The sequence below is a fragment of the Suncus etruscus genome, chromosome 6, assembly GCF_024139225.1.
Source record: "Suncus etruscus isolate mSunEtr1 chromosome 6, mSunEtr1.pri.cur, whole genome shotgun sequence".
NCBI lineage: Eukaryota > Metazoa > Chordata > Mammalia > Eulipotyphla > Soricidae > Suncus > Suncus etruscus.
In genome coordinates this window covers 21837968-21959666 of record NC_064853.1, presented here as the reverse complement: position 1 = coordinate 21959666, position 121699 = coordinate 21837968, and the positions used below count along the sequence as shown (strand labels likewise).

General features: G+C 39.1%; 1 protein-coding gene, 1 non-coding gene and 1 pseudogene across 2 annotated transcripts; 2 read left to right on the top strand and 1 right to left on the bottom strand.

Moving 5' to 3' along the window:
* Positions 1-10845: 10845 nt before the first annotated feature.
* FYB2 (FYN binding protein 2) lies at positions 10846-96424 on the bottom strand. Its single transcript, XM_049775465.1, is given in 19 exon segments — positions 10846-11026; positions 13857-13890; positions 13990-14146; positions 14897-14990; positions 18308-18394; positions 29339-29408; positions 31741-31769; positions 34062-34142; positions 36577-36640; positions 39354-39394; positions 39492-39606; positions 43864-44011; positions 46382-46484; positions 48475-48553; positions 63573-63673; positions 81381-81439; positions 82655-82658; positions 90478-90619; positions 95719-96424. Coding segments are annotated over 19 exon segments (2295 nt in total).
* On the top strand, positions 26352-26482 carry LOC126012617 (small nucleolar RNA SNORA51). The gene has a single exon (XR_007497068.1). It is a non-coding gene; the product is annotated as a small nucleolar RNA SNORA51 (small nucleolar RNA).
* LOC126010981 (nascent polypeptide-associated complex subunit alpha-like) lies at positions 65162-65819 on the top strand (annotated as a pseudogene).
* Positions 96425-121699: the final 25275 nt, after the last annotated feature.

The window sequence follows — 121699 nt, the reverse complement described above, 5'->3', positions numbered from 1 at the left end:
TTCTTTAACTGAACAAGCCCTCACGGTGGTTCTGCTCAGTACTAGAATATCTGGAATTGCAAAAAATTTTTTCTTTCCCAGCATTTATATTATTTTAAAACTTGCCTTTAGAATCTACCTTTCAAACTTTTTTGACTCTCTATATTTTGCACTTCATCAAGCTTGAAAACCCAGATGAACATCAACAGTCCGTAATGGAGAAGTATTATCTTCTTTGATCTCCTGTGTTTGTGTGTATATCTGTGTGTGTGTGTGTGTGTGTGTGTGTGTGTGTGTGTTGTTTTTGTTAACTATCCACTCTCACTCCTGTCTTTGTTCATTGTTTGGTCTTTAGTGACTGATTGACTTAGCTTTTAAACCTCTTCCTGTTCTCTTTCTTTGTTCTTTCCTTATCTTGGTTTGCTATCCATCCAATTTGAAAAGATTGTTCTGGCCCAAAGGGCTTTTGTGTACTTTCAAAACAGGTAGGCTGTGACCTCCATTGTTGAACCTGTTAGGGCAGTGAAGCCTTAAACATTAAAAAAATTATCTCTTGAATAAATATATGTATTGTTTACATATGTACATATATGTATTCACACATGAGTGCTTTTAAAGGAGAATCAAACAAGTTTGCCTTGTGCAGGTTGTTTTAAATTGAAAAACAAAAGCCTGTATGCAGCAGGGTAAGTAATAGCTTATTGATTTTGTTTTTAGTAAAAGTATTTAATTTTTATACCCTAATTTATCTAATTTGTATTTATTTGCTCGATATTATAATCAACAATATCATTCTGACTTCTACAAGAAAAGATTAAGCTCTTGAACACACAAAAAAAGTGCATTTCCTTGATACATTTTTCTGACAAAAAACGTGTTGTTTACCAAGAAGTAAATGAAAATGTTAAGCTAAGTTTTCCTTGTGCTGTGGAACACAGCCTGTCTCTCTTTAAGTAGTTTTTTGAGCCAGGAGTTTTAGTGAGTCCCATAATACATAATATTCTTTTGTAGAAACTTTATAAATAGTATTAAAAAAGTTGTGGACCTAAATTCTTAATATCAAAATGAAAGTAATTTCTGCCAATTTGGGAGAGTGGAATTGCAGTCCAGCAATTTCAGTGATTTTAAGTAGAAACCTTTGAAAGATCGCCATCTAGTGGCACCAGCCTGTGGTTATTTTTTTAATATATATATATATATATATATATATATATATATATATATATATATATATATATATATAGCTGTAAACTAATGTGCATAATTTAGGCCTCTCCAAATGTACCTTTTGTTGGGGAGGGGACGATCAGGGCCAACTCACCTGTATAAATAGGAGGACCTTAAAAGTAGGGAACTGAACATATTCCTTAACTCCAATGACAAAAGCCATGTTTTTTGAAGCCAGAACCCAGTGGCAGTTTAACTTTATACATCTAGGTATTTATCAAGATTGCATTTTTGACCCTATGTTTAGGGGAAGCTAATTTTTTAATTATTTTTTATTCTGGCCAGTATATACAAAGATCTAAAACTTGATAGGTGTTGAATTTTGAAGAACAAAGGGTCACAGTTTTTGTACTATTTTTTTTTATTTTGTTTCTTTTTAGTTTTTGTACTATTAAACTTAGATTTTTAATTCACAGCTATTCTGTGAATCTAGATGTTAGTGATTTGGTGGAGAGAATTTCAGGAGGCATAGCCCAGCATAATATGGGCTAGGACATTATTAAAGGAGGCATTTTGTTGCAAATGGTCAGGGCCAAGGAAATAATTATTTACAAATTCAAATTTCTGCTTTTTAGGATTGTGAACTAGCATACTATAGAGGTGGTGATAAATTTGTAATGGGAAACATCTTCTCTCATTTAAAATTCTACTTGGAGAGCTTCTGCTTTTAGGTTATAGATAAAATCATATCAGTCATGGAAAAAGTTGCCATATTGCTCCAGAATAGCATTTCCCAAACTGAATCCTGTGCAATAGCCTGTAAAAAGAAAGATTTTACTGGGTTTGGTTTATGTGGCATATTCTCCTCCTGGAGGAAGACAGTATCTATGAGCATCAAAGACTTTGATGAATGTTGCTATGTTGGCCCCCATATTTAAACTTAATATCTTTCTAAATTTCCCATCATATGGGAAAAAGCAAATTTGGAAAGCATTTCAATTTTTTAGTGTATTAATTTTTAATGTTTAGTCATTTTTATAGTAGTGCTAATGTTTATGGTATTCATTGAAAAAAATTTAAGAGAGTTATTTGTGCTAGGTTTTTATAATTAGGATAGCTGAGAATATAATGAAGATGAATTTCTTCTCACTAATGAGTTGTTGGAGAGATCTAGCTAAAAATCAGAATAGTTTTATTTCAACCTGCAAAGACATATTCATCTTGATCATGTACTGTACAACTGGAATTTTATATTTAATGCAGATTGTTTCTTAGAGCATTGGGTTTTATTCATCAGGCTGTGTATTATTTGGGAGGAAAAATATATTTTTTGTGTTGAATGGATAATGAGAAACCTATGTTTACTTGGTGACTGTCTGATAAATACTTTATGCAGGACACCATATTTGATCAAATGTCCATTTAACTTTGGATGTAAGAGCAGGTAGAATCTCAGATTGATAAAAAGGCAGAGAGGAAAGCAAAGTGTGGAGATTTTATTTTGATCACTAATTCTAAGAAACTTCAACCAAAAGTGTTTCTAATATCTAGAAAATATCTTTCAGGTCATAGATCCATCTTCATTCTCTTCAGGTAGATTTCCAAGACAGGACTATGATACTTTTTTTTTGGTTTTTGGGCCACACTCGGTGATAGTCAGGGGTTACTCCGGCTATGCGCTCAGAAATTGTCCCTGGCTTGGGGGTCCATATGAGACACTGGGGGATTGAATCACGGTCTGTCATAGATCAGCAGCGTGCAAGGCAAATGCCCTACCACTATGCACAGCTCCAGTCCCAGGACTATGATTCTGAGCTGTTTTATTGCATTCCCTAGTCAGTTTGTGCTCAGGGAATGCAAGTTGATTTTTTTTTGTTTGTTTGATTGATTTTGGGTCACACCCGGCAGCCCTCAGGGGTTACTTCCATCTCTATGCTCAGAAATCGCTCCTGGCAGGCTTTGGGGACCATATGGGATGCCGGGATTTGAACCACCATCCTTCTGCATGCAAGGCAAACACCCTACCTCCATGCTACCTCTCCAGTCTCACAAGTTGATTTTTAATATTAAATGAGATATAATGAAGAAAAGAATTATAGACAACTCATCCAGGGTTTTTGACTATTTACATTTAGCTATAACTCTATTAATGTGCCGTATGGTAAGTCAAAACACTGCTACTTCCATTTATAAGATATAAAAAACCTTCTAGTTATTGCACTTTGTTCACTGGTTAATCATTTAAAATTTGTTATTGATTCTGAGACCTCAGTATTGCAAAGCTAGGCAATTCACTGTTTATCTCTTTTTGTTTGTTTTTTACAAACTCTCAACTTTTCCACCTGGAATTCCTTTACCTTGTCATTCTGTTACTGAGTCTTCTTAAGTAGGCAATGCAACTTATTTTAATAATGGTTCTTAGAGTTGCTATTCTGGATGAAGGATGAAGCAATCTATTGGTCACATCTGGTCAGACACAGCCTCTGGAAGGCCTCATTTTTTGTTGTCTGTGATGTGAGAAGGGGTAGCATAAGAGCCCTGATGTACCTTTGAGCTTTAAAGTTCTGTCTTTGTTTTTTCATGACTTCACTTTTTATAGAGAGTTCACTTTTTATACTAGTGTGAATGTCTTGTATTTGGTGAGGCATTTCAAAGGTAAGGTATATACTTGAATAAAAATAATTACAATGCAAATGGCAGAAATCTTTCAGGAAACCAAACACAAGATTATGCCCACCTTTCAGAAAGCAAACCATTACTAATCTGAAGTGATAGAAGCAATCAATCCATGTGCTTTCATAGTATCTAGGCATACAGCTCCTCTTATATGTTAACTTATTTCATACAGTATAGTAACTTTGTGATGAAAATTTTTCCAAAAGAGGAAGCAGGACTCTATAAATCTTCAATGCCATACAAGTATTTAACACCAATCTCTCCTCTTTCACAGGCCCTCTTTCTCGGAGGGAGAACGGTCCCAAGCAACTGAACTATTTGAGTTATTGAATAATGAAAATAAGCAAATGGGCTACTTGCAAGTCTTAGAGGGACATAAAGTAGTCTGAACAGAGTATTTCTTAGTTGAATTGAACCATTTGATTGTGCTAACTAGTTACAATTATCTGAAATATTTATGATTAGCAAATGGGTTTTTAAAATACTAAGTAAGGGTGCTGATAAACACTGAAGAAACTTTAGAATGTGATTCTTCCATTAATTGTATTTACACTATTTTTTTTTGGGGGGGGCTATGTTTTGGGATTTTACCAGGCAGTGCTCAGAGTCTACTCTTAGCGCAGTACTGGGGGAAAGACACTGCTCCCAGAGGCGCTCTGAGGACCACGCAGTGCTGGGAATTGAATCCAGGTCTCTTCCTGCATGCAAGGTATATACACACTAGCCCCTTCACTATATCTTCAGCCCCAACTTATAACAGTCTTTTTTAAAAGTAAAACTAGTGCCAGCCCTTATTTCAAACCATCAGTTATTATTCCATAAGTTGAAGCTTTCCTAAATTTTATAAACATTCTTTAATTCTTATCTGCCTATTAGATGTCAAGCTGCTATTTTTGTAGTATACATTCTATTTATGAACTACCTAATTGGTTTGGTATTTTCCCAAACCTTACAAAACTACTAAGAATACCTTATATTTGGTGAATTTTAAAGATCATTGAAATCTTGTAAATTTTATTTAAACAAGTTGCTGGCACCCTTCCTAGCCAGTCCCACATAAAATTATGATGCATTTGATGCCATTATTAGTAATAAGCATAAAGAACAGAACCCACCGTCTGGACTGGATTGGGTTTTAATTAAATCTTTTCAGCCATAACTTATCAAAACCAGACAGGGGTTAGAAGTTATCAGACTGTGGGCCTACATTAATTTTGAGAGCCAATATTCGAGTTTACTGCCAGCCTTGCATAGCAATGCCAATTTTCAGGTGTGACTGCATGTGAGACTTTTGGGAACTATTGTTTATACTAAGTATTTAGATTTTGTGGAAGGAGCTCATGATTATTTGGACAAGCAGGGTAGGCAAATTTCAGTTATATTTAAAGTGCAATTAAGTAGAGAACTCTTTCCAGGAAAATAAAAGTTAAGTATTTATAGAATATCCTGGCATGAAAACTTTTGAACATGTATAGAATTAGGGCAAGTTTCAAACAGGGTGTTTTTTTAAAAGAATTTCCAGGTTTGCGATTTTGTTTTGATTTAAATTTTCAAAGAGGAATAACATGTTACAAGAATTGCATTACTGTTTGCTTTGATGCTGATTTAAGCATGCAGTTTTCTAACTTACAAACCTTTTAAAGTAAGTTTTGTTACAAAGAAAGGCCAAAAGAAAACACACTGTTCAAACTAAAAACAAAACAAAAAACACCTTAATTGTGCCTTTTCTCTGACATGGTAATAATAGTAAAAATTTTCTCAGAACTCTGCTTTCTTTTTCCTCCATTTGTCTGTCTCATTTCCCCTTAGATCCATCCCCAACAAATTATTTTGTAATTTTCTTTTGCCCATTTTGTTTGCATATTCTTTGGACTATTACTCTTGAAACTTAATTACTAGATATATTTTTCTATTTTCTTTATGTTGCTTCATGTTTTAAGACACCATGGAAAAAGTCTGATGGTCTTCTCATGTCTTTGAAATGAGTGCAGTGGATAAGAACAAGTTTCCTTTTCAAGTTTGTAAAGGAAAGACAATGCAAAGAACAAATTATACTTTGAAATTAAATAATCAGCCTGCCTTTTGGGGACAATGGTATGTTATATAACCTTATTTAGTTTTCTGATCTACAAAATATGGTTATTAATCTGCCTCACAGATATGTATGAGAAACTGAAGGCCCTTAATTTAAAATAACAGGGTTTATCATCCTATACTTAATGTCCCCCCCCTTTTTATAAACAGACATCTTTACTACAGATAGGATGAGTACCTTAATTTTAGGTAAGTTTTACATAGTAAGATAGAGGCAAAAATATTTAAAACCAGTTTCACAAATGATCTTATTTTATATACCTAAAATTTTATTCAGACCATCAAATATTCAATTATCAAATTTGCTGCATTGCAGTGAATGCTCAGAACTTCTTAAAATATTGGCTGAAGCTGCCTTAATGAGCCAAAATACAGTTCTTCAAACTGTTCACAAATATCTGTGGTTCTACAAATGTTTGGAATATTCAGTGTAAAATTGTTAGAGAACTTGGACTCCAAGCATAGCAATCTTAATGTTGTCGTGGGAAGAATGATTGTGTTTCTTACCATGTATGTGTAAATGTCATGTGGTGACTTTTAAGTGAAACAAACAAAATTGAAAGTTGACAACCATGAATTTGTGTTCATGACAATCAAAACAGAAGATGGGATATTAATTATTCAAGGAATTTCAAGAATATCCTGAATTTTTTCCTTAACCATATTTAAAAGGGGGAAATTTTCATAGATTAATATAATAACCTGAAAGTCTTGATAATAAAGTTCCGACACCTTTTCTTTCAAATTTTGAAACTGAGATCACTTTAAATTTTTTATTAGTAGGTAGGTAGAAGAAGAAAAAAGACTGCCAGTGCTTTCTGGGGCTGAAGTGATAGAACGACAGGTAGGGTGTTTGTGAGTTTGATCCTCGGCATCCAATATGGTTTCCTGAGCCTGCCAGGAGTGATTTCTGAGTGCAAACCCAGGAGTAATCCCTGAGCACCACCAAGCGTGGCCCCAAAACAAATAAACAAAAAAGACTGCTAGTGCTTTCTGTTTTAATAACCATAGATTCAAATTTCAATTTTGTTTGTTACATATTTCTGTAAATGTTGAAAGTGATCCTGGGAAGGTTTGCCTTACTGTAATTGTGTGATAAAGATGTCTTCTGAAGTAACACATTAGTCATAATTACAAGTTCTCCCTTGTAATGTTTGCATTCTGTACTCATAGGAAACACACAAAAGAGAAAAACAATCTATCTGATTGCTTATATGCTCCCCCTCCCAAAATAAAATTAAAATCTCTGGTTAATTTGAAAGTTATTTTTTGTTTCTGTTTAGCCATTAGGCTAATATTGTACATGCCAGTACCCACAGAAAAAGCCAGCCAAATCTCTCCTTTTCTGCTGCTTTCCCTGCCACTTTTATTAGCCTGAGTTTAACATAAATCATCTAATGGTCAGGGTTGATGTAAGTAAGGGTAGTTGTGCTAATTTACCAGAAAAAATGAAAAGAAAAAGCAAAATGATTTTTCAGGTGTATGACAACAGTGGGCTTAACTTCGGTGAATTTAGATCAATCTGAAAACCAATATGACTTCAAGATTAGGGTTTGGGGTTAGTTTATTTGAAGCTCAGTTAAAGTGTTATAGGAATTTGATCTCCATTTTTGTCATTCTGGGCTCACATGAATGATTTTAAGGTCAACTAGTCCTTATTTAGTAACCTTACATTTCAGTTGTAAAATACCAAGCCTTTTCATAACATTTATAAGAGTGAGATAGGCCATAAAGAGGCCAGGGAAGCCAAATTCTCTGCCACAGAGAAGTCTGAGAGGACCTGATACTAATTTTACAATTAAGGCTGCTGAGAATATACAACGTAGATGTAATTCTACTTATCTATAAGGGTCTTCATGCAATTTCTTTTGTTTTGGGGCTACACTGGAGGTGGTCTGGGGTTTTTCTTGGCTTGGAATTACTCAGGAAGTTACTCAGGAATAACTCCTTGAAATTTCAGGGATCAGACCTAAGTCAGCCACCTGCAGGGCCCATGCCCTATCAAATGTGCTATATCTCAAGCCCTCATGCAATTTCTTGAAAAATGTGTATTTTTTAATATAATTTTTATTTTAACCATAGTTGCTTACATATTGTTCACAGTAATATTTTAGGTACATATTAACATTGAAGAAAAATGTGTATTTTTAAACACTAGTCAAGGTGCTGGAGAGATAGTACAGTGGGTAAAGTGCTTGCCTTATAAGCTATTGACCCTGGTTCAATTTCCCGCATCCCATATGGTCCTCTAAGAACTACCAAGAGTGACTTCTGCAGAGGTCACAGTACCAGGTGTGACCCCAAAATCATAGACACATATACATATATATATATATATCAATCAATATTTCAATTTGCTTTATCCAATTTTCTTTAAATAATGAATTATTTTTCTTCATGAATATGTCTTTACTTTATGTCTTAACTTGCCCAGTTGATGTTTACTGTAGCAAATTTAAAAAACAAATTTGAAGTCACTGACAAAAATGTCACTCTTTGTTACCCAAAAGCAACCACTTGGGAAATTTTTTATTATAAATTCATTTTTCTCTCTGCCTTTTCTTCTCCCTAGGATCTATGTGTCAAAGTTCTGAAGCTGTACAGGTGAGGGCCTAGCCAAGAGAAAGCTCTGACATGTTAGAAGACCAAGTTTTACACAGATGTATTAAAAAAAGGAAAGGGTATTCTTTTTTTAAGGCTTGACCTAGAAATCAATTTGAGAGGACTGGTGTTATCCTCTGCATCATGTTTCTTAGATGCTGCCATTTATCTGACAGAATCCTTTTATGCAATTTAAAGTAAAATGAAAAGTTTTCCTATAGAAACTTGATGCTCTCTGTGGGCTTTTTAGGAAACATGACATCTCCTTGAGACATCAATGCAGTCTTAAAGCATGTAAATTAAAAAGTTTTGCAGCTCAATAGTGTAAGATATTTAGTTTGAAAGTTGTGACACATTGATGTCTATATGAACCATCAGTGACTCATACAAACTGTGGCATCAGCATCACTGTGTTAAAGAATGGACAAAATAGGGACAGAAGCAGTGGCGCAGTGGTAGGGCATTTTCCTTGTATGCACTGACCTAGGACAACCATGGTTCAATCCCCCAGTGTCCCATATGGTCCTCCAAGCCAGGAGCGATTTCTGAGCACATAGCCAGGAGTAACAACTGAGAGTCACCAGGTGTGGCCCCCAAAACAACCACCCCCTCCCCAAATGTGATTGATTTTGCAAAGCAGAAATAGTCACATGTACAGATAAAAGGGACAGCAGCAACTACTTTTCCTAAAATTTTATCCCATACTGGGTCAGGCAAATTGTTCAAAGCAATGGAGGCCCTCACTTTCATTCTATCACATGTAGCCTCTGATCAGCATTCTGGGGAGACTTCCCTATTTTATAATTTAAAGCATTTCAAAAGTTCAGTTTTTAAAATTTACTAAATCTATGTAAAATTAATTGTTAAATTTAATCCATTGTTTCTGGACTTATTTTTGAGTTCCTAAAACATTTGTTTTTCAACTTTAGCAAAAAAGTTTAAGGTTTTTGCTTTTGTTTTATTTTGTTCTGGGGTGCCATACCTGCATTCGGGGTTTACCATTTACATTGTCTTTAAGGATCACTTCTGGTGGAGTTCAGAGGACCATATTGGTGGTAGAATTGACCCTGGCCAACTTATGTGTAAAGGCAAATGCCTCACTGTATAAATCTCTGGTTCACAAGAACAAATGTTAGTATTTTGTATGAGGCTCTTTATTTTTTTGTTTGTTTATTTGTTTTTTGGCTACACCTGGTGATGCTCAGGATTACTCCTAGCTATGAACTCAGAAATTGCTCCTGGCTTGGGGGACCATATGGGATGCCGGAGGATCGAACAGCAGTCTGTCCTAGGCTAGTGCACACAAAGCAGACACCTTACAGCTTGTGTCATCACTTCGGCCTCGCATGGGGCTCTTTGAACACTTCTATTTATACTATATTTCAGTTGACAACACTGTGACATAGAAATGGTGAATGTTATTAGTGGGATCTTATTGATGAGGACTCAGTTGACTAAACCAAGAGACCATGAGATGAGCAATATATGCATAGGACAGATCTATCTCAGGGCTGATATATTACTTTCTTGCTATGTTGGAATTTAAAATACTGGAGTTGGAAAATTTGTGGATAGGCTACTTGCCTTGCATGGGGATGATCTGGGTTTGATTCCCAGGATCCCATATTGTCTTCGAGCTAGAATTAATTCCTGAGTGGAGCCAGGAGTAATCTCTGAGCATCACCAGGTATGGCGAGCTCCCCCACCAAAGGAAAAAAAGAAACAAAAGCCCTCATGTTTTGGTGAAGTTTTGGGCAAGTGTGATATGCTTTTTGATTTTCTATTAGAAAGTTTTGCACAAAAGATCTCTGATCAACACAACCATAGACACTTCCTTCTATGCCCACATGACAGAAGGAATCCTATTTTCAGTAGTGCCCATTGAAGTCAGTCCAGAGTTCAGAGGGTTGTAATTATGCAGTTGCCCTGCCCCAGGCTGAGAGTAAGTTTAATTCAGGGACATCAAGCAGAAATTTTATTAATTACTGCAAAGGCCCAAGGCTATCAGGGCTGCAGGGCTGCAGAATGCAGAAGCACAAGTCTTCCAGAGCCCTCTGCTGAAACTTTGCAGGGGTCCATGGGGCCAATCAGCCAGGTGAAGCCTCATTCCCACCCAAAGATACCAATATGTAGGGACTTCCTGGCCAGGACAGAGAAAGAGAAGGAGAAAAACTAGGTATACTATTTTATTCCTCCTGGTGTTTGAGTATTGCTGCCACTACTTGGGCGGGGGGAGAGAGAGGAGAGAGAGGGGAGAGAGAGAAGATAGAGGGGGAGGGGCTGGTACAAAAAAGGAAAGAAAAAGATACAAAGCATCTTGCTGATGCTTTAGCTATGGCCACCTTTGAGCTGGCAGGCGCTGCTCTGGTCACTATCCTGCCTCCCCCAACCCCCAGCAACAGTCCCAGTTTTTCCTTTTATACCTGACTCGATGGGAGCATATCCATGGGCGTGTTCAGTTTCAACAGTCATTACAGTGGGGATATTGAAGGGGCATGTCCAAACCTTGCTGCCAAGTGGGGGTATCCAAGGGGCCATACAGATGACCAAATCCAACTACAATACAGATTATCTTTTAATATTCCCCTTTTTTAAGAACTGAGTGGCTTAAACCATTTCCATGCAAGACCCCCCCCCCACCCCCCCAGGCAACTCCGCAAGACTCTTTTTTATCTGAGAAAGTTTTACGTGACCCCAGGTATATAAAATAAGTATGCAAGTCAGACATTTTCTGATACAAATATGTAAAATGAAAATTTTTACAGTCATGTATGGATATGGTCTATGGTTTAAGAAGCTAGATTCGGGGCCCGGAGAGATAGCACAGTGGTGTTTGCCTTGCAAGCAGCTGATCCAGGACCAAAGGTGATTGGTTCGAATCTCGGTGTCCCATATGGTCCCCCATGCCTGCCAGGAGCTATTTCTGAGCAGACAGCCAGGAGTAACCCCTGAGCATCGCTGGGTGTGGCCCAAAAACCAAAAAAAAAGGAAAAGAAGCTAGATTCGGGCCAGAGCAATAGAACAGTGGTAGGGAATTTACCTTGCACAAAGCTGACCTGGAGTGGACCTGGGTTTGATCCCTGGCATCCCATATAGTCCCCCGAGCCTGCCAGAAGTAACCTCTGAGTGCTACCAGGTGTGGCCCAAAAATAAAAAAAAAATAAGAAGAAGCTAGACTCCAGAAGAAAAAAGTCCAAGAGAATGCTGAGGTATTTTATCAGTAACTTATCCCAACTTTATCCTCACCAAACACAGTTTAGATTTTGTATATCTTGTCTAATAAACAGATGTCAAGTTTCATAAAGATAGTTATGAAACAAATACTATCCATACCTCTGAAGCAGATGTACTAAGCTTTTCAGTTTTTTAACATTGATCAAAATAGTTATATGCTTATGTATAATTTATTTGTATTGAACAGATATGTACATCGCTTAAAATGTTACAGCTCAGCTGAATTTTTAAAATATAAATCAATGTGCATACCAATTCTACTTATATATTCAGGTAGATATAAATAATAACCTTATTTTGTACAACAAGATGCAGTTTTCTTAATATTTTAGGAAACTTCCAAAATAGAACCAATTTTAAGTAGTCTTTCTCAGTTGTGTGATGAACCAATGGGATACCTTAAACATTTTTTTAAATTGAGCCATAATTAAGATCATACTTCACAATGAATCTTAAAAGACATTGGTTACACTATTTTTTAGAATAGAGGCGCCCAATTTAAATGCCTAGAATCTTCTAGAAATTACAAACATTCATGTACTAATATTAGAAACAAACTAAACCATCTGCAAAACTGATGAGGTGCCATAAGGCATGATTTCTAAGTTCAGCCATGGCTCATTAAATAAGTATCCAGATGCTAACACAAAGTTTTATATGCTCTTGAGCCAGTAATGAATTCGATAGAGACTGAAATAGACATTGAGAGAGAATGATTTAGAAGTAAACCCAACATCTAAGTGGGAAAGCCTTCTGTTTTTCTCTAAGTTCCTAACAAAAGTTTTTTTTGCAGATTTTATCTCATTTTCCGATGTATACTGACGTAGCAGACCTTGTTTTCACTTGTGCAGCCAATACCATTTGCTCATGGTTCTTTTTAAGGTACCCAACCTTGATGCCTGAGAAAAAGAAAAACAAACATTTAAAATGTATTCCAGCAGGACTAGACAGACAGTAGAGCAGGTAAGGCACTTGCCTTCCATGCAGCCTACTTGGATTTGATCCCCAACATTCCTTAAGGTCCCCAACCCTCATCAGGTGTAATACTTGAGTCTAGAGCTGGAAGATCCAAGCACAGCTGAGTGCTGCTCTCACCCCCAGACCAAAACAAAACAAACAAAAGTGCAGACTAGCAAAATAGTGAATAGTTTTCTCATTCCATTTAATATTTTCATGTTCTGAAAAATGTCAGAGAGGGGCTGGAGAGACAGTACAGTGGGCAGGATGTTAAGGTATTTGCCTTGCATGTGGTTTACCCGGGTTTGATCCCTGGCACCCCATAGTATTCTCCAAGCATCATCAGGAGTAATTTCTGAGAGCAGAGTGAGGAGTCAACCTTGAGAACTGGGGGGCTGGAGTGATAGCACAGTGGTAGGGCATTTGTCCTGCATGCAGCCAAAACAGAATGGACCCTGGTTTGATTCCCAGCATCCCATACAATCCCCCATTCCTGCCAGGAGTGATTTCTGAGTGCAGAGGCAGGAGTTACCACTGAGATCCACTGGATGTGACATCCCTAAATAAAAAAACCTTGAGAATTGTTGGGTATAATCCAAGACCCATAAATGAATAAACAACTACATAAGTGTCAGAGAATGTGGTAATTATCTAATAAATTATATATTAGGACAATGTGTATATATATGTAAAATATCATATATATACATATATATATTTGTTTTGAAGTTATACCCAGCAGTGCTCAGGGGTTACTCCTGGCTCTGTGCTCAGAAATTGCTCCTGGCAGGCACAGGGGACCATATGGGATGCCAGGATTCGAACCACCGTTGGTCCTGAATCGGCCACTTGCAAGGCAATGCCCCACCACTGTGCTATCTCTATGGCCCAGGACACTGTATATTTTAAAATTTTATTTTTTGGGACCAGATAGTACAATAGGGAAGATGCTTGACTTTACACAGCTAACCCAGGTTCAATCCCTGGTACCATAGATGGTCTTCCACAACTTGCCAAGAGTAAGTTCTAAGAATAGGCAGATGCAAACTCAAAAACAAAAGAAAATTTTTTTACATTAGAGTAATGTAGATAAGACTATATCAATATTAAAAACATATTATTTGGAGTAAAAATATCAAACCACTTACTTAAACTCTAGATGTTCAATTAGCACATATCCATCTATTGAAATAAAAATCATTATATTACTTATAGAATAATGCTTTGCCATTTATTTTAAATAGTGATGAAAGTTTTATGGGTGATAAGACAATAACTTACATCTGCCTTTAGAATTACGACATATTACGAGATTTTCTTCAGTGATGTCAATAACTTCCAGTTGTTCGCCAGGACTAATTGGCAAATCAAATATTCCATTTCTGGAATTACTAGAAGATGCCACGGCCGTATTGATGACAGTGATCTCTTTGTTATACTGAAACAAATTACCAATCAAATTACACTTGCAGTTATTATTTTCAGTACAGCAAAATTAATGGAAGACATAATAGATTATTAACTCAAGCTAGATATCAAACACTTAAGAAAAGGCAGCATAATGTTAAATATTACCTAAGGAGGCAATGTTATAACATATTCATGTGATATGATTACATTATAAATGTGATCTCAAGCTCAGGACTTAATAGTACTAGAATGAATGCTGGTAGATGGGAAGATTTTGCAATGGGGTATAAATTTAAGTACCATGATGGATATGTTCACTGTTATAATAGTACAGTTAGACCAAACAAGGAAAGGAGAAATTGAAAAGCAGAGGGTGAGACCCTCTTTGTGCTCCTCCAAATTTTTCTACTAGAAACCCACTTTTGCCCAAGAAATGCAACACAGATGAGCATTTCCAGAAATCTTTGGGATCCATTACATAATTGACTTTAAATTGCATTTTTTTGGAATTACATTTTTATCAGCATACATTTAGGAACTTTTTACTGTTGCCAAAATTATCACATACCTTCCCTCCTCTCCATTCAGTTATGCACCCTTGTATGAGGTTATAGATATGGTTTAATTAAAACAAATTATAGTGTATGCCTTTTAGTCAAAAAGCATATCTTTTATGTAGAAAGGCGGAGGAGTACCACACTTTTAGAATCTAAAAGCCATAATTTCTTCGTCTTTAATATGGTTGATTTTTTTTTTTTTTTACCTTCAGGGAACGTACCTCAAATCTTTCTCTAAAAAGTTTTTCTTCTTTTTCCATTTTGTTCTTTTTATAGTTTTGCTTCCTGATTCTAAAGAAATTTCTAGGAGATAAACTGGCAAGAAATATGTTGGTAGGGTTAAATGTACATTAATAAAATTCTTAAGCCTCTAAAATGGTAAAAATGGTCATTTTAGGCTACATTGAAGATCTATCACAGTATATAATTCCATGTGTGCATAGGTCACAGCAAATAAAACTTTCTGGAGCCAGAGCAATAATACAGCAGCTAAGAGATTTGCCTTGCACAAGGCCAACCATGATTCGATCCCCGGCATCAGATATGGTTCCCTGAACCCACACCCAAGCATCTCCAAGAGTGATCCCCAGGCACAAAGCCAGGAGTAAGCCCGGAGCACTGGCAGGTGTGGCCCCCAAACCACACACACACACACACACACACACACACACACAAACTTGAACACATTTTCACGAGAGATCATTGTCAAGACAACTAAACAAGGTATAGGAGGCAGGAAGTGGATATTGAAACAGTGGTGAAGGGAAGCTGTCACTCTTCTGGAGGATGTGGTGTTGGGATGTTTTATGCATAAAACCTGCCATCACATCATCAATACTGTAAATCATGGTGCCTGAAATAAAATTCAGATACACCCATACACCACACACACTCTCTTCCCCAAATTGATAACACATAAATCGTAATAAAATCACATTGGCTACACAATTGAAAAAAACTACTCTGATTTAGAGACACAGTTAAGTTTGTTTAAAAAAAACATTAAGGGTTGTTTATGATTTTCTACTTATCATCAAATTATTTCATGAAAAATCAGTAAGAATGAGTGATTGGCTTACATCTTATGATTTTCTAAGATTTTAAACTTAATTGGGAGTAACAAGTCTGGGTGTCTCTCTGTCAGAAGACTGTCCTACTTGCCAAATGATTGTGGAGGACAGATTTAAGAAATTAAAGAAAAATGCCAATAAGTAGGTATAATATATTTTTTGCACACAAGAGTGAATAACCCAATAGGAGCTGATCACATTCCTCTTTCTCCTTATCTCTGTCCTATTTTTCATGTGAAGGTCAGTGCTTCATCATATTAGAGGCAATAGTAATTGAGTTGGGTAAATCCCGAGTTTTATTCAGCAGCATCTCCACTACCTTATTTCAGGCTGTGATCATGTATTTCCTAAAATATCATTTTCCTTGAGCTTCTCTTGATTTAAATCTATCTGCATTCCTGACTCCAGAGACTTCTTCCTACAAGGTAATGGATTATGTTCTTTTCAAACCTTTTGATCTCACTTTGCTGCCTACAAGACAGAGTCAGCTCCTTTACTATAAAACATAGCTTCATTGTAACCTGGTTCCAGTCTCGCCTTCCAGTTGCCTGTGAAGTACAGATGAATCTGAAAAATCTTAGAAGATGAGCTATCATTTCCACACCTTCGTACCTTCCACAACCTCATGGAAACTTGTCATTATGTCTAATTAATAAAGGGATAAATAAAGTAGTTGGACTCATGTAGAAAGCATTTATTATTGATTGGTGGAAGAAACTATTTTCAAAAGAACAAAGGTATGGAAGTATACATCAGTCAGGAATAATGACAGCCTTAAAACTGTATTTTCATATTTACTCAGTTGAGAAGAAAGGTGAACCATTGTATCACTTCATTTTAAGAGATTTTAAAAAACACAATAAAATTGTTTCCCAAAAAGACTTATTCACAGTCATCAAAAGACTAAAGATTTTTGGAGGGAAAGAGGGAGAAAACGGGGGGGGGGGGAGATTAGTATTAGTTCTTCTGACTTACTGTGCTATGCAAAAGTATGTAGAGGGGCAAGAGAGAAACCAGAGGGGTTAAGGTGACTTGCTTTGCTTGCAGCTGACCCCAGTTTGATCCCCAAGCACCTCCAGGAGTAATCTCTGAGCAAAGAATCAGGAGAAAGCTCTGGAAACTGCCAGCTCTGGCCTCCAAAGTATGTGAAGTATGAAGGAGTTTTTTTGGTTGGTTATTTTTTGCTCTACTCCCAGCTGTGTTTAGGGCTTACTCCTGGTAGGGCTCAGGGGATAATGAGCAATATTGGGGATCAAATCTTAGTCACCTGAGTGCAAAGTAAGCAGTCTTACCTGATGGAATGTTTCTCTGACCTCTGGAATTAGAGTTTAAGAAGATACTTTTCTAGATTGCAACTGCATAGAATTCTAAGGGAAGGGCCGTCCTCCTAGTTTGAAATAGGTATGAATTGATAGCAGACTGATTTGGGGGCGGTGCCTGTGTAGGCTTGTTTTAGGCAGCTTGCCAAAATAGACCTATAATGTTCCACCAGTCAATAATCAGTGATTATTTAGACAAGTATCACTCCAAGACATTTGTTAAAGCATTTCAGACCCTAACTATTGTCGAGAAATTCAGAAGACTGGACCAAAGAGTACTAAGTAACTACCTGAAATAGTGAAAATACATTATCTCTTCCAGCAGCCAACAGGAGATTCAAATCATGAAGGAAGGTTAGATCTCAAATGCAGAGAACATTCTCTAACACTAATGTAGTCATGAACAAAATTATATTTAGGGGAAGTCAGTCAATATGCAATACATAGTTATTCATCACAAGGTTCATCTAAGTTCAAATTGGGTTTTTAGTAAAGTTATCTTAAAATTCTATTAGTCTTGGGGCCAGAGCAGTGATAGGGCATTTGCCTTGCATGTGGCTAACCTAGGATGGACTGCAGTTCAATCTCCCAATGTCCCATATGGTCCCCCAAGCCAGGAGTGATTTCTGAACACAGAACCAGGAGTAACCCCTGAGCATCATGGGGTATGACCCAAAATCCAAAAATGTAAAAAACATTCTTTCAGTCTAAGTGAGGAATGAAAGTTGTTATTGGTTGATGAAGAAGACTGTCTTTAAATCTTACATTCCAAATCTTACATTAAGAATGACTTTAAATATTACATTACATCCCTTCTCTATCCAAAGCAGTGAGGGAGGTAATGAGGAGGGGAGTACATTTGTATGGTACTTTACATTTTCATTTTCTTTTTATCTTTTAATTCACTTATGTAGGGGCCAGAGTGATAGCATAGAGGTAGGGTATTTGACTTGCATGCTGCCAACCTGGGACAGACTTAGACTCCCGTATGGTCCCCCAAGCCTACCAGGAATGATTTCTGAGTGCAAAGCCAGGAGTAACCCCCTGAGCACTTCTAGGTATGGCCCAAAAACTAAAAAAAAAATCACTCATATACTATAATAGATATGATTATTTGCATTTATAGGTAAAGAATCTAAGAAACAATTGTAATGATGTGTCTACACTCATATAACTTGTAAGAGATAGAAGCTGTAGCAGATAAACTGTAAAAATGTGCAAAGAAGCGTAAAGAAGGGCCTACCTTTCTGTGACTTCAGCACCTTTATTCTCCTTTTTCTCCTTTGACATAAAAAATTTGGGTTTCCATGTTTTTTGTTTCTCTTCATCTCTGAGGAGAAAAATGTTTTCAGCACATTAAGATTGAACTAAAACATCTAATCAATATTTTCAGGGAAATTGTGTTTTATAAAAGTATTTAAAATTTTCTAGATATCTTTTGAGTTATATATGGCAAGGCTAGATAGTAAATATTTCAGGCTTTGCAAATCATACCATTTCTTTTTTTTTCCCTGATTTTTTGGACCATACCTGGTGATGCTTAGGGGTTACTCCTGGCTATGCATTCAGAAATCGCTCCACGCAGGCTTGGGGGACCATAACTGGGGGAATGAACCACAGTCTGTGATAGGCTAGCACACGCAAGGCAGATGCCTTATGGCTTGTGCCACTGCTCCAGCCCCAAATTGTACCATTTCTTTTCTTTTTTTCTTTTTTTTTTTTTTTTTTTTGGTTTTTGGGCCACACCCGGTGACGCTCAGGGGTTACTCCTGGCTCTGCGCTCAGCAGTCGCTCCTGGCTTGGGGGACAATATGAGACGCCGGGAGATCGAACCACGGTCTGTCCTAGGCTAGCGCTCGCAGGGCAGACACCTTACCTTTAGCGCCACCGCGCCGGCCCCAAATTGTACCATTTCTATGGCGGCTGCCCAACTTCATAGTTGCAGCTGTGTCTACAACTAGCCCACAGGTCATAGTTTGCTGACCACTGCACTAATGATTCAAATATAAGACCAGAAGTCAGAAACTAACCTGATTATAACTCCATCCCTCTCTAAGCTTCATTTTCTTTGCTGCTAAAATTTGAACAATAATTTAAATAATATATATAAATATATACATATAAAGACTACTATATATTACTATATATGTGTATATATATATATATATATATATATTATCAGACAAGATGAATCCACCTAGCATTTGTCCTTCTTTTTAGATTCTGTAGAAGATAGTCCAGGTTAAAGAAAATGTTGGGAGCCTTAGTGATAGTTTAGTAAGTAGGACACTTGCCTTGTATATAATTGACCTGAGTTCTATACCTTGCACAACATATGGTCTCCAACCCCATTGGGAATGATTCCTGAGTGCAGAAGAGCCAGGAGTAAGTCCTGAGCACTGCCAGGTGTGGCCCCTAAATCAAAAAAAAAGAAATGCAGAAAAAGCTGAAGTCTGCATTATCTAGCAATAGTTTACAGAGTATTTTGAGCAAGTTTCCTCAGACTTAAAAGATCTGTTATATAAACTAGTCCAGCTTGCCAGAAACTTGGGTTTCATTTTCCCTTTTTCTCTTTTCAATTTAAATTTTGTTACTTTCCGGGGCCGGGAAGGTGGCACTAGAGGTAAGGTGTCTGCCTTACAAGCGCTAGTGTAGGACGGACCGCGGTTCGATCCCCCGGCGTCCCATATGGTCTCCCCAAGCCAGGGGCGATTTCTGAGCTCATAGCCAGGAGTAACCCCTGAGCATCAAACGGGTGTGGCCCAAAAACCAAAAAAAAAAATTTGTTACTTTCCATCAATGCTCCATCTCTTATTAATCTTTTATAATGCCTTTGCTAATTGCCTTCATGGAAGCTAAACTATGGAAGATTAGCTCTATCATATAAAAAGGAATGTAGTCAGACATTAAGCTGACTGCTGTCACCTATAAATATATATATCTTTTATTTATAATGTTTTATGGATTAATCATGTCTTTGTTTTATTTTGTTTTTCAAAGTATAACAGTTTTCTTCTGAGAAATCCTGAGGCAGGGGAGGGGAGGGAGAAACTCTGAGAAATTCTGAGTCAGAGGAGGGAGAAATTCTGAGGCAGGGGAGATTAAGAAATAATGGGGAGAAGAAATGGACAGACATTTTGACAAAGAAGAAATACAAATGGCCAAAAGGCACATGAAAAAATGCTCCACATCACTAATCATCAAGGCGATGCAAATCAAAACAACTGTGAGGTACCACCTCACACCACAGAGATTGGCACACATCACAAAGAATGAGAACAATCAGTGCTGGCGGGGATGTGGAGAGAAAGGAACTCTTATCCACTGCTGGTGGGAATGCCATCTAGTCCAACCTTTAAGGAAAGCAATATGGAGATTCCTTCAAAAACTGGAAATTGAACTTCAATATGATTCAGCTATACCACTCCTAGGAATATACCCTAGGAACACAAAAATACAATACAAAAATCCCTTCCTTATACCTATATTCATTGCAACACTATTTACCATAGCAAGACTCTGGAAACAACCAAGATGCCCTTCAACAGATGAATGGCTAAAGAAACTGTGGTACATATACACAATGGAGTATTATGCAGCTATCAGGAGAGATGAAGTCATGAAATTTTCCTATACATGGATTTACATGAAATTTATTATGCTGAGTGAAATAAGTCAGAGAGAGAGACGCAGAATGGTCTCACTCATCTATGGGTTTTGATAAAAATGAAAGACATTCTTGCAATAATTTTCAGAGACAAAAGAGAGGAGGGCTGGAAATTATAGTTCACTTCATGAACCTCAACACAAAGAGTGATGAGTTTAGTTAGAGAAATAACTACATTGCGAACTATCCTAACAATGAGAATGTATGAGGGAAATAGAAAGCCTGTCTAGAGTACAGGCGGGGGCAGGATGGGGAGGAGGGATATGTGGGACATTGGTGATGGAAATGTTGCACTGGTGATGGGGGTGTCCTCTTACATGACTGAAACCCAACCACAATCATGTTTGTAATCAAGGTGTTTAAATAAAATATTATTATTAAAAATAAGAAATTAGGAGAGTAACACTCAAGGGAAATGAAGCCTTCTTCAAAATTGGAGGGAGAAGGGCTGGAGAGATAGCATGGAGATAAGGCGTTTGCCTTGCATGCAGAAGGACGGTGGTTCAAATCCTGGCATTTCATATGGTCCCCTGGCCTGCCAGGAGCAATTTCTGAGTGGAGATCAGGAGTAACCCCTGAGCGTTGTTGGGTGTGACCCAACCCCCTCCTCCAAAATGGAGCCTTGTATACAACCCAATATGAAAGTAGGAAAGTCCATATTTCAAGAGGCTCCCCTCTTGTGTATGTGGGGATCATGTTCATGGATCCTGGGAGCCATGTGCCTGGACCTATCATGTCTTAATTGCTATATTAGGGAATATGATTTCATCCAGATTTTTCAATTAAGTGAGATACATTTAAATTTTCTTCCCTGAAATATCTTCTCTTTTTTTCCCCCACTATCTTGAACACATTTTGATCATCTTTTACCTGAGTGATTCTGACTCCATGCTCCTTCATTTTCCCCACTGGAGACTCCATTTTCCATTCTAACTCTGATTCTGCTACTCCCCTGCTCTCCAAAGCATGCTCTAAGGAGCCAAAGTGCTGGTAGGGTGTTTGCCTTGCATGCGGCTGACCCAGGATAGACACAGTTCAATCCCATAAGGTCCCCCAGCCAGGAGTGATTTCTGAGCGCAGAGCCAGAAGCAACCCCTGAGCACTGCCAGGTATGGCCCAAAAAACCAAAACCAACCAACCAAACAAACAAACAAAACCCAAAGCAAAACCCAAAGCATGCTCAACTCTCCCTGAAATGTCCAAACGGGCAGATCCTCCTGCTCCTTAAAATGTGGTTCTGAGTCCCAAACTTCCTTCCTTATTTGGCAGAGGAATGATGGGGGAGTGTGTTTGCATAAATTTGCATACCAAAAGGATGGGATCCTGGGGAAAGGGTTTGTGTTTAATAAATGGTGACATTTGACACTCAGGGGGTAAGCTCCACACACAGTATGCTCAGTTCTGCCAAATGAGCTGAAGTCAGAATAGTGCATTAAATAGTGATATGAACACAAAAGACAAATTTATGCTGAAAACATGCTAATATTTCTATCATAGGGTTTTAGGAATATTAAAACATACTGAAGAGCTGGGTTGGAGTCAGATTATCATATAAAGACTACACAATGAGAGAAATGATCCACACAACTGAGTTGTTGGAGTGGGGAGATTGGAATAAAAGGAACTTGGGTACTTATAGGAAAGAGGGAGATGGGTGAAAAGTGTATGGTGTTTGAATTACGTGCACGGGAAACCATCATTTAAAAGTAATGTACAACATGGGGATGGAGTGGTAGCACAGCGGTAGCTATTTGTCTTGCGCGCTGCAGACCCATGATGGAGGCATGTTCGGCAACCCATATGGTCCCCTAAGCCTGCCAGGAGAGATCTCTGAGCCAGAGCCAGGAGTAACCCCTGAGCACTGCCGGGTGTGACCTTCACCCCCCCTTCCAAAAAAAAGTAAAGTATATCAGGGATCAGAGCGATAGCACAGCCGCAGGGTGTTTGCCATGCATCCAGAAGGAAGTGGTTTCAATCACCGCATCCCATATGGTCCTTTGAGCCTGCCAGGAGCGATTTCTGAGCACAGAGCCAGGAGTAACAACAGCCTGAGTGCTCTTGGGTGTGGCCCAAAAAACAACCCCACAAAAAGGTAATGTACATCACAGAATCTGAATCAATATAAATTTTATTTTCTGTGGTCAGAGTGATAGCTTAGCAGGTAGGGCTTTTGCCTTGCATCAGGCTATCCCAGCTTTGGACCCTTGCATCCCATATGGGCTTCCCAAACCTGTTAAGGAGTAATTATGGACGCAGAGCCAGTAGTAACCCGGAGCGCTGCTGGGAGTGTCCCCCAATTTTTTTTTCAAAGAAAGATTGTCAGGGGAAGGGGGACAAAGCAATAATACAGATGTAGAGTGCTTTCCTTGCATACAACTGAGTGGATTCAAGCCCCAGCATCCTATATGGTCCCCTGAGCCCTGCCAGAAGTCTTTCCTGATTTCAGAGCCAGAAATAAGCTTTGAGGACTGCTAGGTGTGCCCTCCCAAAATTTTTAAAAGATAAGTGTGAGAAAGACAGACTGTCATATTGTTTGCTTTTAAAGACTAAATTATACAAAAAAAAATTAAAGGCTAAATTTCTATGGTATTAATATGAAAAATATAAACAATCACAAATATATATTATAAATTTTTGCTACAAAAGCATATTTGTATCAGGAAAGTTATACTTTTGTTTTAATTTTTTGTTTGATTTTGTGTGTGTGTGTGTGTGTGTGTGTGTGTGTGCGCGCGCTCAAGATTTACTCCTAGCTCTGCTTAGGATTCACTCTTAGGGGACCATAACAGGTTCCTAGAATGGATCCTGGGAGAGGCAACTGCAAGGCAGTTCTATACTCACTGTACTACCTTACTGAATGATGACAAACCTCATATGGATTATAAAATATTTAAAAATAATGAAAGAATCAGCAGAGCTATGAGTGTATCTATAGTAAAAATGGGTCTACTAGACAATGATAGTTGCAATTGTTTGCTCTGGACAAGAACTCAACGTTGAAAGTAGAGAAGAAACTAACAGGCAAGGCATTCCTCTATTAAAAATAGTACAAACCACAGTGTCAAAAGGGAGAGAAGAAGGAGGAGGAGAAATAGAAGGAGGAGAAGAAGGAGAGGAAAGAAAAAGGAAGAAAGAAAGAAAGAAAGAAGAAAGAAAGAAAGAAAGAAGAAGAAAGAAAGAAAGAAAGAAAAGAAAGAAAGAAAGAAAGAAAGAAAAAAGAGAAAGAAAGAAAGAAAGAAAAGAAAGAAAGAAAGAAAGAGAAAAAGAAAGAAGAAAAAGAAAGAAAGAAAGAAAAGAAAGAAAGAAAAGAAAGAAAGAAAGAAAAAGAAAGAAAGAAATATGAGGAGGAGAAGAAGGAGAGGAAGAGAAAAGAAAAGAAAGAAAGAAAGAAAAAGAAAGAAAGAAGAAAGAGAAAGAGAAAGAAAAAATGAAAGAGAAAAAGAAAGAACAAAAGAATGAAAGAAAAAGAAAAAGAAGGAAGAAAAGGAAAGACAAAGAAAGAGAAAAGCAATTTGCTTGCCTTAGAGCAAGGCAGGGGGTGAGAGTAAGGGAAACAGGAGGCATTGGTCATGGTTAGGGTACACTGGTGAAGGATAGTGTACATTGTAGGGCTGAAACCCAACAACGAGCAATTTTGTAACCAGGGTGCTTAAATAAAGCAATTAGATAAAACAATAGGTAGGAGTTGGGGGATGAAAATTAGAGTAGAAGTGACATTAGGGTCAGTATTGGTGGGTCATGGTCTCTTTGATGGTGATCAGGTAGAGTAACGTTGTACACCAATAAAGAAAATTTAACAGTCTATCATCATACTACCTAAATTGTAGTAAGATTTTGAAGAATTTCTATTTATATCAGAGGAAACTGAAAAAAGTAAGCTAAATGGTGAGAGAAAGTATCTGCAACACATATAAATGCTAAAACAAATATTTTTTTTATTAAAAAACACAAGAACAAACAAGCAAAAAACCAATAATCCAAGAAAAAGTAGGCTAAAGATACGAACAGACAAGGACAGACATGAATGGTTAAAAATTGTTGATAATTATAACGAAGGTAATGTCAATTACATGACAGTGAGATAGTATTCCATACCGATAATGTTGGAGAAAATTAAAAATATTTCTGTGGTTAAAAGCACTGACCAGAAAAAAAAAAAAAAAGCACTGACAAGAATGTGGTCAAGTGTTCCTTTTATATACTTCTGGGGGATGTGTAAATTGGTACAATTGTTTTGAAAAAATAAATTGGCATTTCGTTGTGAACTGACATTCCCTACATGATTTTCATTTCTTTCTACTTCTATGTATAAATATCTTTTTGCAAACTACTTGCATGTGTCCAGAAGAGACATGAATATTCATAGCAGTACTGTCCGTAAGTACACACAATTTGGAACAATTCCAGTAACTGCCCAGAGAATGGATAGATGGTACATGTGTAGACAATGAAGTCTAAAACAGTAAAATGTGAGCTATAGCATCTTTTATATTAATAAAATTGCATAATATATATAATATATCATTTTTATAATTTGGGGTAATATAGGAGGTCTCCCAAGTGGTGTTCAGAGGGACTCGACATATCACCAATGATTCTCGGTGAATAAGACTGATGGTTCAATGTAAGGGCCTAAGGATATGATGCTCCTCAGGTCCAGAAGAACCAGTATTATCTGGCACTCAGGGGGACATCTAAGGGCAGCACTCAGCAATGTTAGAAACAAAACTTGATACTGAATATGAACTCTCTTCTCAATACCTACACACTGTCCAACCAAATAAATAAGGTCAGAGAGTACTTTCCTATTAAATAATATCTGTGCTGGTTTAAATGGGAAGGATGAAATAATTAGCCAGGTAAAAAGATGGCAGAGTGTGTTCCAGACAGAATCCAGCTTTTTGTCCTTAAGTCCTCATCTCCTTGGAGCGATTTCCTCAGCTACCTAAAATGATACTCAATCTCTTCCAAACACAACCACACACATGTGAACATAACAGGAACACAAACACACAAACATGCACATGCTATGACTACTCTCATTTATAATTCCCAAAGAGTTCAATTAGCTGAACACATGTTTATTTAGCATACAGGAGGTCTGGATTCTATCCCCAACACTGTATGATCCTTTGAAGACTACCAAGAGTGAACCTTGAACCCACAGCTGGTGGTAGACCCTGACAACCACTGAGTCTGGTCCCCAAACAAAATTATTTTTTAAATATTCAAATTCTCTGTGATTATATAGATTCATTTTTACTCATATACTAGTCTCCTAATCAGGAATAGTGTTTTGTGGGGTTTTTATATTTTTGGTCACCAATTTATACTTAATAGGTGGCACAGTACCTGATACAGAGAACATGTTCAATATATGTATAGAATGAACTAATGACGTTGAAATAAATGTGGAAAATTTAAATGCTGGGCAAGTTATTGAGTTCAAGAAACTCCAAGAAAGGACACTTGAGATATTGGTCATGGGAATGTTGCACTGGTGAAGGATTTATATATATATATATACACATATATACATGTATATATAGATGTATATATATATACATCTATATATATTTAAAAAAATCAAAAAAAAAAAAAAGAAAAGAAAGAAAAGAAAGGCCTCCCAATTCTTACCACAGGCTGTTCTTTACACTGACTGTATAGAAAGAGGAGATACAGTAAATATACCCCATATACACCTCAATACAGGCCTTTTGCCTGGTCTGTATTGTGAATTGGTGGACAGAAAAAAAAAGAAACTCCAAGTAGTAGAGATAGATGGAATATAAGAATGGTTGATGAGTAGGAGATACAGATGAAGGCGGAAGTGTGCTAAGGCTGGGTCATTAATGTTTTTTATGTCTTCCCAAGCAGTTTATTTCATTCTGAGTGAAAGACACACACACACAAAAAAAAAGTTGGGGAAGGGGTATTTGGAGGACATTGCTCAGGCCTTTTTTTCTGGCTCTGTGCTCAGACATCATTTCTGGCAATGCTTGGTTAGCCATATGTGGAGCCAGGGATCGAATCCTAGTAGGATATGGATAAGTCCAGTGCCGTAGCACCTGTAATTTATCTCTCGCTGGCACTACATTTTTAAACTGCGTTCTGTTGGGTCTTGTGGCATGATCACATTTGTATGTTAGATGGTCTGGAATATAAACAGGGTGGAGGTGAGCAGCTGCTGAGAAGCAATGTGTGTTAAGCACAGGGGAAGAGGAAGAGAGCCAAAGATAACACACAGGGTTTGGGTTTAAGCAGCTGACTTACTGAAACTCATCAACCTAGAGATCAGAAGACAAATACCATATTTTATGAATAAGGTTTGAGCTGAGAAATTACTATGGAATGTTACCTCCAGAGAGTTATTCAGCAATTCAGAACCATTGAGAGAGAAATTTCAAACTGTAAATTCAGACAGTAGCCCTAAAGATTTTAACCGAAGCCCTGTGCTGTAGATTTGAACAAATTCAGGCCCATGAAAAGAATGGGTGCTAGAAATCTAAGGAATGTACTTTTTTTTTATTAAATTAATTCATTTAAAGAAAAAAGCATTACATAGTTGACATAACAGATAATAACACATTTTTTGGTCATCAAATAATACATTTTTAGGAAGACCAAAAGCAACATGTTTTTTTTTTTAATTGAAAGAAAAACTAAAGAAATGGAAGAGAGAGGAAAGAATATTTTTGAAAACTATTGACTCACAATGAATTTATTGAAGCACCAGCAGAAATTTTAGTAAACTCTTCTTTAAAAAAAAAAAGGATAAGAGTTAAAAAGAAATACAGCAATAATGGTGTGAACATGGCAATTGTTGTTGTTTGCATAGGCCCAGCAAAATATGGGTAAAATGGGGAAAAAAAAAAGCCTTGTCCTAAATACAAAGAGACCCTGAAGTTGACTGGCATTAGACTGAAAGAGATTAATCTAGAATTAGAAACACACATAGACAAGGAGCAATATTCAAAGATGAGATATAAGAAATAATGACAACATCAGAGACAGAGGATAGTAGATAAAGAGCTTGCTTTGCAAGTAGCTGACATGACAAGTTAATTCCTGGAACCCCATATGGTTTTACAGAACAATTCTAGGAGTGATCCCTGAGCATCACCAGTGGCCTCATACAGAACCAAAAAATTGTGGCTACGTGAAAACCAGAGAAAAAGTTGTTTTATTTTTTCCTATGGGATATGGTATAGTCAATATTTGAAAATATTTCTGTAGAGAAGCCAAGTTAGGTAAAGAATAAAAACAGGGCCCAGAGAGATAGCACAGTGGCATTTGCCTTGCAAGCAGCCGATCCAGGACCAAAGGTTGTTGGTTCGAATCCCGGTGTCTCATATGGTCCCCTTTACCTGCCAGGAGCTATTTCTGAGCAGACAGCCAGGAGTAACCCCCTGAGCACCACCGGGTGTGCCTCCCCCCCCCCCAAAAATAAAAACATCTACAGGATTTAACAAGAAGTTATTTATTTACTTGTGTTTGGGCCACATATGGTGGTACTCAGGACTTACTCCTGACTCTGTGCTTAGGGATCACTCTTGGCAGGTTCAGGGGACCATATAGTGTGCCAGGAATCAAGCCCAGGCCAGCTACTTGTAAAGCAAGTATTATATCTGCTGTTATTGTCTCTCCAGTCCCCAAACCAAAATGTTGTTAGTGACCTTAGCAACAATAAGTTCACCTGTATGATAGGAAAATAAATTAGTTGAGTTTGAAAATGGGAATTAAAGTGTCACAGAGGAGAACTTTTTCTTTAGTCCTTTAGCTGAGAGTAAAGGATGGAGAACAAGTTGCTAGATAGGAACATGAAGTTTAAGAATGATTTCTTTGAAAGAAGCCAGGGCGTAGGCCTAGTCTCTGGGCCTAGAGCCCTGGAGACTTCTCAGCACGGGATCTAGTCTAGTCTTGGCTCTGTTTAAAGGCCAAACAGTTCACCCACAATTGACTGTGTCTCACATATAAACACTCAACTCCAGGACTAAACTCAGAGACACCAAGCTGATGAATCAACCCAGGTACACAGGTTCTGGAGTGAATGGCTGCAACATCTCCAAATTTCACAGTACTGATTGCATGGTAGAAGCACAGTAAATTAGATGGCAAAATCACACAGAAGTCCAGTAGAAGCACAGCAAATTAGATGAGAAAATTACACAGAAGTCCACTAAGTTCAGTGAACAACAAAACAAAACACAGAAGACTCAATAGTACCTAATAGTTTAATAAATCCTCCAGACAATGACTTTAATGATGTCATTGTGAGATATTTTAACAATGATGTCATTGTGAGATGTTTTAACAAGTAATATAAATATAAACTATTCTGTGCCTACTAAAGGGGAAGTCATTGGGCTTGGGGTGAAGAAAAAGGACAGTGGTGGAGGGAAGGTCACACTGGTGGTGGGATTAGTATGGAACACTGAATACCTGAAGCAATTATATTAAGAAAAACTTTGTAAATCAGGATGTTTAAATAAACTATCAAACATTTTTTTAAAAAGCATGATATCTTTTTTCACAGTTTGTTATTTCACAAGCCATCTGGAAAAAGGTTAAATATCAGCAGGCATGATAGACAAAAAAGTGACTTACTTTAACTCTTTTTCATTTATGTCCACATCATCATAGATAATAACTGACTCTGAGTCCTGAGTTCTGATTTCTAGGATTAAGAGGATCAAAACAGTCCATTGTTAGGTACGGTTTACACAATCTCTGGCTTTTCAAATTATACATAGTAACCTAATTACAGGGTACAATCTCAAGTTTGTTCTACTAAATCTGATCTTAGAATACAGATAGGATGGAAGGATCCAAGAATACAGAGATTTCCCTTTAGAAAAGATATTCAACTGAAAGATTAAAAAATAAATGTCTGGGGGCTGGTGAGATGGCGCTAGAAGTAAGGTGTCTGCCTTGCAAGCGCTAGCCAAGGAAGGACCGCGGTTCAATCCCCCAGCGTCCCATATGGTCCCCCCAAGCCAGGGGCAATTTCTGAGTGCTTAGCCAGGAGTAACCTTGAGCATCAAACGGGTGTGGCCCAAAAAAAACAAAAAAATATGTCTGTGCATTTGAAATACATATTTTTATATCAATTTGATTTCTGCTGCTTTTCAGAAAACAAGTTGCTGAAAAGATTTTTTTAAATTAGGTTACCATCATTTTACTGGAAAAAATTGTTAGAATGTTAGAATAAGTAAAAGGGAGCTTAATTTCCAATAAAAAACTAGTTTAATAGAGCATTAGTGCTGATTTGTCTCACCTGACTTTTTATTTTGAACTACTGGCACCTGCACTTTTATGATCTTGCATAAATTTGAATTTAGTAGATAATCATAATTAGACATTTTCATTTAGCATTTTCATATTCTTTAGTGATTATATTAAAATTTATTATGTTTAGGTGAGTCACCACTTGAACAAGTTTTTGAGACCTTACAGCATAATTATTTATAATCATTATTCAATTAATAATACATTTTTATATAGGTAAATTCAATACATGTTTTTTATTTGTTTGGGGGCCACACCTGGCAGTACTAAGGGCTGATCCTGCCTATACATTCAGGCTCACTCCTGGTGGTTCTTAGGGGACTATATGTGGTGCTGGGGTATCAAAGCCAGGTAGTCTATGTGCATGACAAGAACCTACTCCGTTATCACTCTGGACCTTCTATACTGATTTAAAATAATTTTTTATATATAACAAGAATATTTTAGGAGAGTTGTGATTTTACTAGGTTTATATGAAACATTTTTTTTTTTGATTCTTGGGTCACACCCAGTGATGCTCAGGGGTTACTCCTGGCTATGCGCTCAGAAATTGCTCTGGGTTTGGGGGACCATATGGGATGCCCTGGGGATTTGAACCGTGGTCCTTCCTAGGTTATCACATGCAAAGTAAGCACCCTACTGCTTGCGCTAACACTCTGGCCCCTAGGTTCATATAATTTTTTTAAATTTTTATTTTGATCATAATGGCTTACATATCTTTCACAGTAGTATATTAGGTACATATTAACATTGAATCAGGGGAATACTCATCACCAAATTTGTCCTCCCCCCCATCCCAGTTCCCTTTCTGCAACCCATATACCCCACCATCACCCCCCCGAGCTGCTAGAGTAGGTGGACCCCACTTTGTCTGGCTTACTATTAGTGATCATATATCTGTTTGGTCCTGGTACCCTCCCTTGTTTCCCCCTCTATTTAAGAAGTGGAGCTATTAATCGAGTTCTGTGGTTTTGTTTGTAGGAAAGAAAAGCAATAGAAAGGGGTAGGTTTATATAAATCTTACATTATTTAATTCAGCAAGCATTATTTATGGAGAATATATGTGTATATATGTATATTCTATTTTGATTTTTATTATATATGTATATATCTTTGAATTGTCAGTTCAGAATGAAATTCAAGTAGCCAGCTCTGGCTAAATCTCACAGACAAAAGACAACAAACAAATGATAGGGTTCTCTTTTGTAATAATATTCAATGGGCTATACTTTTAATGAGATCAGACTGTCAGGCACTGTGTTAATTCTGTGCACCTTTGTTTTTATAGCAAAGCAAACACTGTTCCAATAATCCTTACTTGGTTCAATTAGTACGTGTACTGCAACACGATCATGTTCAACTCTGTTTTAATTACTGTGATCTGGCTGTCTTGTACCCCAGCAGACAGTGTTATAATGTAAAATGCACAAGTCTGGCAATCAGAGAGTGCAGGAGTACAAATCTTCGATCTCTAATACTGGGATGTAGGATAACATCTAGTTCTGTGGCATCCTGGTAGAGAGAAGGCATTTGATTCACGCTGTAGTTGACTTTGACTCATCTTGCCTCAAGTCATCTAGCTGTGTAAAATGCCATCTTTGACTTTGATGTATTAGTTTATCATGAGATGTACAATTCAGGACAAGTGACTTACATATTTTTACTACCTCCTGAAAATCCCTTGAGTAGTTCTGTGCCAACAATAAGCAAATACCACTTACCTAAGTCAGGCATCGAGATAGACAATGAGCTGTTTGTCGATGGAAAACAAGACACAAATGGGTTAAGGAGAAAAGCCATGGCCAACAGAAGTTAGCTCAAATAACACATGCTTATGGCAAATATGGGATGACATGAACTCAAGTACATACACTAACCTTTTATTTATTTATTTATTTATTTATTTATTTATTTATTTATTTTTGTTTTTGAGTCACACCCGGCAGCACTCAGGGGTTACTCCTGGCTCTATGGTCAGAAATCGCTCCTGGTGATTCAGGGGACCATATGGGATGCCAGGATTTGAACCACCGTCCTTCTGCATCTAAAGCAAACTCCTTACCACTGTGCTATCTCTCCAGCCCCTTCACTAACCTTTTAAAGGGGCATTTCTTTATCCCAAATAACTCCCTAGATCTCCTTTCTGATCTCAACAACCTTGTCCCCCACACCCCACTTCTGTTCACAGGCTCCTATGCCTGCCTCCTAACCTTCCAAAATGTCAATAAAATAAAATTCAAGATGAGAAATTAGATCATGGTGAGAAGATGACCTTCTGCTTGTATTATTCCCTGTCTGTGGAGATATTTAAGCCAGTTTATATCAAGCTAGGAAAAACTTATAAGCTAGGCACAATCTATTATGGGTCTGCAGAGGATAGATCATAACTGGGCACAGAGATTCAGAAAGGTGTTCCTCAAAGAATAATATTTGGTCAGTATTAAGGAAAAATTAGAACTTTGATATTGAAAGAAGGTTGGAAGAAGGTAGGTACATTCTAGTCCCAGAACTCCATGGTTAAAGTCAGGAGGCACATAATTCCATGCCAGGATCAGAGTGAAGAGTGTATGGGTGAGAGTGGTGAGGATACATTTCAGTGAAAGATGGATTGAGACACAGCAGGCAAAGTCACCAACAAGGTAGTTACTTGCCTAGAGAAGGGATTAGATGTCTATTCTAAGTCATAAGGAGTTGTGGAAGAGTGCTAAGAAAATCAGGCTTATATAGAAAAATATCAGCAGTCTCAGCTGTATCAGATTTTTTTTGGGGGGGTCACACCTGGCAGTGCTCAGGGGTTACTCCTGGCTCCAAGCTCAGAAGTCACTCCTGACAGGCTCGGGGAACCATATGGAATGCCGGATTTGAAGCAATGACCTGCATGAAAGGCAAACCAACGCCTCCATGCTATCTCTCTGGCCCTGTATCAGATTTTTAAGGGTTGTAGTAGTCTGGCAATATTCTGTGTGTATGTGAATATGTGTAGTGTGTCTGTATATGTATATAAGTATGTGTGTGTGAGAGAGAGAGAGTGAGAGAGGAAGAGAGAGAGAAGCATCTAATACACTATGGCTAATGGCTGTGCTTGGGTTTCCGACTTCTAGAACTAATCTTCCTCTTCTATAACTAGGATTTCAACAGTCATATTTGGGGAAGAGGTATCTTTCAGATCCAGCTCCAACAAACAACTTCACTTTGATGTGCCATAACTGGAATGAACTTCAACACAGAATCACAATGTGCCAACATATATAATAACCCTAAGCAAACCATTTTGACCAGTCAGTATCTTCTATAAAACAGACCTATCTCTAGGGTTTGCAGTTTCCCCTCAATTGTATGCAAAAGGAAAAACTGGGCCCTACGGGTCTAAAAAGGAAGCAATCTGCCTCTGAATACACAAGGAATAAAAAGCAGAGATAAAAAAAGGGAGGGATCCTAAATCCAGGTCACCTTCCTTTCTGTTGATGGTTGATTTGTTCCCTTCCCAAACACTCATAATGATGCCTGATAATTGTGGCAGGGGCTTTCCAGGCCCAAGGTTTTTAATATTTGAACCACCGAGTGATAGCATGTGTAAATAAATCACCAAATTGGTGATAAATCATCAGAATTTCTCTACAAAGGCAAATTAGATGTTGGAAGTGTACACAAAAAATCACTGAACATTATGGTGCTAAGAGCATAAAAGGTGATAATAAATAGCCTAGCAGTGACAGCAACTAGAATGGATGCCAAGTATAAGGGGGGAAGTTTCCTTCCTGCCCTTGGTTTAAGATTCTTTTTGCCCAGTTTTATAACGTTTTCTCATCATTTTTTAAAATAGAAACATTAGAATTTTCTCTTTATCTATGAGTTACTATACATTAGAATTTTATATCTTAAAATATAGAAGTTATATGTTATTATACTTTAGAATTTTATCTTTATCTAGAAGGAAATAGAGTGATAATCAGTGTTGTTGGCTCTAGTTTCTGAAATCCCATGAAGAATGTCACAGATTGCTGCTGACCCTTCCCTGGAAAGAGAAAGTGAAAGGACTTACTTCATGTTTCCTTTGGATTTGGGTGTCTTTACTTTCTTAAAGAATCTTTGCAATCTTTTCAGTGCTTCTTTTCCATCTAAACTAAGAGAAATTGGAGGATATAATTTGAAAGGATCCGAGATAAAGGTGACCTCAGTGAAATGAATGAGAATTTAGTCCCATTTTCCACATATACCCTGTTTGAGGCCAGGCAAATCTAATCACAGTCTAAGCTTCCTTTTGTTAGATCTCAATATAAAGTAGCACTTTCCAGCCAACTGTGAAGGGAATTATATTTCAAGTTAAACTTTATGCCAAATGGACTCTGTTTTGCAAAGCTTATGGAGCAATGTCTTCCTTTTGGAGATGTCCAAGGACATATTTGCAAACTATAGTAGAGACAGAAAATCCTAACTCCTGAAATTCATGTAACTGATAATAAAACCATGTAAATGAAAATACCACACTTCCTGCTAGGTTACTTAAAATTCTTCTAAGTGCTTGGAAGATAACTCGGGGCACCTTTCTTGCATATTTAAAACCCCCAGTTTGATCCTGGCATTTCATGGCCCTTAGGCACCACCAGGTATATAGTCCTGAAAGCCCCTTTATTAATGGGGTGCCTTATTCACCCCAAGAATAGAAGTTAGAAGTTCAACCACATCATCCCAGCTTCTAGACTTTTTCTAGTCTCTCCCTCTCACTTTCTCTTTTGTTCTCTTTCACTCTCTTTTGTATCTTGTATTCTCTGTCTCTCATATTTCCTTACATAAAAGTATTTTACTTTGAAAAAATAAGAGACTTAGTAGAGCACAGTATATAACATTTTTTTTTTAATTTTCACAATATTTTTTTTTTTCAGAGCACTACAAAGCCATGCAATGAATGGCCAGGAAGGCAATGTTTTGAAAACATATAGTAGCATGAAAAGAATTACAAGCAAAACAATCTTTTTACCTCCAAATTAGTATTTACCTTTTTGGGGGGAGATAGTGATGGCCTTTGAGCCACACTTGATGGTGCATAGGGGCCTTTCCTGATGGTACTCAGGAACCATATGCAGGGCCAGAGATCAAACTATGGTTTGCCACATGCAAGGCAAATGCCTTTTTTTCTCTCTTTTTTTTTTTTTTGTGGGGGGGGGGTGTTGAGTCACACCTGGCAGTAACACTTAGGAGTGGCTTCTGGCTCTTCACTCAGAAATTGCTCCTGGCAGGTATGGGGGACCATATGGGATGCAGAGATTTGAACCACTTTCAGTACGGGATCGGATGCATGCAAGGCAAACACACTACCACTGTACTATCTCTCCGGCCCCAAGGCAAATGCCTTAATTCCTATACTATCTCTCTGTCCCTTACAAATATTACTAGTCTTGGTAACACTGAATCTTAAACATTAAGTCTCAATCCCAAAGAAATAGGAATTATATTACTTGTAAAGGTACAGGTAAGTTGCAATCATTCATTTCCTTCTGGAAAAACAATTATAAAGTTGAAACAAGTTTTTATTAATACTCCCTTCTTTCTCAATACTTTTCTTGAACATCATAGAGAAACCTTATTTTGAGAGATATGTTTTCAAAAAAATGTGATTTAAGATTAAATGTGCTGGTGGGAATGCCGTTTAGTCCAACCTGTATGGAAAATGATATGGAGATTCCTCCAAAATCTGGAAATTGAGCTCCCATTCGACCCAGCTATTCCACTCCTAAGGATATATCCTAAGAACACAAAAATACAATACAAAAACCCCTTCCCCACACCTATATTTATTGCAGCACTATTCACAATAGCCAGGCTCTGGAAACAACCAAGATGCCCTTCAACAGACGAATGGCTAAAGAAACTGTGGTACATATACACAATGGAATATTATGTAGCCATCAGGAGAGATGAAGTCATGAAAATTTCCTATACATGGATGTATATGGAATCTATCATGCTGAGTGAAATAAGTCAGAGGGAGAGAGAGAGGCACAGAATAGTCTCACTCATCTATGGGTTTTAAGAAAAATAAAAGTCATTTTTGCAACAATCCTCAGAGACAATGAGAGGAGGGCTGGAACTTCCAGCTCACTTTTTGAAGCTCACCACAAAGAGTGGTGAGTGCAGTTATAGAACTAACTACATTGAGAACTACCATAACCATGTGAATGAATGAGAGAACTGGAAAGCCTGTCCAGAGTACAGGTAGGGGTGGGATTGGATGGAGGGAGATTTGGGACATTGCTGGTGGGAATGTTGCACTGATGAAGGGGGGTGTTCTTTACATGACTGAAACCTAATCACAATCATATTTGTAATCAAGATGTTTAAATAAAGAAAAAATATTTAAAAAAAAGATTAAATGCATATGAATACATCTATAAGCATTCTTCTTTTTAATACTACAGTATTGCAAGTTTATTTCTACTCTTTAAACACCCCCACAAAGATGGAAGTGAGGTGAAAAGGGGGTTCTTTCTAAACTCTCTTTTCTTCTAAACAACAAGGAAATCCCATTAGCTACAGAGCCTAGAAAGAGCAAAACTCACTCTATTTTGGGGTAGTTGCTTTTTGTTTTGTAGACAGCTTCATACATTTCTCCACCATTTTCTTCTGAAATAAAAGATAATTATACATTGTAAGAATGGTATTATTTAGTACCTATTTAATCCCAAGTACTTTCATTTTTATGTAGCTTTTATTGAAACATAAAACATATATTTGGTTTTCAGACTATACCTAGAAACTCTTGGATTTACTTTTGCTTCTATGCTCTGGGATCATTCCTGGAAGGGTGAGCTGTATCATATGTGGTACCAGGGATTGAACTGGGGTCAACAAAGTGCAAGGCAAGTGTATTATTTACTGTATTATTTCTCTTATAAGCATATTTTTTATATTCTACTTTTATTTTAAAAAATGTTATGGACCAGAGTGATAGTTGAGCAGGTAGGGTGCTTGTTTTGCATATGACCAACTTGGGTTTGATCCCCATCAACAAATTAGGTTCACCAAACCCTGCCAGGAGTGATTCCTGAGCACAGAACCAGGAGGTATTTCTTAGCACTGCTGGGTATAACTGAAACAAAAAAATAATGGCTTATCAATAGGTCCCTTTCTCCTTGAATGCATCCCCTTTGTATATTTAATACACATGTAATTGGGGTCTGATACATATAAAACACATGGTGTCAGATTCTGAGAAAATAATAAAGAATGATGTATTCTTGAGTGATCTTTCCTTTTGTAGCATGGCTTTTACCTACTACCCCAAGAAAGACGTTTAATATGCATAATTATATTCTGAGTCTATCCCAGTAACAGAACATTTTCAAGTTCCAAACTTGACCCATATAAAAAAGGGTTTAGAGAATCATCTATCTTTGCCCTAATTTCCTTCTTTAAATGAGAATATCAGGCTGAGTGATATTCAAAGTTGCTTCTCTAAGATTCTGCCATTTAAAGAAATATAAAAAAAAATCCACTGTTTTTCCTCTACTGTTTTTTTTAATTAGTTGATTTGGCAATACTTTAAATTTTTTTGTTTTGTTTTTGGGTCACATCCAGCAGCACTCAGGGGTTGCTCCTGGCTCTACACTCAGAAATTGCTCCTGCCAGGCTTGGGGGACCATATGGGATGCCGGGATTCAAACCACCTTACCTCCTATTAAACCTATCAAACGCCTTACCTCCATGATATCTCCCCAGCCCCACATTTAAATTTTTTAATTGTTATATATGTTTTGTTTGGGGTCACAACCAGTGGTGCTCAGGAATTATTTCTAGCTTTGTGCTCAGGGTTCAGTCCTGGTTAGGCTGAGGGGGTGTCATGTATAGTAGTGTTGGGTATCAAAGCAGAATTGGCAGTGTGCATGGCAAGCATTTTATCTCTGTATTATTTCTGGACACCTCAAAGATGGCTTAGAGTATTTCATATTATTATGCTATTATTATGCTAAAAGGTAAGGGAAAGGTAATGCTTGAGATGGTAGAAAACTAGAAGAGAAGGCAGTTTCATTAAAGACTCAAAGGACTAGAAAATGACAAGAGTGGATGACAAGTGCTATGAAGACTAGAGAGAGAGAGCATTGGTATTGGGAGATGTCACAATAAAGAGAATTTTCCTGGAGGGAACAATGATTGAGTTTGTAAGAAAGACTAATTCCTCTAGACCAGGGGCATTGAATGGTGAAAACCTTTAGAAGAGGAAGCAGCCATATCAGCCTCTGCATGGGAGTCAGACAAGCTTAAAGGTCAGCAGGACTTCTCTCAAAGGTTGAGGAAAGTGTGAAGAGTTGAGAGGAAGAGAGGGCAAATCTCTCACCCTCAAGGCATGGTAAGGCCACTCTTAAAAGTATTGGGGGGCCAGAGAGATAGCATAGCGGTAAGGCATTTGCCTTAGACACAGAAAAACGGTGGTCCCCGAACCTGCCAGGAGCGATTTCTGAGCATAGACCCAGGAGTAACCCCTGAGCGCTGCCAGGTATAAACCCCCCCCCAAATATTGGGAAGCTGGCACTAGATATTAGTGAAAAGGATTCAAGATTTTTGACTTGCATCCCACTAGCCCTGGTTCAAATAGTTACCACCACTATGTATGTTCCCTAGAACATGCCCAAGGGGTAGTATTTGAGCACAGAGCTAAGAATAGCTTCTGAGCAATGACAAATATGTCCCTAAAACCTAATGCCCCACCCCCTTAATTGCATTGGGAAACCATGAAAATGTTTAAAGTTTAAAAATGTTTTATGGGGTTGGAGAGATAGCATGGAGGTAAGGCTTTTGCCTTGCATGCAGGACAGTGGTTTGAATCCCGGCATTCCATATGGTCCCCCGAGCCTGCCAGGAGCGATTTCTGAGTGTAGAGTCAGGAGTAACCCCTGAGCACTGCTGGGTGTGACCCAAAAACCAAAAAAAAATTTTTTTTATAATTCAAGGGCAGGGAACCTTTCTGAATATAATATAATTTGAGGAACAAATAGTGTAGGAAGATGGGTTGAGGGCCACTGACAAGAAGCAAATGTATCTATTCTTCCATTCACTAAGACCAGACTCCATGATTTCAGGGCCTTCTACAGCTTGTGGGATTGATGTTCCTTTCCTCTATAACACAAGTTATTGTTTTTTTTTTTGTGTTGTGTGTGACAAAACTCTAGTATGATCATCTTTACCTCTATGATTCTAAATGCATTTATCAGCAAAGCTTAGGAATACCTCCTTAGCTTATCCTACCAAATTCATGTTTTTTAGAATGTCTATAAATAAGAGAATGCACTAACCTCTCAGTCTTCTACTGACAGTATACAGAAATGTCCCTTATACTTACCACTATCTGAAGCAGATGTATGAGACAAGTCAAGCTTTTGTCTGTGAGAAAGAAAAGATACAAAGTCCATTGACCTGTGAAGTCATTACATTCTTTGAAAGTCTCACTACATTGCTCAAGGACTAGCAATGGACTTACCCCTTTTTGCTGGGGCTTTCTACATCATCATACGTATTCTCCGACATGGATTTTGTCCTAACAAACTCTTGGCTTGGAGTTTCACACCTCACCTCCAAGGCCTCCACATACCCACCTGGAAGGAAAAGAATAGAAAACTCACTTGAGGACCAGATCATAAATTATATATATATATATTTTTTGGTTTTTGGGCCACACCCAGCGGTGCTCAGGGGTTACTCCTGGCTGTCTGCTCAGAAATAGCTCCTGTCCATATGGGACACCAGGATTCGAACCAACCACCTTAGGTCCTGGATCGGCTGCTTGCAAGGCAAACACAGCTGTGCTATCTCTCCGGGCCCATAAATTATATTTCTAAACACATTCATGTCACTGAGAATGCAGCAAGATTTGGACATGGCCAACTGAAGGTGCTAAAATTGGTTTATGATCATAGCATCTCTGAGCTTTGAGCAAACCTTCTCAAGGCTGCAATCGCAATATCACCTTATTATAGCAACTTTGAAGTTGAGATGAAGACCATACCACCTTTTAGGATTAATAATGTATTTTTTTAAATTTACTTATTTAATTTTTGGGGCCACACCTGGCAGTGCTTGGGGGATGGGGATTACTCCTGGATCTGTTCTCAGAATCACTCCTACCAGGCTTGGGGGGTCATGTTGAATGCTGGGAATCAAACCCAGGTCCTTCCCAGGTCAGTCATGTGCAAGGCAAACAACCTACCACTGTGCTATTTCTCTGGTTCCAATAATGTTTCTTGTTTGTTTGTTTTTATTTTTTGGCCACACCCACAGTACTCAGGGGTTACTCCTGGATCTGCACTCAGAAATCACTCCTGGCAGGCATGGGGGATTCATATAGGAATGCTGGGATTTGAACCACCATCTGTCCTGAATTGGTTGCGTGCAAGGCAAACGCCCTACTGCTATGCTATCTCTCCAGCTCCTTCTGTAATGTATCTTTATTATGAGTTCTAGGTATGTAGTGTACTGGCAACTCCTCTTAGTGTGTCAGGTGTTGAGAATCAAACCCATGTCTCATGCTTGCAACTCATGCATTTGACAGGTAAGTACTATACCTGACCTTCCTTCCTCTTTTCATTTTTTTCCCCCTCTCTAATGGTTCTTCCAATAATCTCAAACAAAATAGCTTCAGGATCCAGAGTAGATGTATTTATTATTCATCAATGATAGGATTACCCCCAAAAGAGCACTCCAGGTTGAAAATGTAGTGGGATTGTTTTCACAAGCAACTAGAGCCTGTGAAATTCAAGGGCTGGCTCCAGCCACAGAGCCACCTCTTTTCAAAACCATACAGCTACCATCTGTTTTTCTGTTGGCAAAGATTGAGATTTAAAGTATGAGTGATTCAGAACCATTTTTAGATGTAAACTCAAAATCAGAAGTAATATATTCAAGAAAGGAGAGACCAAATTGAGGTGTGTTTTATCAAACCAAGTGACTATATGACATCCTTTGACTAAAAGGTCAGTGAACAGGTAGGCCACAAACATTTCTATAAATGTGAACTCTTGGAGACACTGAATCTGCTTTTTTCTTCAAGAATTTTCAGTACATTTTCCCAGCACAAAACAAAGATGTTCCACACAGTTGCTTCATTCCTAGTTCAGGCCCATTTTTTTTCTTCCCTTCAAACATTCTGTTGGCTGAGGCAAATGTAAAAATGTAAAAATGTAGGCTTCAGTTTAAATACTCAGACAACTTCCCCATTTCCATCTCTAATTTAGGCCTCTCATGAATTCCAGAGACGCCCTCAGACTTTGCAGCACTTCCATCCGGTTGTCTAAACATTCTATTCCTAACTACTCTCACTGATTTCTCATCACATATTTACTCGGCCTGAAGTCTACCCATCTCAATAAAAAGCAGCAACACCATCATTTCAGGGACACAGATCTCAAACCTTGACACTCTCCTTGACTCCAGTCTGCCTCATATCCCACCTCCCATCCACAGCCATCTGCTAGCTCAACTTTTAGATTCAATTCTGAATCCAGACCCATCTCAGTTTCTCTACCCTAGTGCCCTGATCTGCAGGCTACCATCACTCTTCATCGATGTCATCCTGCAAAGTTTGCCTGGGTCTTTCACATTCTTTGTTCAAGACAACTGTTAGGATGATGGATTCTACAAAATATATGTCATGTCATGTTGCTCTCATGCTCTAAACCTTCCCTTGATTTTGGATATATCTAAGTGTGCTGACCTTGCAGTGGCCTGCAGCAGCTCCCTCCATCTTCTGGCATCTTTTTCTCACTCTAACCCATCACCTGTAAGGCTAGCCATGGGACCTGTTTGTTCATCTGTTAACACCTGTAATGGATACTCCCTCATGATCTGATACCCCCTTTTCTTCTTTCTAGGGCATTCTTACTCTATCTACTCATTGGAGCTCAATTATGAATAGTCATATGTTGTAGCTCCACTATCTCTATCCAGTTCCCTAATTCTCATTCTTTATTTTATTATTTATCCCCATAACACTAACTACCATCATACCTAGTGGGCAGTGATTTGTTTATAGATGATGTTCCCTCTGGATAGAAATTACTGTGTTTTGTTTACTTCAATATCTTAAATATCTATAACAAGGTTGAGTGCAAAAAAGGCACTCCAATATTTAGTAATGCTGAATGGATATTGCCTCTAACTAGAGAGATTTGTGTGTTACATGTTCAGTGATGACTACTTTTTAGAATTTTAATTGGCCTTATTCCATATTATGTATTTGCTTTATCCTCCCCACCCCCATCATTTTGGTAATTGATGTTCAATGCTCTTGTCTTTCCTTTATTTATTTTCTTTTTACCATTCCTTTAAAAAGTGGCTGTACCATGTTTCACAACAGTTACCCACTATGTTTGCAATTTTAAAGTACATGCATCAGAAGACTAGTCAGTGACTATCCCAAATTGAGCATTTTGTGGGTTGTACACTGAAAAAAACAGCAGTGCCATGTGTCCCAAAAACTCATCTTATGTGCTTGTATAGTCACTATCACTCCCATACGGGCAACTACTGTCTTTCCATATTGAAGGTAATGCCTGCTTGCTTTTGAGCTATCAGTGGACTCATTCAGGCTGTGCTCTTTGGAGTTCCATTTCCATATGATGCTCTCAGAGAAATCTATCTCTATTGTTGCCTATTGTGGCAATCTGTTCATTTCCAGAATCATTCCCTTGTGTGAATATACTCTAGCATTCAACTTTTGATTTGGACAGCTCTCAGTTTGAGGCTGTTCTCAAAAGTTCTGCTCTGAAGGCTGTCTGTGTCTATGAATTGAAACATGCTTTTCGCTGGGGCAAGAAGAGACATGCAATTGCTAGGGCAGGGGGATGCACATATGCCTCTTTTTTATAGTTGCCAGAGTTTCCCAAAGTGGTTGTCCCAATTTACAGTCCCAGAACTTGGGGAGTTTGAGTCACTGCACATCTTCACTAGCATGTGTTGTTTTTGTTCTTTCGATTTTAGCCATTTTGATGGGCCTGTGATGCTATTGCTGTGGAGGGTCCATATGCCCTGAACAGCTTCTCATAGAGCATTTGTGTTTTGGTCTCCCTTTTCAGCAAAGTGCCTTTTCTAATATATAGTTTTAATTTTTTGAATTTATATATTTTTGTTTTTTAGATACAAGGATATTTATAAAAGAAATATCTATTCTATAAGTCCTTTGTCAAATATGCTACATATGTAAAATGCAGCCTAAACATAGTCAATCTATTCAATCATCTGCCTGCCTGTCCATCATTTGAGTTTATTAAAAAAAAAACTCACACACATCTCAATTCCAATAATGTGATCACAGCAGGAAAGAATATTTTTTGAGTATCTATTATATAACATGCACATCGTTTGTGTGCTTTCTCTTATAATCCCTTTTACACATTAGGAAATAAAAATTCAGGAATATGAACCAATTTATCCCACAGCTCACTTGAATTCAAATTGAGATTTGCATTCAGGTCTTCTGCTTCTAACTCCAATGCTTTTTCTATTGCTAACATTTCACTAGGTCAGGTTAGTTGGGTATGTAACAGATGTCTAAAATTTTCATAAAATAAATTAAAATCTTGGACATATCTCTAAAATGTACATATCTCTAAAATGATAATGTTTGGGGCCATAGAGATATTATGGGGTTGGGGGATAGACATAAAGGTTTTTCCTTGAACATGGATGGCTGACTCTGGTATAAAGCCTTGGCACCATATCTAGTGCCCTGAGCACTACCAGGAATAACCCTTGAGCAAAGAGCCAAAAATAAGCATTGAATATATCCAGGTGTGACCCAGGAACTAAAATAAAAATTAAAAAATAATGATAAAGAGACCCAGAAATAAACAACTTACAGTGGCCTTCAGGTTGCCTGGCTAGCTGGGGATCCTCAGTGATGGTCTTTGGGATAATCGTTTCAGTTTTAGCATCCTGCTTTTCATCAGGCTTGTTCCTCTGACTTCTGTGGACTTGAGTCACATGCATTTTGCCCCATGCACCTACCTAAATATACCACAGAGAGAATTTTGTAGGACTTTAACTTAGCTGTTCAGTGTCACTCTCTTCTACATTCAGTTATTCCTCACGATTACAATGTTTTGCTTATCACTGCTTACTAGGCTGAGTTTTATTGGGACTCATATCACACATTCAGGTCAGCTCTGAATGGTCAGTGAATACTTGACCCCCAGCCAAGTCCCAAGAGGCAACACAGGCATGCAAACACCAGTTTGCTGCATCGTCATGTTGCTCCACCAGGACAACAGCATTAGTTTTCTTGACAAAAAGTTCAGAAAGACTAAGTAACTGGCCTCTTCTCTACAACTCATGTACTGCCAGGGTAGGATGTGAAATCAAGCCTCAGGTTCATGACCACTAAAGGATGCTATGTTCAATTTAGCTGATATGCCACAATTCCACCATGACTGGTCTGTTCATCTCTCCATGCTTCCTAACTCCAGATTTTGTCCAATGCTATAGATGAGACACTATGTAAAACTCTGGAGCTAAAAACATGTGTAGAGTATGGTATTTTCCAATACAGTGTAGTGCTTTTCACAGTTTACTGACATAGAGACAAGAGGTGAGTCAATCCTTTTGACTAAAGGATGAGGTTGAAAATTAATTCAGAAGGGAAGTTTTATAACAGGGGATAAAAGGTTGATTGAGGTAAAAGATAATCTGATACTGAGCATGAGCAAAGGCAAAGGAGAGAGGAAGTATTCCCCTAGAGTAGCACAGAGGTTAATGAGAGAAGATTGAGGGGCTTGTGGAGAGGAAAAAGGTAGGAGAATTGGAGATGAACTGAAATATAAGACATGTGGATTCCATATAGGAAGGGCCTTGCATGCAGGACAGGAGTGTGGGCTGGTCCTCACAATCATGGCAGAGAAGAATCCCAATTGGAGCTACATTTCCAAAAGAGCCAAAGACATTAGCAAGAAAGAGATGCTGGAACCCAAACACTTCTGGCCACTAAGTGCTTTCTAATGATCACAGGGTGATAGGAGAAGTCTTGACACACACAACTTAGCATATGGGTTCACTATGAGAACATATTCCAAGGGACTTGAAAAATGTAAAAAGTCATTATGAACCAAAGGGCTTGGATACTCCTAAGCTTTTGATGGGATCTGGGCCAATAGGGAAAAACAAGAGGAAGTCACATGGCCAAGAACAAATTTAAGTGGGAAAGAATAAAAAGGAAGGAAGTTCATGTTCTTATCAATGTAAAGGCCACTGGTGAAGCAGAGCTGAGCACTGCTCTGAGTAATATTCCCTAATGCTAGTTTGAATCTCAAGTTCATATTTCTGTTGAGTACTTACTTATATTGACCCTAAAGAGCACTGCCTAGATAACAACCTACCTCTTTGACTGCATATCTTCTAAGTAAACCTCTAACCATTTCCAAAACTCAAATACACCCAAATCTTCTCCAGGACTTTGGTCCTTTGGCAGTAGTCTGACTTTGTTTCTGGCTCTTGTCTACTAGCCAACATTGAGAAAGAGTCCATCCCTATATTCTTGTAGATTGCTGTTCATCTTTGCCCTGGCTTCCAGCCTTACTACATACACTTGCCTCTGCCCCTGGTCTTGATTCATGATGTAGTATCCCTGACCCTGTTTCTTGTCATTCATACAATGCTCGCTGATAATCTATAAACTGTTCACCTGGTCTAGATTGGCCTTTGTCTTCAGACTAGTTCAGGCCTCATGTTTCTCAGGCCTGCAGATGGCACTGCTACCATCTATAATCAAATACACACACCTCCACTGGCTATCTGGAACATTCTGAACAGTGCTTGTACAATAGGAATATTTATTGTTTTAAATCTCTGCCACAAAGTTTGAAAGGAGATAGTGTCACTGGACACAATGTTTACTGTTAATAAAAGCAGCAGTACATGTCCTTTTTATGGTAGCTAAGGGCTTACAAAGCCTTTTCATGAACATTATTTTATCATCACAATCAAGATCCAGTCAGGAGGGAGTGAAGATGCTAGTTAGGGAGTTAAGTGACTAAATTCAGAGACAGTTTTTCTTCTCAGTAAGGTACAAGTCACAGAATTCAAGGAGACTCATACCCCAGGATTACCACAGGGTAGGCCTGAGTGATAATCTCTTTACATTTGGTTCCTGGGAACCTGCTGGACTTATACTAATTCCTATCTTGCTCTGGAGATCACAAGATGAGTGTACAGCTGGCCGCTATGGCTCACTGATTTCTCTATTCAAATGCCCAACACCTACTGCATCTTCTGATGCTTTCCGGAGAACTGTGTGCTTTACCCCAATAAAATATCACCCCACCAATGGATTCTGCCACAAGCCTAAACTATACGACTTGACCCAGAACCCAAGAACACAGATACCTTGGAAAAGTAGCTGAAATGTGAGTCCTTTTCCATTTTTTGAGATTCCAATTCATGTGATGCCTTTTCTTTCATTCTTTCATCTATATCTTCATGTTGAGGACTAAAAAGTAAAAGTGAATATGAAAAGCTTTGTAGAACCTCTCAGGCCTAAATTATATAAATGGAAAAATAACTTCAAACAGAGGTAAATCCCATTTCTTTTAGAAAAGATGAGGGCAGAGAGATAAAGTCAACTTCTTAATTTTTCTGTCAATCCCATTTCAAAGCCCAAGTGCCAATTTCCCTCCTAAAAATATCTTTTAAGATTCTTTGTGAACTCCTTGTCAGATTCCTAAAAGCCAGTGAACTAAGCTATTGAGTTTAGCATGGATTTCTTCAGTGCTCATGCTGGATAATGCACAAAGCAAAGAGTGAGGCTCAATTGGGGCCTGATGGTGAAATGAGGGCTGGAAAGTATCTATTGGTAGACATCAGCTTCAGTGGAGGAATGTAGGGAATGAGTAGGGTACTGAGGGCAAGGAATAGTCCAACAACCATGGGAAGAATGCTTGGCTTGTTCATTGGAAAGAATGCTAGGGTCACTAGAGCACCTGATTCTGCTTTAGAGTAGACTGGATCATGCTACAACCATGCATTGGGAAGGTAGAGAAAAGGAGGTCCTCAAAGAAAAGGAGAACAGGTAGCCATAGAGCAAGCTGGCTCTTGAATCATTAGAAAGAGAACTGTGTGGTGAAGAGTTCTATCATTATGTCCTTCACCCACTACTTTGCACTTGTATTCAGATTATGCTAGTTCCTCGGTGATGGAGGGAGGCAGATTTGAGCACTGAGAGCAAGGCCTGTTCTTGGCTTAGAAAATACAAGAGGTGCCACAAAGATCAAGAATGAGGATGGAAGGGCCCTACCCACAAGGAACTCATTGACAAGAAGAGAGGACAAAGGAACCATAAATTAACAAACATGGCCTACAATTATATACATGTAAATAAGTATGTTATTCATATGAGTACCATAAGGTAACGGGGCTCATAAAAATCAAGTAAGACTTCTTTGAGGAGGGGACATTTGGTAGGCAGAGAAGTTTACTACACGGGGCTGAGTTGACGAAGTAAATGAACAGAACAACAAGGCTTTTAGGAGCTATAGGGTTGTGTTGTTTTGTTTTGAGAGCCACACTTGGTTTTGCACTCAGATTTCTGGCTCTGCATTCAGGAATCACTTTTAGCAGGGCTCAGGAAACCATATAGGATGCCAGGGATTAAACTTGAGTTGGCTGCATGCAAGGCAAATGCCCCATCTGCTGCATTCTCTCTCTCTAGTCCCAGAAACTGGGCTTTTGAGAACTTGTGATCATCCAGTGCCATGTGGTATTATAATTTGAGTGCTAATGCCAGAGGTCTCGAGGGTCATGGGGTCATGGTTAGATAGTCTGTGCTACCCAGCTTCAGTGGCAGATGGTTATGCATGCTGAGGACTTTAGAGTATTTACTGAGTGAGTCAGTTGGGTTAGAATGAGAAGGCAGTATATGGTCATTCAGAGAACCCAATCACCTCCACTGCAAAGGAACCTTCCATAGTTGAAGTGGAAACCTGCTGACCCACCAAGCAAAACCAGCTCCAACATAAGAGGTTTAGTGGTAAGAGAAATAAATGCCTTTTCTTTTTGAAGCTAAAACTCACCTAAGTTCATCATGGAGAGAACTTTTCCAAGGCTGAAAGGGAAAGAAGAAAAAATAAAGGTGATTTCCATCCTTTCACCCAAGCTAAAGCCTTTATGGTTGGGGATCTGATCTTTACAAATGAAACTAAAAGGAAGCAGGGAGGGTCTCCAGGGAGAGTAAAGGTGACAAGAAGTTAACAACAGAAAGTTAGCCTCAGATTTGAACAGAAGCAGCATTTCTGAAGTGGAGGCATGCCAGAGGCAGTGCATAATTGAACTGAGAAAGGAATTGCTCTCTGAATGTCTCTTCAGAAAGGCATCTGTACAATAGAGGATTTTTAAATCATCTGAAGAAATATGAATGTGTGGTCTTTGCGCCATATTTCCACCAACCAATTCAAGTCAAGTGGGGGAATTTCCCAGTCTTGTACCTGTGTCTTGCTAAGCAAATACCAGCTCTCACATAATCCAGATTTAGATCAGCTTCCATTATACTCATGTCTTGTTCACCTGCATTCATGTATTAGTCACATTTCTGGGACTGTTTATGAGTCAGAATTTAGGCAAGAACACTGTCCAGTGTTCAAAACACTGGACAAATGCAGACCTCAGCACTCATCTTCCTTACTGGAGCCCAGCAGGCTTCCCTACAGATTATTGAGTCTGGTTTCCCACAGAACTTTAGAACAAAGCCCAGCAGCACTGGTAGGACTATAAGATGGGCCATATTGGTGTCTCTGTGTCATTTTTCACCTCTAGAAAGCAATATAGAATCTGTGGGATGGAAGCAGTGGTGAACTAACTGCTAGGTAACTGGGGGATTCAATTCTGCTCTATTTTCAAGTAACTGTGCATAGTGAGGAAATGGTATGTAAGTGGAAAATCCTTCCTGGCCAGATATTGGTAGTGGCAAAAAATGAAAATGGTCATAAAAGTGAGAATGACTCTAAGAAAAAGTCCCCTGGTAGTATGGGAGGAGGCAGTGAACTCTGAGCACCTAAAGGGCTGAATAGCTTTGAGTAACTGGGCCTGCTGCAACCCTTGTGGGTTCAAGTCACCAAAGGCTGAGATCTGGGACTTAGATCTGAGTCTACCCTCCATGCTTAATAATGTCATTTCCGTTTGAGGGCAAAAGGTTTTAAAAATTAAAAACACTTAAATGTGTTTTGATATTACATGGGATAAAGCAGTTTTTTAAAAAAGTTTACACAGAAAGGAAAGTTTGACATTTTCCTGATATTTCTAGATCAGTTTTTGTTTTTTTGAGGGGAGGGTGGGAAGGACAAGGTTTTTTACAGTTGGATGCTACTCCTGGTTCTGTGCTTGGGAGTTCTCTGGATAAGTGTTTGGGGTACCAACTATGATATGGGGGATCAAACTAGGTCAGTTTCATTCAAGGCAACTTCCTTAATCCCAGTACTTATCTCTTTGGCTTCAAGTGAAGCATTGTACTAGAATATTTCCATTCTTATAAATAAGAATAATAATCACTCTGAGTTTTCTAAAGTATATTCAGAGAAAAACAATTTTTTCAGTAAGTGTAACCAAAGTACATGGACCAGAATAAGGAAAAGGGATTAAGGTGCATATAGGGGTCCCACTTTAAAATACCCTCCCTACTTTGAACTGTATAGTTCCCCAAGTACTATCCAAACTGATTCTTGAGTTAGTATCCCTTAACACTGCCAGGTGTGGTCAAAATACCCCCCCCCCAAAAAAAAAAAAAACCAAAGTAGAAAGATGTGAGGAGACTCACTGGAAGAAAGGGGAGATATTTCAGGGCACTGTGACCATAGGAGGTTGTAGCAAACTTGGAGCTTGCTAAAAGTTTAATGACTGAGTCACTCTCTTTCTCCTGACCATCCAGTGAAACATTCACCTGTTCTTTGTTATCACTATCAACTACTGCACAGCCTCCTGATGCAGGCTACCAGCATATGGACTTCCTGTCTGCATGGACACCCTCCACCCCCAAATCCCTTGTGCTATAGTCACGGACAGCAACAAGAAGCACAGCTTTCAAGAAAACTGTTCACAGCAAACCTCATCTGCATTCTCCCAGCAGCCACAAATATAGGCCTGTTACTTTGCAGATAAGAACATGGAGGTTCAGGAGTCCAAGGCCAAAAGGAGCTCTGCAGGCCAGCAGCTACTCTGCAGGGTCCTGTTTGAATTGTTTCATGGCTTTCACTTCAGGGGCATCTGGAGCTGAAACCCCATGAGCCCAGAAATCCAGCCAGGAATGGTCTGATTGTGGTCTTGAAAGAAAACACAACATACACCAATTTGACTTATACCAAGGCATCTATCTCCAGAAGGACAGTCAAAACAGGTTAACCGGTGTTGGGGGCGGGGAGCAGGAAAGGCCAGAAAGAGTTCTGCGTTCTCTCATTTCATATTTAATTTTAAGACAGCATGTCTCAGAATTTCAGTTGTTGGGTGTAGAGAATTTTAGACACAACCAAATCCTAGCTCTTGTTTTTTTTCTCCAAAGAAGCAGCTTTAGATTGGATGCAACATGCTTGCATTAGTTATAAATCTGATAAATAAGAGCAGAGATACCTTTTGGAGTTCTGGAAGCTCAACTTCATAAGTTGCTAAAATAAACAAGAAAAAATTATTTCCACCCATTCTTCACCAGACCCAGGACTGTAGCAATATGTAAGGTCCTAACATGCAGGATTCTCAACCTTTGAAACATTGATCCCCCAGAAAACTTTGTCCAGTTGGTTTGGGAAATTCTCAGATCACTGACCAGGATGGATTTTATTTCAGTGGGGATTTCCAGCATAAAAGATGAAGTCAATGCAAACAACAGAAACATTTTTTCCTTTTCGGTTTTTTTGGTAAACAGATACATAGTTCATGCTTAAGAAAAAACCCTGAAAATTAACTTAGCAAGCATAAGCAAACTCAAAAGGAAGGAGAAAGGGGGACAAGTCCAGCAAAAACCCAAATCTCAGTTCAATAAAATAAATTCTGTTTCATCCTTCAAAGAAAGCATTTCATTTCTTTAAATACAACTTGAAAAGGAGATGAATTGCTAACTGTTTCATGATGTGAATGACATCATGGCAACTTTAATGATTAACTCACACAAACAGTGGCAGGAAATTTGGGTTCAGAGGCCATTTCTACCACTTCCCACCTGTGACAGGGTTATAGTAACTTCATTTCTTTGAGCCTCATTTGCTCTTCTAAGAAAAAAATGGTCTATTGCTATGTACCTAATAGGGTTGATGAGAAGATAGAAGGAAATGACACCAGCTAAGTAATCAAATGTAGCAAAGCAACAGTGTCAAAGGTAATGCAGTATCTTAAGCAATAATACACTTTTAAATATATCCATGTTGAACCCAAGCATTGTATTTAATTCTTATTTGCTTTTTAAACTAGTGTGAGGGGCTGGAGTGACAGCAAAGATGGTTGGAGCTTGCCTTACATATAGAGATAAGCACAGCAGGTAAGGTACTAGCCTTGCACAATCAACCCAAGATTATCCTTGGCACCATATATAGTCGCCTGAACCCTTTTAGAAGTGTCTTTTGAACACAGAGCCAAAAGTAAGATCTGAGCCCTTCTGGGAGAGTTGCAAACAAAAAAGCTATAAACAAAAAATCTACATCGAATAATCAATTTATTAAAAATCTGCTTATAACACATTTTTGTCTCATTTGCATTCCAAGTGTGTGTTTCTTTTCCAACTTAAAATGATCTGAGATCTCCCACTGCTGCTTTACTTACCACTCTAGTTTTTTAAACAATGAACAAATTGGGGGGGGTTGTAAAAACAATTAACAAATTGGAGCCAGAGAGACAGCATGGAAGTAAGGCATTTGCCTTGCATGCAGAAGGATGGTGGTTTGAATCCTGGCATCCCATATGGTCCCCCGAGCCTGTCAGGAGCGATTTCTGAGCGGAGAGCCAGGAGTAACCCCTGAGCACTGCTGGGTGTGACCCCAAAACAAAAACAAACAAAATGAACACATTGTTATCTTTTGGCTTTTCCTCACTGCCTGTGTAGAAGAGGAGATATTAGATCTTAAAAGTGATGAAACCAAGGCTTAGAGACTTGCCAAACTACTGAATACCCTTAGTCAATAAGGTATTACTAATTTGACATAGCTATTCAAAAAAAATGGAATAAAGCCTTGGTAATATTTCTACCATCAAAACTTGTTCTCGAATTAGGAATATAAAATATAAAAAACTGTTCCACAGATGATCAGAAAGGGAGCAAGAAAGGATGATGCAAGCCATAGAACTGGAACCTTGACTCACTTTCCACTTAGAGAATCCTTTCTGCACCAACAGTTTTAACTGAGCTGAGAGAAAAAGGACAAACACAACAAGATGTTCCTCTGCCCCCTTCTTGCTGGTTTTACCATAACACAGCCCTTCTTTATAGCCCTAGCTCTTTTTCAGTCCTGGCTCCCTGTATTCTTAAAAACTTCTTTTCAGCTCCTTTCCACTAGGTGGTGAGATACTGTTATAAAAACAATAACAAAATACATTTTTTTTAACATGTAGAGCAGGGGTCTCAAACTCAATTTACCTGGGAGACACAGGAGGCAAAGTCAGGGTGAGGCAGGGCCGCATAAGGGATTTTGCTTACCGAATATTCGCAATAAAATATCGTATTAGTAAGAAAAAAAATTGCATTAAACATTTGCATACCCCGAACGGAACTGCTCGGGGTATGCGAGTGTTTAATGTAATTTTTTTTCTTACTAATGTGATTTTTATTGCAATTATTCGGTAAGTGAATAATCGCGAATACTGCGATATTTGAAGGCCGGCTGCGGGCCACAAAATGTTGTACAGAGGGCCGCAAACCCCTGATGTAGGGTTAGCATGCACTGTTAAATGTTTAAATGCTTGATTTCACTTCATTTCCAACTTCATCATTTCAAGTTTACTGAGGGATTTTATCCAGAGTAAGAGAAATACTCATTTAAGGTCATGCCATGAAGAATTGGCTTTTAAACTTGATTCTGCCAAAGAATCATTCCTCGAAATGGCATAGTATCCAGCAACATGAATATATCTTTGCTGGAAATTAGTTTCAAGAGTCTTTAAGTCACAGGAAAACCCTTGCACCAGGGAAACACTTCCGAAGTGCATGGTTTTAGAAGAGCTAGAAGAGTCTAAATTTTATTTCACCACCACCCTGCCCCCTTGAAAATAGGCAAAGTCTCAGAAAGCTACCTCAACTGAGAAATGTACATTGAGGGACAGGATTCATTTTCTTTTCTTTTCTTTTCTTTCTTTTTTTTTTTTTTTGGTTTTTGGGCCATACCGGGTGATGCTCAGGGGTTACTCCTGGCTATGTGATCAGAAATTGCTCCTGGCTTGGGGAACCATATGGGACGCTGGGGATAGAACTGCAGTCAGTCCTAGGCTAGCACGTGCAAGGCAGATGCCCTACCGCTTGTGCCACTGCTCTTGCCCCAGGATTCATTTTCTTGGCACTGTTCAAGGGATAGATTCATCCAAGAGCAAAGTCAACCACCTATTTCTCATCTCTTTCTTCCAGGAAGGAATCATTTATATTTTCTCATCCTTGGCGAGTAGCAAAAAAAAAAAAAATTTCCTTTGAGCTAAGAAGTGAGACTGGGGTTGAAGTTTGTTTAGTTATTTATTTTTAACCTATATATATATATATATATATATATATAATTGTTCCAATCCATTTCCTCTAAAGAATTGCTTTACTGCTTTGTAAAGAAGAAGTTGCCTATTTATGTAGGTCTTTATTCTGAATTCTAATTTTCTGTTTAGTTTTAGGTGTCTCTACCCAGATTAAAATTCCTAAGATGAGGGGCCATTGGCGCAGTGGTAGGGTGTTTGCCTTGCACGCAGCTGACCTAGGATGGACCGTGGTTCTATCCCCAGGCATCCCATATGGTCCCCCAAGCTAGTAGCGATTTCTGATCACATAGACAGGAGTAACCTCTAAGCGTCACCGGGAATGGACCAAAAGCTAAAAACAAACAAATGATTTTTAAAGTGGTAAGATCAGAGTGGTATAGCCATAAAAATATGATTATAGCTTTGAACTCCAAGCAGTAATTCTTGAATATAGATAGCCTGATATCACTCACATTTTTCTAGTCTTCACCTTCAGTTTTATGAAGATATACTTGCTTCTTATACTTATATATAGAACTATATAACTTGAAAGGAAACAGCATATGACTTGCTTTAATGATATTGAAGAGGATTGCTACATTTTTACAATTGCTTTAAGTTATTTCAGTTCCTTTGCTATTTCATACACACTAAAAGAATAATCTTATCTATATTTATAAGCCATTTTTATGGGATTTTATGAGATTTATTCAACCAAGGAATTATATTTAACCTATATATCAGGTTGTGGATAATTAACATTTGTACTGTATGAGTCTTTCAATTCATAAACATAGAATGTCTTTTAATTTATTATTTTTTAATTGTATTGAGATTATTGTGAATTATAAGTCTTCCACAGTTATACTTCTGGCATATAGTGACAGTGAATTAGGGCCATTCCCACCACCAGTGTTGACCTCCCTCCACCAGAGTTCCCAGCATGCATCTCATACTTCCCCCTTAGCCCCCTGAACTACTAGTGTAACAGGTCCATCTTGGACCTTATAGTTTGGATCTCTTGATTCTTTTTTTCTCTTTTTTGAATTTGTAGTATTTGGGCCACTGGGATGAGAGAGATGAGAAAGAGAGAGAGAGGGTGTGGGGGGAGAGGGAGAAAGCGAGGGGGGAGGGGAGAGAGAGGGAGAGAGAAAAGAGTAAGAGGGAGAGGGAGAGAAAAGGAAAGAGAAAAGAAAAAGGGAGAGAGGGAGAGGGGGGAAGCAGAAAGGAGAGAGAGGGAGGGAGAGAGGGAAAGAAGAGAGAAAGGAGTGAGAGCGAGAGGGAGGGAGAGGAGGAGGGAAAGAGGGAGAGGGAAAGAGGGAGAGAGAGGACAAGGAGAGGGAGAGAAGGAGGGAGAGGGAGAGAGGAAAAGGAGAAAGGAGTGAGAAGGAAAGGGGGAGGGGGAGGGAGGAGGGGAGAGAGGGAGAAGAGAGGGAAAGGGAGAGAGAAAGGAGTAAGAAGGAGAGGGAGAGGGAGAAGGGGTCTCTTAATTATATTGTCATTGACTATGGCTTGGATATTTAGATCTGACTTTTTTTTTTTAACTCAATGCTCCTGAGACCACTTGTCTCTGGGTCCCATCCACTTCCCCTCTCTCTTTTCTCTATCTGATGCAGAGCAAAATAATTCAAGACCAAAGGTTCTATGTAAAAGGCAGGAGCCCCTATCTAGAAGATATAAAGAAAATTAAAAGAAACAAACAAAAACAAAAGCAAAATAAGGGGGAACAGGTGTGGCAAGATTTTTTTCATGGGCACAGTAAATGTTGGGGAAATTAGAAAGGAAATTTTCTTGGCCTAAATGGTACACAGTGCCTTCACCCATGAAGTATACTGTCATATGACTGACTACAGGCTCTGGGCTTGTTGGTTGTCCTACCCCAAGGTTTTTCTTTATGGTCCCAGGAGAAATTCTATTCAGTTGCTGTTGTCATACTCAGTCTTCCATAATTAGAGATCTTGTTTTTTTCACAGATCTTAGGATGGAGTATCTTCTGATCTCATTTCACTATTAGGTGGTGAGGTAGGGCAACCTTTGCCCTTTGTCTCTTAATTTATTGAGGATTTCTTTAATCAGGTTTGTAGCTCTCAGTCTAATATATACTGTATAAGTTTTAATCCTAGTATCTTTCTTTGTGGGAAATTGGAAAAGGTACTTTTTGTTTTTCCATTTCAGTGTCCTGTGTTCACTGCCAAGAGACAGAAAGACAATTGGTCCTCTTGTGTTAATATGGCACCTTCGGGGCCGGGCGGTGGCGCTGGAGGTAAGGTGCCTGCCTTGCCTGCGCTAGCCTAGGACGGACCGCGGTTCGATCCCCCGGCGTCCCATATGGTCCCCCAAGCCAGGAGTGACCTCTGAGCGCATAGCCAGGAGTAACCCCTGAGCGTCACCGGGTGTGGCCCAAAAACAAAAAAAAAAAAGTACAATATGGCACCTTGTGGCCTTGTTGAAGTCATTGATTAGGTTTAAGGGTTTGGAGTTGCTGTGCTTTCTTTTGTTGGGGCAACTCCTAGAGGAGTTTTTGTATCTATTCCCAGCTCTGTGTTCAGCAATGCTCTTGCTGATATACAACATGGTACCAGGGATTGAACCAGACCATCTCACATGCAAAGCATGTATTCAGCCTGACAAGCTATCCCTTTAGGGTTTATTGAACACTTTTTATCTAAATAATAATGGCATCAGCCATTAATCATTTCTTTTGACCTCTGATTTATTTTACTGCCTTATTGCATTGACTAAAACTTTTAATACTAGCGAAACCGTAGTGATGAGAAATTACATTTTTACCTAATTTTTGGACGAAGTATTCATTTTGTATCATTAAATAGCATGTTATCTATAGGGATTTTTTTTTTTTGGTAAGTGCTCCAAGTTTAAGAACTGTATATTCTTATATTTCTGAAAGGTTTTAAAAATAAAGAATCCTTTCTGCATAAAATGATATAGGACTATATAATACTTATCCGTCCATGAATACGATAGATTGCATTGATTAGTTTTAAATATTAGACTTGCCCCTCAAGCCCATGTTCTCCTTAAACCATGTATCTTGCTTGCTGTCTCTAAAGTTTTTGGACAGGTTTTCTACTCTGAAGAAGCCTATGTTCTCTCTTGAACATGTCCCTCTACTTTTTCTTCCCTCACATCTTCCTAAGCAAGTTCTGTTATAGAAAAACTATCTTGTTTCACTAAAATAATAAATAAATATTAAGCCAGCTTTATAACCATCGAATAAATGACACTTGGGCATCATATAGAATTCTTTTTATATCTTTTTTGAATCCTTTTTGTTCATGTTTTGTTAAGTATTTTTATGAGTATACTTATGAAGAATTTAGACATGCAATTTCCTTCTTTTGTACTGTTTCTGGCTGTGTTTGGTATTAGGGTAAATACCAGCTTCATAAAATGAATATGAAGTGTTTCCTCCTCATCTATTTTTCTCAAAGATATTGTGTAGATTTCGTGTTAATTCTTTAAACATTTGCTAGAGTTTTCCAAGTATAATCATCCAGACTTAGAACTTTTTTTTGTGAGTTTTAAAATAAGAATTCAATTTTCTTAATAGTCATAGTTATTCAAATGATTTCTAGTGAGTTGTTGTAGTCTGCACTTTTTTGAGGAATTGTTCCATTTTTATCTAGTTGCCTAGTTTTATGTGAAGAGTGGCTCATAATATTCTCTTATTATCCTTTTGATGCCTGAGGGATTTTAATGATCTGTTTCATTCTTGATCGTGTTAATTTGTATCTTCTTTCTTTGTTTCTTTGTCCCTCTTACTGGGGGTTTGCCTCTTTTATTGATCTTTTCAAAGAACAAGCTTTTGGTTTCTTTTTTGTTTCTCTATTGTTTCTATTTCTAATTATTTCTATTGTTCTCTATTATTTCTTTGTTTCAATTGTTTTTCTGTTTCGACTCCACTTATTTCAGTTCTTTTATTAATTTATTTTCTTCCCCTGGTTTGGGATCATGTATTTTTCTCATTTATTTGCCTTCTTTTTTTATCTTAGGTAAGGTTATAGATTTGAAATTTTTTCCCATTTTCAAATGTATCTAATGTTAGATATAGCTTAAGGCATGTCCCCACATAATTTATTATGTTGTGTTTTCATTCTGTTCAACATATGCTTTGATTTCCTTTGAATATAGACTTCTGGCCTCAGGTATTGTTTGGAAATGTTTTGTTTTGTTTGTTTCTAAGTGTTTAGAGAACTTTCTGTTGTCTTTTTATTATTGACCTCTAATTTTATTACCTAAAACAAAAATACTTGGTAAAATTTCAAACCCTTCACTTTTGTTTGAGGCTCAGACTTTATCTTGAAATCTTATCTTGGTATCTGTTAAATATCTGCTTGAAAGTCTATAAATTTTTACTCTTGTTCTTAGTCAAACAGATGTCGCATAGATCTTATTTATGAATTTTCTGGATGATCTCTTCTGTATTCCTGATTATTTTCTGTGTAGGTATTATACAGTAGTTATAAGGAGAGCTAAAGTTTCAAACTATAGTAGTTTCTTTATCCATCAGTTTCACTTGATTATTTATTTTGGTATAAGGTTTACTTTCAATGTCCTACTTGAAGTAAAGTTCTTTTAGACAGCACATCATTTTAGGCATTTTATATTGTTTATAATATTCTTTTTTTTTTTTTTTTTTTGGTTTTTGGATCACACCTGACAGTGCTCAGGGGTTACTCCTGGCTCAGAAATCATCACTCCTGGCAGGCTCGGGGGACATATGGGATGCCAGGATTTGAACCACCGTCCTTCTGCTTGCAAGAAAAATGCTCTACCTCCATGATATTTCTCCGGCCCCTATAATATACTTTTTTAATTTTAAGGTAATGTAATCAGTAATCTCACTATTCACCCATTATCCCATTAAGATTTTTTTGGTTTGAATTTGGTTTGGGGTCACTCAGGGGTTACTTCTGGTGTCTACACTTAGGAATCACTCTTGGTGGTGCTCAGGGTACCATATGAGATTCTGAGAATTGAACCCAAGTCAGTCACATGCAAGGAAATGCTCTAACTACTGTACTATCTTCCCAGTCCAAGTTTTATTTTTTATTTATTTATTTTTGCTTCCCTATTTTATATTTCTTACCTTCTTATGTTATTTGAATTTTATTTTTTATAATTTTTTTAATTTATCTATCTTTTTTCTATCTCACCGCATAGTACTTTCAGTGGTTAGTTCACATATTACACTATCGACACATGACATTTTGTTGTCTGCTGGTATGAATTTTTAATCAATTCAATTCAATCCATGCAGTATAGAAATCTCATTTCCTTTTATGTTCCTTAATTCTGCCTTTGTAATTGTCTCCAGTATTTAGTTTCCATGTATTTAAAACTATGTCGGATGATACAAATTTTTGCTTCACCCATCAAACATAATTTGGTAAACTCAAGAAAAGAGAATGTATGCCATTCATTCATGTTTTTGTTCTTTCCATTGTTCGTTTTTTTTCCCCTTGCTTCCTTGCAGTTTAGAAATTTTCACATTATTCTTTTAGGATGAGGTGGACACATTTTCTTTGTTTCTTTTCATCTGAGAATATCTTGATTTTCCCTTCACTTTGAAGGATATTTTCACTGGTAATAGGATTCTGAGTTGATAGTTCTTTTGTTTTTACTCTTGAAAAATGTGGTATCCCTTCCTTCTGGCTTTCCCAGGTTCTGATGATAAATACACTGTCATTCAAATTGCTTTTCACCTACAGGTCATATGTCATTTCTCTTACTGCCTTCAAGCTTTGTATTTTCAGAAGTTTGATGATCATTGTTTGCATGAATTGGTTTATCCTGTCTTGGATTTGTTCAGCTTTTAAGAATTTATTGTTTTATGCTTTTTTCCAAATTTGGGACAGTTTTAGCAGCAGTTGTGAGATAATTTTTTGTTACCTCCTCTTCTTTGCTCTCCTTCCAAGACTTCTAAGAAAGACATTATCTGATAAATCCTGGAAACTCTGTCCTTCCCCCCACCCTGCGGTCCCCACCAGATTTTCTTTACAGTGGTCAGACTGAAGAATTTCTATCATTTCTTTCAAGTTTTCAGACTGTTACCTCAGTCTTCTTTGAACATAAACCATTTTTTAACATTGTTTTTTCTTTAGCTCTAAACTTTCCATTTGTTTATTAATTTGTTGTTGTTGTTACCCTCTCCAATTATTTGCCAATTTCCAATTTATTTTAAGACTCTTCCCCTTCTCTTTGTTTCCTTTGCTCATGGAGGATTTTTCTAATAGCTGCTTCAAGATGTGACAGAATATCTGAACAGTTCACTCTTGTCATTGGCACGTATTGATGGTCTCTTTTCCTTCGCAGAGAGACTGTCCAGATTCTTGGTGCAATGAGTGATTTGCTGTTGAAGGCTGGGCATAGTGCACCATGGGAGTCTCCAGATCTTATCACTTTGCTTGCTTTTTCTGGCAACAGAAGAGGGCAGGCGTGTCTTTTGCTCTGCCAGTTGGTTCTCCATTTCTTGGCCTCCTTAATACCCAATGAGAAAAGGAGGCCTCATCACTTCTGAGTAGTGTGGTGATGCTGATTCTCTTCACCCCCACTTTCTGCTGATGAGATCTCAGGAAGATCTATTCTAACCAATATGTGAACATTGCTGGATGGCTATCCTGCCTTGGGTTTTCTGCTTCCATTTTAGCAGGGACATGAAAAGTGCCAGGGAAGAGAGGACCCCCAAGAGTCTTCACTGCATATAGGTTCAGCATTGGTTCTTTAGTGGAGCACTAGTCCAAGATCCTACTTGGCCTTTTCCAATGCCACACCAGGGGAAGGCTTAGGGCATATCACTGCAGCTGGTGAAACTAGATGTTGAGGTTCCCTTTAAGCCCTCCCCCCACTTTGTATTTCCTGTGATGTGTAGTTATGGCTATTGTCTACAGTTTCCTTGTCCTGGGTTTCTGGCTAGAAAGCATAGGTTTTTTGTTAAAGGGTTTTAAATGTGCAGACTGGTCTCCTTGGCTCATAGCTTCTTTAGCTCTTTAGATTGGAAGTTACAAGGCAAGGAGAAAACTGGGAATAACCACCAACCCTGTCTTAGCTTGAATGTCCCAGAATGATCGATCTCCCTTCAATCTTTTCAGGGAATCTCTAGCTCTGTTATACTGTGTGACATATCCAAGAGTGTTGTCATAGTGAGCGGGAATGGAGAGAAAAGTACATCAGCTCCATCTTCCCAGAAGCTGAATTACACTTGCATTCAAATGTATTGTTTTTATCAAACACTTGGAACAGTGCCACAAAGGAGATATTAATCTATTTTGTAGATAAATAAAATGAACTTCAGATATCATTCAACCAATAAGTGTTAGGAAGATGATGGATGATACTGGGGAGAGTCTTATGAACCTACACAAAAGGATTGAAGAGCTCCTTTCTGCCTTCTTTCTCTGGAATAGTTGTGAACCTTTGTTTTGGTTTTGGATTTTTTTTTGCTTAGTGGTACCTGAGCTCAGGCCTCAGGTGCACAACACATGTGCTTTAGCACTTAGACTCCCTGGCCTAGTCTTAGCCCTTTCGAGAGAGGCAAGGTGAATTATGGGCCACACCATAGTCTTGTTTCCATCCCATATTGTAGTCCACCAGCTCCTGCAGCCCCAAATTTATACCTGGCTCCCATACATACACTTTGACAGGGAGACTGTCCTACTCGCCAGTTTTCCCACTGTCTTTTTATAGCTGTGCTCATCTCGATCACCGCAGAGGCTTAATTTGCTTTTCCCTTTTTCTCTCTCGCTTCTTGTATTTGCTCTTTGTTTGGTTATTGTAATGTCTAGGGAATTACAGAGCTTTCTAGGGTGGTGCACTGGGACCCTAGACATAATTCTTTGGTAATGCATCTTTCTCCCATACACTGCAGATGGGATTCTTGGTGCTAGAACAAGCATGATCTCAGTTCAATACAAGAAAATGGGCCATTGTGTGAGCACTTTCTTTTTTTAGTTAATCCTCTCCGCCTAGCAGCAGTGTCCAGGAAGAATGCAAAGGACCATTTGATGAGGGAATGAGGAGAGGATGGCTTGGACATGCCAAGAATAGTAGCCGTCTTAGACCCAGCTACCCCTGGCAACTCTCATCTTCCTGGATAGACCTAGTCTATGTATAAAATTCACACAGGCTGCTTCTCCTGCCCTGTTCTCCTTGCAACTCCATTTGTCCCAAGGAGAAAGAACTCAGGGCAGGTTTTCAGAAGTCACAAAGATAGGGACTCTGGGCTCCATAAAGCCCAGAGAGAAGATTCCAGCTCTGATTGGGTTCCTGGGCTCTATGAGCCCTTGCTCTGTGGAAAGCAAAGATTCTATCCCCACTGAGCCCATGGGCTCTCTATTCAGATGGTATTTGCACCCCAGCGCCAGGAATTCTGTAAACAGGCAGCTTCTCAAGTCTATCCCAGAACTACTGAACCAGAAATACCTTTAAAAAAATCGCAGGTGATCTAGGGAAACATAAGTTGTAAACATGCATATTCTACTCCAAAGGACCAGATACCCAACTATGGAGCCACATTGCTTTGTCTAGGTGAGAGAGGCAGGAGTCACTCCTCTCATGACTTGTATTCTACAAGTCAAAGGGAGATTCAAGACTGCCTTGTTTAAAAGAGACAATGTGGAATTTATTTGCTTGTTTGTTTGGAGGCCACTACTCACAGTGCCAGGACTCACTTCTGGCTCTGCACTTAGCGATAACTCCTGATGGGGTTCTGGGGACCATACACAATAACAAGGACTGAACCAGGGTTATCCAAATAAAAGGTAAGCACCCCACCCATTCTATTACCTCCTGGTTCCAAAATTATCCTTTTTAATTTGAGTAAATTAGAGTGGATCCCATTCTTTTTAATTTTAACATTTATTTACCTTTCTAATTAAAAACTATCCGATTTTAACCTCATAAACTTCCTAACAAAATTTCCAGACTTTGGACTATTTTGTCTGTTTAGCAAAGAGGTTAAAATAGATTATCTATTTCTAAATTTTCTTGCAGGGAAGTCAAGCATCTTTGAATGAGAAGCAGGAATAAAAGAAAAAGAATAATACATTATGAGAAGAACATGGATCATAGAGACCAATGGAGCTTGTTCTACTCAGTATTGCTTGGGTAACCCTGTACAACTCAACCCCTCTGATTGATCTTCAGTTTCTTGTCTCTGAAAGTGGGTTAGTACAAACATGCTGTCAGCAGCAGATTCACAGAGAACCAGATACACAGATATGGCCCAGTGGATACTACAGTTTATGCCTTGTGTAGAGAAGCACTTTTTATAAACAGAACAAAGACATGTAGAAATGCAATGAGGAGCCCCTGCTTCTGCACTTTCTTACCTGACAGGATCTCCTTTTATTTACAAGAAGTCCTGAGCTTCATCACAAAGACCAGAGGCACAAAAACATATGGCTGGACCAGTAGACTTATCTGTTAAATGAATCTGCTCTTATTAAGGCTACACACAGACACCCTGTCCTCAGGGTCAGTTATCTCCCTCTCCACACATAGAGTTACTAGGGAGCTTCAAGAAAGACACTGCAAGAAGAGAGATGATGTTTCTATCGGAGGAGAAGGAAGAAAAATGAATTGCCTTATCTTAATTTTATCTCCCAGATACCTGCAAAAGGTCAACTACCTAAGCAGATTGGTAAAGGAGAGAGGAGGAGCAATAGGAAAATGCAGATCTAGGAGGTGGGAGAGAGCACTGATGCCCAACTGAATTTATATTTTTTAAGAGAAAAAAGAGGCAGGATGGGGAGACATGGAGAAATGATCTATTAGAGCAGAATGGCTGTAAATATTTTGAGAGGAAAAAGCACAACCACTTTTGGACACATTTTCATTCCACACAGGGATACAGTATTAATTGACCTAGCAGACTTACAATCAGTAATTTCTTCTGCAGTGCACAGGTTAATGGAGTTGCCAGAATGTCTTGGATATGAAATTGTTGCCTCATAATTATGTGGTTCTTCAAACTCAGCACTGAAAAAGAGAAAAAAGTTACTTAAAGCATTTCTTTAAACATTTTTAAACTTTTTGTTCTTTCTTTTTTTTCTCAATAGAGGAATCATGTAAGTACATCTGGCCAACATGGTCACCTAAGGCGACAAGGAAGCTATACTATCTCTTCTCAAAACACACAGGGTCTGCAGGAAATATTGCAAAGCAAAGCAAAATAAGGTAAAAATGAAGAGGAACGTCACTGTTAAAGATGTGATAACTGCATTCTATAGCCTCGAAGGGCATTTCAGATCCGATACACCAAGGTATTAGTGACAGGTGACTGGGATTTAACATCTGAGCTGGAAGCAGAGTCTTCACCTCATTGAAATGGAAGGCTAATGGAGCTCATAACATCCAGAGTCTTAAACACCACGTCAGCATCAATATTTCTAAAAATGTCTCTGCATACTTTAGAGCATGAGTTTGGAAGACCATTCTCTGTAGACTTGAGAATTAAAATAATTACCTATAAAAAATCAAAACCTGCAGCCATGCAAGAGTAGAGTGGGTAAAGTATTTACCCTGTACATGGCCAGCCTGGGTTCCATTCCCAGTATTTCTTTTTTTTTTTTTTTTTTTTTGGTTTTTGGGCCACACCCAGTAACGCTCAGGGGTTACTCCTGGCTATGTGCTCAGAAGTTGCTCCTGGCTTGGGGGACCATATGGGACACCGGGGGATCGAACCGCAGTCCGTCCAAGGTTAGCGCAGGCAAGGCAGGCACCTTACCTTTAGCGCCACCGCCCGGCCCCCCATTCCCAGTATTTCAAGCCCACCAGGAGTGAGCCATGAGTGAAGAGACAGAGTAAGTCCTGAGGAGTGTCAGGGTGGTGAAAGAAAAGAAAAGAAAAGAAAAGAAAAGAAAGAAAAGAAAAGAAAAGAAAAGAAAAGAAAAAAAAAGAAAAAGAAAAGAAAGAAAGAAAAGAAAAGAAGGAAGAAGAAGGAAGGAGAAGAAGAAAGAAAGAAAGAAAGAAAGAAAGAAAGAAAGAAAGAAAGAAAGAAAGAAAGAAAGAAAGAAAGAAAGAGAAAGAAAGAAAAAAGAAAGAAAGAAAGAAGAGAAGAAGAAAGAAGAAGAAAGAAGAAAAAAAGAAAGAAAGAAGAAAGAAAAAGGAAAGAAAGAAAAGAAAAAACAGAAATTGGAAATTGGACTGGAGAAATGGTACAGTAGGCATGTCAAACAACCAATTGCCTTGCAAACAACCAATTCCAGATCAATTTCTGGCACCCAATAAATCCTCCTGAGACCTGCCAGATGTAATCCCTGAGTTACAGAGCCTGGAGAAAGCCCTGAGCACTGCTAGGGAGTCCCAGAATCCAAAACAAAACAAAGAACAGAATACAAATATACACGTACACAACTTTACTGCTTACATAGACCTTTACTGAAATGTTGCCAAGTTGAACAAGATATAAAGTAGATATAGGAACAAGAGTGATCAAAACTGTTAATAAACTGCCGCCATCTTGGTTCCCTGTCCCCAGCACAAAATGCCTGATGAAGCCACAGAAATCCTTCCTGGCACAAAGCAGGAGTTGCTACAGCCCCAGGCTGAGACAGGATCTGGAACAGAATCTGACAGTAATGAATCAGTACCAGAACTTGAGGAACAATATTCTACATAGGCAACCACACAGCAAGCTCAGCTGGCAGCAGCAGCTGAGATCCATGAAGAACCAGTCAGTAAAGCAAAACAGAGCCAGAGTGAAAAGAAGGCAAGGAAGGCTATGTCCAAATTGGGTCTTCGACAAGGGGTTAGTAGAGTCACGATGTGAAACATATAAGAAAATCCTCTTTGTCATCACAAAACCAGATGCCTATAAGAGCCCAGTTTCAGATACCTACAGAGTTTTGGGGGAAGTAAAGATTGAAGACTTATCTCAGCAAGCACAGCTAGCAGCTGCTGAGAAATTCAAAGTTCAAGGTGAAGCTGTCTCAAGCATTCAGGAAAATACACAGACTCGACTGTACAAGAGGAGAGTGAAGAAAAAGAGGTTGATGAAACAGGTGTGGAAGTTAAGGATATAGAATTGGCCCTGTCACAAGCGAAAGTTTCGCGAGCAAAGGCAGTCTGAGCTCTGAAGAACAGTAATGATATTGTAAGTGCTACTATGGAATTAACAATGTAACCATCTGGCAAAATTGAGACCCCCCCCCTTTATTTTGGTGTTTCAAAAGAGTAATTACAGCTTGGCTTAAAATTTGTACTGTTTCTATCATTAATAAGGTTATGGCTTCTTGTTGGATGAAAAAAGTTAATGAAACTATTGGTAAGTGTAAATAAATAGTGACTATAATTGGGGGACAAAGAGATAGGCCTTCATGCTGCAGACCAAGTTTTAATGTCCTATGGTCCCCCAAATTCAGCAGGAGTAACTCCTGAGTGCAAATCCAGGAGTAATCCCTGAACATCACTGGATATGCCCCCCACCAAAAATTAGCAACTAGTAATGACTAATTTGAGAATAATAATTATGAGATGGAATTACAGTCTCAAAATAATTATGTTGTATAGAAACTAGTGGGAGAAGGCTACACTCATTGTTCTTGGGTATTCATATCATTTAATTCCAGAACAGAGACACACAGAAAAGAGTTCAGAAATAAGAATCATGCTTCACAAGTGAGAAACTGTGAACTCAATCTCTTGCACCCCCAAATAAAAATTAGCTAGGATAAAAATTTTGATTATTGTTAGATTGAATTCATTATAAATATAAAAATTCATACTAAACACTAATAGGAAAATATATCATGTAATTTTCAACTGCTGCATGTGAAAAATGTCATCGTAAGGGCTAGAGCGATAGTATAGCAGACAGGGCACTTGCATGTTGGATGATGTGGATTTGATCCCTGGTATTCCATATTGTTTCCCTAGCACCTCCAAAAATAATTCCTGAGTATAGAATAAGGAGTAATCCCTGAACACCACCAAGTAAGGCCCCAAAATCAAACAAAGTATTTTTCATAGTAAATTTATGTGACCAGAGAGATAGTAAAATGGGTAGTACTCTTGCATTGCACAGGGCTAATTTGAGTTCTATTCCTTGCATATCTGAGGGTCCCTCAATACCTGCAGGAATGATTTTGAATACAGAGCCAAGAGTAATACCTCAGTATAGCTGAGTATAGCCCCAAAAGCAAACCAAAAAATTATTCACAGTGAATTTAAACACAAACTATAATCTGTAGATTGAGTAGATTCAATAAAGACATAAAGTTCAAGGATCACAACAAATACATGAAGATTAACCTACTCCAATAAAATAGATCATAGCTGATTAGATGTTTTTAATGCCCAGCTAATACCCTAAAGAACACCAGACAACCAAAGTTCCCAATTATTTAAATGGAAATTGAAGATGTGAACTGAACTAAATAAAAGAGAGCTCAAGTAGGTTGGTAATATTAAACAGTACTTGACAAGTCTAAGAATGAGATAATGCATATGTACATATGCATATAAAAAGAGGAATCAAAACTATGGACAGTCTTGGGTTTTCAGAAATATAAGAGAAAATGATAAACTAACAATATGATTTGCTAAACATTTTGAAAATGTATAAAAAACAAGCACATATAGAGAAATATAATTACTACAGTGACTAGACAACAAGATTTATAGGTCAGATAGTGATGAAATGAGTTCCACATTATAATAATATACACATTTTCTCTCTACAACCTTCATATTCAACTCACATTTTACTATTTTCTCCAAAATGCTAATTTTAATGAATATTTCAGAGACTTGAAAAAAACAAGTATGATCCAACTCAATTTTTTTTAGATTTTTGGCCATACCCAGTGATGCGCAGAGGTTACTCCTGGCTATACACTCAGAAATTGCTCCGGGCTTGGGGGACCATATGGGACGCCGGGGCATTGAACCTCAGTCCATCCAAGGTCAGTCGTGTGCAAGGCAAATACTTTATGGCTCCACCACTCCTCTGGCCCCAGTTTTGTTTTTTGTTTTTGTGATCCAACTCATTTTAAGAAGGTAGTATAATTTGTTATGAAAATCACAAATAGACAAAATATAAAAGGAAGCTATAATACTATTTGAGAATTTGCTCATAGTCACAAAAACTACTAAAACTACTAATTAGTATTGGAATTAAATCAGTAACAACTAAAATTTATTCCAAGATTTGAAAGAACAGCTGAACATCAGAAAAATCTAATGTTGTAATTACACTGAAACAATGAAAAAGGAAATTTATTATTATTTGGGAAGAGGGTTTGGGGACACAGCCAACAGTACTCAGGGAATAATCCTGGCTCTGTGCTCCAGAATCATTCCTGCCAGTGCTCAGGGGACCATGTGCTGTGTTTGGAGTGAACCCTAACTGGCTACATAAAAGGCAAGCACCTTACCTTCTATCTCTCTAGCCTAGAAAATTATTTTAACTTTTGCATAAAAGCATACCCTAGGATATGCTCTGAATTTTCTCAACAACATCGTACTAAAAAGTTAAATGTAACATAGAATTAAGATCTAAATTCAGTTGGGGACTCCTGCATAGGAAAATGACAAGCCAAAAGAAAATTGAACAAAAGGACAAAATGAACACCCCCAAAGAGAAACATTCAAATGCTGATGGGAGGAGGGAGATCAGGGGCATTGGTGGTGGGAATGTTGCACTGGTGAAGGGTGGTGTTGTTTGTATAACTATAATCATGTTTGTGATCACGATGTTTAAATAAAGACATTATAAAAATAAAAAAGCAAAGAAGAGCTAATGGGAAAAGAGACCCAGACTCATAATAAAAAGAGATATGAAATCAAGGAATGAGAATTCACTTTATACCCTTTAGCCTGGCAAGAATCCAAATGTTTGAAGAAAAATATCTCATTTGGCAAGAATATGAATAAACAACTCAGAAATATCAGTTGGCATAGTCTTTGGAGCATCACTTTCAGTACCTAGGAAAACTGAAGTTGTTTATTTCCATTTCTGAGGAAAAAACCTTGGACAATTTGCTTGCATTTATGAGAACAATCAAGCATCTTTTGAAAAGGTGAACATTTAAAAGAAATTAATTGTCCTTTAGTAAGGTGATACATGAATAGATCAATGTACTTATATGTTGAAAGAAAAGGAGCTGTAATAGAATGAATAAACTATCCTTAGATGCATTGACATAGAAAGAACATAAAAACAATTCTGAACTTAAATCAAGTTGTAAAGAGAATAAGGCAGGAGGTCATTTATATACAAATGTATTATCCCTTTTAACAAATTTATGAGTTTGGAGTTAAAGTATAAGAAACACACTAAAGCAGTATATTTGTGGAGGTCCTGCCTCTGGCAAGGGAGGATTGGTGGGGGTGAGAGGGAGAAGAGAGGTCTGAAAAATGGAAAAGTATTTTTCCACCAAAACTGGGAAGGAGAGAAGAAACAAAGCACCACAATCCTTCCTTCTTAACACAAATGTGGGGTTACTATTGCAGTGTTTCTGATTTTTCCAATGACAGGTTTATTTCTGCAGTGATTATTACAGACAATGAAAGGATGGTATTCTCTCCCCATCCACCCCCACTTATCATAGTACAAACATATACCACTCAGTTGTTTTCCCTCTTTTGATCATTCTGGATACTTTTGAGAGTTTTTTCCCCCACATCCTTTACAATACTGTTAAGGACATAGAGTTCATTTTACTGAAAAGAAAAAATGATGAACTCTGGTTGCATCAATAATTGCTGCCCTCACTCGTTTGTTCTCTTCCCCTACAGTGATTGAGTGGAACTCCCTTAAATTATAGACTTAGCCATGTGACTCATGCTCCAGTAGCCTAACAACCTCATCAGGTCTATGGTAAATTAACCTTATTAATAAGAAACAATTTGTGGGAAAATTGAAGGAAGAAGTCTAATCAATTTCATGTACCATTTTTGTCAGAAAAGAATAAATATCTGACCTTAGATGATCAGAAAGAATTTCAACTGAAAGCTATAAAAAAGGGCATCTTCCAGATCAATTGTCTTTATAGAAGCAGTTTGAGGATGAATATTCAAAAGGAAAAAAAAAAGATATTGTAGAATTATGAGCAGCTCTTCTTTTGCTACCAGAAAATGTTTTTTTAATCTTTTCCTGATCAATTAAAAACATATCTGAGATTTGCCTTTATTTAATATGGGGAAGGTCAATACAGAGAATTTGGTTGCAGAGATGAAATAACTGTGATTTAAATACATCCGTGCCTAACTTTCTTTGTTCCTATGTTTATTAGTATTATATGTCTTAAAATATCAATTTCTCTGTCTAAGAGACTGTAGACATAATGAAGAAACAATAGAATTATAGGACTGGAGTTAGGGTGAGACAGATTTTAATATTAATCCATATTTTCTACTCTCCAGTTTTAAAATACTGGAATAAAATCATATCCTCAGTTTCCTCTGAGGTTTTTACTCTATAAAATGGTAATGACAAATCTACTTTGAATATACACTATTGGTAGTGAATACATTATTTTCCCTCTGCACAGAGGCACACCACAAAAGGCATACCTCAAGAATATCTTTTCCATCAGATTTGTTGTAATTCTACAATGAAATTTTGAGGTATCACATAGCTGTAAGTAGCTGCACAGTCCAAGATCTAGTCCAAGAACAAATTAGTGGCTTGGCATTTTTTTTTTTTTTTTTTTTTGGTTTTTGGGTCACACCCGGTGGTGCTCAGGGGTTACTCCTGGCTGTCTGCTCAGAAATAGCTCCTGGCAGGCACGGGGGACCATATGGGACACCGGGATTTGAACCAACCACCTTTGGTCCTGGATTGGCTGCTTGCAAGGCAAACACCGCTGTGCTATCTCTCCGGGCCCGACTTGGCATTTTGATAAGGTTCAGTCATAGAGTTGAGCCTCTTTGGTCACAGGATGTCAAGTGGGTTGCTATGCCTTCAGGCAGAAAAGGGAATTTGTCTCTACCTACACAGACGGTTCAAGGTTTCAGACTGAACCAGACTACCTGGGAAGAATTGATGGACAGCATTTTCTTTTTCCCATATTTCTACTTTTCTGTTTTTCTTATAGAAAACTTCTAGAAATATAAATATTACATTATAAGGCATTAATGTTTCTGGGCCTAGAGATAGTACAGTGGATAGAGTATGTGTCTTGCATGTGGTCCACCTAGGCTTAATCTCTGGCATCTCATATGGTCCCCTGAGCCCCATTAGGAGTGATGCCTGAGTGCAGAGCCAGGAGTAAACCTTGAGCACAGTCAGATGTGGCCCTCAAACCAAAAATAAATAAATAATGAGGACTGTAAAATAAAATCCACAAGTTTTGAGATCACCCCCCCACACCGTGTTTCTAACTTCTTAGGTGGATGAGTCTGAAGAAGCAGGGTAAGAGGCAAAAAAAGTAATACACCAAGCCAGTCAAAAAGTAAAGTCAAAAAGTCAGTGGCTCTTTAGAGTGGCTTCTGGTGGCCTCTTCCTCATGGTGTTTCCTCACATGAAACCAAAACTGAATTTTTTTATTTATTATAACAATACCCATCCACCAGGAGGGGGAAGATTGAGAGTGAGACAAAAGTACCTATCCAGTGGACTTTTACATATATAAGGAAGAGGTTTTAGGAGAGAAGTTGGGGGAACACCTTTGTTTGGTATTGATAGCTGGGTGTTACTTTATGAGACAATGTAAGGATGATTCCCAAAAGTAGATATTTTCAAACTGTGAGTTGGACCCTTGGAATCCTATCACCAAACTAAAATTTTAAACAAGTAGTTTCTCTGACTAAATCGTGAACTTGTAATCTCCTCTGATCCCTTTTCCCCCTTGTCACACCTCTCTTTGGAAGACAATTTGCCAATCTGTGTTTTTGGTCATACACTCTGACCAAGGAATTCAGACTTTCTATGTATAACACACTGCACTCATTACAGCCATGCCTCACTGGGTGTGTGGTTTTAGTGATCATGTAGTTGCTTAGAACTTTCATTTCTTCAAAACTTGACTATGAGGGCCCGGAGAGATAGCACAGTGGTGTTTGCCTTGCAAGCAGCCGATCCAGGACCAAAGGTGGTTGGTTCGAATCCCGGTGTCCCATATGGTCCTCCGTGCCTACCAGGAGCTATTTCTGAGCAGACAGCCAGGAGAAACCCCTGAGCACCGCTGGGTGTGGCCCAAAAACAAAAAAAAAAAAAAAAAGCAAAAACCAAAACCAAAAAAAAAAACCTTGACTATGAGCATTTTTTTCAAAACCTTAACTTAGTGTGGGAATAACTGAGGTAACATGTGGAAAATGCCAGACAGGTACATTTTCTTTTTTCCCCTTGTACCTTATTATAGAATGCTACAGCAGGATAATTCTAGAAAACCTAAAGGGAATGTAGTAAAGAAAATTGAGACAACCAGCCAAACCTTTCAGCCATGTTTCTATAGTCATTTCAGTTGGTGGAAACAGGGGAGCTTATGTTGAAATTCTAAATTCTACTTATCTCTGTGTACTATGTTTTGGCAAAGAGAATCTCAGGGAGTCATTATTTTGAGGACATGTTCCAGCTGATAAGGACTCGGAAATCATCTGAAAGCTTAACTGTCCAAAGTCACCAGTTAGGCAAATTTCTATGTCCAATAAAGAAGTCTTGTGAAGACTATTCTCCTCACAGGCCTTCACCCAAAGAAATCCTGGTTTTGAATTAAATGATAGGTCATTAGACTTTTAAAAATTACATCCATGCCATCTAAACATGGATCTCAAAATGTATTAATGCCAAGTTTATCAAAAAACATGGTCAAATTCAAAGGATTGTTTTTTCTCAAAGCAATTTTAGGGCTGGATGTACAGAAGTAAGGCACACACAGCTGGCCAGTGTTCAATCTCTGGAAACTATATGTGTGTACATATATGTATATAACACATATGTAAATGAATCCAATCATGTTTCATAATTTACTAAATCTACTATAACTTTTAGAATGTTTTTGATCCTGATCACTTGGATTACTCAGCCATAAGCACCTGAGATATATATGTATATGTATATATATCAATAAATATATAAATCAATTTTTTCTAAAAGAAACACAGACTAATAATCACAGTTAATTTATCTGGGTATGTCTGTGAGGATGGAGTAGCCATTTGAACCAGTGATCTCAGTAGACTGTGAAGTTGGATATGTTGGCTATCCAGTGTTGGATGGAATCTCCCCATGTTCATGAGTACCAAGCTAAGGGTCTAACTAGGACAAAGAGAAGATTAATGTACTTTTCCCTTATACAATAGTTGTTTTCTATAATATGAGAGTTAGTTTAAGGAAACAGATATTAGTGGCTGGAAAAATAGCATGGAGGTAGGGTGTTTGCCTTGCATGCAGGAGGACAGTGGTTCGAATCCTGGCATCCCATATGGTCCCCCAAGCCTGCCAGGAGTGATTTCTGAGTATAGAGCCAGGATTAATCCCTGAACACTGCCAGGTGTGACCCAAAAAACAAAAACAAATGAACAAAAAAAAAGAAAACAGATATTATAAGCAAGCTATATACCATATATATCACAGCAAACTATTATGTGCTATTATAGGATATATAAAATGTACATAATAATATATATTTATATATAGTATATGTACAATTATAAATATAAAGATAAATGCTTCCTATTGGCTCTATTTCTTTGGGGGGTCACAGATATCGCTACTGGCTTGGGGACCACATGGGATGCCAGGGATCAAACCCAGGTCCATCCTGGATCAGCCTGCAAGGCAAATGCCCTATCACTGTGCAATGGCTCTGGCCCCTATTGGCTCTATTTATTTTGGGAACCCTAATAGAAAAAAAAACAAGTAATTGTTATTAAAGTTCTGTAAAACCTTGCACAGCCTATGTCATCTCCTCATCTCAGTTTTGTAGCACTGTTGCCAACTCTGAACTATGTAGTTAATTGATCTTGTTAATAAAACTATATAGCAAATAGAAAGATAATACATCAGGTAGGGCACTTGCCTTGCATTTGGCTGATGCTGCTTCTATTCTCAATATTCCAAAGGGTCTCCTAAGCACCATCAGAATGAATTCCTGAGCTGAGAACCAGATGTAACCTCTGAGCATCACTGCTTGAAGCCTAATACCCCTACTAAAGGGTGAGATGCAAACAATAACAACAGCCAATAATCACTGAGTACTTAATATTGGCTAAACATTGTTCTACTTCTATCAATAAATTAGATTCTCTGCAGGTGACAGCATCATAAGAAAACAGAAGATTCATTCAAGGTGACTTACAAATATCAATGACAGGGCAGAGACTAGAACCCAGTATTAGAGTTTTGGAATTCAGGGTCTGTACCACCAGACTTTTAAGTGAGGTCTCATGAGCTGTATGAGCAGCTCCCACTGCACTGAAAGTTCTCAAAAATGAGGTCACTGCAGTATAGAGCATAAGAAGTTCTCCAAGGCCATAACACACTAGGAAACAAAAACTAATCAGAGAAGGTCATTTCTGCTGATCATGCAAAAGTAGACATGATTATAGAGTTTCATTCTGGCTTTTAATAAATTAAATTTGTATAAATATTGTCTACAGCATCCCACTGAATTCTCTCAGGATCACTGAGAGGCATAAAAGGAACCTCAGACATGGGGTTCAATGACTTTCCCCAGACAGCCTTAAAAAAAGTAGAAGAGCCTCTATCCATCCTCTCTTGAGCTGGAGGCTAGCTCTAGCCACATGGGGTTTGGGACGACCCCATGTGGAAGGCCTTCTCCCTAACTTGGGTGTGCTGGAAGCCTTGATAGGCCCCCAGCCTTCCCCTCTTCTGCCCCCGGTCTCAAGGCCTTCTGGGGTGGCAGCCCAGGTGGCCAGACAAGATGGGTGTCGGGGGGTCCCTCCTGGATGGGGTCCCAAGCTTTCCCTGCCCTTCCCCCAGCTCTAGGGTGGGAAGGGTACAGGGTAGGGCGGGCAAATCCTGGCTTCCGGCTCTTTATCCATCCTCTCTTGAGCTGGAGGCTAGCTCTAGCCACATGGGGTTTGGGACGACCCCATGTGGAAGGCCTTCTCCCTAACTTGGGTGCGCTGGGAGCCTTGATAGGCCCCCAGCCTTCCCCTCTTCTGCCCCCGGTCTCCAGACCTTCTGGGGTGGCAGCCCAGGCGGCCAGAAATGGTGGGTCTTAACTGGGGTGTGCTGAGAATTGCTCGGTTGTGCTGTTTGTCACTGGTAATTTTTGATTAGTCCCCATATAGAAAACCGCGCGGGGGCTAGTGCCCCCGCGTGCACTGCATGTATTAAGAGTATCCCTTATCTTTATGTTTGTTTTATGTATCCAGAATATCCATTTTGTATTCTTCCCTGTCCCACACCCCCACAAAGCTTATTTTTACTCCTTAACCCTCTCACCCCCCCCCAAACATCACTAACCCACATTACTCTTTTTAACTTTAGTACTACTGCACAATCCTCATCACAGACCAAAGCCGTGCATTGTGTGTGACAACTCCAAACTGTTTCAAGACATAAAATGGAGGGAAGAGCATATGGGAGGTAGGACAAAAACAGAGGTGTAGGGAGGACACATTGGTGATGGAAATCCCCCCTGATTTTATGTAAATATGTACCTAAAATATTATTGTCAACAATATGTAAGCCACTATGATCAAAATAAAAATTAAATTAAAAAAAAAGAAAAGAAATGGACACGTATTTCTTTCGAACATTTTGTGTTTTTTCTGTGACAGCTATAAGTCTTACAAAATATTCTCTTATACAGTGACGATTCTAACCACTTTTTATCTTCTCTTTATGAGCTGTTCAACAAGGAATTTTGGTGAAAGAGTCCCTCAGTTTAATGCTTATGATTGAACCATGTCATGGGGATTGTTGGACTTGTTCTTATGGCCCCCATATGTGCCAATAACGCCACGTGGCATTGTTCCTTTTTTGCATAGGCACATTAAAAAGGGAAAATACTATACATACAAATAAGATCCTATCTAATAGAGATTGGAACACACAAATCTTGTAGTGCAAAGGGACCTTACACCTGAACATTGACATAACGACCTGGCACAGGCCTCAGAAGAAAGGGCATTTTTCATTCACCCCTGAACCAGGGAAGCCATCCACAAAACATCCAGGTTTATCTATAACATCACCTGGAAGCAATCCTCTACCACAGAAGACCCTACCACTGCTCAGACATCGAGCTGCTCAAAAGAGACTTCCCTTAACTCTGAGAAGACTTAACAACAACAACGACCTGCTTACAGGACAGGGTTCTCTGCATTGCCCTTTAATGGTGAGGTGAAACGAGAGGATGCTCTACATCCTGACTTCAAAGAAGGATATGCAGATTCCAGGATATTTAATACAGAAACATGATAACAACAACAGAGACTGTGTGAAAAATAAAAGTGTGTTGGCACTACAGACAATGTCTTGGGTTGGACGATCTAGCTTGCCTGGAGCCTAGAGTTGGTCTTATGCCAGGAAACTTCAGGGGTCGGGTCTCTTTGTATTTAGGCCAAGGTTATTCTTTTCCATTCCCATCATATTTTGGTGGGCCTATGCAAACAACAATTGCCACTCTAATACCGTTTTTACTGTGCTCCTTTGTCTCTAATCCTTAAAAAAAACACTTAAAATTTGAGGTTAACTTAAGCTAACATGCATGTACATGGAAATGTAAAAAATACTATGCCTCTAATGTTTAAGGAGTTAAGTAAGTTTTATGGCTTTAGATTGCCTTGTGTGCTGTTAAGAAATATTATAATGTGTTACAATCTGGAGACTTGAGGGACAAAGTAATTGTACATGGATTCTGTTTTATTTATCTTAATGTTCTTTGGCTGAAAGTTCAAAGTTAAGATATCAGCAAGGGGACTTCTTCTGAGAATTATGTTATGGGTGATTGTCCTTCCACTGTAACTTTACCTTGTCCTCTTTCTTTGCATCTTTGTTTTCATAATTAAAAATTAAAAAAAATTAAAAAAAAAACATGTATACTGGTCAGAAAGAAAAAAAAGTAGAAGAGTTAGACCTGGATACTAGGTCTTCCAAATCTATTCCTTTTTGCCTCTGAACTGCAGGTCTCTTCAGAATCAAGTAGATCACAAAGAAATGAAAATATTGGATATTGGATAAAATCCAAGTTGATTGTGAATGTCACAATGCTTACAGACCATTACTGTTCACGCAACTACTTTTATGAAAACAAACTTGAGAAAATAAAATTATTTCTGCTTTCATGGAGTTTACCGTTTACTAGAAATATCCCATATGCCTATGTTAGAAATACTAATACAGGATAAATAATAGAACATCTTTATAAAGAGGCAGTCCTGAACTCTCATACTCAATAAGCTCATTTAATTTCTCTCTTGATTCTTCTTGTACATATCTACAAAATGTAAATGTGGATACTGCACTTTAACTGTGGTCATGAAGCTAAAATTAACATTTAAGTGGTGAGTATATAGCAAGGATCTACATACAATATTACTTCTTCTTCAATGCTTCTAGATATACCTGCACACAAAAATAGGCTCTGAATAAATTTTTGATGGTCTTATTTCTTTCTAAGTAAGTCGTTAAGGAGCTAAGTAGTTTGTCTTCTTTGCTTTGACTTGGTTTAATTAATTTAATTAGCACAAATCTCAGTGCCAGTGTCAAACTGCTTTCATGTTTCATTTCTACCTTGGTTTGTTTTACCATCAGTGTCTCCCTTGCATAGATATTTCTGCAGAGAGAAAATGAAATCCTGGGGCTGGGGTGATAGCATAGCAGTAGGGCATTTGTCTTGCATACAGCTGATGCAGGTTCAATTCCCAGCATTCCATATGGTCCCCCGAGCCTGCCGGGAGTGATTTCTGAGCACAGAGCCACCAGGAGTAAACCCCGAGCACAGCTGAGTGTGGTCCAAAACAAAAACAAAAAAGAAAATGAAATCCTAACACAAGCAATTAAGAACACCTACCTTGATGGTGGTCTTTAGGAGGGTAGCCTGGGATAGTGGGTGAGAGGCTATACTGTGGGGCCCTGCTGAGGAAGTAAGGTCCAGTAGTCTGACAAGTGACATCATCCTGAATTGTTTAATCTGACTCTGGACAGACAATTCACAAACCACTTATCTACTTCATGGGGACATTGTAGTTGGGACTATTAAAACAACAAAGTGGACATATGTATATGTCTTGGTCTATGGAGCATGCTCAATGAATACAATCTATATGTGAACATTATAAAAAGAAAAAAAATACTTGGAAACAGGAAAGAAGAGCAAACCATGATGTCACTTACAATTCCTGACATCACTCCATGGGAAAGGCAGACCAAACAATGGCTTTGTTATATCCCTGAAGTTACTAAAGTGCCTTAACATGATGTGACCCAAATATTCTGAGACTAAAACTTTATAGAACAACAGGCCTCAAGAAGACTCCTTCTCACTCTTGTCCAGAGAAATTCATGGGGACTTAGGGCCACTTTCCTCCCCAGACTTTCATTCTGAGGTACCTGCCCTGCTGACCATCAGTCACAGAAAGTCTTACTAGTTTTCTTGGATTCAGCAATACTAGGGCTCAAACCAGGGCTTACATTTGTAAGGCATGTGCTTTACCTCTTAAGATATATCTTGGCCCTCCACCAATCTTAATGATCTGAAATGTGGCCATTTACTGAATGAGCACTGTAGCTTCCAGTAATTAAAAAAAAACTAACCTTCAGAGACATGCACAAAGGTACAATTACACGCTTGTTTGGTTTTAAGTAGAAACAAGCTTAAATGACTTTCTAGAAGGATCAATCTTGTACTGAACCCTGATGATGTGTCAACCACTGCACATTTATTAATAACAACCATATGAACACTTAGAAATTACCTAGATTCCTTTCTTACCCTTCCCTATGATGCAATGATTCCTGATTTTCCTTCAAAATAAATTTGTAGTTGATTAACTCTTTTTATCTCCATTTCTACCTCCTGGTCTATGTCAAGTTACTTAACCTCTCTATGAATCTATTTCCTTCTGTAAATAAAAAAGTAATATTTATAATTCAGAAATATCACAAACAGAATCATAAAAAATTACAAATGCAGATTAGAATGAATGTTAATGCTGTCATTTTGTTTCCTATCTTTTTCTTCATTCACTCAATGTTTCTTTTCTACTGTATTCAGAGTGTCTTTGCAAATTAAATAGGAGCTTATGTGACTCTATTGCATAAAATATGCCCCTCCCAATTCATCCCTACTTCCTAATGAATGTTGAACAAAATTCAAATTTATTCCATGGTTCACAAGAGTCACTTCTCCAGGTACACTATGTATTAGCTATGGTCTCCATTTTTTTAGTTCCCTAGACAAGTCAACACTGGTTATTCATTGAGAATTTAAACCAGCAATTCCCTCTTCTGTAAGGTTTTAAGTCAATTATGCTTTCTTGTTGTTTTTGGTTTTGGGCCATTGATGCTCAGAGGTTACTTCTGGCTATTCGCTCAGAAATCGCTCCTGGCTTGGGAGACCATATGAGACATCAGGGGATCGAACCATGGCCTGTCTTAGGCTAGCGCTTGCAAGGCGGATGCCTTACCTCTAGCACCACCACTCCGGCCCCATAAATCAGCTATGCTTGAGTTCTCATCAATCTTCAATAAAATGTCATTACCCACAAAGAGATCTTTAGTGATTATCCCGTACATCCTTTATTTCACTTCCAGTCCCCACTTACCATTTAAATATCTCTTACAAATTTTCTTTATAGCTCTTACTGCTATTCCAATTAGAACCCTGCAGAACAGTCTTGTTCTGCCAGTGCTGAAGCTCTGTTATGTTCCTTCTTTTACTCACATGCTTAGCCAAGGCACTGAGTCCTCATTTCCCAAGGATTCATCCTTCCCTGTTGTTTAATAGCCCTACCTAAGCACACTTTCTGACCAGTCCCAAAAGGTATTTGTAGGGTGTGCATGAAGATAGAAATAACCCAAACACAAATGCAATAAATAGCCTGCTCTGAAGTATTAGGTTGAAGGGGGTCATCACAAGACCAAAATAGACTTATTATATTTTAAAGATTATTATTAGCTGGAAACACAAAATTAAAAAGTTCAGAAAAAAACATGGTGGTGTTCAGAGATGCACCTCCAGACCTTGACTGAGGAAATTGGGATTTGAATCTTTCTTAACTCCTGAAATAAATAAACTGTCCCTTACTACCTTCAGAACCAGAGAATTCCCTGAGTCAGAACTCCCCTCTGACACTTCTGAATGTGAGAAAAGTCTGAATTATAGCTAATGAATGCAATATTAGCCAACTCGGCTAAGTGCTGACTGAGACCCAGGGATGATGGCTGCCCTGGGACTAACATACTTTGTTGCTTACTCGAAAGGGATGCCAGCCAGCGTGGTTCACTTGAAAGAGTGATGACCAAGGAAATCTCCAAAGGGTCATTTCACTGCAGGCAACTAATGAGATATTACTATTCTAGAGATAACAAGGGATGGAGAAGGTAACAGTGGAAGATGCAAAGGCTCTCTGAGTATATTTTGTGTACTTAATGCTTTGCACAACTTTTCTTCATGATAATCAATGAAATAAATATTGCTATGATCACTCAACAGATGTGTATATCAAAGTCCCAAGCTGTTTGATGACTTGTCAAGGTGGATAGAAGTAGGCTCCATATCGTCCATATTCTAAAGCACAATGAAGCTTCTCACATTTAATATATCACAAGCAGAGATACAGAAATAAAATTATCACTGCAAATACACTGAGCTCCCACAAAGAAGATGAAATTATCTGTTCCGTAAAATACAGATAATAAAAATTCTTGGTTTGTGGAGAATAGTTGAAAACAATGAGGGTTTTGAACCAGAGAACAATGTAGTCCCTAAATGTTTTAAGGACTAGCCAGGTAGGAGGAGTTTACTGTATCTACCAGTAAGTCTTGGATAGAAGTTTAAAGCCTGGGGAGGTCACTTATTTTTCCAGCTTAACTTGAAGGAATTTAAAGCAAAAAAAGTATGTGTCAAGATTTTTTCTATTGTGCAGACTGCAGTATTCTTAATCCATAAAAAAAAAAGTAGCTGGTCGATGAATATGTTGAATGAATCAAATCTATGCCAGTGAAGCAAAACACTAGACTCTAGGAAATAAGGCCCCAATTAAAAGGATCTAGAAAGAGATAATGGTTTTGAACTCAGTTTTTGTCCTTGGAAGAGAATTCTATTGCAAGTAATCTTAAATATGTTCTAGTTAAAATATTTATTGGCACAATGCTAAATAATTTATCATCATTACTGTATGAGTTAAATGTGGTCACTATACCTTTTTTTTTTTTTACAAAAGTGCAAGCTAGGGTTTAAAGAGGTGAAGATATTTGACCAAGATTACATGCATGTCAAGTGGGAGGCTTTTGCTAACATCAGGCTACAACATAGCCTAACTACCTCAAATAATCATCAGATCTTCTCATTCAGTAGCAAGAACCTTGATAGACTATAATCTATTATCTGTGTGGATGAATTAATATCACAAAAATAAAGGATATCTCCCAAACAAGTTGTAGTTCCAGAAAAGTTGTATATGTCATGCTTCTGGTTATTGCTTATTCTAATGTAGCAGTCATATAATCAAGTCCAAAATAATCTACTTGGCTCTTAGATACTTTTAAAATCCAATTTCATTCTTGTTTTGTGACTCGAGAATATTATTTTTCTTTTTTTGACACCAGAATATTCTTTCTTTACTTAGTTCCTCTTTTGGTATTACTACCTTGATTTCAATCTTCTATTTCTATACTGACTATCCTTAATCATCATATTCATCCATCTATGTACATGTCACGCATCCAGACATCCACAAACCAATTGTAAAGTCAGAGAAAAAACTATTTCCATAAGCACTACTTTTACCTCACTTTCTGACAGTCTCCTAGAAGGAATATAAGAAATCCTACCTAATTCAGACCCTTCTCATAGGAGACATCTCAAGTTCCTTCATTTTATTTATCTTTTTATTTTTTGGCTTCATGACTGATGTTCAGAGTATCCAGAAGCCACTTCCAGATACTTCTTGGTCACTTGTACTGGGGTTCAACATGAGAGTCCAAAAATACAGTGCTTAGATGTTTACCAAGTCATATGTGGAGATTCTCAGGGACCTCCAGGGCTGCACTTGGAATACTTGCATGGTGCCAAGGATTAGAGCTGAATTAGCTACATGCAAAGAATATACCTTCATCCCTGAACTATTCAGCATTCAAGTTCTTTCATTTTCTATAAAGTCGCCTACAGATGCTGTTCTTGGGCTGCTCTTTTGTCCTGTACTCTTTTTTCTTTTAATTTTTGGGTCACATCCAATGACACTCAAGGGTTACTTCGGGCTCTGCACTCAGAAGTTGCTCCTGGCAACTTCAGGGCATGATATGGGAAACTGGGATTCAAACCTTTGTTTGTCCTTGGTCGGCTGCATGCAAGGCAAATGCCCTATCTCTCTAGCCCCTTGTTCTGCACTCTTACACTACCATGACATTCACTAGGAATGGGTTGCATGGGTGAGGTACAACCTTACTTGAATGAAGTTTAGGCTCAAAAATCAGTGTGACAGAATGGAAAAGTAGTCATATTACTGATGTGAATCCTTGAGGAAAAATATATTCCTTCAGTCAGATTACTGTCTTCTCATATGTCCAGCATTGCGAGTTGTCTCTGTTGTGGAAGCCAACTGTTCTTTCCCTGGTGACAGCACAGAAGCCATTTCTCCAGTAGCCCAGCAGGAAAGATGCATATACAGTTCAACATGTTGATCACTGTACTCTCTGTTCAAGCATAGAGGCCCACAGGTTGTGAGGCATGATGGAACAAAGACCGTGTCAGAGCAAATCAGAGTGTTGCTGCCCTGGTCTCTCCAATCCAAACTATCACCTGGGTTTTGGGCTCATTGAAACAAGGAAGCAGATTATCAAACCTCTCTCATGAAAATGCACAAAGAATACTATCTAACGGGGCTGGAGAGATAGCACAGCGGTGTTTGCCTTGCAAGCAGCCGACCCAGGACCTATGGTGGTTGGTTCGAATCCCAGCGTCCCATATGGTCCCCCGTGCCTGCCAGGAGCTATTTCTGAACAAATAGCCAGGAGTAACCCCTTAGCACCACCAGGTATGGCCCAAAAACAAAAACAAAAACAAAAAAGAATACTATCTAACTCCCTTACCATATGGGGTCATTCAGCTCTTTCAAAAGGGGCAAGTAAACTAGGCAATCCTGCCACACACCAATCACGTGAGGCCCCACCTCAGTCAATTCCTTGTGGAAAAAGAGCATCTTATTGGTGCCTTATGGACAAGATCCTTCACAATCTTAGTACCTGTCTACTTATAAAGTCCTGTGATCCAAAATAATGTTGTTGTCAATATGTTTGGGTACGGCACTGTGATGTTCACACAATAAAAGTGCCTGATGCTGCAATTCTGAGTGCACCCCTGTTGTTTGTGGAATTCCACTGTCAATCACATTCAATTCTGTTGCTTATTTGTCTTTCTATACTTGAATTTTATTTAATTTGGTGTTATTGTAATTTCACCAAAATAGCATGTTTTGCTATTTTGGTGAAATATATTACATGATCTATCTAGTGTCTCTTCCCTTGTTCTCCAAACATTTATCTTCCCTATACATTCAAAATGTCTGTTTTTCAACTGGAGAGATAATTCAATAGACTGAGCATAGATTTCTATGCAAAAAAAACCCAGATTCAATTGCTGCGTGGTCTTCTGAGCGGCACTGGGAATGAGCACTGAGCTGGGAGTAGCCTACGCATTATAGGGCGTAACCCTAATACCAAGTTTAAAGAAGGTCAAATGTATAATTACATGAACACCTCTATTCTTATTCCTGAATTCTTGCATTTTGCCATCTAAATTTCCAGTAGTCTCTTCAGGAGTCCCTGCCATGCCAGAGACTTAACTCCACTGCTTCACAACAAATCTCTGCAGAGATAACTAATAAACAAAATCTTCAGGTACACTCAGTTTTTGGATTGAAAACTTCAGGATCTTCTCAGGATAGGAGTGGGTAGCCTCCTTCTATCATCTGTATTTTCTGAATCCCCAACAGCTACACCTACGTCCCAGTCACTGCCATGTCAGCTCTTTGGCACAGTTCCACAGATTCACAAGTTTTGTAAGAAAATTTTTAAAGGATGCAAGTCAAGCCATAAAAATTCATGGTATCAGCTGGTCTTTCAGCTGAAAACTTTGGGACACCCTCAAGATGGGAACAGGTTGAATCCCTGCCCTGCCAAAGCCTCGATAGTCACATCCACACCCCACAGCTCACCACCATGCCAGAGGCCCAACTTCACTGCTTCATGACTAATCTCTGCAGAGACACCTACCCAACACAACCTCCAAATATACTAATTCATGAACTGAAAACTCTAGGATCTTCTCAGAATGGTGCATGCGGCCTATGTTCAACACCCCCCTTCCATGCTTCTGCAAGCCCCAGCAGCTACATCATCACCAAACAGCTACCACCCTGTAAGCTCATAGGCCCATTTCTAGAGATCTGGGGTTTCCTGTAACATGCAGCTGCAAATGTAGCCACGTGATACCTCCAAATTCCTCAATTTTGACACTCAAGTAGAAGCACACCAAATTAGATGGGAAAGTAGCATAGAAGCCAACGACAAATCTCAATAAACAAAACAACACAGGATGCTCAACAGGCAACAAATGGCTTAGTAAACAAGCCCTCATTGACTTAATGACCCCACTGTGTAACAATTTTCACAAATTTTCTTTTACTGCAGTATTTTTGGTTAATTTCATTAGCCATTTAGTTGTAACAAGCACCATAAAAATAAATTATTTTATGTCTGCCAAGGGAGTAGATTTGGGGGAGGGAGTGTGTGGAGAAGTGAGGACAATGGTGGAGGGAATAGTACTGGAACACTGAATGCCAGAAAGAACTCTGTTATGAACAAGTGTGCTATAGTGTTTAAATAAGGCAAATATATATATATATAATATATGACATATGTAATATAAGATAATATAGAATTATCACAACAAATGAAGTTAAAATAAAAAGATTAATAATATATCAAAAATTTTCCAGTGTGATTTTTTGGGGGGCCAATATGAAAATAGTAGAAGTATGAAAAATATACTTCAATATGAAATATACTCACAATATGGAAAAAACAGAAAAGAGCAAAATGTAAAAGAGCAGAAATCTGGAAAGTGTTTGTGTCATGGAGTTTACCTTGTTGTATGCTAGAGTGTAGAGATGACAAATAAGACTGTCAGGCTATTCCATTTCACCAGACAAGGCAATACTGTATCAAGCAACTAAAAGCTGATTCCTAGACTAAGCTATCCCATTCAATATCAGCAACGTTGCCTAGACAGTCTTCCAAGATCTGAGCATTCCAACTGAGTGGCACTCCAGAGTCATGGAGTTTGATATGAAATTTCTGTTATTTATCACAAAGAATGAATGTAGCAATAGGTATCTCATAGCATCTAAAGTCTCACCTCTAGGAGATCAATTAGTCCCTTATTTATGCAACCTGTGCATCTTATATTTTTCTTTCATTACAAAACTCAGCATCCTCTAGATTTATAAACGTGCAAAGAGCAAGTAAGTAATATGATCATTGGATTAGTTTTTATGTTTGATTCTTTTGTCGTTGACCTCCAGGGTACAAATGGAAAGAAACTACTTGGCAATCAACGGATGAATGGATAAATAAAGAAGATGTTCATCCAAAATTTGTATTACTCAAACAGTAGAAAGCATGAGAAAGGTGACGGTACATATAATCAAAATAGGTTATGCATATTTGTGGGTACTACCGTTACGGAAAACAGCATGATGAGTTCTCAAAAATTAAAATTAATCTACCAGATCAACCTAATAGTTCAACTCCTGGATATGTATGTAGTCAAAGGTATTGATGTAAGCATATTGAAAAGATATTTCCACACTCCTGATCACTATAGCAGGTGATTACAAGAGTCAAGAGATTAAAATAATCTATTTGGCAGTCAGTGGATATATTAATAGATGTTTATCAAAAATTAGTATTAGACAGTAGGAAGCAGAAAATGATCCTGTTTGAAACAGCCTGAATAATCATAATGGGGGAATTATGTTATACAGCAGACAAAGAAAAAACAGACAAATGGTTCAGTTTGATGTGACATTTACAATGACTGAATTTTCAAATGTATTAACTTGCAATTAGCAGTTATGTAATATCTCTATATACAGAGATAGTATATATAACACAGACTATTATATAATATTTCTCTATAGGAAAATAAAAGTACAACATATATTTATCGTGATTTTATATACAATTAAATACATATTGTAAACTCAAAATTGCCAAGACTAGACTGTAAGTGCTCTTAACACAGAAAATAATAAAATGAGGTGGTCAAAGTATTTGCCAAACTCATTTTCTTAATCATACTATAATATATGAATAACCTTAAATAAACATTAGAGCTTAAAAATTGGAGTTTACCAGAATTTTCCAAACTTACTTGGACTATTTCCCACTTTTCAGAAAATTAAAACAAATAAAAAAAAACCACCAGTGTTCCTGCGCATCCCCTCTCCCACCCCAATCTATCTTCTTTTTTCTGTTTTTGGACCACACCCAACAGTGCTCAGGTGTTACTCCTGTCTCTGCACTCAGAAATCATTCCCAGCAGGCTCTTTTTTTTTGGTTTTTGGGCCACATCCGGTGATGCTCAGGGGTTACTTCTGGCTATGTGATCAGAAATTGCTCCTGGCTTGGGGGACCATATGGGACGCTAGGTGATCAAACCTTGGTCTGTCCTAGGCTATCACATGTAAGACAGACACCTTACATACTGCGCCACCACTCTGGCCCACAACCTACCTTCTTTAGTGAATGAACTTAAACAAACTAATTGAACCTAAGGCAAATATTGACTTCTGGAAAATTCCAGCAGCTCCTGGATGTTTCATTTTAGGAAACACTGGATTAGGCCAATCACATTGAAAATTATGGCTCTGCAAATGGCAATGTTCTGATCTCAAATGCCTTTAATTGTACAACGAGGGCAGTGAGGGCAGTGACAGAAACTTCGAGGTCTTAAGAAAAAGAAAATTGGGGCCGGAAAGATAGCAAAGTGGTAGGGCGTTTGCCTTGCACAAAGCTGATTCGAACAGACAGTGGTTTGAATCTCAGCATCCCATATGATCTCCCGTGCCTGCCTGGAGTGACTTCTGAGTACAGAGCCAGGAGTAACCCCTGAGCTCTGCCGGGTGTGACCCCAAAACAAAAAACAATAAACAACATAAAAAAACTAAATAAAATTAAATTTAGTGACTAAAACAGAAAGGAAGGAAGGAAGGAGGAAGGAAGGAAGGAAGGAAGGAAGGAAGGAAGGAAGGAAGGAAGGAAGGAAGGAAGGAAGGAATAAAGGAAGGAAGGAAGGAAGGAAGGAGGAAGGAAGGAAGGAAGGAGGAAGGAAGGAAGGAAGGAAGGAGGAAGGAAGGAAGGAAGGAAGGAAGGAAGGAAGGAAGGAAGGAAGGAAGGAAGGAGGAAGGAAGGAAGGAAGGAAAGGAAGGAAGGAAGGAAGGAAGGAAAGAGGAAGGAAGGAAGGAAGGAAGGAAGGAAGGAAGGAAGGAGGAAGGAAGGAAGGAAGGAAGAAAGGAGGGAGGGAGGGAGGAAGGGAGGAAGGAGGGAGGGAGGGAGGGAGGGAGGGAGGAAGAAAGGAAGAAGGGAGGGAGGGAGGGAGGAAGGGAGGAAGGAAGGAAGGAAGGAGGGAGGGAGGGAGGGAGGGAGGGAGGAAGAAAGGAAGAAGGGAGGGAGGGAGGGAGGAAGGGAGGAAGGAAGGAAGGAAGGAAGGAGGGAGGGAGGGAGGGAGGAAGGAAGAAAGGAGGGAGGGAGGGAGGAAGGAAGAAGGAAGGGAGGAAGGAAGGAGGGAGGGAGGGAGGGAGGGAGGAAGGAGGAAGGAAGGAGAAAGGAAGGAAGGGAGGAAGGAGGAAGGAAGGAAGGAAGGAGGAAGGAAGGAAGGAGGAAGGAAGGAAGGAAGAAAGGAAGGAAGGAAGGAAGGAAGGGAGGAAGGAAGGAAGGAAGGAAGGAAGGAAAGAAGGAAGGAAGGAAGGAAGGAAGGAAGGAAGGAAGGAAGGAAGGAAGGAAGGAAGGAAGGAAGGAAGGAAGGAAGGAAGAATAGAATAGGTACATAAATATCCAGTCCAACGCATGAGAACTAAAAGGCTAAACAGATTAAGGAGGTTAAGTAAATTACTGAATTGGTACTTCCACGGCAAAATTCTTAGAATGAGTAGACCAAAAATAGAAAGTCCTTTGTCCCATTACCAATTCCTAACATTACACCAGCTGCCCAGAGCATTCTGCAGCCTCTAATTCAATTTATTACTATGGAAACGGATGTTTCAATTTACTAAGCCCAACTGTATAATAAATAAAAGTACCTCAGAGGATCATTTTTGCAACTGAACGTCAGCGTGGTAGTTAAATGCAGTTTATTTAATCTCTCCATTAAAACAAAAGTTGCAGTTCATCGCTTATAAATCTGCTCTCCCTGCAACCTCTGAGTAACACAAACACAGTGCTTATTGCCTGCTCTGGGGTCAGCAGAGCTGCCTGATGGATGGTGCCTGCAGCTTTGCCTGATACAGATGGATCTGGGTACTCACCTCTCAGGAGGCAGGTAGCTTTCTTCCTCTGTGGATGCAAAAACAAGAGGTGGAGTTAAACATATGCAGAACAGCAGCATGATGACGTGAATGCCATTTGTGCAATAACCTGATCCCAGAGACGAAATGTGGAGTGGTGTCTTTGCTAGTGATTCATGCCTAGGGAAACCAGGGAACATCCTATGTTGCCTCTTTTTCCTTTGCCTCAATCTTCCTAATGCCCACTTAGGATCATAACTACTTATGTTAGACTGTCCACTGATGACCAAGACTTCTGTGAGATTCTCCCTCTCTCTCAGTCATATTTATCACAGGGTCCCATTACATGCTCAAGGCAGGCATAAGAGAATGTAAATATTCCATACCCTTACAGGTATGTCAAATGTTGCTGAAACTCTTGTGCTGCCTCACTCTTACCTTCACAATAAACCTATGATAAAGCATCCTTGCCCCTCCCTATCCCCCTGATCCCCAACTCCTCTTCTACAACAAGGAAAGAAGGCACAGAGAGTTCGAACAGATACTGAATGAAAATAGATTATGGATTAGGGAGGTAAGGGTTTGAGATTTGCCACGCCCATTTATTACAAAGACCCAGTACTTTGTTCTGTACTTTGGAATCAGTCTCTTTCTAAGAGAGAAAATGAGAGGCTTGAATTAAAAACTGGAGAGATAGTGTAGTAAATAGTGTGTTTGCCTTGAAAGCAACCAACCAGGGTTCAATCCCTGACACCCTATATGGTCCTCTGAGTCCCAAGCAGAGCCAGGAATAAGTGCTGAACAGTGTTATGTATGACCTAAAACAAAAACAAAAACATAAAAGAAGGGACCAGAGCAATAGCACAATGGTTAGGGTATGTGCGTTACACAAGGCTGACCCAGGTTCGATTCCTAACATCCCATATGGTCCCCAAACCAGCCAGGAGTGACTTCTGAGCACAACACCAGAGTAACCCAAGGAACCCCAAAATAAAACAAAACATAAACTTAAACAAAGAAAACCATCCTTAGCTTTTCTAATGGAGGTGGTCACGTGACTGAAATTGAGATAGATGAGTGATAGCAGCAGTCCTTAAAAATGGGGTACCTGGAACAGCAATCTAAGCCATGCTGAGAAGTTTATTATAAAGGCAAATTCTCAGTCCAATACAAAGCAAATAAATAAAAAAAATTGTTATAGGATCTAGCAGTTTGTTTTGACAAGCACTTCTGGAATTCAGAAGCACGCCAAAGTTTGAGAATGAAGAGCTAAAGATGTCTCACACCTTGTGCTGCTAAATGAACAACTGGAGCCCCTTCAGGTTCCTACACTCCTCTCTGCTGGTTCCCAGGGCGCCAGGAGAGCAAATATTAGCTCAGTGCCACCAAGCATCCCACAGTGCATGTTCACCTCATGTTTCATTAGAGCCAACACAAGCTAAGATGTTTGTTTGAAATGTCAACAGGACCAGACTGTGGGGAGGGCAGAGAGGGATGAAGATTTAAAGAGCAAAAGACAGCTCAGAGGGGCCAGCGAGATAGTACAGTGGGTAAGGCACTTGCTTTGCATGGTCAGGAGTAAACCTGATTGCAGAGCCTTGGTCATTTCTAAATGTGGCCCCAACTGCTTCCCCCACAAATAGATAAGAATACAGTTCAGCACAGAACCAAGCTTCCCAGGTTCCTTGCTGGGAAAGATCTGTGGGGGATAGGCAGGGCAGGGAGAGCCATTCACCCATGGCAGAGGACCCAGATGGACAGTAGGCCACATTCCCTCTGAATATCCTGCCTTGATATCCCCTCCTCCACCAACAGCACGCCTGTTTGACAACACAAGTTTTGCAAAAACACAAAGACTTCCTGCCTTCCTGCTTGGCATCTCAGCATTTTCTTCCTCTTGGATGGATTCCTGGGGATCAGCTCTGCTCTCTGGGGAGTGGAGTGACCTGGGAGAAAATTCCCTCAGAGCATATGTTACAGGCTAGCTGCCATGGTGGCAGGGTGAGGATGATTGGTGTTGGCTGTCCAGGCTCCTGTTTAGTGCTGGCACCTGGGTACAGCTGTGCAGAAGGTTCGGTTGCTGGTTGGGAGTGTGGGAGGGTCTGCAATTGCCCTTACCTTCTTTGGTGTCCTGGGACACAGCAACCAGCTGCTTTTGGAAGATCTGCAGGTCCACAACTGGGGGCTTCGGAGGCTTTGCAGGAGGGGGACCCAGGGATTCCACAGAAGGCAGTGGCTTGGTTCTGGGAAGCTGATGATCCCTGGCTTCCAGCTGCTTTTCTGAACACAGAGAGTATAAAAAATGCAGATACAGTCATTGCCTTTGTATGGCCTATGAAAAAGATCGTCTTCTCTGCCTCAGGCTCCCTTCCTGCCCTTATTTCCAATCCGGATGCTAGAAGGTCCCAACCAAAATAGAACATGGGTCATGTCCCTATCTTGCTGACTGGAAACTGGAAACTGTCTGAAACTGAAGCTGAGTAAGCCAGATCCCTAGCATGACAGGTGCCCTCTCTGGAGGAAAGCAGAAATATGCTCTCCCCAGTACCCCCAGCCCAAAATGATGTGATGTCTGGATGGAGAATACATTCAAAAAAGATGTTTACAATGGAATACTATGTAGCTGTTAAGAAAAATGTTATGCAACTGTCAGGAAAAATGAAGTCATGAAATTCATTTATACATGAATGTATATGAAGAATATTATGCTAAGTAAAATGAGCTGGAGGGAGAGAATGATAGCACTCATTTGTGGGGTATAATATATATATATGTATATATGTTTAAATAATGATAATAATATCCAGAGACAAGGAAGTCCAGTCCATGGTAAGAAGCTTCCCACATTAGCAGGGCTGTGCAGTTAGGGCAGAGAAGGGATCACTATGACAATAAAAGATGGAAATGATCACTCTGGATGAGAATTGGGTCCTGAAAGGAGATAAAGTGATAGGCATGATACACTTAAAAACAATATTGCACACCACAGTATCTAAAAGGGGGAGGAAGAAAGACTGAGAATGAGAGTGAGAGTGAGAGAGAATAAGAGAGGCAGACATGGGGAGGGCAGGAGGGAAAGTGGGAAAATTGGTGGCAGGAATTGTGCACTGGTGAAAGATATTGTACATTGTATGGCTGAAACTCAATCACAAACAACTTTTACAGTATTTGGAAAGGAAAAACTGTTTTATGAACCCTGGTGTTTAAATCAATAAATAAAGATGTGTTTACTGTATAGAGAAGAGTTCTCTTTAGGGGTGCTCCTCACTGCATCAGCGAGACTTATTCTCATTTCTACTTCTTAAAGAAAAAGGGGGACTGAGTCTAGGAATAACTGTTACTTTTCTTTTTCTTCTTTCTTTCTTTCTTTCTTTCTTTCTTTCTTTCTTTCTTTCTTTCTTTCTTTCTTTCTTTCTTTCTTTCTTTCTTTCTTTCTTTCTTTCTTTCTTTCTTTCTTTCTTTCTTTCTTTCTTTCTTTCTTTCTTTCTTTCTTTCTTTCTTTCTTTCTTTCTTTTTTTTGGCCACTTCTAGCTATGTTCAAGGATCACTCCTGGACTGCTCAGGGAATCAAATGAGGTTCTAGGGGTTGAGCCCAGGTTGGCTGCATTCAAGGCTAGTGCTTTTTCTGTTGTACTAGGTCCTGTTGCCCAGGTCCAAACTTCTGTTTCAAGGGCCTTTCCTGGATAACCTCTCTCACTGACCTTTCCCAGTCAGGCCATTGTCTCTAACTTTTGTCTTCAGCATCTGAAACCATGACAGCAGTTCTCAGCTTTGCTAGGGGTGCCCATTTGAAAATGGGGTACAGCTGTCATTACTCTTTCACTTTCTTTCCCTCATCCACCTGCCTTCTGTCTGTTTGCTTGTTTTTTCCAGCCTCTGAAGAACCAGGGGGTTCAGGTTGATTTCTTTTGCATCCAAACAATATCCCTCAGTACTGAAACCCTCCATGGATCCCATCTCCATTTCCAGATATTTCTTTCACCACATGTAGTTGCTGAAACATCCTTCACTGCTTCTCAGTTTTTCAAATTGTAAAGATCTTATCCATGCCATTCTGAGTTCTAGAATGCTAGTCCTTCTTTCCTCTCTTTGACCACATCTGACTTAGTTTTTATAGTCCTGCTTCCTTTACATTTTCACTAAGAAACTTTCCTTGTTTTATTACCACAATGGAATCAATCATCATGGAATCCACTCATCACTGTTTTGTATTCCCATAGTTCATTGTTAGCATCTCTCTGCTAGAGAAGAGGTATAGTAGAGGGGCCGCTATCCTCAGTAAATGGAGTCAGATCTTATTGGCCAAACACTTTAATATCCTCTCAGTATAAAAAGCACAGCTAATATCTGGGCAATGGTTGATGCTTATTTCCTGGAAGGGTCCTCCAAGTACCCAGGGATAGACAAATGGCATGAGGGTCTGAAAAGGAGAAGAAAGTATGAAGATATTTATTGCCAGAGCAATAGAACAGTGGGTAGGGCATCTGCATGTGGCCAAGCTAAGTTTGATCTCCAACATCTTTTATGGTACCCAATGGTCCTCCAGGAGTTATTCATGACCAGGAGTAACCCTAAGCACCACTAGGTGTGGTTAACTATTTTTAATTAATAAAAAATGAATGAACATATCTGTCTCTTAGGCTGAAAATAGAAAAGCATTATATATGCCAAACACCTTCACATTCATTTCATAGTACAGTGGTTGAATGGTTAGTTGTGTTAAGCAAAGAAATAGGAGTCATTTATGCTAAATTCTGCCAAGATTTAATCCCTGACTTCACTGCCTTGGCAATGTCCCTCAGAAATAGAATTTTAAACTAATTAATCTGGAATTTTGTCTGCAGGATTGAGATAATCTACATGATAAAATTTCCAGACCTTCCCCCAAGGAAGGTCTCAAATAATCTTTCCTTTCTTTTGTAAATAGCTTTGGACTGCCCTCTTTCTACTACCAAAAATTCCCTTTCTGTACAACTCCTGGGATCTCTTCTTTTACTTGCTGATGGGATGCTGCCAATTCACAAATCTTTTCATAAAGCCCATTAAGCTTTCAAATGTATTCCAATGAATTGCTTTTAACACCAGTAAAACTGAAGAACTTGGCTGGTGTTTTATAAATCCCTTATCTGTGCAAAGCTTATGCACCTAACTCAGAGCCTTGTGATGATCTCAGACATTGGACTAAACCATTCCTTGGGATCCTCATTAACTGATCATCAGCTTCATCAGGCAGATAATTCTCTCTACCTTTTCATTCTTCTTCCCACTCATTCTCCCTTTTATTTCCATCCCCTCATTAACAACTCCCAATGTACTATGTTTTGGACATTTTAAAAAGTAATTAAATAGATTAAAGAAGAAAAGGACTGAAGGCTATAGCTCAGTGGTTGAGCATATGCCTCACTTGAATAAAATCACTAGACTCACGTGGTGCCCAAACACAAACAAAAGATAAAAACAAGAATAAAAATGTCCTCAGAAATTTTCATTTTTATTGTAGCAGATTGATATAAATCTAACTAAACTAGTTCTGAGAGAATTAAACTAGTTACAGAGATCTAAGAGTTCTATGAAAGAATAAATTCAAGCTAGGATTAAATAGAAAAAATAATTAAAATAGGAAAAAGGTAAGCAGTATGTAGTGAAATAGTAGTTGTTTAGAGGAGAGAGAAGAGAAGTTTTATCTGGCATAGTGTCATTTGAACATAAAAATTGTTTTGTTTTGGTTTGCTTAGGTTGTAGTGGTGGGGATATTATTGTCCTGAGGAATAACAGTCTATTTATCAAGAAGTCCAGCAAGGAGAAAAGACAGAGACAAAAGTTGGGACCATAAGTAAGCAGAGGTATGAAACCAAAAGTACCATACTTTTCGCTCTATAAGACAGACATAGTTTTAAGAGGCTCTTCTCCCTTACTCTCAGGCGACAGATCCAGGTGGCATTTGCTCCATAAGATGTACTTTTGGGGAGGAAAAGTGTGTCTTATAGTACAAAGAATATGGTAAATGGTTCAGATACTATCCTCAGTATTAAAAAAAAAAGGACATATGCACTTATCCCCAAGATTCAGTTGTCCAGTCCATTCACTGATCCATTCAATCATTCAATAGTTTGTGTGAGGGGCCGGAGAAAGAGCATGGAGGTAAAGTGTTTGCCTTGCATGCAGAAGGATGGTGGTTAGAATCCCGGCATCCCATATAGTCCCCTGGACCTGCCAGGAGCAATTTCTAAGTGTAGAGCCAGGAGTAAGCCCTGAGCACTGCCAGGTGTGACCCAAACAAACAAAACAAACAAAAAAAGTTCGTGTGAATATACTAATTCTGGCTTTGTTCTTAGATGCTAGAGATATGGTGCTAAAAGAGAAAGTTTCTAGACTTCCATAACTTACAGTATTTTGCTGATGTCCCAATAGATAACAAGTTAGTAATGGAGTGTTATATTTTAAAAATGCAATAGAGGGGGATAACCACTGGTGGTAGTGCTGGTGTTTAGGTAGCATGATTCTCAAGGTCCTTTCACAGCAAAGACCTGTTGGAACAGAGGCAATAATACAGCAAATACCTAGGGGGAAAGTGTTTTGGCAGAGAAAAAATATGTAAGTGCAAAGGATGGGGCTAGTTTGGTAGAGCTAATGTATTTGTAAGAAGACTGATGTGTCACAAGAAGAGAGATTAGGAGTGGTTGGGGTTAGGGTTTGGGTTAGAGGGTCACAGAGGTGGGCAAGGAGCAAATCATGAGCCATTATGAAAGGCTGGAGTTAAACTGAGCTGAGGCTTGACTAAAGTTTGATTGATTCCTTAGAGGATAATCGTGCCTGTTACGAAGAAAGAAGGGAACAAGTGTATGAGATGAACTCTCAAGGTTAGTGCTACGCTGGACATAGTGCAGATGAGCATTGTATAGAAAAGGGCAGAGGACATGAAGGGACAGATGTTTTGAAGGATTCAGAACATCTTTTGGGGTAGGAACAAAAGTTTGCTCATGACTTGAATATCAAGAATACGAAGAAGAGAAGAATACATACAGTAACTCCTATGCTTTTGACTGAGCAATAAAAGGATGGTTGTGTTATTTTCCAGAACTGAGAAGATATGACCAGGGAGCAGAACAGATTGTAAGAAGTTGAATATATCACCAGAGTTAATGCATCTCGATATTAGAACAAGTTGTTCCAAATTTATTTTATCTCAAACTAACCTGCCCTCCCAATGCAATACCAGAATAAACACTTTCCTTGAAATTACAAATTGGCAGATGGGCCTAAATCCCTGCATCAGAGTTTGGAGTAAATCTAGACCTATGAAACCAATTCAAAGTAGCAGGCTCTGAATTGGACAAATAATGCCATTCCCTCAGACCTGTGGGAACTTAATATCTTACCTGGGGCTTTGTTGGTGAGCTTGCTGTCACAAACAGGCTGGCTGGTGATCTCTGTTGGCCTGCTCTGAATACTGGGTTTCTCCAGTGTCTGTATGTCATGGAGAGATGGTTGGGGAGTGAGTGATCTCTGTTGAGAAGGAAGGGTGAGAACCTCCATGACTTCCAGTTTTTTCTTGGACTTCTCTGGATTAAGCCCTGCATTTCCTTGTTCTTCCAGATGGAAGACTCGCCTTCTACCATTGGCAAGAAGAAAGGTTGGTGGCACTTCACTTTGCTGAGATGAAACCATCTCCCAGTTCCAGAGTTTGTCCTGGAAGCTATTGGTCATCTCTGCTTTTGTCTTGATGGTATTTTCAGCATTTGTCTCATTCTCCTTTAATAGTGAATTTATTGTAGGAGAACACTTTTCTGGAGGTCCTGAGGAATTAGTATGTCTCTTAATCTCACTCCTTTTAGCCTTTTTCTGGATTTTAAGATCCTGGGGTTCGATGCTGGCACAGTAGGCCAGGAATTGATGGTGGTTAGGTGATAACGGTTTCCCATTGGCCAAAAACCTCGAGGGCTGCATGATTCCAATGTCATCCTTTGGATAAATACTTGCTGGGAATTTAACACGTCCTGAAAATGATGGGGCATCAAGATTTTGAAATTTGGCTCGAAGTTCCTGGAAGTTTCTTAACCCTTCCTAAAGAATAAAACAAAACATGTCATTCCAGGGAGAAAACAACCCGATGAGCTGATTTCATTATGTATGTTAAGGGGTTCTTTTTTACTGATGTGTAATCATGTCTGACACAAACTTTTGAAATCTCTTTGCTGCTTAAACAAGAATGTTTCAAATACTTTGATGGAATTCACGGGTTTTCATAACATGGTAGGCTGATAATTTCAAAGACAGTGGAGACATTATCTCCATTCACAACCCAAATACAATTACCCTTGTCATTAAAAGACAAAATAAAAGAGATTTATAGTTTTCCTAAAGACCTTATATATATTCTCTACTCTCCTGAGTTTTCCTGCTCTCACTTCACAAACTTTATTCCTCCCCCATCTACTTTCTTCTTGCAAATTCACTGGCCACTTTCTGCATCAGGATTTCTCCTAAACCTGACAGATTCCACCCAGCCTATTTGGGGCTTCCATAACTCTGTTCAACTTAGCTGTTCAACTTCACACCATGAATCAGATCCAAAAGCAACTTTTGGAAGCAAACTGGTTTGATGCTCAAATTCTAACTCTGCTCTGCCCTCTAGGCAAATAGAAACAATGCCAACTTTTCCAAAGTCTAATCTCATTATAAAAACCAGTTGTCAAATGGTAGGCAGAACAGGGCTATTAGTTGTGGAATGTCAATCACAGGGCCTGACACAGTGAGTCCTTAATAAATAAATATTCTGAGCTAATAGTTATTGATTCCTTGAAGGACATTGTACTCTTCCTTCAACACTAAGAGAGAATTTAGCACTAAAAATGGTAGTAGAACAAGCAGTCCATGTTTTCAGGAGAAAGAAGGGTTGTGCCCAGAATGAAACAGTGGTGGTAGACTAGATAAATAAGATTAGGCTTAATTCCAACTATCTACTCTTTCTACTTTTATTCCTTTCTTTCACAATATCTTTCATTTTAAAGTGGATATGATCATATTTGACCATACACTTATCTCATTGTCAGCTTTCTTCACATGCTGCAAAGGGGCTAGCTTCTTAGATTTAAACTAGCAAACAAGTCCAGTAAACACTACTTCTTCTCTCCCATGGGAAGAAGCCAGAGCTAGGCAGGGTCAGCAGTGTGGAGATAGAGTGGGAAAACATCTAGTGGAACCATTTCAAAAAGTCAGAACCACTCTCCTCTGATCATTCTGAAGGATTTAGCAGTTTCAAGCCTACAGACCTTAGCCATGCAGTCACTTCTTATTTGGTTCATGGAGGGAACACTGGGTGACCTTTTCTGTTTGTAGTTGACTCACACCTGCCAGTTTACGATATAGGTGGGGAGGGAAATGAAAGCAGAGGAAGCAGATGTCTGGGAGCTTTTTTGAAACCCCTCTCTAAGTCCCTCTTTTTGTCTCTCGTTAAACACGAACACCTATACTCACCCATTAGTAGAACAACTGGCTTCTATTCTAACCTGCTCAGGAAAAAAAAACCGCTGTCAGAGTAGAAACCAAGTGTGGCCACAGAACATGAAGATGGAGTGAGATTGGTTCATGGCCACTGTTTATTAGTGACTTGATGAAATTCATGGGTTTCCTAACATGGTAGGGTGATGATTTCAAAGAAAGCAGAATCATCATCTTTAGTCACAACCCAAACATAATTTTGAGACAATTCATCTCACACCTTAGAGTTTCATTTGTACCATTCATGACTCTAGTAAAGATCAAACAAGACAGCTGATAGATCTTGAAGCTTAATATTTTCGCTATTATGGTGAAGCAGTCATAACTGAAAACTAAGGACTCAAACCCTAAATGCACAGTGTTAATTAAGTACTAGTAAATTGATAATTGCAAAACTCTGTGGACCCCATTAAATAAAATCTTTGCGTTCCCCCGTCCTGTCCAATCATCACTATTCTCATTCTCTAAATTTCAACTCTAGTAACTCACAGGTGGAATACACAGAGTAGATTGTCCTCCAAGTCCATCTAGTTTGTAGCATGGGACAGGTGTGACCTTCTTTTTATTTTTATATACCATATTTTCCGGCGTATAAGACGACTTTTGAAACAAAAAAAAAAGTCAACCAAAAATTGGGGATCATCTTAGACGCCGAGTATATCCAGAAAAATGTTTTAATATGCTGCTAAACGAAACAAACAAACAAACAAAAAATCAGGCCGCAGAGTTTCCAAATCTCTCTCTTGGGGGCTCCCAAACAGTACTCAGGAGATCTGGGGGCCACTTCTGGCAAAACCCAGCTTACCGTGTTGGTGGTTCAGTGCTGGGGTCCGAGGATGGGTGTTGTTTGGTTCATGTAGTGGGGGAGATTAACTGAAGCCACCAGGGAATTGCCAAAAAAGGTGTCTATGTTAAGGGACCAATCACTGCAAGGCTGCTCGGACCGCCTCTCTGACTCAGCCAATCCAAGCAGGCTTTTGAAGCGTGCAAATTAGACAATGGTCTGCACCAATCACTGCAAGGCTGCTCGGACGCCTCTCTAACTCAGCCAATCCAAGCAGGCTTTTGATGCATGCAAATTAGACAATGTTCTGGACCCGAATCTACACTGTCAAAAGCCTGCACAAATTGGCCAGAGTCAGAGAGGAAGTCTATTACAGTATAACCTTTGGACCTTTGCTTGTTGTGATTGACTCACTGTGGTACATACAGTTGCAGCGCAGGAACATTCTGTCTGATACAGCGAATATAGGCCTAAACCTATGTTTTAACTGCAAAATTAGGGGGTCGTCTTATACGCCGGCAAATACTTATTAAATAATTATTTAAGTACTATGACTACAAAATTTTACATGGTTGATGTTCAGTCATATGTGCACTGGTGGTGCACATTTTCCACCACGAATGTCCCCAGCTGTCCTCCTACCCACTCTCCCCTTCCTTCCTCTGGTGCAGGCACTTTACTTCTCTCTGTTTTATTATCTCTCTTTCTTTTTTGACACTATGATTTGCACTATTGCTAATGAAGGAGTACCATGCATATCACTTTATCCCCTTTCAGCAACCAGTTCTTTTCTAGAGTGATTAGTTCCCACTATCATTGTCACAGTGGACCATTCACTACCCTAACTGCATTCACCACTCTTTATGGCAAGCTTCCTCCCATGGACTAATCCTCCTGATCCTCATTTCTATTGTCATTGAATATTATTACCCTATTATCTTTTATTTTTTATATCCAACAAGTGAGTGATAGTATTCTTTGTTTATAACTTTCCCTCTGGTTCATTTCACTCAGCATAAAACTTTCCAATCCATCCATGTATAAGCAAATTTCATAACTTCGTTTTTTCTAATGACTACATAGTATTCTATTATGTGTATGTACCATACTTTCTTTAGCACTTATCTCTTCTTGGGCACTTGGTTTATTTCCAAATTCTGACTATTGTAAATAGTGCTACAATGAACATAGGAATACGCAAGACTTTTCTACATGATTATTTTGGGTTCTTAGGGTATATCCCTGGGAGTGGTATTACTAGATCATATGAAAACTAAACTCCTAGTTTTGTAAGAAAATCCATAATGTTTTCCAAAAAGGCTGGACCATTCTGCTAGACCAATCTGCAGACACACCAGCAGTGAATGAGTCCCTTTCTCCTCTCATCTGCACCAGCACTGGTTGTTCTTGTGCTTTGTGTTGTGTGCCATTCTCTGTGGTGTGAGACAATATCTTATTATTATGATTTTTATCTCCCTAGTGTGTCCTTCCTTTTAAAACCAAAGCAATACTCCTTTGAAGATGCCACATTTGATTTATTTGGTCACTATTGATGAATTATTGCTTCCTTTCAACTGTTATGTATAATGTTTCTATAAATATGGACATAAAGTATCTCTTGCTTTCAATTATTTTGAGTTTATATGTCCAAAATTACAGTTGTTATATTACACGGTACTTCTGTGTGTAAAGTTTTGTTTTGTTTTGTTTTGGCATCATACCTGGGGATGCTCAGGGCTTACTATTGGCTCTGCACTCAGAAATTATTCTTATTCATATTAAGGGGACCACAGAGGTTGTTAGAAATCAAACCCAGGTCAGCTGAGTGCCAGACAATACTCTACCCACTGTATTATCTCTCTGGCCCATACTTCTAATTCTTTTAAAAACTGCTATACCGTTTGCTATGGCGGTCGCAACATTTTACCTTACAACTAATAGTATTCAAAGTTTCTAGTTTCTTCATGTTCTTTGTTCATCGTTGTTCTTTAATGTTTTGTTTCTAAGAGTGTTTTGTGTTTTTGGATAGCAATCATCAAGATGTTAATCTTTTATAAACTGATTAATCTCCTGTTTTGTTTTGTTTTGGGGCCACACACAGTGGCCATCAGGAGTTACTTCTGGCTCTGCTCTCAGAAATTATCCCTGGCAGGCTCAGGGGACCATATGAGATGCCAGTATTCAAACTGGTGTCTGTCCTGTGCTGGCAGTGTGCAAGCCCCCCCCCTTTTTGGCTTTTGATGGTTAATCTTTTTACAAACATAAATTTACTATTTTCGCTCTTCTCTTTTGGAACCATCTTAACTATCGTGTTATTATTACTCAGAGACAAAGAGATAGTATAGCAGGTGACATTCTTGCATGTAGACAACCAGGGTTCAGTCTGCTACATTATATATGATCCCCACAATCTGCCAGGAGAGATCTGTGAGTGCAAAGCCTGAGCACTTGGTGTGACAAATAGATAAAATTAAAATATTATAATTACTTGGTTGGTTTTACTCTTTAGTAAGACTAATTAGAAAAAGCCTTAGCAAAATATAAAATTATGGATTATAACCTCCAAACCAAGACCCTATACAAAATTTGTGATTTCCATATGAAGAAAACCCAATAATTTTGGCTCTTTACTCTTTCAACACATGTTCATTATATTTACTCTTGGTTTCAAGCACCTTGCTTTGTTTAAATATCTCCACTCCAGCATTATACAACATTATAAGAGGGTAATACTGCACTGTCTTAGGCAATTCAATCTGTGGGATTTGTTTCAGTGGCACTGAGAAGTGAATGTGCTTGTTAACAGGATTAAATGCATGAAAAGAAGCGCCCAACAGACACAAGATGGACTCACTCAGTGTTCACTCCTACTGTTACTAGTATATATAGATAGTTGACAAGTCCAGAATGGGCCATGAGGGAGAATGTGTGGGGACTCAAAGACAAGGAACCACAGAAAATCAGGGACTAACCAGCAGAGAGAGAAGAGTATTAGGATTAATGAAGAAGAGGTAACATTGGTGAGTGCTTCAGGAACATTCTGGAAATAAAGGGAAATGTGCTGAGGGAGATCCCTTAAGAAGGAAACCATTTCATGGACAGTGCAAAACATCCAGTCCTGCATGGACTCCAGAATGGATGGGAGATGTGTGTGTGTGTGTGTGTGTGTGTGTGTGAGTGTGTGTGTGTGTGTGTACCAAAACACTACTCACTTGTTATTGTTATGAAGTTGCATGACAAAATAAAAGAAGAGACTAGCTAGAAGGGGACTCAATCGATTTTCTAGTAAAATGGTATCTTGGAAAGTTCAGAACTACACTTTCTGTGCCATGGTGAAGGTATGGTTGTTGAACATCATATGGCTGAAACTCAATCATGAACAACTTTAGACCTGCATCTCAACGTGACATGGTGATTCAATTAAGTTTCTTATTAATTAAAACAGTAAAAGATTTAACTTAAAAAAAATAACAATAGGCCTCTGAGAGATAGCACAGTGGTAAGGCATGAAGCAGATCCAGGATGGACAGTGGTTCAAATTCCGGCATCCCATATGGTCCACCGAGCCTGCCAGGAATGATTTCTGAGCATAGAGCTAGGAGTAACCCCTTAGCACTGCCGGGTGTGGACCCACCCAAAAAAAATAAAACCCTGCATTTTCCAGGTGCTCCTTCAGCTGAATTCAGGTCTCCAGGGGGAACATAACACCCTGAAATAAAGAAATCAGGAACTTTTCCCTTTTCTGTAGCCTACAAGCTGCCTTTCTGAAAATCCCCCAAAGGATCTAATTTCTTTTTATTTCAAACTCACAACTACTTGCAAAAAGGAAAACATGATCCCTTTACATCCGGCTTTACTGTAACTCAAGGTACATATAGCATCCAGCATACTGTCTCTCTCCAGCAGATATTACCTTTTAGTTTGTTTTAAGGCCATACCCAGTTGTCTTCAGGGTTTAATCCTGGCTGGGAACTTAGGCATTCCTGGTGGAGCTTCAGAAGACTTGAGTGGTACCAAGAATTGTGTCACCTACATCCAAGACAAGTATCCTACCCACTATACTCTGGCCAGCATATTAACTGCTTGAAGACAAGAACCTTGTCCATTTTTTAACACAGCTATAGCACTCTGAGCTCAGAGTAGCCACTCAATAAAAGTAGGGCAAATGAAAGAATGTTTTATTAATGTTTCTAGCATCCATTCAGGACAGGGGAGTTCATATTTTTCTTGGTATGCTCAGTACCAATATAAATAGTTAGGAAATAATTCATGACCTGTTTCCATATTTTTCAGGGTAGGGTCTCTCAAACATTGCTCAGGGAGTTTAGGGCCCACTTCAGGAAATACTCAGGCAATCCAGTCTACAGTTCAATGCTAGGGTTTGGTTACAGAATTGTAGCCTGGAGGTACTGGGGTTCAGAGCAGGGTCAGCCATCCAGTGGGTTCCACCGGGTACTTGATGTATGACAGTTAGACTTGGATACGCCCCTAGAATACCCCCACTGTAATGACTATTGAACCTGAACATGTGCCCTGTCATGCTGGTATAAAAAGAAAAACTTGGATTGTTGGGGGGTGGGGAGGGCTAGGATAGTGACCAGAGCAGTGCCTGCTGGTCCATTGTGGTAGGGGTGAGGGGAGGGGCAGAGATAAAGCTTTGGAGAGATGCTGCCTGCTTTGTCTCTACAGGTTGGCATCCCCAGGTGGGCTCTTGGCCCCACCCAGCAGCTGAGCCCCACTGACCTCTGCAAGCCTTGCAGCACGGGGCCCTTGCAGCCTTTGGCCTATGCAGCCTGCAGCCCTGTAGCCCCGACAGCCTTGGACCTTTACACTTGGTGCTAGGGCCTAGGCAAAAGGGCCAAATCAGGGTCTTTCCTATGCAGGAATGATGCTTCAGCCCTTTGAGACATCTCCTGGGGCCCATAATACAGTTTTTAATTCTTTCCTGAAGGCAGACTAGAATGCACACAAAAACAAACTTTCTAATTACTATTATGTGAGAAAACAGCCCTAAAAATAGCCCTTAGGTAGTTCCAATTTGGGCTCAATAAGCTTCAACTATGTCAAAATCTCAAATAATCCCAGAAATATTGTGGAAACAACCTAAAATGAAAGCCCGGGGTGTCCTCTAAACAGGTTTATCTCTTTGATATGCAGATTTGTCAAAGAGGCAGCCACAGGAGAGGACAGAAACAAAGGCACTGTTATTTGAGAAGAGCTAAACAACACTTCAAACAAGTATTACTACAAACCTCAAGACTCCAGGAAGCCTGTTCAAGGTCACAGCCAGGGAAGATCAACACTGGATTCCAAAGCAGGTACAATCTGGGTTTAGAATTCAAGATGGATTCAATAAAGACTCCTTAAACAAAGTATGTGTTGACAGGGCTAGCATGGTTCTGGCTAATATTGTAGGTTGGTTTTGTTTTGTTTTTGTTTATGTCTTTGGGACACACCCAGCTGTGCTCAGAGCTTGGGAAACTGAGTCAGTCACAGCTAAAATAAGTTCCCACTCAATATACTGAATAAACTGGTACATGACAAAATGTGCACAAAGATTATAATATTCATTTCTGGGAAATCTTTATGCATATAGCCTTGATGTTTCTTCACAAAAATTTAAAAACTCTAGGGCTAGTGAGATAGTACAGTGGGTATGGGAGCAGAACATGGTTCCAAACCTAGGCACTGTGTAATGGTCTCTAGAACATTGCCAAACTGATCCCAGAGAACAGAGCCTGAGCACTGTTAGGCCTTGTCCAACACCTTTGCCTCACCCCAACACAGAAATAATAAAATAAGACCTAGAAAACTGGAGTTGGATATATAATAGAGGAGAAAAATAAACTTGCCTTTTATTCAACTGTAGAGCAGAAACTGGTTTAAATCTCTGGCACCATGTAAGGTACACGGAGCACCAAACAGCCCCTGAGCACCAATAGGTATAATCCACATCTCCTTTCCACCACCACCCACAACACTACAAAGCAAATTTTGTTACTACTAGCATTTGCTGAGTTATTCTCTTGACTTCACAAATTGCAAGTTTAATTCCAAATCTGTTCAAATTGAGGATGGCTTTGGCTGTTCTATAAGTATACTGTACTCACACATTTAGCTCTAAGTTATAATTCTTTTGTTACTTTTGATGGACATTTCATAATCAATTTTGTATATAGCAGATTTCAAAATTATGCCGAAAACTTTACATCATTTAATGAACACAAAACTTTAGGAAATCAAACTGCTGTTGCTTCGAAAACATACCCTCCAACTTTGTTATTTATTCTTAAAGGAACAAAACATTGAGTCTAGGGAACTTGTGATATTAAAAACTGTTTAGTAACTTATGTGTCCACCATGACCATGCATCTGAGCCTTTCAAGTAGTTCTGATTTTGGACTGGGGGTAAGGGACTTCCAAGCAATGCTCAAGCATCCAAATGCTCATGGGACCATGCCAAGATGTGGAGTGAAACAGGGACTTCTACAACTTCCACATTCCCAAGGCAGTTCTGCTAATGTTATTTAAGAGATGATTAGAGGAGTCAGAAGATATCACAGTAGTTATACCACATGCCCAGCATGCACCTGACCTGGGTTTGATTCCTGGTCTAGGTCCTTTGAGTATAACAAGTACAGCCCTGGAGAGATCCATAATGGTCAGGTGTCCTGGGTATCCCCAACACTTCGGGGCCTGAGTAGAAACACACAGCAAACTGTCACATCACCTTCTCAGTCCTTCTCATCACAGCTTTAACACAATGGACTGGGAATTGCCAATGAAATTCTCTGGAGCTCCTGACCACTTCTTGAAAGCACCCTCTCTCCCCAGTAGATGATAACATGCAGAACTTGAAAACAAAATTCAGGAACCAGAGAGATAGCATGGAAGTAAGGCATTTGCCTTGCATGCAGAAAGTTGGTGGTTCAAATCCCAGCATCCCATATGGTCCCCTGAGCCTGCCAGGAGGGATTTCTGAGCTAGGAGTAACCCCTGAGTGCTGCCGGGTGTGACCCAAAAACCAAAACCAAAAACAAAAACAAAATTCAAGTTTGTGCTACACTGTCTGAAATTGATCTTCAAAGAAGAAACCAATATTATGTATTGTTATGTACAAAGGAGATCCCAAAATTCATATTCTAGACTTGGTTTGTAAAGCATGATAGAGAGAGATGACCCCTGTTCCCAGGAGTTTATCCTCTTAAGGCAGGCTGCTCAGAGCTACAGTTCTCTCTTCTTTGCTATAGTTCTCTAGCTGACAGCTACAATAGTTCCTAACACTCCACACCTAAGCCACTTGCCTTGAATGTGGCTAAACTGAATTCAATTCCCTGGTGCCACATTCAAGCAGCTCAAGAAGGGATCCCTGAGTACAAATTAAGAAGAAAGTCCTGCACTGCATGCAGTGCCAGAAAGAGAGAAAAAAAGAAAAGAAGAAAAAAATAGAGGGAGGAAGGATGGATGGAAGGAAGTAGTAAGGAAGAAAGAAATGACGGAAGTAAGGAAGGAAAGGAAGGAAGGAGGAAGGAAGGAAGGAAGGAAGGAAGGAAGGGAAGGAAGGAAGAAAGAAAGGAAAGGAAGGAGGAAGGAAGGAAGGAAGGGAAGTAAGGAAGGAAGGAAGGAAGGAAGGAAAGGAAAGGAAGGAGGAAGGAAGGAAATGAAGGAGGAAGGAAGAAAGGAAAGGAAGGAGGAAAGAAGGAAGGAAGGGAGGGAGGGAAGGAGAGAGGGAGGAAGAGGGAGGGAGAAAGGGAGGGAGAAGGGTAGAGCAGAAAGGAAGAAAGAAAGAAAAAGAAAGGAAGAAAGAAAGAAAAATGAAAGAAAAAGAAAGAAGAAAGAAAGAAAGAAAGAAAGAAAGAAAGAAAGAAAGAAAGAAAGAAAGAAAGAAAGAAAGAAAGAAAGAAAGAAAGAAAGAAAGAAAGGAAGGAAGGAAGGAAGAAAGAAAGAAAAAGAAAGGAAGGAAGGAAGGAAGGAAGAAAGAAAGAAAGAAAGAAAGAGAGAAAGAAAGAGAAAGAGAGAAAGAAAGAAAGGAAGGAAGGAAGGAAGGAAGGAAGGAAGAAAGAAAGGAAGGAAGGAAGGAAGGAAGGAAGGAAGGAAGGAAGGAAGGAAGGAAGGAAGAAAGAAAGAAAGAAAGAAAGAAAGAAAGAAAGAAAGAAAGAAAGAAAGAAAGAAAGAAAGAAAGAAAAAAACATTGCTTTCAGGACAAACAAGTGCAATGGATTGCCAGAGTAAAGTTCAATATTCTATTGCTAAGAAAATGCAAGAATCTTAAACGAAATGCAAACTCAAAATCTACAACACAGAGGAGGCAGCATAAGCCAAGACACTGTAAATCCAAGAGTAAGAGCTCTTAGAGTCACCAAGGATGGGAAAGAAGAATAGTCAATTAAAATTGCATATGCAGTTGAGTAATTCTGCATGGAATAAAGGACATTGGCTAAGTTTCACTACAACCTGAGCTAAAATAATGGCAACACAGCCTGTGTTCCTGGGACCAATGATAAATCCTAATGCCCTTAAGGAAGAGGAAAGGATCAGAGAGCACAGGAAATATTCTATGAAATTCTCTTGTCTACCCTCTCACTATACACAGAATATAAAGTATTACTGCTACCTTCATAAGGGCCAGAGAAATAGAATGAGTAGGGTATTTGCCTTGCATGATGCCTATGTGGGTTCAATCCTGGGCACCATATATGAACTCCCAAGCCTGCCAAGAGTAATCCCTAAGTGGAGCAAAGAGTAAGCCATGAGTATAATCAGGTATGGCCCCCAAAATAATAAAAATGAAAAATAAAAAATGAAGTTCCTTTCATGAAGGCATGCAAATAACTGCATCCCATTACCTGCCAGGGAAGACTACACTGGTTTTTTGGTATTTGCTTATTTTTTTGTTTTGTTTTTAGGCCTCATCCGGCAGTGCTCAGGGGTTACTCCTGGCTCTATGCTCAGAAATCATTCCTGGCAGGCTTGGGGGAACCATATGGGATGCTGGGGATCAAACCTGGGTCCGTCTGGGACTGTAGCAGATTGGCAGCATGCAAGGCAATTACCCTACTGCTGTGCTATCGCTTTAGTCCAAAATCAGCACTGTTTACTTGCCCCAATCTTTCAACATGTGTTTCAAGGCACTAATTGAACCCAACAATGTGCAAAGTCAAGCTTGGTCATGTTTCTACTGAGATTTTTTTCCACCTCTAAATACCACACACTAATAAGGGTACATTTTACTCCTCTGTTTCCCCTGTGCTACAGTAAATGACTTTCTCCTCTCCCAGTGCTGAGCTTGAGAGCAGCCCAGAGCCTTGAAGTTGTCTCCTTCATCATAGCCCCTACTTGCACATCATCCTTATAGCTGCCTGAGCCCCCAATCCTAATAGTTGCAACCAGTTAGTGTGAGGATTTAATATTTAGAATTAACTCTAACCTAAATGTTGATGTTAGAATATGATGTGCCTTTGCTTAGAGGTAACATTGCTTTGGTTTCTGTATTCTGCTTGCTTAAGGAAGTTAACTACTGTAAACCTGGCTTTGCCATGAATCTAAGTTTTAAGATATAAAGACTAGGCCTTGAACAGCCAGTTTCTGGAACCAGACCCCAGGGGTAAATGCTAAGAAATACATCCATATAAGGCTAAACCACCTGGACTTGAGAGATAGTACAGGGATAAGGAGTTTGCCTTGCACATGACCAACCCATGTCTGGTCCTTGGCACCAAAGTTCCCTGAGCACCACCAGGAGTGAATCTAATGGACTGATACCTATCACAGAACTAGGAGTAAGCCCTAAGCATCACCAGACACAACCCACCACCACCTTCACCACCATAAAAAATAATCTAAGATGGGTTTTTTCCCCCCTTTAAAAATATCCTAACCATAGACTCTTACCCAGATGGGGGAAGTTTAGGGAAAACCCAACTATACAACCAACTTTCTAAAGACAAGCTACATGTTCTCCATCTGAGAGATATGCCTGCCTCTCATACTGAGATGTATACTATCCATTGATAAAAGCACATGTACCTTCATGGACACATTGTTTTCTCTCCCCTCTCAGATTTCTCTAAATAAAATTATTTTACTTCAGTATTTAATTATTCTTGATATTCCTTTCTGTGAGGGAAGGTGATGTTCCTGGAAAACTTGGACAGGATTTAGGATTGCCTTTCCTTTTCCTACAAAGAGCAACTTCTTGCCAGTTCAATTCTATGGCTTCCTCAAGAACTCTGATGCTGTGGACGGTTCCTGTGCCATGTGCATCAAGTGGACTTCAGGTCATGTAGGTTATAGCAGACTTTACTGGTCTTAATTTTCCCAGGGTGATTTTGGAGGGTAGAGCAGGAAGAGGCAGCATTTTTCTCCCAAGGCAATATTTGCTTTGATTCCTGCTTCACCCAAGTCACCTGTTTTGGTGAGACAGCCAGGAGTGACTTGTAATTTGTAAGACACCTGGGAAACCTAACTCATCCAGTGAGAGTTATTTTTCTCACTCGCAACATTAGCACTTAAATCATTGTTTTATAGTTACAGAATTATTATGCCAGTCCCTCCCCAGGGTTTCAAGAGCCCACCACCAATATCCCATAGCCCACCCCACTTCCCGAGTTTTCAGTTTTAGCAATCATTTTTCAGGATTTTCCATTAGGGATTGTTTAATCTTTCTTTGTTTCTTTACATTCCTCATTAAGGAATATAATCTGGTATTTATCTTTCACTTCACTCAGTATAATAAGCTCCATATTCATACAAGTTGCAGCAAATTACACAATTCCACCTTTTCTCTAGTTGAGTGGTTGTTCATTGTATCTACAGAACACAATTCATTGATCCATTCCTCTGTTGTAAAGCAGTTAGACATTTCTAGAGGGCTGTGATGAACATAGGTGTACAAATGTCTTTTTAGATTCATGTTTTTCTGTGTGCTCTGAGGTAGATTCTCAAGAATAGAATCATAGATCACATGGAAGTATTATTTTCAATCTGTTGAGAGGTCTCAAAATTTTTTCCAAAGAGGCTAAACCATGCAAAAGTTCTACCAACAGTGAATGAGTTCCTTTCTCTACATCCCTGCCTGTGACATTCTTTTTCTTCTCTACCCTCCTCTTCTCTAGCACAATGTCAGAGATTCTAGAGTTTATATACAAAAATTTCAACAGTTCTCTATCACCCACTCACTCATCATCTCCACAGAACTTGACATGAAAATAGTGTGGTAACCCTACCTCCACATTCCTTTGAGGGGAACTCAAGCTCCAGTTTATCCTTTCTTTGAAAAAATCACTTAAATTCGTTCAGCTTTAATTTCAGTATTTACAAACAACATTTATTTAATCTTATAATCCGTATGCAAAATTCAGGTCAGATATACTTCAGAACTCAGAAATGTTCCAGTTTAGAAAGGTAATAAACTTCCAACTATGACTATGTAACCCTGAGTATATTAGGAGGAAGAGGCTGTGATCAGAGGAGGTATTTTTCTGCAGTGAAACATATTAGTATTCTTCTAATGTAAGATCAACACTGACCATGTCTTTTGTCAGTTAAGGGAAGCTGCTGATAACACAGGGAAGAAAAATCTTCTTTCTTCCCAAGTTGATGCACTTTTGGAAGGTGTGTGTCAGGGCAGGGATAGTGGGCTATAGATTTGCTTCTATTCCATTTCCTACAGTTCTTTTCATTTGTTTGGTTTGGGTTTTGGGGCCACATCAGGTGGTACTCAAATTTACTAATTGCCTTGCACTCAGGGATCATTCTTAGAGAATTTGGGGACACTTAGGGGGCTTTAGGGATTAAACTGAGGTCAGTTATGAATAAAGCAAGTGACTTATACTGTCTCTAGAGTCCATAAGATGATACTTTGGGGATTTAGCTGAGTTCTCAGCCATTCCAGAGTTCTTTCCAGTACTAGAATGGTTGAAAGCACTTACTTCAAGCGTTAGAGCATTATTTCTTAAACCTGATCCATTTGTGAGTCCCCAAATACCAAGAACAGGTGAAAAGAACTGTCATATGTTCTCTGATATCATGATGTAGTTCATGATGTAGTTGAGTTTGAATTGTTCTGTGTTGTGTATTCCAAAATCTTTTACTGTTGTCCAATGTTTTGCGACCTCCACATTCAGTTGTGTGACTCATGGTCACAACCTAGAGTTTAAGAAGTTAGATGTTCAATCACTTTTTTTTCACCTCTGTCTTTCTATTCATTTTTTGTTTTCAAAATCTTCTATGCATGTCCATCCTCCCTGTACTAAGTGAGCAACACTCATTTAGAAATGTCAAATTTAGACAAACTGACATTTCTAAATTTGACATTTCTAAGTGAGTGTTGCTTACTGATGCCTTTTCTTTTCTGATACATGTCTCTTTGGTCTTTTTTGTTTTGTTTTGTTTTTGTTTTGGGGCCACACCCAGCAGTGCTCTCAGGGGTTATTCCTGACTCTGTGCTCAGAAATTACTCCTGGGCTCAGGGAAACAAATGGGATGCCAGAAAGAAGGGAGATTATAGATAAGTTATATAGAAGGCTAACAGAAGAGATATTATATATGTATATATATATTTGTATATATATTTAGCTGAATATATATTTATATATATTCAAAAACTATATATATATTTAAGAACTCTGGAATGGCTGAGAACTCAGCTAAATATATATATATGTATATATATATATATATATATATATATATATATATATATATATATTTGTTTTGTTTTACTTTGTGGCCACAACCTCTACTGATGAGGGATTACTCCTGGCTCTGTGCTCAGTCAGGGATCATGTGGTACCAGAGATGGAAATTTAGCCTGCTTCATGCAAAAGCCATCTACCCAAAAGGGGAAAAGAATCTATTCAACCTGATACTTAGAAGCCTGGCAGGAGTAACATTTGCAACACCAGGAGCCAGGCTGAAGTGTGAGCTGGAGAAGAGTGAGGGATGGGCTGATGCTTCACCCAAAGAAACATGTGAGTTATAAAAAATAAATTGAAAGTTAAAGGAAATAATACAGGTGATAAAGCAGTTGCCTTATACATGGCCATCCTTAGTTTAATTTCTAGTACTACATATGGTTCTCTGAGTCCTGTCAGGAATGAACACAAGCCAGAAGTAAGCTCCCAACAACATTGTCTGGGTATGTACTCCAAACAAACAAAATCTAAAATAAAAATTATATATATATGTATATATATATATCAATACAAAACCTAACACATCAAACCACATGTTCATTTGCACTTCTCACTTTTCTTCTGCACAATATTTTCAGAAGTAAAACCGAGGTGATGAGTTAGAAACTGAGAGCTTGCAAACTCCCCCCCCCCCCCCAAAGCCTCTCACTTAAGGTACAGGTGGTTATAGAAAGCTTGCAGCATAAAAATTACAAAGAGAGATTTGACTGCTCTGTCAAACACAGGAGGTGAAGGGCCTTTTAGCAAATCAGAATAACAAAAACAAAGACAATCCACTGTGGACCTGAGCTGGCTTGAAGCTAGCCCAAAGTTGCTAGTTAACTGCATTTTGTTGAGGAGTATGGGGCAAGGGTCTCAGAGGAGAAATTGGTCCATCCATCTTCAGATGCTAAGTTCAAAATGCAGCTCCCAGCAAAAGGGTTCAAGTTAGACTTGGCAGTCTGGGAATGAGGGCCCTGAAGCCAGAATTTATGATCTTTGCAAACAGGCCAATCCTCCAACCACCCTATTAGTGGCCTCCCTGTTCCACTTTCTTTTGCCCTGTGACGACTTGTGCCAGAACAGAGACGTTCACTGGAACCTGGCTGCCAGCAGCTTGGAAAAATCGACCAGAGTATCTTTATTGGAAAGACTCCTCACTCTCCCCGCTGCCCTCTCCTGCCCCAGACAGAACACTCTCTGTGTCCTCTGGGTTTATGACAGCTTTATTTAAAGTGCAATTTACTGACCACCGAGAAGAGATGGCGTGAATAAAGTCTTTGAGCTACTTCACGGCCCTCTCCCGCAGCACATGAATTCAATTCTGTAGCCAGTGGGACCCACATCTTAGCTTTGCTTTTTTTTTTTTTTAATGTAAAGTCTGAGCTGTACAGAGGACTCAAAGCCAAAGGAATCAGTGAATTCTCAGTTTCCAAACACTTCGGGATGAAGTATAGACTTGCTTGATGTCATTATTTTGTAAAGAAAAGAAAGTTTGTTTGGTCTTCTGCCTTATTTCTCCCATCCTGGAGGAAAAGGCATGTTTAATTAAGACCTGGAGTGTCCCATCATCACCACTGTCCCTCCCATCCCACACCACAAATTGTGTTGGTCTCTCTCCAACAGGGATTTTTAGATCCAGTCTTGAATTCTCCCAAGCATGGCAGTGCAGGTGGCAATATCTTCATCTTGTGGCTAATGGAACTGAGGTTTGCTCAGAGCAGTGTAATGCAGGCTGTGAATTTGGTGAGCTGGAGCTTCTACAAGCTAAATCCTGCTCCTTTCTTTTTCACAGTGAGGTGACCTCAAAAGAGATGAGGACCAGGAGAACCAGTCCATGGTAGGAAGTTTGTCACAAAGAGCAGTGAGTGCCGTTAGAGTAGAAAAACTGAGTGCTGAAAGAGGATAAAGTGATAAGAATGGTATACCTTCATTCATTAAGAATAGTGCAAACCACAGTGTTATAAAGGAGAGAGAGAGAGAGAGAGAGGGAAAGAGAGAGAGATAGAGAGAGAGAGAAGCTAATTGTCCTCAATACAGGTGGGTGAGAGTGGGTGAGAAGAAAATGGAGACATTGGTGGTGGGAAAAGTGCACTGGCGAAGGGTGGTATACATTCAATAATTGAAATACAATAAATTATAATCAAATAAAATTAATTACAGTGCTTTAATAAAGTAATCATTTAAAAAGTAACTTTTCTTTCGGCTGGAGCAACAGCACAGCGTTAAGGCATTTGCCTTGCACGCAGCCAACACAGGACAGACTCCTGTTCGAATTCCAGCATTTCATATGGTCCTGAGCCTGCCAGGAGCAACTTCTGAGTGCAGAGCAAGGAGTAACAACTGAGCGTTGCCAGGTATGATCCTAACCACTCCCCAAAGTAACTTTTTTTCCAACCCAGTATACCAGCGGAACACAATGTATACCTACTGCTGCCTATTAACTTAAATCATGTATTAAAATTTTAGCATTTGCTTCATACATAGTCTCTCTTCTATATGTTCTATTGTTGTTATTGGTTTTATCCAAATTCACATAGTTATGAAGCAGCAACTTTGGACTTGACAATAAGGTCTAGGCAGAGGAGACTTTGTGGTAGAAATCATGTTTTTCATCAAGGAAGGCCTGGGTTTAATCACCAGTACCAACCTATGTTTTATGTTTTGTTTCTTTTTTTCCCCTTTGGTTTTTGAGTCACACCTGGCAGTGATCCAGGGTTACTCCTGACTCTACACTCAGAAATCGATCCTGGCAGGATTGAGGGACCATATGGGATGCTGGATTTGAACCACCATCCTTCTGCATGCAAGGCAAATGCCCTACCTCCATGTTATCTCTCTGGCCCCATCAACCTATGCTTTAAAAAGAGGTCTAGGGGATGGAGAGGAAGTATAGGGCTTACGGTATTTTCTCTGTGTGTCAAACTTGAGTTTAATTCCCTGCACCAATATGTTCCCTAAGCACTACCAGGAATAATTCTTGAGTAAAGCGAGGGGTTGCCCACCATTACAAAAGCAAAGAAAGGGGACTGGAGAGATAGCATGGAGATAGAGGGTTTGCCTTGCATGCAGAAGGATGGTGGTTTGAATCCCAGCAGCCCATATGGTCCCCCGAGCTTGTCAGGGGCAATTTCTGAGCATAGATAGAACCAGGAGTAACTCCTGAGCACTGCCGGGTGTGACCCCCCCCCAAAAAAAAAGCAAAGAAAGAAGAAAAAGAGGTCTCTTCAATAAAGTAATGTCACCTCAATGAAAATATGAGATCTGATTCCTCATTTTCAAGCTCAACCCATACTATCTGTCCCACAAAATTCTGGTTACTCCTCTATTGGGTTTCAGGAAAATGTCAGTATAAACTATTTTTTGGAGAAGGTCACTGGCGTATCCAGATATTGCCTGCTAGAGAAGATCTATCTAATCAATGGCTGACCAAGGCCATCTGCCCTCAGACCTCTGACTCCATCCTATGGTAGTGCAACCTTAACACTTGTCTCTCTTTTTTTTGTTTTTGTTTTTTGGTTTTCGGTTTTTGGGTCACACCCGGCAGCACTCAGGGGTTACTCCTGGCTCTGTGCTCAGAAATTGCCCCTGGCAGGCACTGGGGACCATATGGGATGCTGGGATTCGAACCACCATCCTTCTGCATAAAAGGCAAATGCCTTACCTTCATTCTGTCTCTCCGGCCCTCAATTCTTGCTTCTTAACAGCTGAAAAACATACTGCAGTGTGGAGCAATGCCCTTCTCTATCTTCAATGGATGCTTGGTGGTCTCCATGTTTCCTAAATACACTTTCTTCTAATCTATTTTCTACACCCAGGATCTGCCCTTCACTAGAACTGGCAGAGCTAGTTACAGTCCCAGTAAGTTATACTGCAACCCCCCTCAAGACTTCTGCACCAAGCTTCCAATCTCTTTCAGCATGCAACAAACAGAGGCAGCTGTGTGTAGCTAGAGACACACCCTGCAGCTGTTGCCAGCTGTTCCCACTGAGGAGGAAGTGATGCACCCATGAATGATTTACAGAGAAACCTGCTGCTGAAAAGCACAGGCTGGGAAAGGTCAGCTCCAGTTCCAGCCCTCCATTCCCTGGAGGTGTGTTTCAGGCAGGGACTTCCTCTCCACTTCTCCCTGTGAAACAGACTTGCTGATTTACAGCTGTGTTAATGCAGCTCCTGGCAAGAACAGGAGGTGAAATAAAGCAATCTCTGTCAGAATAGAGATTGTTGCAGACACTCTGTTCATTGATGAGTTTTTTCAACTCACCAGTGTCCAGCCTCTGTATCATCAGATAGGAACCCAAACTATCAGCTGCAAGCATACTGATGTAAATAGTGACTACTGGTGGTTTGTGGCTCAGTGGACCAACTGCTATATACAAGGGGCAATAAGTGGTCTCTGGCCTCATTAAACTTATTAGCAATGGGTTGTTTTCAAGGCCAATGAAAATCATTCAATAACTATTTATTTATTAAATCACTACATATGTGCCAGGTATTATCTAGCAAGTGAAAGAGATTCTGTAAGCATGTTACTTACAGCTTACTCTCCCTCCTCTTTCCTGCTACTTATTGTTCTAGAAGCTTCCAACACACATCCTTTAGTTCATCCACAGCACTTAACACACTCCTCCCTCTCTCTCTCTCTCCCTTATTCCACTTTCCTAACAAGGCTCTGGAAACAGGATGGAGTGAAGTGGGAAAACTATGCACTCTTCTGAAAGAACTTATAGTCTCCATCTAGAATGAACTTTTCCCAGTGAGGGAAGAACATTAAGTCTTGCCTGACTCAGCACTGCTGACACTTTTAGAGGAAATTTTATTTATAACTCCCACCAGACATGGAATGAGGTGGTCTCAATGTTTGGTGTATGGCAAGAAACCTCTCTCCTTTTAATTACTTGCCCTTCCTTCCTTTCTTCCTTTTTATTTCTTTCATCCACTCTTCCTATTATTCTTGAAGTTTAGGTAAAAGCTCTCAATAGTGTTGATGTCTGTGGTTCTGAGGCATAGGTTCTGCCCCTAAACACCTGCAAAATGCCAAGAACTCAACCAATATTCTTAGGTTACTTCCTGTAGGGAGCCCCTTTAAGAACAGACAAGAAATACAGGATTGAAATGCAGGCATAGAATTTTGCTAGAAGCAGGCAGATTTGAGAATTGATTGTTAACCTCCTTTTTCACTCCCTTCATTCTCCTCTGTGTGGGAAGCTGTTTTCTAGTTCAAGGTCAAAGAACACTGACTCTTTTCTCACCCAATGGCAGTGCTGCTCGCCCCTCTGCTATGAGACACCTTTCCCATCCTCCCAGGATATGTGTTATACACTATTGCATGCACAATGGGGCAAGAATGTAGGCTGGGAGGCTGGAGAGATAGCATGGAGGTAAGGCGTTTGCCTTTCATGCAGAAGGTCAGTGGTTCAGATCCCTGCATCCCATATGGTCCCCCGAGCCTGCCAGGAGCGATTTCTGAGCATAGAGCCAGGAGGAACCCCTGAGCACTGCCAGGTGTGACCCAAAAACCAAAAAAAAAAAAAAAAAAAAAAAAAAGAATGTAGGCTGGGGGTCAAAAATCTTTAAATTTGAATCCTCTATCTAGCACTGTCTCCTGGACAAAGGTATTTCAGGTCTTTGCGCCTCTATTTTCTGATCAGTACAATGGGGGTACACCACTATTCATCACCGCTGGTGGTGGCTGTGGACCTCTGCTCTGATTGGCAGAGAAGAAGCAGGAATGACATGCTGATAAGGAAAGCTGTAATATGGAGGAAAGTAACAATTATCAGAGGATGATAATAATTTTCATGGCGATCGTGACAAATGCTTATCAGCAGCAAAGAGTACATGCTCAGGAAAGATGAACCAAGTAGCTCAATAATTTTTTCTTTTTATTCAATGCTTCAATTTCCAATCATTAAAGTGTATGAGTCTCCTTCTCTATGTGATTCAGTGCTTAATTCCCAATCATTAAAGTGTGTGGGTCTCTTCTATATATGATTTTTATTCATGACAGTAAGTGTCCATGTGCATTCTGCAAGTCCACCCCTGGTTATATTCATTTAGTGAATCACTATAAAATTTTTATTCCTCTGTGGTGCTCTCCATATCCTGCCTTTTGTCTCATAGCCTCACCCATTATGATTGTAGGAATAATAGAACAAAGGGCATCTACCTCAAATGTCCAGTTCTACTTCACTGAATAGATTCAATCCCTCTATACTGTTAGGACATCTTTGAAGCTCATTGTAGCTAAATCTGGGAAAACCAAAGAATAGTAAAAGCAGCTTGATAAAAATGGTCTCAACAGGTTTGATGTGGAATCTGCCTGTTGCTTTACTCAGAGATTATTAGTTGGATGAATACAGCCAGAGTAGATGGCAGGGAGAGAGAGGCAGCCTCAGGGATGGGGATGCAAGCCATCATGGGAAATTAAGTGAGATGATTCATTGTGTTAATTGATAAGAAAAACTAATAAGGCGTCAATGCTAGCTGGTGTTGGTTAAAAGAAAAAGAATGATGGGCAATTGCTCAGCTTTGAAAAAAGATGAGAACTAGAAATTCGTTGATCTCGTTTTCAGATTCTTTCATAGGGGCTTCCAGGGTGCATGAGTTGAATGACACTTCTTGAACTTGGGTGTGCTGGGTGGCTCATGGTCACACCTGGCAGTGCTGGGTGAAAATCAGATGGGCACACTAATAAATACTAGGAGATAAACAGGATATTATGCAGGCAGGCAAGACCTATCTTCAATGCCTCCTGAGCTCTAGTCATACCACTTAGTTTTTGGAACTTTTAAATTTCAAAATCCTCAAAAAGAATGTGTTCACTTTTGACTCAAAGTGACCAAATGAAAAAATCAAAATGCTATAGGAATTAGCACAGCATTTGATTATCTACTATGTCTCTGCATGATCTCAGAAAAATCAGAATTTTTAAAGAACCTAAATTTGCTCATGTAAAGTCTTCTGAATTTGAACACTTCTTCTTAAGAGCAGAAATGCTTGTGTCCAGGCTTGATCCTGGTTACAACATGAGCAATTAATAATGCTAATCAGGAGCCAGAGCTATAGCACAGTGAGTAGGGTATTTGACTTGCTTGAGGCCTACCAAGGTTTGATCCCCAGCATCCCATATGGTTCCCTGAACCTGCCAAGAGCAATTTCTGAGCTCAGAACCAAGAGTAATCCTTGAGTGTTGCTGGATATGGCTCAAAAAGCAAACAAACAAATATAATAATGCTAACCAAATGAGCACTCACAATTGTGATCAGAAAATCAGTATTTCTTGTTCTTATTGTGTGTTTGTGTGTGTGAAGCAAAATAGTTTCTGTTAAAACATTTTTAGAAAGATGTGCCAATGGGACTGGAGCGATAGCGCAGTGGTAGGGCATTTGCCTTGCAAGCGGCAGATTCAGGACCGACCTCGGTTCAATCCCTGATGTTCTGTATGGTCTCCCAAGCCAGGAACGATTTCTGAGCACATAGCCAGGAGTAACCCCAGAGCATCACCAGGTGAGGCAAAAAAAAAAAAAAAAAAAAAGAAAAGAAAAAAAAAAGAAAAATGAAAAGGAAAGAAAAGAAAAAAGAAAAAGAAAGATGTGACAAGGACAGGAGAGACAGTATAGTGCAGGGGCAGGGATGGCGAACAAGTTCGATACAAAGAGCCAAAATTTTAAACTGTGAGAGTCAGAGAGCCACACCGCGCAGTGACCTGCCAAAACAGACAAACACACAAAAGCATATAATTTTAACAATAATATATTAAACACATAAGAGGCAAAGAGCCGCATTCATTTTGGCCGGGAGCTACATGCGGCTCGAGAGCCACGTGTTCGCCACCCCTGGTATAGTGGGTAAGACTTTTGCCTTGCAACATGGCTGATCTGGGTTCCCAGAACCCTATATGGTCTCTCAAGTCCACTAAAAGTGATTTCTGAGTGCAGAGTTAGAAGTAAGCTCTAAGTACTGAGGAGGGAGGGTGGAAGGAAGGAAGGAAGGAAGGAAGGAAGGAAGGAAGGAAGGAAGGAAGGAAGGAAGGAAGAAGGAAGGAAGGAAGGAAGGAAGGAAGGAAGGAAGAAGGAAGGAAGGAAGGAAGGAAGGAAGGAAGGAAGGAAGAAGGAAGGAAAAGTGAAAGAAAGAAAGAAAGAAAGAAGTGAGAGAGAGAGAGAGAAAGAAAGAAAGAGAGTGAGAGAGAGAAAGAAAGAAAGAAAGAAAGAAAGAAAGAAAGAAAGAAAGAAAGAAAGAAAGAAAGAAAGAAAGAAAGAAAGAAAAAAGAAAGGAAAAGAAAAAAGAAAAGAGAAAGAAAAGAAGAGGAAAGAAAGAAAGAAAGAAAGAAAGAAAGAAAGAAAGAAAGAAAGAAAGAAAGAAAGAAAGAAAGAAGAAAGAAAGAAAGAAAGAAAGAAAGAAAGGAAAGAAAGAAAGAAGAAAGAAAGAAAGAAAGAAAGAAAGAAAGAAAGAAAGAAAGAAAGAAAGAAAGAAAGAAAGAAAGAAAGAAAGAAAGAAAGAAAGAAAGAAAGAAAGAAAGAAAGAAAGAAAGAAAGAAAAAGAAAGAAGAAATTGCATTGCATTTGGCCAATCCCAATTCTATTCCAGGCATTTGCAGAACTGAGTGTAAGCCTTGAGCACCACAGGGTCTGTCTCCAAAACCAAAAATGCAACTCTATAGGCTCTGAATCACAGCTATAAAGCAATCATAAAGCATTGGAGTATCTCCCAAAGTTACCCACACCTAGTCTTCAGAATTCGCAAGGATGTAGCCTTAAGTGGGGTAAGGGGTCTTATAGAGGGTGATTAATGAGAGGTCTTGAGAAGGACAATCTTCCTGGGAAATCTAGATGGCTGCAACTAAAGAATCCTAGGAGGTCAGACAGAAAGTAGAAATAAGTCCAGAAAGAGGAGGCATCATTTTGCTGGCTTTGAGCTGGAGGAAGAAGCCAGAAGGCAATGCAGGAAGGTAACAAGATAGCAAGGAAAACATTTCTTCCTGAGTCTACAGCAGAAGGAACAACTCAAATGTGGAACTTGAGGATAATGAATTTTTTCTTCTTTTGTTTGTTTTGGTTTTGGGGTCACACCTAGTGGTACTCAGTAGTACCTACTGCTCTGTTCTCAAGAATCAGTCCTGGAAGGGTTAAGGGACCATATGGGATCCTGGGGATTGAACCCAGGTCAGCTGTGTGCAAGGCAAATGTCCTTCTGTTGTGCTATTGCTCCAGTTCCTCTTGGTGAGAATAAATTTTTGATGCTCCAAAATATCAAGTTTATGGTGATCTGTTACCTTTGCAACAGGAAACTAATATACAAGCTCTGGAACATAGGAGTAGTAGACTAGCTTTGGAACATACTAGTAAACTAGCTTTGGAACATACAAGTTCTGAAACATGGGTGTAGTAGACTAGCTTTTTTCTAATCAATTGAGAATCAAATCACAAGGGTTTACCCTAAGGGATGAGAGACACATACCCTGTTTCATGCCTCTCATGAGTTAGAAGAGGTTCTCCAAAATAATTCAGGGACTGAAGCCTCATCCCTCCATTCTTCCTAGGTAACTTGACCTTACCTGCAAGACCCCGCCTATTTCCTGGGAGGGGTCTTGGAAAAGGTAGATAAGGCCTTTGACACAGGGGATTAGGCCCCTTTTGGCTTTTTTGGTCTTTTGCCAGCATGGAGGTCAAAGGGAAGATGGCTGAAAGGAGTTAAGACGCAGGGCTAGCTAAAACTGGCTGAATGCTTAAAAGTTTATGATATAGGCCACACATGTGGTGAGTAGGGTATGAATAAAGCAACTTCCTGATGCCTGTCTCTGGATGAGTCTGATTCCGCTGTTCACCTAAACCTGGGACCCGCCAGCTGAATGGGGATTGCGGAGCCATGTGGCCTGGGATGGCAGAGAAAAATCCCTCCATCCATCCACCTCTATCCACCACCATCATTAATTATTTAATTCTACAAGGGACCAACCATCCAAAGATTCCACCCTTTAAAAACAGGCCTCAAGGGACAAGGAGACAGAATTTGTGTTGTGCACATGACTTGGAGAGACAGATACTGCTCTTTGAGTTCCTCAGCCAAAGAAAATAAAGATACCAAGTTTCAAGTTGTCCCAAGTTATTTTTCAAGCAAAGCAAAGGATTTACCACTTATCTTTGTTCATTACTTATCTTCAGAGCCTCCCACAAATCAGAAATTGTTCTTTGTTGGATACAAACATCTTCCTATATCAGCAATGGAATCAGTGCAGAAGACTTACTCCTTCAGTCAACCCAGCATTTTACAGATAAAAATTCCTGAATATGTTTCTAGTTGCACAAACTTATCACCAAGATAGAACCTGAAGACAAAAATTTTCTTTTCTCATCAGGATAGCACTACCGATCCAGGGAAAGGCATTTTATGTACCCCCTT